The sequence below is a fragment of the Alligator mississippiensis genome, chromosome 2 (assembly GCF_030867095.1).
Source record: "Alligator mississippiensis isolate rAllMis1 chromosome 2, rAllMis1, whole genome shotgun sequence".
NCBI lineage: Eukaryota > Metazoa > Chordata > Crocodylia > Alligatoridae > Alligator > Alligator mississippiensis.
The window spans coordinates 16,576,349-16,720,527 of NC_081825.1; the positions used below are offsets into that span (position 1 = coordinate 16,576,349).

Below are 144,179 nucleotides of genomic sequence, written 5' to 3' on the forward strand. Positions count from 1 at the left end.
TTCTGAATCTCTTTTGAGGAAATGCTGCTGTGTGCTAGCTACATAGATTTTTAACATTTCAAAATGAGTGGAGACTGGTAATATTACACGATGAACATTCTTGTAATTCTGTAGATTACAATGGGGATCTTCAAAAGGTTGTGGAAGCTGGAGGTTTTTAAACATGTTCCGAATATTGACACACATTACAATATTATATATTACAATTTTTCAGAAATATACACTTGCCAGATTCTCATTTTCTTGCACTTCGTAGTAGAAAGAGCTCCAGTGTCTGTCTGCATTTCTGAAAGTAGCAAAGCTCTAGATGACCTCCTTAGGAGGTAGATGGTAAATGCAAAGAGGTGGTGGGAGACCGACTACAAGAAGGGCCGTACTAGTAATCGGGTTTTAACAGAGGTTAACACAAACTCTACATGGTCTCGCTCCCTGGTGTAGCAGGATCTACAACGCCATTGTAAGCTCAGAGCAATCTGCCCTCTGGAGACTGAACAACAATCCTATCAAATATCACTCCCCTCTGGACCAGTGCCAGCTGTCCTTGGCTGCTTCCTCTTGTACAAGAGGCAGTAGTAGAAAAGGACATTTTAAATCAGGCAGAGGTAATTTCTGACTCCCCTCCTTTTCAAAAATAAATAGATTCATAGATGCTAGGGTCGGAAGGAACCTCAACAGATCATCGAGTCCAACCCCCTGCCTGGGCAGGAAAGAGTGCTGGGGTCAGATGATCCCAGCCAGATGCCTATCCAGCCCCAAGGTAGGGGAGAGCACCACCTCCCTTGGAAGCCCATTCCAAATTTTGGCCACCCTTGCTGCAAAGTTTTTTCTGATGTCTACCCTAGATCTGCTCCCTGTCAGTTTGTGACCATTGTTCCTTGTTATCCCATAAAATGATATAAAAATCAGAAGAGGGACAGAACTCTTTACTGGCACTCATAAAATGTAAAGTTTAAGCAATTAACTCTGGACGTGGAAACTTCCATTTTGGCTGCTTAGTAAATACTGGTTAGGCTAGAGTATTAGGAAATCAAACCCCAGAACAAAAAAAAAGCCTTTCCAATGCATTTTTTTACTTGTCAGGTAAGTGGATGGATGGGGGAGAACTCAGTACTTCAGGAAGGGGTTTGAGAAGAGATGCAGGGTTTCTTATCTGCCTCTCTTTTTCAAGTGGGTGTGAAAGAACTTTTTCTCTTAAGGCCGAAAGATCCATCTTGGGAAGAGGGCAAGACGTGGCAATACAGAAGTGCTTCATCTCCCCGAGTTAATCAAAGGGTAATAGTTAAGGAAGCTAACTTATTTGAAAAGCTCAAGATCTTGAATGTTAAGATTCAAAGATTTCAGGAATCTGTATCCCAAGGAAGGGGAAAAACACAAGAAAATGCAGAGGAGGTTCAGAATATCATACAGAAAATAACTGAATGACATTGAGAATCAAAGTAACAGTAATCAAATTAAATCAACTGCAAAATGTTAAGTCATGCTCTTGAGACTTAATGAATCCTTCAGTTATGAACTAGTACCTAAGCAGCTGGAAATGACTGAGGAAGAGGAAGACATCTGTGTGCTAATTGATCAGAGAATGACTATGAGCTGCTACCTATTTGATGCAACTTTAAAAAATACAAATTATTTCAACTAGAGATAAGGAAGTATTAGTTTGACGTATAGGCTTCAATGAGACCTCTGGGGATGCAGTGTACAGTTTTAGTCACTTGTATTAAAAAAAACAAACCATGAACTCAAACTACAGAGTATGGAAAAGGACTCCTTGGTTAATTAAGGGAAAGTCAAGTCTGCCATCAGAGAAACAACTAATAAAGCTTGGCTTATTTACTCTAGCAAAATAGAGGCTGAGAAGAGATGTGATTGCTGGGTGTGGATTGGTGGGCTAGCAGTGAGAAGGATGAACTTAAAGGAGAATGTCTGCACAAGGACAAATGGGAATAAAATGGCTATAAATAAATGTTTGCTTGCAATTAAGGTTCCTGTTCATTAGAACAGTGAGGTCATTAAACTGCCTTCCACTAGGAGCAATGCAGACCAAAAAAATCTAACTGTTTTTAAGATGGAAATGAAGTGTATGAAGAGGACTGTATAACATGTCAGTTGGAGCATTGGACTGGACTCGGTCACCAGGAGGTCCCTTCCAGTCCTATGTGCCTAAATAGCTCTATGCCAGACATGACCTGCTCTCAGAGCACTGAAGCCACAATAGCAGTTGCCAGATAAAGGATCACATCTTGGTCCTTAGTGCCTACATCCATGGCTACATTTCTACCTACAGTACTTAGTTGCAGTACTCCTTTTCTGAGTCCCTGTGGATCATGGCTGGAGGACACCAGAAAAAGCAGAGATATTGTCAATTCTAGGGGGTACGCTAAGAACTTTGGGACCCAGTACCCTTCTCTTCCTGCCACTTCATATCCAGATCATACTCATGTCCCAGACTGTCCCAGTATCTATTTGAAATATTTTTGGTGCAGTTTTGCTCTCTGCTTCTAAAGCAGAGTTATGGGGATTATAAGGGAAAATAAAGGGGTTAAAAAAAATCAACAGTGGGTTTCCTTGCTCTCCTTTACAGAGCCCAGCAAGATAAGTCCATGCAAGACAAGACCAAGCTGTGCTGATTTTTCTAGATGGCAAATACACAGCCACAAAGAAAATGTATTCCTCCTTTGGGTAAGATGGCAAACGATCCAAGAATTCAATACCAAACTCCTTCTTTAAGGAGTCCATATAGGTTATTATGAAACCAGGAATAGGAGGTCTGCAGATACGTTAGACCATTTATAGTTATGTATTCTTTCATGTACTCTGTCTTAGTATAATAAAAATACAGGAATTTGCTGCTACTTCTGAAAGATTGGGGAAGACAGCTCATGCCTAACTGTCACAGACTGGGGTCCAACTGGCAGCCAAGTGCAGGCAAAAAGAAATGTGAGTCATCATCTGATACCCTCAAAGTATCCATATGCTTTCCCTGGCAAAACTAAGACAGGTGGCACATACTGCATGTCTGATCCCACTCAACCCAAAAATCACATGTCCAAGGCACTTCCACCTAGAAAAAAAAAAAGGGAAAAGTGGGAATCAAATCTTTCATACAGAGATATGGTGTGTTACTACTTGCAATCAAATGCTTGGATTTGTCCGTTCCCAGCTATCTTGTGATACCATGGGAACTTTATGGAAAAATTGAACTATTCATAATTGTCAGAAAAAATTAACTTATGATACTGAGTCTTGCCACTTGCATTGAGATAAGCTGCAGCAGTCAGAGAAGAACAGCTAGAGAAAATGCCTCTTTGCAAGCAATACGTAGGAAAACTGCACGGTCAGTAAGTCTCCTCTCTTAGCTTTGGAGCGATCTGCAGGTTTCCTAACCAACCCTATTTGGGTATAGACTCCCAATTGGCATCAAGCTTTCTCATTTTGGCAATGAAAGGGCTGCCTTATAGCTTTGATCAAATTAGGTTGCTGGGTGTTGCTCAGAGAGGTTACCAAAGGACTGTGCAATAATTTTTCTGGTCTCAATTTTAACAACCCTTGGAAAGTCCATGGGGAGAATGAAATCATCAATTATCTATTTCAGACTGGAACATTACAACCCACTTCCCATCCTATTTCTAGCCTCAAAATCGGGGCCAAGTACAGAAGGTCCCTATCTGCAATATCTAAGTTCCTAAAAGAGGGTTGTATTCCAAATGTTTCCATTTTACCATCCTCAGACAATTAGGAACAAAGGAAGGAACATTTTTCTTCCTGGACAATTTTTCTGATTGGAGTTCTGTACAAAAAAACTGAAGTCAACACAAAGTGATATAGTTCCTGGAATGTCTTTAATTCAGGACAAGCACAGACACCTGGTGTCCAGAAGTCAGTTCTTCTGGCCTGTGCTAGGGTGAATACAATCAGATGCAAGGTCTCATCTCATTAAGATTTTAATGCAACAGAAAACAGACAAAATCTGGAGCCCGCTGGAGATTCTAATCGCATACGCAGGATGCGTCAGTGATCCAGATTCATATGATACTTACTCACTGTTTCTTCTGAATATCACCCCTTCTCATCCACTGGCAGCTACCCAACTCCAATTATATCTTCTCCACTCCGCAAACTGGTGAATGAAAAGAATCATATTTTTTTTTTTTCTTTTTAAAGGGATCTTTCTGATTCAGTTCAGGGAATGTGGACCAGAACAAAAAAAAAAGAGAACGCATATCCACCAGTCTTGAGATCTCATACCACTGCTTCTTCAATGAATAACAAACCTGTTCTTGTCATGACAGGGAAGACTAGAGTCAGCTACATGCCAGACAGAATTTCTTGTCTTAGTAGAGAAAGCTGTCCACCTCTACATGGCACACCAAAGGGTAGCTGCCAAGACTCACTGGCAGAAGTCATGTTAGCAGACTGGACACTGCACTCAAAAATATTTTACTTGTTTTGAGCCAGTTTGCTGGGCTGGTGATTGACTTCTTTGCATCTGAAGCCAATAAAGTGCCCTGGGAGGTTCTCTGTGCCAGTCCCTAAACCTTGAAGTATGGATGATCTCTTGCAAAGCTAGACAAGTCCCCACTATCTCTCCCCAAGTTTTACAATGTTCCCCAGAGCAATTCCAAAGATGGGAACAAGAGGGAGGCAACGATGCTATTTATGCTTTCCTGGCTGAAGACTGGTGGCTCTCAGGACAGATTTACCTAGGTTTAAACCTTCAGATGTTAATGCTACAGAGGTGATTACTGTTGCAAGACTATTTCTACATCCAGAACCAGACAGGTTCAAAATAAAGCATTGCTCTTATGGACTCCAAAAGCGATGTCAACAAAACAAGCAATCTACTGCAGGGGTGTCAAACATGTGGCCCATGGAGCCATATGATCTGGCCTGTGGGTTGCTAGACTGACCTCATGCACCAGCCCCCACCCTGTACATTGCATGGAGTGAGCAAGGTGGAACGTGACACTACACGCCCTGCACACAGAACAGGGGATCAGCCAGGGGATGTGCTGTCCACGGCATCCCACCAGATCAGTCCTTGGCACTGGGGCTCGTCTGGATCAGGTAATGCTGGAACCAACACAAAGGGCTGGTCTGCTGGGGCACTGCATGTAGCACGCACCATGTTAGCCCCTGTGCTGCATGTGATGCGCACAGCAAGTCCAGCCCCATGCATCTTGTTCAGCACACGCTGACCTCGGGACTCACTGCAGCATGGGGCTAGCTGGCGCTGTGTGCAATGTGCAGGCTGGACCCAGTGCCATGGCACCACGTGGGGTTGGTCCTGCTGTGGCCAGCATGCCAGCCCAGTGACCCTCATCCAGCCTGCGGGGCTGGATGACTGACACCTCTGCTGTACTAGCTAAAGCAAAATCCAATGTTTACCAACTACAATGGGAACTCCTCAGCTTGTATTATGGGTGCATAGGACTATCCAAACAAAGAGATCAAATCTCTGTATAATAGTATTCCCAAGAAAAAAGAAGTTTTGTATAAATTCAAGATTAAATGCTTCCTCAGGACATCAGCATTACTCCAACCACCCCTACAAGGTTATGCAGCACATTCTTGGACCCTCATTCTGCTTCTTACAGCGCTATCCAGACTGGACCCCTACAAGAGCTATAAGGATACTTCCTGTCCATTAAGGTAGATCTTCAGATGCCTATTATTGCTTATCAGATGGGTTTTGCTTTTTTACCTTGTTTGGTTGTGAGAATTTATTTTAATTGGGGGAATTCTCTGAGACCCAGCCGACCTTGTGGCTGCCTATAAGTTCATCACGGGGGCACAGAAGGGAATTGGTGAGTATTTATTCACCAAGGCGCCCCCGGGGGTTACAAGAAATAATGGCCACAAGCTAGCGGAGAGCAGATTTAGATTGGACATTAGGAAGAACTTCTTCACAGTTCGAGTGACCAAGGTCTGGAACGGGCTCCCAAGGGAGGTGGTGCTCTCCCCTACCCTGGGGGTCTTCAAGAGGAGGTTAGATAACCATCTAGCTGGGGTCATCTAGACCCAGCACTCTTTCCTGCCTATGCAGGGGGTCGGACTCGATGATCTATTGAGGTCCCTTCCGACCATAACATCTATGAATCTATACTGAATTTAGACAGATAGGGTGCCTATACACATGCACCGAGGCTTCTCTGATGCACTGCAATTACAGCATGCCAGAGCTGATTCATTGAGCCTGCTGGAGCGTGGCAAGTACTGCGATCCAGGAAACTCCAGCATCACGTGTATCAGCGTCCCCATGCTGAAAAATGGCAACAGGGGCACTTTAAATAAAGCTTGTTGAACAAGCTTTAGTTAAAACACCCTGCTGCCATTTTTTAGCATGGGGACTCTGATACACATGACACTGTGTGCTTTAATAGTCAATGGATAGTCAACAAGTACTGCAGAGCTGAAGTATGCTAGAAGAATATCCTTATAGCTTAATTAGGCAAACATGCAAAACTTTCAATTGTATTCAAGGTGGTGCGTAGGTAAAAAGCACTCACAAATGCTCATGACTACACCTTCCACATCAATTGGCAACAAATCAGCCACACATTGCCTGGCATTGTACACTACCTGAGCAATATAATGAATGCCATAAACCTCTTGTATTGTGATGGTTCTCACCTGGCAACAAACGTTGGTTTATCAATTCCTCTGCAGTTTGTGCTGGTGTCACCTGCACAGGAAGTTATGCAGTTCTTGGTGTTTTCTTCTTCAGTGCTGTAATGAGGAAACCCGAAAGTATTTCTGGTATTTCCTTTGATTAGGGAACTCCATTAACTTTGAATGGCACTGACAGGACTGAAAAAGTAGAGTATCACACAAGAAGTGGAGCCATCTCGATGGGCTGGACTCGATCTTCTGAGGTCCCTTCTAGCCCTAATGTCTATGAAATCTATGAAATCTCGATATACTTGTGGCTGGATACATCCATAACAACAGTCAGGAATGCTACTTCCTTCCCCTTAGCTTTGCTTTCTTCAAGAGAAAAATGAGCCAAGCGCACTAGTAACAGTCATTACAGTTTGTATGAGACCATCACTACAGAAGTTCATGAAAATTAAACAAAATTGGGAAAAGTAGCCAAAACTGGACATAATTAAGATTTTATTAAATCCATAGGATCACCAGGACATGCTATGAAAAAAAACAGAAATAAAAAAAAAAATCCAGATGATTGGTAATATCACTGATAATGACCATTGTACACACCACAACGTACACCAAATATCCATCGATATAATCAGCACCTTTGGTTCGCTGTTTCAGGTAAATGGTAATAGAGACTTTATCTTCTTGCCTGGTAGGAGAGAGGTGACCCCTAAGGGAACTGAGACACTGCTGCAACATTATTCAGCCTAAAGAAACTATTGCCAGTGTAATCAATCCACTGGCCTTAACGTAGTTCAGACCTTGAATTGAAAAACCTCTAATGCTTCCCTTTAAGGTTGCGATGATGGCCAGTTACTTATATTTAGAATGTGTTACAATTAATGAAACCACGCAAACCAGCGACCGAACTGAACAAGATTTACTCGCTAGGCGTACTACAGGTTTTCCTACAGTGCCATCTGCTGGCTGATGCGGTAAAGCATGACTCGAGTACTTCAGTTCGAAACATTATACAGTAAGGAATAGCTATGAGGATGTCTTACACACTGAGGATGTCTTGCACACAGCTGCTCAGTGAAGATTGCTAGCATGCTCTAGGTCTTAGTATTCATTGCCATTCTTTCTATGGCAATGAATACTAAAAGCACGGTCTTCTAGAAAGTAGGTATTGCGAGAAGTGATTAGTATAAATACAGTGTGATTGTCTCCTGGAGAGGAGAGACATAGAATTTGTGCCTAAAACTGTATTTCCTAAAAGAGGGAAGTCATGGAGCATACTTTTATTCTTATCTGAGTATCCCAAAGTACTTTATTTTCCCCAAGCTCTTGTAAGGTAGGTAACTATTAATTATACTCCTTTTGGTAATCATGGCTCACAGTGAAACAGTCACTTACCCAAGGCCATATAAAAAACTGGCAACACAGAGGAGAATAAATCTTCTCCAAGGTTTGAAAAGGGTTTTGTCATTATTTGGATTAGTGTCCTGCATCTTGTTTTCTACTAAGCCAATGAATGACATTTCCTTGTTTAGCTTAGGACACTGTTCCCAAATATTCAACTACATCACCAACAGACCTGAATGTTCAGCATTTTGTAAGACTGAGCTCTTTGTCAGATGTGACTGTGCAGTCATTTCCCAAGCAGATTTGTGCATGTCCCCTGAACACTACCATCACAACTTAGGATATCCTGCTAGAAATCTGTCTCATCCGTGATACTTGTTTTGCAAGTGTATGGGTAATCTATATTTTGCATTGATGAAAATGATTCAGTGGAACAAAAAGTATGACATTGTTTTTGATGCCTTTATGCATTCTCTCCCCCAGAAAAGTTGATCTGTTGTGCTCTTGTAACACACAGTTGTAAAACCTTGTGTTCCCTTAGCTTAGGTAGTCTAGATTTCAGTCCTCAAGAGCTCCAGAATGGCGTGACGCTGGAAGCCCTCCATACACTCCATTAAGCTGATCTATACCTCATAAGAGGAAAGAGACTTTTCTATACAAAAATGAGTTTACTTGAAAAATATGCGGGTGGGAGAAGTAGCATTGCTGATCTCAACTGGTAGGATAAATGGAAGCATCATAGCAAGGGCCGAAGAATTTGAACTCTTAAATCCAGTTCCCAGCTCTGCCACTTATGCTTTGTGTGATTTTCTATATATGACTTAAATTTGCTCTGTGCCTAAGTATACCTACTTCTAATATGGGTAGAATACCTAATCCATAAGAGTGTGGAGGCTTGGTTAACTGAAATGTTTGTAAAGTACTCTGAGATCTCTGAAAGTATGTGAGAGAAATGAATAGCAGCATATTAAATAGTCAATAGGAACATAATGGTAAATTCATTGTGTCCTTTCACACTACATGGTGCCCTCATATGACATCCTGTAACATGTCTTGGAAGTAATTTAACACAAACAATTCCTGCTAATGCTACATTTCTGATTACCAGTATTTCTTTAAGAATTCACATTCAGAATTATTTCAGGGAGTGATGACTTTGGGATCAGTTGGGTTTAAGTGTCTGCTACCATGCTGCATGTATGTTCCTTTAGGAAAGTAAAAGATGAGGTCTTCCACCTATGGCAGGAAGGGACAAAAATAACATCATTTTGTATTGGTTGGTTGGAGGAATTTCTACCAGTTCTAACTAAAACCATTATTGAACTTTTAAGAACTGTCAACAGTTTCAGGAGGAAAAAAGTTTTAATTCACTTATTTTTAAGTCAAGATTATATCTTTCTGCATAAATTAAAATGTATTACTATAAAAGCTCAAAAGATAAACATTTACAGACGATCTAGTCCACTTACCCTTCAGTTGTTCTCTCTGTCCTTTGTGCCTCTTTTTGCATAATCTCTCCTTTTTCTCCTCAAAACAAACTGTTTTCAATATAGTCTACTGTGGAAGGGATCAAGCCATGTTGAAACCTCAAACAACATTGCCCCTCATTCTGTTACTAACTGATGTCTGTTTCCAAAAAAAAAAAAAAGCAATTAATGGCTCCAGGGGGCTCAAAAAGTTTACCACCTAACTCCCCTCAGGATCATTTTCCTTTTCATTTAGTTACTCTGTCTTATTTTTCACCCCTCTCCCTTGGGATCTATTCCTGTCTCAGTTACTTTGTAACCTAGGGCCTTTCCTTCAGTTTTTAACATGCCAGACTTTGAAAGATTACTTTTATTTATACATCCGATTACTTGTACCAGCAACAGAAGAACAATTAGTAACTTTGCTGACCTGCCTGATACGGTCATCTCTTTTTCATATTCTTAAGAAAAGAACAAAAGGATTCCCTTTGTACCTATCATGACCTGCAGAATAATGTCTGGGTAACTGGTAACAGCAAGAACACTCATAATCTCATTAAATAGTTACGGTTTGCATTCCTGGAATCAGATGGCTTGGCTATGAGATATTTAAGGGATTTAAGGGAAAGTGCAGTGTTAATGAGGATGATTTAGCCTGACACTCCAGCAGTTTGTATTAATATATTTGTAAAAGTAGCTATAATGCAGGGGTGCTCAATCCCCAGCCTGCAGGCCAGGTTCAGCCCCCAGCACTGTCATCTGGCCCATAGGACTTCCCACAGATCTGTGAAGAGCCCCATGGATCATGGACCTGCACACAAGTCAGATACACAGGTCAGTGCAGGGTGCAGAGGTTGGCAGCATCATGTGTATTAACCCCCCATGCATTTTTAAATGGCTGCTGGGTGTTTTAGCTAAACTTCATCAAATGAGGTTTAGATAAAACATCCCACGGCTATTTTTAAACTCACAGGGGCTTAATACATATGCTGGTGAGGCATTTTAATTAGAGTGGCTGCCTGAGAACCACTCTAATTAAGTCCCACTTCCCCCCCCCCCCCCCCCGAACCTTAGAGCACATGTATAGGCAGCCAGACAGTCTAAATACAAGTGACAATGGTATTTCTACTCCTTCAGCAGAGGGCTCAAATTCCAGTTTGGACTGAATCTCCTGTATCCCCTCTCCCTTTCCACTCTGAATTTCTCTATTAGAATTTGAGGATGTTTTGAACCATTTTCCAAATCACTCAAGAAAAAAAAATTATACCCTGAGATCACTTTTAAAATTAATTTTCTTTTGTTGCATTCACACACACACACACACACACACACAAAACTCCCCCTCCCCAGTTAAGTCATGTGCATGGATTATCAGAATAATTGTAGCCATTGTTTGGCTTATTGGTTGCTTTTATGGTTTGTATCTAGGCTAGAGCAGGGGTTGACAACCTATGGCTCTGCCTGGCAGGGCCATTAGATCTGGCCCGCAGAGCTTTGGCAGCATTTTGGCACCAAAGGGGTTTCATCCATGCCATGGTCAAGCAGCAGGGAGAAGTAGCTGTGGCAGAACCTTGGCCCACCTGAACTCAGTTGTTTCAGCCTGCCACTTTAAAACGTTGCTGACTGCTGGCCTAGAATGAAGAAAGTGGTCACTTATTCTTGTCCACCTAATTTAAGTGCATTGGTGGCAGCGTACTGGCCTGATGGTTTGAGAACATACTCTTTAATTGGGTTCAAAACCATTCTGACCATATTTATATACCTAGTGCTGGCAGATCTCTATTGTCTTGCCGTGGTGATGTTACAAGTAATTTCTATTCCAGGCAGTTTACAAACAGATATTTAAGAATTAATCTAGATTATGCAGAGCCAGATTCCTCTGTCTCCACATATGGCAACATTATAAAAGATCGTGATAGGATGAAGTAGTCTCATAGCCCGTGTACTTTGTATAAATTAGAAAGGGTTGCCAAATATCTTGGGCTTTAGATTATTGATGGGTTAATAAACAAGCTACTTTGCAATTTGAGAACATCTGTTTAAATATAGCACTTGTTCCTTATGGTGCAGTTTTGAGCTTTCAAATAACCATCATTCTTTTACTAGAATCAAACCTATGTTTAAGTATCTATTCATCCCATACAGAAGGTCAGTATTTTCTTTGCAACCCAACTGGCACAAACTCAGTGACAACTTAATGCTAGTATTTATCATGTTTTTGAATAGGTCCAACTTGCATCTTCAGCCTCTGAAACCAAGTTATTTTAACTTCAGATCATCTGCAGGGAAGTTTTTTGTGTGCTTTGCACTGGTTCCATTTTGGCAGGAAAGAAAGCCCTCCTTTTTAATTTCATATCATTAAGTTGGATAAAGAGACTTTAAAAAGTTCAACAGGATTTACTTCTGCTTAGCATATTATAAAATGTGGTTTTTTTTTTAAGCTGGGAGAAGATCTTAGACAATGAGTCATCTAATCAAATAGAACAGTCTCCTACTCAGATTTTTCTCTTGCAATTGACCTTCTGATGAATTTTAATTCCACATAAAAATTTGAATTAGCCTTTCAAAGTGCAGCTTCCTGAAATTCTTAGCCCTGAAATGCAGCTTCCTCAATCAAAGACCATTGTGCAACAGGACAAGCCTTTCCAGCTGATACAGGTACATATTTTATTAGTGTTTAATAAACTAAATAATGGAAGCAGTATGGGTGTTCCATTACAATTGTATTACACAGCCGTGCATCAGAGTCTGCACCAGGCATGAGCTCGTCTGTGAAGCAGAGACACAGGTGTTTACAGGTAATATAATTTCCTTGATTATATTGCCCTTTGTTCTGTGTCCAAGGAAGTGACTGTGTCCTTTATTTTACCATTTCCATAGCATATGAATTTTTTTTCTGGCATTCAATAACCACACAATTTCCAAAAGAGAGTTTGTTACTGTTGTTAATTTTTAAGCCATTAATATTCTGACCTTTGGCAGATGATTTATACCTCTGCTGTTGTACTGACAGAAAACACAAATAACATTTTTCTATCTAAATCAATCTCTACATCTTTGTTTTCCTGCTTATTAAACCTCTGCAATAAAAATAGATGATTTATTGAAATGTAAAAAAAAAAAAACCCTCTATATCCAATGACTCCTCAAATGTTCTTAACCATTTTGAGTGCATATGATCAACTAAAAGCAGGCACAAGAGATAGTGGAGTGGGAGTCTTTGCAGTCTCCAAATCCACAGTAAATCTTTAGAGTTGTTATTAATTTTCCCTCTATATCAAGGCAGCTAATGGAACATACACCATTTCAGGAAAGACTTTTATTCTTTGTCAGACCTTTCCTTAGTGTTGTAAAGGTTCATATGGAACCTAAATGGGGAAGAGTAAACCATCTTACTAGAACTGACATGCTAAGGGTTTGGCTCCATTGCTAAAAATAAGACAATATCCCACCAAACCAATCTGTATGAGTGGGAGGAGTTAAGTCACTTGACATGGTGGTTTGCTATTTGATTCCTTTAAACAAAGTTTTGCTTTCAATGTTATTGCCATGGGTTCAGTACCTGAAGTCAGTGGCAAAGCTGTCTTGCGTCAGGGCCTCAGGCTTTTCTGCCTGTGTCAAATGGAGAACTGTGGCAGAATTGTCCTATATGAAAGCTCTAAAATCTGATGAGCTGTTACCCAATAACACTCTTTTATTTATCTGAGTATAGAACAAAAAGAAGTGAAAAAAATTGCTCCCTCTGAAGGCTTCATGCTCTCTTCTGTATTGTGTTTCTTATCTTCACTTTCACCTTCCCCAAGCCATCTCTTCCATTCTTTTTGCTCCATACTCACTCTGTCACTCCCCAAACAAAACCCCCTGCACCTTGTCTCAACCCCCCACAACCCAGTAAGCTTCACTATACTTTACAGCATCGACATGCGCCCACAACAGGCTACACAGACACTCCTTTTCCCATAGTGATGATGGAGATCATCTTATGAAGATACCTGATAGGACTGAAAATGGTGAGGGGGCTGGTGCACATGACTTACAAGAAGAGGCTGATGGAACTGGGCTTATTTAGTCTGGAGAAGAAAAGACAGAGAGGGGGCTTGATAGCAGCCTTTAACAAGCTACCCGAAGGGCGGCTACAAATAGGATGGAGCTAGATTCTTCTCAGTGGTGGAGGATCACAGAACAAGGAGCAATCGTCTTAAGCTGCAGCAAGGGAAATTTAGGGAAATTTCTCACTAGGAGGGTAGTAAAGCATTGGAACAGGTTATCCAGAGAGGTGGGGGAATCTCCATCCTTGGAGATTTTTAAGACCTGGGTGGACAAAGCCTTGGCTGGGATGATCTAGTTGGGGATGGTCCTGCTTTAAGCAGGGGGTTGGACTTAATCAGCATTTCTCAACCCCTGGGTCGTGACCCAAAAGTGTGTTGCAAGAATATACGAAAGGGTCACAAAAAAATGGATTCTCCTTTTTGGCAGACGTCCAACCTGCGTCGGGCTGCTTGGGCCCCCTCCTGCCCCACACATCCACCCCTGCCCCACACATTGGGGGCAGGGGGCTGTGGGTCAGGAGTGAGGGGCACTGAATCGGGACCGGCCACTGATGTTCGCAAATGGGTCCTGATACAAAAGAAAGTAAGAACCACTAGACTAGATGACTTCCTGAAGTCCCTTCCAACCCTAATTTGCTATGCTTCTATGACAGCATACTCATGGATTCCTTGTGATACTGCATGGTGTCTCATTGTCAACACCCCAAAACATGGGTTTTACTTCTGTGGCCAGATTGCAGAATACTACTGTGCTCTACTTACTGTTTTTTTTGGACACGGGCAATCTGGCTGCTGATCTCACAAACGCAGCTCATTAACTCAGCTCACGGCCATCCTCTATGCAATGTGAAGTGTCAGAATACAACCTCTATGAAACTGCAGGTAGCATCAGGTGTTACACAATGAAACTGAGACTTGGTAGGCTTTTGTAAGTGTTACTCCTTGCCTTGCCATGCCAATCTTATAGTGTTCATGACCAAGTAATGTTAAAATACCCAGAACATTTAACTGGAGATAGCAGTGGAAAATGCTATAAATATTTGTGGCTGGGACCTCTGCAGCGAAGAAAACTATTTAGTGCTCTTGCTTGCGTTTTCAATCGTATCTGGTCTGCACAGATCAAGAAAGTATGAACCTGTTTGACTGATAGACACTTCCCATCCTTTTTTTTACACTTTTCTTACTGAGACAAGTAGGATTTTACGTAGGTGACTTTTTAAAAATGGTTCTGCTGTAGCTGGGATTTGCCCAAGGGACTACTATGAATGAGTTACTCAATTGAACATTTATTCATTGACTGAAGCTTTGCAAAGCCATATGGCTCCTTGCAGAGATTTCTTTAAACATTATGCACAGATACGAAATTGGTGCCTTTATAGATATTAAGTATTCTGCTTGCTGCTCAGTTTGAAATACTGTGTATGGATAGAAAACCTAATGTTAATCCTGCAGCAATAATCTTATAAGAAGCATCTGTTAAGATGTCTTCAATCAAATTAGAAAAAGATGTATAAAAACAAGGAGGGAAAGCTTGAAAGATTAAACTAATTTAGATGAATTCTACACTATTGGAGATGCATTCCATATGGAAATCTAGGGCAGTTATTTTATTGAGAATAAAATGGTGAGGAAAGGAAAGGAGAGATCAGATCATGCAAAACAAGATGTCATTGGATTTGAATATGAAGAAGGCAGGGTAGAGATAGATAGATAGATAGATAGATAGATAGATAGATAGATAGATAGATAGATAGATAGATAGATAGATAGATAGATAGAACAAGCTTCTGTGAACCAAAGCTCACTTCAACAGATGCTGTATATAAAACAAGCTCTAAATGTGTCTATGAATGGAATTATTGCAATGTGTGTGTGCATGTTAATCCAGTGCTTGAAAAAGGTGCTGAATAGGGACCTCTTTAATGATGTCCTCAACTTTTCCAAAAACCAATATAGGTAGCAGCAGTGCAAACTTACCTCTGTGGCTCAGACAATATATCTCAACTCTGGCCCAGAGAGAGCAGCCTCAAAGAACTAAAGATAAACCAACAGTTTCAAAAATGACATAAGTATATTTGGTTGTCCAAACTGAAATCCTTCAAAAGGGAATGACCTTCACTACAGGGGTGCTCAGCACTTTCCAAAAATAGGGATCCTTTAAAATATTTCAGATTTGGCATTCAAAAATTAAGACAGTCAGACTCACTAGGCCCGATAATATCCTTGGTTTCTTTAGTCCATTTCTCTACTGAAACTACTAACAAAGAGACCAGCTGTGGTTGTAGTTTCATAGATGTTAGGGTTGGAAGGGACCTATTAGATCATCAAGTCCACCCCCTGCCCTGGGCAGGAATGAGTGCTGGGGTCAGATGACCCCAGCCAGGTGTCTGTCCAATCTCCTTTTAAATACCTCCAAGGAAGGGGACAGCACCACCTCCCTTGGAAGCTTATTTCATATTTTGGCAACCCTCACTGTAAATAATTTTTCCCTGATGTCCAAGAAATTTTTTACAATAGGGGTGGCTGGAGTCTGGAATGGGCTTCCAAGAGAGGTGGTGCTATCACCTAACTTGGAGGTCTTCAAGAGGAAGCTTGACAGTCACTTGGCTGGGGTTGTCTGACCTCAGTCCTCTTTCGTGCTGGGGCAGGGGGTTGGACACGATGATCCATTGGGTCCCTTCTGACTCTATAATCTATGAAATCTATGAAATCTGAATTTGCTTTCTTCCAGTTTATGGCCATTATTTCTAGTTACCCCAACAGGTGCTCTGGTAAACATTGCATCCCCTATTTCTTGCTGGCCCCCCCGATGAGTTTGTAGGCAGCCACAACATCACCCCTCAGCCTCCTCTTGCAGAGGCTGAAGAGATTCAGGTCTCCCAATCGGTCCACATAGGGTTTTTTCTGTAGGCCTTTAACCAGACACATGGCCCTCCTCTGAGATCCATGTCCAGGCCATCCACATCCCTCCCGAAGTACGGTGCCCAAAACTGAACGCAGTACTCCAGCTGCAGCCTGACCAATGCTCCATAGAGGGGAAGTATCACCTCCCTAGACCTGTTTGTTATGCACCTACTTATGCAAGAAAGGGTGCGGTTAGCCTTACTTATTACTTCATCACATCGGTGACTCACATTAATTTTGGAGTCAACTGCTACTCCAAGATCCCTTTCCACAGTTGTGCTACTTAGAACGGTCCCTCCCAGGCTGTAGGAGTGTTGATGATTCTTCCTCTCCAGGTGCAACACATGGCACTTATCTTTGGTAAACTGCATCCTATTCTGTTCAGCCCATTTCCCCAGCCTGTCGAAATCAGCCTGGATTCGTTCCCTGCCGTCTAGTTTGTGTACCTCCCCCATAGTTTGGTGTCATCAGCAAACTTGGACAGGGTGCTTTCTACTCCCTCATCCAAGTCACTAATGCAGATATCAAACAGTACTGGTCCCAGGACAGAGCCTTGGGGGACTCCACTGCCCATGTTTCTCCAGGTAGAAACTGACCCATCCACCACCACTCTCTGGGTGCGTCCCATAAGCCAATTTTCCACTCACAGGATTGTAATAACCTACACTGCAACTGTTTAGTTTATTTATAAGAACTGGGTGTGACACTGTGTCAAAGGCCTTTTTAAAATCTAAGTAAATAACACCTACCTCCTCTATTCCTTCATCCAAGCATTTTGTGACCCGGTTATAAAATGAAACCAGGTTAGTCAGGCAGGATCTGCCTGCTGTGAACCCATGCTGATTGCCCCTTAGCATCATTTTACCCGCTAGTCTCCCACAAATGTAATCCTTAATTTTCTGAAAGGTATTGCCAAGAATAGAGGTGAGACTAACCGGCCTATAGCTACCCGGTTCCTCCTTCCTCCCCTTCTTGAAAATAGGGACCACATTGGCCCTTTTCCAATCCTCCAGGACCTGTCCTGAGCACCACGAGTGCTCAAACAGTTGTGCTAGCAGCTCCACTATGACTCCAGCTAATTCCCTAAGTACTCTAGGATGAAGGTCATCAAGGCCTGTTGACTTAAATACATTCAACCCCTCCAAGTGCCCCTTTACTAGGTCAGCTTGAACAGTCAGTGGGTTGGTATCTATACTGTGCTTACCTGAGGTCCCGATGGTATGAGTATTTGTATTCGTGTCCAGGAGCACAGATGCAAAGAAATCATTTAGAAGCTCTGCTTTGGCCATCCTACCTGTTACGAGTTGCCCTAGTTCATCCTGAAGGGGCCCTAAGTTACCCTGCATCTTCTTTTTGCTTCCTGTGTACTTAAAGAATGACTTTTTATTATCCTTAACTTTTGCTGCCAGCCTAGTTCTTATCAAACATTTTAAATTACTACACTTTTTAAATATACAAAGCAACTCTGTGACTCCAATTAGGAGTGATTCAAATCAGTCTGTTTCTTATACATATTTTATGTCATTTTTATTGATTTTCAGGGCCAGGTGGGGAACCAATTTTTGTTCCTGTTGTCCTTGCTGAAACAACATACCTCTGCATGAAGGCACTGGTTTCTTGTTCTGCATCAGTCACAGTGTTTACTAACCACTTACATGTGTGTAATCCCAGAGGCCTTGGAGTTGCCCGGGGGGTCACCAACACCATCGCTTGTCTTTTATCACTTTTATTAGCTTGCTGGTGAATCACAAGCAAAAGGCATTGCCTGACTCTATGAGCCAAGGCTGTAGTCACAGGATTGGTACTTTAAAAAAAAATACAAAAAACTTTGTAAACTGAGAACATTGAAGCTGGCAATCACTGAAACAATAAACTTGGAGCCCTTTGCTAGTCTATTTAATGTTATCTTTTAGAACAGAGGAAAGATTACTTATATGTAACCCTTCTGCCAAGCAGCGATCGACAGCAAGAAGGGCTGGGTTCACATTTCGGGGTACCCCATAAATTATACCAATGGCTCAAGCCCCTACCCAGATATCTGGGAGCACTAAATTTGCCAAGGCGTTCCATATAAACAAAACCTCCTCCTCACAAGCAGTGTAAATACAAAAGTCCAAATTTATTACAGAGAATAAAAAAAAAACAAAAGAAAACACTAAATATTATTTTAAAACACTATTAACTACAAAGCAAAGTCTAAAGGTGGCACCCTCTTGGGAGACACTTCACCCATGCCCGGGCAGTTTGGGACTTGGGGCTCCCCAATGGGTAGTTCCAGGGGCCTGCACCCCGCTACCTGCCCTTCAGCAATGGGCTGGAGAGGGGGGCCCGCAACAGAGAGTCCTATGAGCTGCTCCTTGGGCTCAGTGCGCCGCGGGGAGCTGCTCGAGACTGTGGGTCCTTCAGCACTGCAAGGGACTCCGTTGGTCCTGGAGAAGGGGAAGAGTGCCGATCTTCGCTCCCATGGAGAAGCTGTGTGTGGGAAGGGTGACTATGGCTCTAGCCAACATGCATGCACCCCAAAACTTCTGGGCTGGATTATATAGCCTACTAAAATGAAAACTGCAGGACAAACTCAAAAGGGATCCAGGTTGATTACTGGCTACAGCTGGCCCAACCACACAGCTTGAGTGGAGCAAAGGATTATCACAAGAAACAAAGGGGAAAAACCAGGCCTACCCCCTAGGGGTAGTGACCCATATTACCTGCCAAATGGGTTTTGCAAGTAGTTTGGGTCACAGAGCTCCACTGGGAGCAGAAAGTTGCAAACCTCAACTCTGGCCCAAAACTGGCAGGATTAGCAACTCCTAGGTTTCAACCCTGTTTAAAACACCAGGCCTAATTCCTAGCCAGCCAACCCAAGAAATCAATACCCTCCTCCCTGGTATTACTCCCTTAAAACCTGAGAAATGGGGAAAGAAAAGGAGGAAAGAGGAGTTCTCAGCACTAGGACAATTCTCCATCTCTCTCTCCTCTACCTGAGTTTCCCCTTTTACTATCTGCAAACTCTTTCTCCCTTGAACGAGACTTCATTCTTCAGCAGCCCCTGGCAGCTTCTCTCTCCCCAAACCAGCCTGGCTCACTTTATATCATCCGTGTGACATCACCCCGGCCTTGTGCAGTCAAGGTGTGCCACACATGCCCTGACGTACACACACAGACAAACAGATGCAGATGCACACACAGATGCACAGATGCATGCACATAGACACACACATGTACACAGATAAGCACTCATGCAGAGATGCACACACAAGCACTCGTACGCAGATGCAGACGTGCACGCAGACAGACAGATGCACACTCACCACCCAGCCACATCCCTTCCCCTCCCTCTCCTGCAGCTGCCTGCAGCCCCTATTGCACCACCCAGGAGGAAGCTGCTGCCGGCTGTGTCCCTGCAGCCGCACACGTGCACGGGCCGGGCCGGCTCAGGCCAGGAGCCCCGCGCCCCCTCTTGTGTGGGTGGCCATTCTGGGAGGGGCAGCTCTGGAGGCCAAGGTGAATGTTGGGGGCCGCTACCTGCCTTGCTGCACAGCACAGCGCAGCGCAGCTCCTGCCTCCCTGCCCCTCCCCGCGTGGCGCTGTGCTGCACTCCTGGCTGGCCCAGCCCCAACCTGCCCCCAGCCCCATTGGGGGAGGGGCCCCTCCTAGCTGCAGAGAAGCAACTGCAAAAGCCACGTTTTTTAACTTGGCACCGTTTTTGTCTCCCTGCTGGGGAGACAAATGTGCCAAGTTTAAAACCGTGCATGCACAGCTGCCCAAAAGCATTAGGGACAGACAGACACACGATGTTCATGGTTAACTTAGCAATGTTTTACCAATGTAGAACAGCTAGTGTAAGCAGTGACTGTAGACACATCTTGCTCAAATGGGCTGGTAATTTCCCATTTGTGCCATGAGAGCGCCTCACCCAGGTGCTACTGGAAAGTCTGTCAGGTCTGACTTACTCAGGCCTCTTCGAGTCTGGTGACAAAATGGAAAGCGCTATATTAGCATAGTTATAGTCTGATTTGTCATGTGAAAAGATATCTGATAATCACTCTTCATCAACTCTTCCTCTCCTTTCCTAATCAGGATACATGACTCACTTTATATGTAAACAAGGCCACTCGGTAACAACCCATTCATCAAGAAAATCCTGCAGTCCCGCTGCAATCTTCAAACTGATAAAAATCTCTTACAACAGGGAACAGTTTCCCCAAAGAAGTAACAAAAGGTCTGTTGAATGCATCACTTACAGCCCAAGTGAACAGACCACTAAAAATATACCATAGGGAATAACACTGAACTGGGCTGGAGATGGACTGGATGGGACCTATTCCCCCCGCCCCATCTCTAACTTTTGAATATGTGATAACAGCTCTAGGCTTTATCCAACGTCCTGGCTACACAGCCCTTATGAAACTGTCTTTCATTTTTTCAGACATGAAGCAACCTTACAGATCGCTTATTTTCACTGGACTAGATTCAGAAGAAGTCACCTCACACTGTATATGAAATGAGGTTCAGGAGATGGAGTGCCATGAATGTGCACTTTGGTTTGTTTCCATTGTTTCAACCTCTCTGTAATTAACTTCTTAAGGCAGGTTGGGGATGGGCATGCAGGCAAATTTGTTTGAACTATTGTATATCAAAAATCAATCAGCAGCTGCTTAACGCCAGAATTACTGGGTTAGACTCCCCCCCCCCCCCGAGATTCAATGCTTATTGTTGTTGATAGAATTATTGTCTTCTAAATTGAATTAATTGGGTGGTTAGATGAATCACAGCAATGAACATCGCAATTAGTAGATAATGTGTCAGTCACATCATACAGATTGTAGGTAGCAGATTGTAAATTAATGCATAGTGACTTAAAAATCTACTGAACAGTCATGGAATATCTAATAGCAATAACTGAAGCTGGAGTGCCTTACAATGAAGCCTTAAAAATGGAGGAACTTTCAAAGTAGATCAGATTAGAAAAAGATGACGGCCTTTAATTTCCATCATACCAAGAATCTTGAAGTTCTTCTGCCTGAAGCACATGCAAGACATTTCTTTCTCCCAGCCCCAGTGTGGCTTCACTGTAGGACTTTGTTCCTAAAAAAGCCCTGAATCTTCTGCACCTGGCTGAGTTTCCACTCCCCTCCCCTGGTGTCTCCTGGGGAGAGGGAATCAGTGATGACTCCTCACCACCTTCACCTCATTTCGTGTTACTTTCAGCACGATCAGACCAGGGCCCTGGACAGAGCGCGTTCTCCGTGGTCTGTGCCACCTGGGAAGCTCTGGCATCCTCTCTCCTCATGTTCCCCATCCCTGGCATGGTTGATGGCTCTAACCCTCCCTCCCATTTTGGTGTATCTGCATTAGATTAAACTCCCCTCTCCTAGGGTGGGCAGCTCTCACATTCACACTATGCCTTCTCAGACATAATTGCGTGTGCGTGTGTGCACATCTACCTCCTAGGCTACTGGAATATCTATCAGGTCTGACTTAGGCCCTTTCAAGCCTTGTGGCAAAATGGAAAGCACTATATTAGCATAGGTACAGTCTGATTTTTCATGTGAAAAGATATCTGATCATCACTCTTCATCAACTCTTCCTCTCCTTTCCTAATCAGGATGTATGACTTGCTTTACATGTAAACAAGATCACTCAATACCAGCCCATTCTTCACTGACCCCCCCCCCTCCCCAGGTGACACCAGGTATGGAAATTCGGCCAAATTCAGGGTTTTGGGGGGATTTAAGTACTACTATGTGGTGAAGCTGTACTCGGGCTGGGAGGCAGAAATGTCTTGCATGTGCTTCAGGCTGAAAAGCTTCAAGACACCTTGAATGCAGTGTCTAGTTTGGGTCTCCACACTTCAGAAAGGATATAGAAGCAGAGGTGCCAAGTGCATGGGGGCCCGAGCCACCCTCAGGAAGAGGGCTGTCACCAGAAATGCAAAAAAACTTTCCACGTTTCCATCATCTCAGCCCCCACCCTGGCAAAAATACAAGTCAGCACCTACGTATAGAAGAAGTAGAGAAGGTCCAAAGAAGGGCAACAAGGATGCTGAGTGGTATGGAGGGGCCTCCATAAGAGGAGAAGCTAAAAAGGCCAGGCTGATTCAGCTGAGAAAAGAGATGCTTGAGTGGGGACACGATAAGGGTTTATGGGACCTCCCAAACATATATGGACAGCATTTGAGAGAAGCAGGATGCACTGGTGATGCATAAGGGGTGCACGTGGGTGCACATGCGCCCCCTGAGCTTGGCGGTGCACCCCCTGCAAAAAGCGCCAGCAGCACCTGCAGACGGTCACCACTCGCCACACCTCCCTTGCCGCCACCACTATCAGTGCCGGCTGCAGGCGGTCACCAACTTGTCACCCCCCCTACCCTGCCGACACCGCCGTGGCTGCCTGTGGGAGCTCCCCGCTCACTGCCAGGCCCCTGCTGCCACCACCGCTGCCACCGCCTGTGGGTGGTCGCCGTGCCCCGCCCCAGCCTCCGGGGGGCATGCAGCGTTCATGAGGACGTGGGCTGCCCTGGCTCCCATGTTAGGTCTGTTGTCTCGCGTCACGTAGCTTAGATGGTGGTTGTGTGGGATCAGCTTTGCCAGGTCTTAAATATAGGCAGTTACAGCTCTTTGGGTAGGTGTGATCTCTTTCATTAGATCAACCGAGTGGCTGGAAAAAAGTTCTTGGCAAGCTTTCGGGCGCAATCCCCCGTTGTCAGACATAAAGAGTCTCTGCTGGCCCGAGACTCCAAGGCAGGTCTGAAACACAGCATTATCGTGCTGGAAGCTCAAATGATTGTATTTTCTGAAAAACGATTGCTGAAAAAAGAAAGAATAAAAGAAAAAAAACATGCAAATAAGTCTTCTTCCTATTTACTTTCTATTGCTCACCTATTCCTATAACTTTCTATTGTTCGCCTATTCCTGTTCTTCTTCCAGTTTATTTTCTATTGCTCACCTATTCTTATTACTTTCTATTGCTCGCCTATTCCTATTCTTCATATTACTTTCTAGTCTAAAACCAGCCAGCGAGGGAGTGGGAGTGGAAGCCTTTCTTTCTCCGCCAACAACCCCGGCGGCTCCGAGTCCCAGCTCTGCACACGCCGCCTCCATCCGCCGCCCCGAAGAGCGTGCAATCAGGACTCATCACAGAAATGCTGTCTTTTACAAGATTTTTGCAAGTCCTGGTTGCCTTTTCCTTCCGCGTGACCCACGCGACTACAACCTGGCTGCCAAAAACGATTTTTTGGAAAAAAAAAAAAAATCACATTTACCCAAAGAACCTTGTCTGCCGACTCTCTGGGGCACTTTTCAGGCTGAGCTGTCAGACATCGGAAAGGATCCTGCCAAAACTACCCGGCCGCAGCTGTGCGGGGCGGATTCGCACGGGGCGCGGACCCTTTAAGGCCCCCCCCACGCTCCGGTGTGTGCGTCATGACGCAGACGGGACGTCGGGTATATAAAGACGTGCGGGGGCGTTTACGCCCTCAGTCCGACTTCCGGGCTGAGCGGGGGTGGGGCGGGCGCGCTCAGGTGAGTGGCGGGGCCGGGCTGGGTCGGGTCGGGTCGGGTCGGGTCGGGTCGGGGGGTTGCCGCGCGTGGCGAAACAGCCGCGGGGCGCACCCCCGGGGGGAGCAGCATGGTCTCGTCTTACGTCGTCTGAAGATATTACACCGGCCAAGTGCATGTGTCTCATACGCTACGAAATACAGCGGTGAAACGCGCCAGGCCTGGGCATGCCGAGCGAGGCAGGCAGCCCCGAGTACAGGGGCGCTGAGGGGCGACCCGCTCCGTTCATGGGGCGTCGGGCCCTTGTGGGTGAAGCGGCAGCGCTGCCAGGCCTTCCTCGGTCCCGGGTTGGCGCCTGTCGAGCTGGGTGCTGGCGAAGCAAAGTGGCCCGTTAAAGCTGCCTAAAAGTTTCTGCCGTCTCTGAAGGGTGCCTCGGCTGCCTCCCCGCTCACCCTGCTTATATAACTTCTACCTAAGGAGTGGGTGGAAGGAGGAAGAGGAGCAAGCGCCTTATTTTGGGGGTGGGTCCCACACAGCTGAGCGTGCAAGCACACTTCGTGCGACGGGCGTCCACGCGCACCGATTCATTCGTCCGGTGCAAGCGGAAAGAGCGATCACTTTTCACGTCTGTACCTGGTCTGGAAAGGCCACGAGCGTTTAACTCGGCCGCTCTTTTGCAGACAGCGCAGCTCTTCTTCTGTTTGCGTCCAGACACGTCCGTCTGCTTCCAGGCTTATCGTGTTATAGTACGAGTTGGACTGGTCAGATTACAGTGCAAGCAGCGGTTCAGGTATTATAGTAAAATAGCAGGTATATCTGGCAGGGCAGTTTTATAGATAGTGTAATAAATCTGTTACGTTGACATCCAACCTTACTCTTAAATTAAGATCGTGTTTGTTGTTTTTTTTTTTTATCCATCGCTAACTTTTTAAATTTTTGTTTTCATGTTTCCAGAGATGGACCAAAAGCTCTCGCAGCTGGTTGAAGAGCTCACAACCTCAGGAGAAACCCAGTTGAATCCAGAGAAAATGAAAGAATTCAAGAAAATTTGCAAGTATGACAACTGGTTCAGCTTTCTGTTGGAGGAACGTACTCGCATCAGGCTGTTCTGATCTTTTAAGACCTGGACAGATGACACCTTAGTCCTGTGTAATGATGTAAACTTCACTGGGATCCAGAGTAGACAGGAAAACAGCGTCTCCAGAGTAGTTGTCTTGCAGTAAATGGGGGTGGTGCAGTAAGAACAGTACAGTGAATGGGGGTTTGCACAAAGCTAGTTGTTATCCTGGGATAGAAATGGGCAGATGTACCTACGCTAGTATAATTAGTGGTGTGGTTCGTATCCCTGACTCTTATTAGAATGGAGTGCAGTGTTATTCTGACAGTTTACACTGGAGTAGGGGTTTACACCATCTGAACTTTCTTTAAACCAGTATAGACTGGCAAAGACCTGTCTAAAGTGGAGTACTATATGCTGACCACGTTGGAAAGGTTACACTGACACACGGATCTGGCCTTATGAGTCTCTGTCCCTCCTTCTACCTGGTGATTAAGGAAGTGATCATTTGAAGTATTGCTTCTAGTGGTTTGGGGAAACTAGTAAAATGCATTGTTGGTGGGTATGCACCACAAATTTAGTGAAGCCCACCTCTGCAATCTTCCAGGGTTTAACTTCTTTTTTTTCCTGAGTGTATATTTCAACCTGAGGTTAAAACAGAAGCTTTCTTTTTTTTTTTAATTATTGAATAAATGAAAGGACAGAACTTTGGTTTTCTGTTGACTGCACTCATGGGTGTTCTTGTTTGGTTTTTTTACTTTTCAAAAGGTCTTCAGATGAACATATTAACCATGCATATCATCTACTCATGACACAGCTGAACAAAGAACATGCTGAGATACGTTTCTCAGCTTTTCAAATTGTGGATGAGTTGTTCACACGGTCGCATCAGTTCAGAGCATTAATTATCTCAAACTTTCAAGAGTTCTTGGAACTCACAGTGGAAACAGACCATGAGCAGCCTCTTCCCCCGCCAAAAGAAGTAGCGCACAAACTGAAAAAAGCAGCCATTAAATCGGTACAAGACTGGCATGAGAAATATGGAGAGGCCTACAAGATGCTTTCTCTGGGATACCATTTCTTAAAACAGAATAAGAAGGTAATCTGCATGTTTGCTTTCCCATGTTTATTTCTTAGGTCCTATCCTTGGAAAAAAAAATATGAGGTGCAAAACAAGGGGAATCTGCACTTTTTCTTTTGGAAGCTACCTGTTACTTTTGTCTTCAGTCAGCTGTAAGTATTTAATCTTGGCTATGGACATCATTAACCAATGCTAAAAATTTTTATTTCTATTCTAAATCTTTTTCATGCTGTTCACAGCTCTTCTGTGCAACACCTCCAGATAGAGTGCTCCATTTATTAAGTCAGAGGTATGTAATGTGGGAGTAGTTTCTTATCATGTTATTTCAGATGAGGAGGGTATAGGATTCTCTTCCTCTTATTGCAACACATGAAGCTAATTTCAATAATCTTAATTTTTCTAAAGTTCTTGTAAGTCTGTGAAGTCATTCACAAATGACTGACTGACACTAAGAACAAAAGTATTGGTGTGGTGGTCTCTTTCTTGTCCCCAACACTGATTCTGTGGGGGAGAGGAGTAGAAAAGCAGGGGAAGTCTAGCACAGTCATACACTTACCCAGTTTCAGGGACAGTGTAGTTTACTACCAGTTCATATGCGTCTCATCACAAAAAGAGGTTCTCTCACAAGATACCAATACAAATATTTCAAAAGCGTAAGTAGTTCCCTCCTAGTCTTCTCTGGGAAGAAACTTCAGTAGGGTTTATTAAAGCTGGCCAAATAGATAGCATGAAGGTAGACAAATGCAAAGTAATACATGCTCAAAGAGTTCCTACATCTGAGGTCTTAAAATAGCTGTCTCAGTTTGGGAGAGATGCCTAAATGTCACTGTGGACACCTGTGACTTCTGGATGAACTGCAACATTTGGCATTTCCTCTGTTTTTGGATGGAAAATCAAAGTCAATTTATTTTACTACACTCAAGGGGATAAACTTGGGGGTGGGTAGGCGAGTTGTGAGGGGCAGGCTTATTTATCTGCCTATGGCTGTTCTAAAAATAAAAAATAAAAAAATGGCACTGTCACTTCTAGTCCAAGCTTAGCTAGTTTTCCCCTTCCTTCCACACCATCTTTTTTTTTATGTTGCCTTAGATGACAGAGCCTTCTTCTCTTAAGATCTGTTTCTCACTTCTATACTTGAACAAATTTATTCATACTTTTTAACCTTCTCTTGGATTAATAAAAGTAGGGTTCTTTTTAGTTTTATTGTGGAGCAGGGTTTCCAGATGGGTGTGGTCTGTTTTGAACTCTTTCCAACGTATACATCTTTCTCTAGTTCCAAGCATCAGAAGTGGACTCTGTATTCTCCTTGTTGTTTTTCTTATGTACTGTGGCAGTAGTACAGCTCCATATGTATGCATGGACTGTAATAGTTCTCACGTGGACTTTAAATCAATGTTCAGTGATGGCAAAAAAATCAGTTTTAGGATTTACAAGAAATCAAATAAATAATGAGAGAATTAAATTATCTTTAAAAAAAAATGCCATCAGGTAAATGTGACAAATTTTAAGGGTTTTTTGGCTTTTTTTTAATTGATACAGCAGACAAAGTCTTGTGAAGAGTTGTTATTTACTAGAACTCGAAACTTGTGGAAGAGGTGATTTATAGTTTTAGACCAGCTAGATGTTTGCAAACAAGTTACTTTTATTTATTTGCAAGCTTTTGGGTGTGCACACCCCTCATGAAGCATAGGAGAGAGTAGAGATTGTAAAAAGTTCTCCTTGGTAGAAATGAACACTCATATCTCGCAGGAGAGCCAAAGGTGTGATTAAAATCTCCTGTTTTGGAATAGTTTATTTTGTCTGGGTTAGGCACAGAGAAAGGTTGTAAGTCTTTTTACCTTGTAAGTGTTTTCCAATCTGCTCTCTCCTCTGCCTGATAAAGGGTGAATGTGCCTGAAAGCTTGCAGGTAAATAAAGTAACTTGTTTGCAAATACCTAGTTGGTGTAATAAACGATGCCACCTCTTTCACGAGTTTTGATTCTTTTTGCCTCGATACCAATATGGCTACAACTTAGATGCCTTACTAGGCAACTGACTCCCCTGGTTTCTTTACTTTTCATTCCATCCAGGAAGAGCACACGCCAACTGCTGAAACTTCTTTAGCCTGACAAAGGGTTTTTGAACCCAAAAGCTTGCTTAATAACTATTCTCCAACTATTTGGGTTGGTCTAATAAAAGATATCAAATTCACCCAAGGAACCTTGTCTTATTAGGACTCTCGCATTTAATGGAACTAAAATGTGGCAAATGCACGGTAATTTGTGTTTTTGCTTAATTGACAACTGTCCTGTAGTCTCTCTGTCACTAATTTAACATCCACACCAAGTACAATATGCTACAAACTAATCCATGTGCACAGACCCTTTTCTCTAAAAGTAAGTACTTCCCTCTAACTATGGATAGTTAGTAGGAAACTTTCTAGTGACTGAATCACATGATTTATTTACTGTGAAGTTTCTTGTAGCATTCTCTGAAACAACTGTGCTTGGTCACTATTGGTCTGACATAATACCAGATGAGATGGAGTACTTATGTAGTCTGATATGATTCATTCTATGGTAAATGATATGGGGCTGGCTGCTTGACCCTCTATTTGAATATTACTTAGCTAATTTTCAAACTTGGAGAAGTAACCAGAAGAATTGGCATAGCTCACTTTGGACACTTACTGGCTTCAGTAACAGGGGCTCACCAGCTGCTTAGTTATGACTGATTAAAAGTAGTAGAAGGCAGACCAGTGTGCAAGAGCGCGATTTCTGTTACCTTGTTCCTGGATTATCGTAACATGCCCTACTATAGGAGGCTATACCCAGATCAACTCAACTGTGGTTAACTAAATGTGCAGATCTCTTAGTTTTTGCAAGATGTCTCACAGGGATCCTGCATTATCTATGCTCTGTATTGGCTTCCATGCTGTTTCTGGGTGTAATTCAAGGTGATATGTTGATGTAATCGGTTCTAAAGGTCTTTCTAACTTAGAAGATCATGTCTTCACTTCTAAAAGTGGCAGTGTTTTAGAAGGGAGGCTTCCTAGGATCTGATCCAGAGCCCATCACTTCTGAAAATTGACTAGATGCTGGGCTACTTGGACCTTACTTTCTACTCACTTTTTTTTTGTTTTCTAGTACCCCTTTACACTTGCTCTAGCCAAGCAATTTTATTGCCTCTTGAAATATTTTCAGAGGTTCATCTCTTCTGGCTTTTGAGGAGTCCCATCTGCTCATGTTCTAGTCCAAGAGCTCAGAAGGGTTAGAAAGGTGGCCTGGCAGTAAAAGTGTCAGCCCAAGATCTGGGAGACCAAGATTCATTTCTCTATCCCACTACTGATTATCCTGTGTGACCCTGAGCAAGTCACTGAGGCTACCTCCTAAGACACCCAGAGAGGGGAAAAAAGAATGCTCATTTTGGCTCCTACCAGTTTAGAGAAATTTCAGATTAAAATGTAATGTCGTTGTGCTGGTAGGATGGATATGAATGAAGGGCTAAGAGTCCCTAAATGTCTCAAAGGCCAATTGGTGCGGCATTCCCCTCCCCTTCCAAACTAATTCCTAACTGTTGTGGTTCTCCGTGCTTGCTAGCAAGGCAGCAACCACCAAAGGTCACAGCAGAAAATGTGGACTCTTCCATGTAAGAGAGATGTAATAACTGCTTTTTAGACCTCTTTCATGGGCAAGCCTTTGCAACCGGAAACTTTAACAGTATCAAGTAAATTATGAATGCATATATACTCTGTAAATTTATGTGCTGGTACCTGGCTCACTACTCTTGCTAGGGAGAATATCTGTATACATACTGACAGTTTATCCTGTCACAATAATCCTCCTTACTAAAGTGTAACGTGTAACTTCTTCAGAAGAGAACACTTACTTTTCTTCTCTCTTCAATAATAAGACCTTAAAAATGTTTTGATAACAAAGGAATCTCAAGTCCTTCTTGGATTGTTATTAGTGTAAACTGTATTTGCTCATTCTCCTGAAAGGCTTGATTAAATCATTGTTCTATACCAGTTCAATTGGAAAGATTAAAATAAAAAATTTATTTTATTTTATTGTGAAAGCATGTGTAATGGCCTTGGTTTGACTCTCGGTTAGAACTCTTCCCCAGCCACCTATCAAACACTATTTTAGGCATCACCTGCATAAGGAAAACCAAACTGAGCACCAACTCTTAAGACATTGGGTTTATGAATTATACTGGTAATTTTTCCAAGGCAGGAGGCAGCTTTTCACATGGGGTGCATTTAAAGAGGAACTCCACCACTTAAACAGTTTATGCCTCTTCACACCAAATCCTGAAAACTATCCAAGTATAACCCCCAGTAGCAAAAGCTTCTTATAGCAGAACCCAATACCTGGGCAAAGTAATGACTTCAGTGTCTGCCCATATTATCTGAACCAGATCTGGTGCACTCTGACACAAGTCCAGCATGTGAACAGTGATACATAGTTCCATTTTCGTTCTGATGGTTTTTTTTTTTTCACTACCTAATGATGTGAGGCTGGTGCAGGAGGTGTTGAAAGCTGCTGAAGGATGAGACCGCACATAAGGGGGAGAACAGGGTTCAGATCCTATTCCATCAATTGGGCATCGGAGTGGCAAACCTCAAATGTCATCCTATTCCACCTTGCCTGACTTCTTGGAAGACTGCTTTAAGACATCTACTTCTGTAACATGCTTTCATTTTATCCCTTTACATTAACAGTTTTTCAGAGACTTGAGTGTAGCAGAATGAGCTTCAGTTTCTAGATGTCACTTAAGACTTATTTATTATCACAGTGTGCTAACCAGCATGGGCCTGAGCATGCCTGGCTTGTGCCCAGAGACCACTCAGGCTAGCTGGAAACTTCAGGCTTGTAAGTAGCCTTAGAGGGATGCCCCAAATGTCTTACATGATCCTCTAGCCTGGGAATGTACTTGAGGGAGAAGATGGGCACAGTATATATTGGGCCTTTCCTGACTAGGGAACACCACCACTGCATGTGCATTTCTAGATGCTCAGTAAGCAGAATACACTGTACCCCTTAGTAAAATGTCTGATTGGTTCTGGTAGCCCTTAAACTAGGGAGCAGAGGAAGTGAAAGAGCTGCAAAACAGCTGCTTGGGACAAAGACTTGGGAAGTTCTGGGTTCTAATTCCAGTGGTGCCACTGGGTTGCTGTACAAACAAAAACATTACTTGTATGAAAATTTCTCCTGCTGTCATTACACAAGTGATGCAGTATAAATGAAAGTTCAGAGGGAATTTTTCTGGGGTTTTGTTTTGGTTTTTTTTGTGTGTACTTAGCATGTCTTGCATCACTTAGCATGATTTTCCCTTGGGTAGTTTGGTCTTTTTTTCTCTTACTGTATGAAAGATCATGCATGGAAGAAAGTATTTGAAAAAAGGAAAAATTATTTTTAAAACTACAAAAATTGACAGGAGTAGTTCATAAAACTGCCTTCTACCTGTATACCTTTCTCCCCATTGACTGTATATCAAACTGATGGAGTCCCTCTGTGTGCTAATTTCTCCATAAAATTGGAATACTGTTTACCTCCTGGTGTATTTATGACGGCCAGTTAGCTTTAAAAAGTCAACAAATATTAGTTAAACCATGTTCCATTCTTCTAGATAAAGGGCTGTTTGATACACAGGAAAATTGAGGTGCTGATAAAGTAGAACATTTTAGCACAAACTTACAAACCCCAGAAATTTAGACCTAACTCCCTTTGACTTCAGTGAAGTTAAGCATCTCCCTGGAGTTAAGCAGGTCTGAAACTGTTATAATGAACTGAGGGGTGAGTAAGTAGCTATTGGCTGCACATTGAGTTTACAGAAGCAAGTGAATGGATAACAAAATATGGAGACATATTGGTCTTTGGATCTATGGCCAACTAAGTATAGGTACATGTTCTAGCAGAGATGTTTTTGGACTAATAGAAGGTGAGACTTGTTTGCTACCTGCCTGTGGAACGATCACAGTATGGTACTGACATCTGTGTACAAACCTGTCTTGGGTCTACTATTGTCCTTGCAATCACGGGGGAAAAAAGGTAATAAAAATATTCAAATCTGAGAATCTTTGATTTATTTTGAAGGACTTTTTTTTTTTTACTGTATATCAACTATAAGACTAAAAATGCACGGAGATGTTCATAAAGTAAATCTAGCACCTGGGGAGATCTCCAGTTCCCTTCATGTAACAGTCCCTAAGAATGAGCTTGCTTAGCACTTTCAGCCTCAATTTGCACAAAGTTAATGGAAGTTAGCTGACAATATTTGGTGACTTTGCAAAATTAAACATAAAGAGCGTGTCCCCATGAATGGGATTGTGCATTCCTTGTGGACAACTAGCAGCAGCACATCTGTGCTGCTGCTAGTTGTTCTCGGGGAAAGCCCCGGCATATGTGCTCTGGCACGCAGCAAGTTGTCCCGGGTGCAGTAGAGGAGGCTGGGGCCAGCACTTGGGCTGGACCCAGCAGCTTTACCTGGGCTCTTGGGGGACTTCCCGGGGCTCCAGCAGCAGTGATCCAGGTGTCCAGAGACTGCCTGGCAGCCATAGTGTGCCTCTGGCTGGCCAGGCTCCAGTTTCAGGTGGCACATGTTGCTGCCACATGTGCCGCCCCACTTCTTTCTGATGTGGATTTTTTTTACACTGGGAGCTCCCAGTGTCAAAAAACCCCCCCACCGTGCTGCAAATTAGCAGCACAGTGACTGTCTGCATGTTTGGTGTGTGTGGTTTGCAGCAGCACATGTGGGTCTGCAGCATCATAAATAGCATGTGCGTGCTCGTCTGGACACGTCCGAAGGGTCTAAATTGAAAGGTTTAAACGAATAAGAAATCAGCTTCTACAAAGTGCTTGTTATACTAGTCCATGAAAAGAATGCAACTTCTTAGAAGGGAAAACGGTTAAATATTTTATTATATTTTAATTAAATATTTTATTAAATAATTACATTTTTGAGTTTAATCTTTTTACATATTAAATATTTTCATATAAATTTTAGATGAAATTCACTGCAAACACTTTAAAACTAATCAGATCATAGTAGTATTTTGAGTCACTGTGCTCCTTCATGGCTTATCATGCCTTCTGCTTTAAAAATTAAGAAACAAAGTAAGAATAAAACAAGTTTGTTAAACCAAAAGAAGCTAGGGAATCTAGTGTAAAACGCAAAGCTCAGTACAGCAGAGCTGTATGTTGCAGAGTATATAGTTTTGTCCTTTGCTGGTTTGCTCATTTACCAAGTTATTTGAGAAATGGCACACATGCACACATACATGCAAGTACTAAATTGGGATTTCCCTCTATGGTTTGAGAGTTACAAATCGACCTAGAATGAATTTGGGATATTGTCTGTCAATGAGGTTCTTACATGACCTTTCCACTGTGATGAGGGCATCCAAAATTGCAATGTACATGTATTCCTTTTCTTGCTGTCCACACAGAAAAGCAGATGTTCAGGTTTCTGCTGTTTATGATCTTGTTTTTCCTTCTGAAAGCCACTGATTCTCAGCAGTCAGTTATTAGAAGTGAAAATTTCATTCAGAGTTACAGTAGTTATTGATTCCAGGAGGAGGGGAGATAAAAGGAAGCACTTTTGAGATTCTATCTGATTAGTAATGTTAGAGGATTTTTCTTTTCAGATAAGAATCTTGGGAAATGGATTTTCTATATATTTCTCACAATGAGCATTATACATCTTCAATTCCCCTTTAGGTGGATTTTCAAGATGTAAATGCCAGGACTCTGGCTGAAAGGAGAAGGGAGGAAGAGAAGCAAAAACGACTAGAGAACATTAACAAAGAAAAGGCCAAAAGAGCTCAGCAAGAAATGGCAGGTGAGATTTTTATAAAATTATTTTTTAAACTTTGTTAAGGAACTACGCTACATAAACTACAGAATCCAAGAAACCCAAATAGTGGTGGGCTGGAGAGGAAGATGTGGAAACCAGTATATCTGCAGGCATTTGATCTTATGATTCCTAATAGAGCAGGGATGGGCAAAGTACAGCCCACAGGCTGGATCTGGTCGGCAGTGGACTCCATTTCCCAGCTGCCCCTGTGCATGGCTGGGGCTAGTCTCCATGGAGACCCCAGCCACAGCTGCACATTAGCTCAAGGATGGGGTTGCTGTGGAAACCAGCCTTAGCTATGCTGGCAGGGTGTGTGGCAGAGCAGGGCACGAGGCTGCACTGGAGCTGCTGGGATCTTGCGATGTGGGAAGCCAGGGCAGAGCCATGATCTGTAGCCTGCGTGCAAGGGCGTGCATACAGGGGATCACAGCTCTGCCCCTGCTTCTTGCAGTGGTGACAGCCTGATCTAGAGCAGGGGCAGAGCTGCCATCCCCCGTATGTGCACCCCTGCCCGGAGCATGCAGGCTTCAGATTGCCTTGGCTCCGGAGCAAGCTGCCCCCGTTGCAAGATCCTAGTGGCTCCAGAGCAGCCCCATGCCCTGCTCTGCCATGTGCCCTGCCAGTGTGGCTAGGGCTGGTCTCCATGGCAACCCAATCCTTGAGCTTTCACAGGGAGCTGTGGCTGGGGTCTCCATGGAGACCAGCCCCAGCCATGCGGGCAGGAGCAGCTGGGAAATGAAGTCTGGCTGCATCAGCCATTTTGCCCACCCCTGTAATAGAGGGTAAGAAAGTAAATCATAGTCCCAGAAGTCAATGCAGAATGAGGAGCTAACAGGTTTAGTTCCTGATTCAGTGAAGTGTATAATTTTAAGTGAGTGGGGAGTCCTGTGAAGCCAATGGCTGGAGTCATATGCCATAATTTACATAATTTAAGAACCTTCGTAAATCAGGTTCTCAGTCTGGTATTGCATGTAAAATCAATGTGTTTTAAAAGGCATTGTCACATATTACCACAGGAATCCTAAACGTAGTACAGGTCCACCTGAAGTTGCCTGACTGCTCTTTGAATATCTGTGTCTTTTGGAAGGATGCCTTCAAAAGGGTTCAGCAGCAAATGAAACTGAAACATGAGGCTGAAAATGTGGGAGTGAAGCTGCTAGGCAGACATCTACAGTACAGCTTTGGAGCATTGGATTCACTGTGAACATTCATGTCTGGGTGCAGAATATTAAACTGACTCTGCAATTTTGTAAAGTAATTTTCAGCTGTAACACATTTTTCTTGATATTCATGAATTCTCAGATAACTAACCATAGCAGCGTAAGTTTTTCAGGAGTATAAGTTTATTACTCAGCGACATCTCTAAGAATAACCTTGCCAATCCATCTGCTGTACTTCATATTTTATGAAGCAATTAAAAAGCTATCTTTGATAAATGCTTTGAGATTTTAGGGAGGATGGGGAAAAAGGAAGAAGAGCTTGATTCTGTTTTATACCTCTGGAGAATATTGTGTCATTTTGATGGGGAGAAATTTTGGAGGGGAGGAGGCAAGAAAGCCTGGCTGTATAAGAATGTCTTGTCAACGTACAGATATATGCATCAGCCCTTTGGCATCTATCCTTAATTTGTAAGCATGTCTCCTTATACTGGGGCATGGGAGAAACTGTTTCTTCCATTTCTGAACTGTTGGAATTTTATATTTCATACAGCAATTTTCTAAAACAGTTATGTCCTGACAGAAATGTCCAGAGAAATTCAAGACACTCTGACAGAGATGGAGAATTGTTTCCGGCTTTTGATGCCAGATCCGTTTGACTTCACTGTGAATGACGCAGAGTTAGAACCTGTCATAGAGAAGACTGCTAATGGGGGAGAACCTGCTTCCATATCCATGCAGCTAGCAGACTGCCAACCATCTTCTCTCAGGCATATAGATGATGAACAACCTTGTTGCAGCAAGGACCTTTCTTCAATTTTACCATGTTTAAAAGCTGATAAAAATGGAGACATGAATGAAGAACTAGAGACAAGTGACCGGAGGCGAGCAGATGGAGAGGGATGTTCAGAAGTTGAATTAGCTGCTGCCACTGGTGATGATGACTATGAAACATTTGTTAGGAGTCATGGGCTTGGCTCTCATAAATATACCCTTGACCTGGAAATCTCCACAGGTACTTGTTTCAGTATGAGAAAAAGAATTTGTGAATGTTTGTATCTGAAGTGGTAAGATGTTTAATGCTTTATTGTGTGCATTTCAGTTGGCCTTTGCAGGTGGCTTTACATGATTGAACTTACAAATTCTAATAATCAGCTATTGAAGGTTAAGATTGGGTCTATGGCACAGTAAATGACTTTTGAGGTCTTTGAAGAGCTTACAGTCCCGTAATGTGTAAATATTTCTGTTTCCTCCCTATTTTCTCAGTGCTCACTTCTTTAATGTTATTGTTCACAGTCACATGCCAATGATGTTATTTATGCCCACATTTTATTTAGGAAGAAAACATCTTTTTAAATTGTCAGTAAGCTTCCTTAACCTTAATTTAAAAAGTGAATGAGATGCTGGTGATGAGGATTTTTAAGATTCTATCTTCTTAATCTCATGATGAGAGGTCAAATTACTTGTAATAAAGCCAGGACAGTTCATAATTTTTTGGGTGGTCATTTCTTTCAAAAGCCTAATAGTCTTATTGTGTATTATATTTGAGGAATTACACAGGCAAATGGCCAGTGAGGCAGTAACTTCTCGCTGTTTTTCATAGCTCAATGACTTGAAGGATGGGATTGAGCACACTATGATGTTTGCAGCTAACACTTAGGTGGATGGAGTAGCAATCACTAGAAAAAAGGATTGGGTTCAGATTACTTTATCTGGGGAAAAAGAAAAAGAATATCAGATCCAATAAACACAAGGAGGAAGGAGGGAACAGTCAAGTGCACAGATTTTAAAATGTATGAAAAAGCAGACCATGGAGTGATTGTGAGTCGAGAGTAATATTCTTGCAAAACTAGTAGCAGCGTGGGATATGTTAAGAGACGCTCTGATCCAGCCTGCAGCAGAGTCCCTTGCAGCCAGTGAAGCAGCTTGAGGGGGTTGTGTCCCAGCAGCCTGGTCCCGTTGTCAGCCTTCTCCTCCCCACTCCACTCCACTCCATGGGAGATGCTACTGCTGCCTGGGGAGGTGTGGGGCTCGGACCAGGTTTGGGGCTTGGCCCATCTGTGGCCTGGATCTGACTGGTTGACCCGATTCGGTGGATATGGCCTGCCTCAACCAGCTGCATAGGGGACAGGGCATGGCCCAGCCCTGACTCGGCTGTGTCGTGGAGGGGCCATGGTCCAGCACCAACCAGTCATGTAGAGCTTGGGTATTTGGCAACTGGGGAGGGGTAGCGGTATTAATTGCCATTTTTCTACCATTGTCAAATTTCCTGACCCATGGGCAGCCCCATAGGTCAGCTGCCCTGGCTTCATGGGCTGGATTTGGACCATGGCACAGGGGTTGAGTACCCCGATCTAGACGATAATGCAATACAAATAACGATACAGTTGTTCTCGGTTCTTATGACCGACTGAGTGGTGCTTCCATAGAAGCCCTTTTTTAAGGGTTATCCAGCGCAGTGAAAGCATTATGTTTTAACTTTTCCTTTAGTCTGTAGGTTAAGCATTTTTAGCGCTAATGCTGAAGTATGTAACATTCTGATTCACAAAACCATCTCTGAAGACATTGACTGTGTTAGGAAGTTTCACTTCTGCTGCTTCCAACTTACTTATTTTAGTGAGGATGCTGTAAAGATCATGCTTCAATCCTTTTTTCCCTCTGTTTTCAACAGATATAAAAATTCATGAGAATGAAGACAATACTTCCATAATAAACAGTATCGTGGATGCTCACAAACTTATTGGAAATAAATTCTTGCCCTCCGTGCAGTTGTGGATTCAGGTGAGCTTAAAACACAGATTTCTTCCAAGAGAAATGATAAAAGCTTTCCCCTCTCTTGCATGCTTTCCACCTTTGTCTTCCAGAAAATGTTAACCCCGTAATTAAGGAGACCTCTCCAAGACCACCCCTGGAAAGTGATTGGGTGTGGTTTTGCCAGAGTCAGTTTCTGAATATACACATTAAATAGTTTTGGTGTCCAGCTGTATTAAATATTTGGTCTGTGTGTATGTGACACAAACTAAAACTGAGCAAAAGTTGTTAGGAAATAGTAAATGTAAATAAGTGAAGAAAGAAAATGAAAGGGAGGGGGAGGACCTACCAGTATAGGGGAATGGGAAAACAAGCTACAGTAAGTTAATGTAGTTACTGCACAGCACATGATGTTATGTAGCTGTCCAAGTGCTCACTTCAGCGTAGCAGCAGGTGAAAGTTAAGCCGTGGTAACTTAGCCCTGATTCCTCAGGGAGTGAACTGCCTTATTTAAACTCTCACTTGCTGTGAGATAAGTATGGATGTGTGGACAGTTAGTGTGGAGCTGCTAACATAATTTGCTTGTTTGTCTAGATCTAAAGTGTTTTGGCAGGGGGGGAGGTGTAATAGCTGGCTAATTAAACACTTAGATGAGAGATGGCAACCAGTATTTGCAAAATTTATGTTCGAGTGAATCATCATTCAGTATCTGTTATGTTATCCGGCACATCATACAGTACATACAGCAAACTTTTTTTTTTTTTTTTAAAGAACGCAGTTTAAATAAGACTTGTGTGGTAGGTTTAAAGTAAAAAAAAAAATCAGTTTGTGTCAGACAAGTCTACTTGAGAAACTCATTACTTAATTCATCATAATCTCTAGTCTTGTTGGCCCTCAGCTATTATTCTGAGAACCAATAAAGGTTTAAAGAACCAGCCTCACCAAAATTAAATACTCAAAAGCATAAATGTAGATAAATACTAGTGGCAAAATATAATAATGAAACACAGATAAGATATAAGTGACCAAACAGCACAGGTAATGGATATCAAGCAGATGTGTAAAATGTATAAATTGCACATGTATCCAAATGCATAACTATCTTATTAACGTGTGAAAGCAAATTAGGGAAAAGGATTCTCACTTTGGTTTGAAATTAAATTATAAAGGAGCTCTTAACTTAAATGCAGATTGGTTCTTGCTGAACAACCTTGGTTCAAGGCTGAAGAGCAAAGGTTCCGAATGAACCCAGAGTTCTGCTTGGCTAAAATAGCAGAAAGCTTACTTTAAAAAAAATATATATGTGTGTGTTCCTAATAAGTGTTACTCTAATTAATGCCTATTCCTAGTCTAAAGAATATCATGTCTAAAGTTAGCCTTGTCTAACATGAAACCACTAAATGAACTCTAAGAAATGTTAGCACAACCTTTAGCCTAGATTTTATTCCAGTCCATTTTAAATTGTCTAAAAAATAGTTCACACCTTATGATGTTGTCTGGCATGACCCTCTTCTCTGCTTATTCTTATCTTACCCAAACTTTGCTCAAGTGAATGCAAGCAAATACTATACCAAATCATCACGAAGTAATTTAGGGCCTATGGACTCCTAAAAATGAGAGCGGAGGCTGCTCCGGTGCGCTGGAATTCCAGCACATAGGAGCAGACTCGATTGGAGTATGGGCAATTGCCGCACTCCAGCTGCCTCCTGTGTCTCATGTATCAGTGTTCCTGCACTTAAAAATGATGGCGGAGGACTCATTATCTGTCTAAATCTTAGTCCAGGCACTCTTGCTGCCATTTTTAAGCATGGGGATGCTGATATGCAGCACTTTAATTAGTACAGTTCTTGGAGCATCTCTAATTAAACAGCTGCCCCTCTCATCCCCAGAGCATGTGTAAAAGTGCCCTTAGTCTACAGTAGTGTTTGCCAAAATTTTGATACCTGGGGCACACTTTTTTGGGGGTTTTTTGGTTTGTTTGTTTTTTTTTTCAGATTAAAACTGGCAGCCCACTTGACTCTGGTGCGCGGGCCAGGTCTGGTCCATGGTCTAATCCTACATGCAGTTCTGGTCCACTCAGGACTTTGACCTTGATGTGTGTGGGGCTGCCGTAGATACAACAGCCCATTTTTCACAGCACACTACCTTTGGGAATCACCGCTCTACATTCTTTGCTTAAGAGCTTCGTGCAGGGAATTTTATACATTGAAAGGAAATAAATATAGTATCTCTGTAACTGCTATTAACACCTACTTCTGTGGGTGAAAAATTTTGATGATGCGTAGTTAAATAATTAGACTTGCTAGTGGTTACTTAGCATTGTAGCAAACTGCTTTATTGCATGCCGTGTTAAAATGGAGTAAAACCAGGAATTTCTTTGTTGTTGAGGAGGTATTTGGGGGAAATAATAAGAATATATATCTCTTGTTTTGTAGTCGTTCACTCGAGCAGGAATAAGTGATGATCGTTTAAGGTGTGCCATTGATCTTAAGAATAAATTAGAGTCGGCTCTGGAGAAACATAAGGACATGAACATTGACTATAAAGAGAGGAAAAGAAAAGTGGTGAGTGCTTTAAATTAAACGCTACTGGAGTGGACTATTAGGAACACTTGATTTACCTACGGAAAAACATACTGATAGCAAAAAATTCAACTTAGACTGTAATCCTGCAAACACTTGAGCAGATGCTTAATTTTATCATTGTGTGATCCAGTTGACTTCAGTGTGACTATTTAGCTGAGCCAAGTATAAGCACATTCCGAAGTATTTGTAGAGGATGGGGCTTTAGTAATTAGATAAGATCTTAATACTGGCTGCCTTTAAATATCTTTTAAATATAGATTTTAAATGTAAAAGTCTTTCTTAGTTCCAGCTTCATGTGCATCTTTTATTCTGCCTTTGGTCATCTCCTTCATTGATATTTCTCTCATTAGTAGTACTTGCTGATATTGCAAGTTTATTACTGTGCTAGCAACTCACAGTTCAGAAAAAAGACATTTGTCCCTGCTCCACACTATAGTACTTGTTCCCTGTAGCAGTTAGATGACATGATCAGAAGCATGCTTTCAAAATTAGCCAACAGATGGAGATGGGAAACTTCAGTGTTTCATCGAGATTATTCCCCCGATAGTTTTTATGAGAGAGCAAAACTGAAGCAGAAAGATTCAATGGTGTAAGGCTGCAATTATTAATTGAAAACCAAAAGCTTAATAGTACTTGTTAAATTTGATTGTTGTCAAACAGAGCTCTTACATTGTTTGGTACAATACTGGCCAAACTATATTTAAAAATTATTTTATGTTGGCTAAGGTGCATGGTTCATGTTTGGATTCTAACAGGGTTCTAACAGTTTATCACCCCAAGCTGAACTAAATTTGTGTCGTTCCCGATTCATGCTATGACAGCAGAGTTCAAGTGTTGTGAACTCTGGGCATATAGGCAATACCAGTATTAGAGTGGATGAATTTCTGGCTCCCACTACCTTGCCATGGTAGAGCAGTCCTGTGTACACTGCTCCAGCTGCAAATGCCAAATCTAAGTGAAAAGCAATATTTCGGAATACTCTTGTCAGTGCTTTTCCCTTTGTGGAACATGCACGTAACCTTTATGCAACCAGCAATGGAGCAATCCAGATTCTTGCTTCCTTTTCTGTTGCCTGTTTTACAGGCAAGGCTGTGCATGCTGGCCCTCTGCCCAGAATATTAGTTGCTGCCTTTCTTGTAAGACTTGAAGGACACTTAAGCTTTCCTTTTATGAGTGGTTTAAAAAAGTGCTCCTATCACTTTTGGAAGTCAGTCAACAGGATTTGATGTAAAGGTCAGGCTTTCTAAATCCCACTACTAGGACGGGGTAGAATATTTAATAGGTCATGTACTTTGAATGCAGTGTTTTTATGACAATGCAAATGGTTAGGGGGCTGGGGCACGTGGCTTAGGAGGAGAGGCTGAGGGAACTGGGCTTATTTAATCTTGAGAAGAGAAGACTGCGAAGGGATTTATTTATTAGTAGCCTTCAACTACCTGAACTGGGGTTTGAAAGAGGATGGAGCTGGACTGTTCTCAGCAGTGGCAGATGACAAGAAAAACCAATGGTCTCGAGTTGCAGCAAGGGAAGTTTAGGTTAGACATTAGGAAAAAACTTTCTCACTAGGAAGGTAGTAAAACACTGGCACAAGTTACCCAGAGAGGTGGTGGAAGCTCCATCCTTGGAGGTTTTCAAGACCCAGCTAGACAAAGCTTTGGCTGGGATGATATAATTGGGGATGGTCTTGCTTTGAGCAGGGGTTTGGATTAGATGACCTCCTGAGGTCCCTTCCAGCCCTTATTTTCTATTATTCTATGATTAATTTGAGACATGGAACTTGTAGGAGATGGAAAATAAAGGAATGGTTTATTTCAGGGCAAAATGCCCACACTTGTTCTTAACCAATGCTGAACTACTTTAAATTTAAGCTCTGAATGCAGAAGATAATGAGTTACAGAAGCATTGTCATAAAAATCCTGTGGTTTCTCTGCATGTGTTGGATTGTTTGTTTGTCGTTCACTTTTAGAAGAAAATAGTAGCAGCGGGGGAAACGGGAGGACTCCATTGCTTTAAAAACAAACGGAGCCCATCAGAGAGAGGGTATTACATCCTAATGGTGCAGGGATTTCTTCACGTGCTGACTCGTCCCTTGAGTGGCACTCAGGAAGGGTTGAGGCTTAACTTTGTGGCATGCCAGCCATAAAGTTTGGCTACTCTTGAATTAGAGCATTAGTTCTCACCATGACAAAGTTCTGTTATCTTTGGTGGTGTCCTCTGCATGCTGGACATATACTGACACATTGACTTTTTGAAGCATTGACTCGCATATAGCACTTTAGGGACCAGGGCATTAGCAAATTTTACTTAACTGCTAGCACAGAGTCCACAGGACAGGAAGGAGGATGTGGAAAAGTATACCTTGCATAGTAACCTCTGATGTAAGCTGTATATTTTGACAATTGATATTTCTTGCCAATTCATGATCAGATAGAAAGCATCAATTACTGTCTGCAATTTTTTTTGGTGAAGATTGTCATGCCATGTGACCCTCTCTTATAGCCAGGCTGTGCCCATCAGAAAGGTTATGTTTGTTTTATTTTCATGGCAGGTATAAAACAGAAGGTTAGGAATTTGGAAAATTTGCTTTCCTGATGGCAAGATTGTTACACTAGAACAGATGCGGTTACTCTAATCTAGTGAGAAATACAAATGAGGGGAGGGTGTATGCAGGGTGAGTGCTACTCCAATCCCTTTCCCTGCCTAGTCTACTTCTCTGCTTTCTGCCTTATGTTCTCTGACCAAGCTGCTGCTCTGCTGTCTGCTTCCTGCCCAGGGCTCGCTACCTGATCTGATGCTCTCCTTTCTGCTTCCTGTCCCATCTGCCACTGTGCTTGTCCATCTCATCCCCAGTCTGTCACATGCCGCACATGGAGCCTTCCCCTGTCATTTATGGCATCAGTGCCACAGGTTGAGCATCTCTGCTCTAGTTGAAAAGAGACCAGCAAGTTATGGAAGTCTTGTTATGCACAGTTCTCGCTTGTCAGGTCAGATCAAGATAGGACTGTTGTATTAAAGGTGAGAACCTCCTCACGTAGGTCTGTCATTGGTGCTTTTAATGCAACGCAAACACCCTGGTGGAGGTCACAGAAGTATATGAGTGGTGTACTTGCCTGGCTCTGTAGTCAGGATCATTTTTTAAATATAACAGAACTGACACTTAACCAGTTTGGAGAAAGTTGATTCTAGCCTTTCATATAGACTGATTCCTTGAATTATTTTTTTTCTTTTGTATTTTTTAAAATATATTGCTAATGTTTTTATTTTGTTTTATTCTTAGTGAACTTAGTATCTAGATGAGTAGTTCCCAGTCATTGAATATTTTGTGTAATATTGCCACAGGTAAAAATGTTGTGATTTTGATCATGAGCATTTTTCATAAAACCCTAGCTGTTTTAAGACGTAGTTACTGAGAGATCTCAGCTTCCTTTTCTTAAAGATTTTATGTTGCACAGTGTCAGTGTGAGACAATGAAACAAACAAGGGCAAGGGCAAAAACCAACATCAATGGTTTCTTTAGCTGTAGATGTTCAGATGTGGAGACATTCAGTCAGAAACCCTGCTGTGAAGCTGGAGATGGTTAGGGTGATTCACTTGAAGAGTAATGTTGCTTTCCCTTCTAATAAAGTCCTACTTCAGGATTTAAGAGCGTGCCACTCCCGAAATTTTTAACCACCGTGTTGTGCCCATATCTACAGTGCCCCTGTGCTGATGGGCTGTATGTGTGGATTGCTGAGGAGGAAGTAGAAAGAACATAGGTTTGTCATAATGCTGACTGCCTGATGCACCTGCACTATTGTATACATGACATGCACATGTGGCCAGGTACATCATAGTTGCATTAGGAGTTAGGAAGCGGACATGTGGCTCTTGCACACAAGATCACATCACTTCTGTGGTACGTGGCACTGTAGATCCAAGTTTATACTGCTTTCTCAGCCTCCTCCTGGGTTTTTTTGGGGTCCCTGTTGGGGCTTTCACCCTTCCCCAGGTTAGGACATTGACCCTGCAGAGCAACACAGTTGAGAAATTTGAAGATGTTGAAAATTAACATGGAATATTTTCTCTCCAAATTTCCATGTGCTTATTATATTTGAGGACTAGAAAGTGTTGTTGTCTTATAAATTATTGGGACATTTCCTTTGTTATTTGGTTGTAGTTGTGTTGGTCTAAGGCAGGGGTGGGCAAAATGCAGCCTGGGAGCCAGATGCGGCCTGCCAGGCCATTATATCTGGCCTGTGGAGCCCCTAAAAAATTTAGAAAATTAATATCTATCTGCCTCTGGCTGCCTATTGTGCGGCCCTTGATGGCTTGCCAAAACTCAGTAAGCGGCCCTCCGCCCAAAATAATTGCCTACTCCTGGTCTAAGGACATACGCAGGCAAGGTTCTTTGAGAAGATGTGATATCTTTTATTAGACCAACTGAGTAGTTGGAAGAAAGTTCTTAGCAAGCTTTCAGGTGCAAAAAGGGTGATTGCACCCCAAAGCTTGCTAAGAACTGTTTTCCAATTGCTCAGTTGGTCTAATAAAAGATATCATATCTTCTCAAAGAACCTTGCCGTGGGACATTTCCTTTACGTTTATATATTCTCCCCCATCCCAAAGCACTTAACTGGCAGCACAAAACTTTTATACAATAGAACTTCTCTACAGCAAGCTCAGATGCAGTGAAAACTTATCTATTATGAAGTGGCGTATAGCTGTGTGTTGCTTCAGTGCACTTTAGGGACTGCCATTGCATGTGTAGTAAAAGACAGCTCAGCTTATAATTAAGATTTTCTAGTGGTTAAAGGAGGGTCTCCATCTAAATGCAGCTCTTAAACCATAGCATATAGTAAAATTACCCTTCCATCCTGCCTCAAGTCAGGCCTATGGGAGGAGAGGAAAAATTGCTACAAATGCTGCTCTTATTGTCCAGAGCCAGTTGTTTGTCCCTTGCTGGTCCCTTCTTTCTGCATGAGGTTGTATTAGCCATATATACATCCTGGCAGCCTGAACTCTAGCCTCTCTTGCCTGTCCCAACCCAGCACATACTAAGTAGCCTCACTACTACTTAAGACTAGTCATCTCCTTATAAGAACTCCTGTGGTTTCAACTGGGGAGGGAGGCATTCTGACCACAAAGTGCACAGGTAAGACCCGGGGGATCGCTCTCAATAGTCTTGAATTGGTGAAAGCTTTTGTGTGCTTACCATCTACTTACATTTGGGTAATTGCGGTTGAGATTAGATAGATGGTATTTACACCCTTTAAGAAGTGTTGCATTTTGAAAGTAGATGGGCCAGTGTAAAAGCCCTCTTGACATTAAGTCAAAATTGTGATAGAAATTAGGAAACAGTCTGAGAAGCCCCTCCTATTTTTCAAGACTTGTATAATTGGACTTGTTGCTATTTTTTTCTGTCTCAAGACAGTTCAGCATAATCTCAGTGCCCAGTAGAGGGAGTGCACACTGCACGCTGGACATTTTCCTTTGCACTTCCTTTACCCAGAGCAGGTCAGCATCTTACTCTGTATGTTTTCAGCTAAGATTATTACAACAGCACTCGACCAGGGCTCCTGCAAAAAGTTAGTTCTCAGCTCTATTTAAGTGACTTGTAGCGGTATCATTCTAGTTTACTGGCTGAGATCAGTGTTTATAATAAATACTTATTTTCAGAGGTTTAACTCTATTGTCAAAATAAAGTGCTTATGTCTGGAATGTTGCTTAAATATTTCCACCTAGGGAATACTTCTCTCTCTTTTTTTTCAAGTTACTATGCCTGTCTTTTTTAAATCAGATGCTGCATTTTTAAGTTTTTTTTTTTTATTTTAATACCAAATGTTGCAGATATTGAAATGGCTTCTAAACTTTTAAGTTACAAAAGAAAATGTGTATTTTGATCTTTAAAAATTATAACTGCTATTTTTCATTTCATTTTAGTTTTTCATTTCTGGGAAGAATCGTGGTAACAGTTCAGTTTTGTGCTATGCTGTCCAATAGATCTGTTGATCTAGTCTTATGGCTCGTTAATGTTTTTACTATGTTTATTTATAGTAACTACAGGAAACCCTCGCTATTTGTGGGTTTGGCATTTGCGATTTCAAATATTTGTGAATGCCAAACCCGCATTGTAATACACTTAAAGGAGCTCCTTGGGAGCTCCACACTTGCCTACACCGCGCTCCCGCCGTCACCAACGCAGCCATGCTTCCTCCCCGCAGCTGCTGGGGTCACTGTGTTCATGAACACAATGCCTTATTCACGGATTTCGCTATTCACAGGGGATACGAGAATGTTTTCCCTGTGAATGACGACAGTCTCCTGCAATACATTTTACTTTTTTTTTAAAATAGAACACACACTTATGTAAAACTACATTAGGAGTGCTGTGACACAAGAGTAATGACATCTGTTTTACTCAGTTTTGAATTCCTTAACTCTGTTGTACGTCTCCAGTGTACATGGGCGTTGTCAGTCTATTTAACTACTGTTAAATGCATTGCTGGTTAAATTTAAGTTATGGATTTTACCTTATACTAAAACACCTCTTAAAACAAATTGAACAGCTGTCTGTGCCACTGTGAGTGTTACCCTGAAAGTTTACTGCAGTATGACCCCTTTTTTGTGCATTAAAGGAGAGAGTATAAAATGGCACGTGATTTTTGTGTCTCTGGCTGAGTCTAGATAAGCGTGGATGTGCCGAGTATGGTGCTGCAGACCCATCTGCGGTGCCACGCACCACACATGCAGTGCGGGGAATGCCTGCTACCTTGCAGCGCGGGGGGACTTTTTGGCCCCAGGTCATCCTGGGGTCAAAAATAAACCACACCAAAAAAAACAAGAATGGGGTGGCACACGTGGCAGCCGCACACACCGCCCAAAACTGGAGCCCGGTCAGTCGGAGCTGTGCTCTGGCTGCCAGTCAGTCTCCCAGCTGCAGGAGCACTGTGGCTGCAGCTCCCTGAGGCCGGCAGTACCCCAAGTAAGGCTGCTGGGTCCAGCACAGTTGCTGGCCCCAGCCTCCCCTACCCCACCCAGGGCAACCTACTCTTACGCCACAGTGTGCGCCGCAGAGGCATTCCCCGGGGGCAAGTAGCAACAGCACAAAATGTGCCACTGCTGCTTGTCCCTGGTCAAACAAACATCCACACTCTTGTGCACGCGGCCTGGATTATTTGGTGGAGCCAGCAATAAGTAGCAGCAGGGGAATTTTTGTTGCTAATGCACATAACTTAAACATACCAGCTGATCAATTCTTCAAAACTCTTCCAATATGGGATAGACTCACTGTTTTAAAGTGGAGCAGAGTAATGTAGGTTTGACTGGCAGAGAGCGATTCTTAACTCCAGACGGTTGGGACATTTTGGCACGATTCTTAGGCTATTTTACTTTTCTATAAATGAAGTTGGATAGGTGGAGTTCTGCCAAAATCTTGTAATTGCTTGTTGAAATCAAAATGCTTTTACTTTGTGGTTATGTATTCAGCAGTCCTAGAACATGTGTTTTTTATTTTACCTTGTTTAAACATTTTTTTTTTTTTTTCCAGCACAGTCAAAAATCCCGTAGGGAGTTGAGACACTGTTTTCCAGATAAACCTAACTTTTGAGTAAATTCTCAACTCTTTAGCAAGTTCAGTTGTGTTTGGGATGTGGAAGCCACAGAATGAATTGCAGGGCAGATGAGACTGAAACACGTTAACAATGTTTGGAAATACGTTCTACCAGAGTGGGAAAAATTTAACAGGTATTGGACCAAAACATAATTGAAAGGTGCATTGTTTGCATTTTTAGTGTTTTTATATTCTGCTTGTATTCTGTCTAGTTTGGCCTTACCAGTTTCAGGTTCTGTCTGTACTACACTAATTTGAAATACCCTGTGTCCTGGGATGGCTTATATAGGTATGAAACTAAGACATTTGTTATATTTATGCTAATCACAGCAGAGCAGGCTTTTTATGTTATCTACAAAAAGAATAGGCAAGATGAAGTGTTTCCTGGCAATGGCCTCAATGAGGATACAACTTGTAAAAGTCCCTGAACACAGTGATTCTAACAAAATACCTTTGCTCCATATTTGTGACTTATATTTATGACTTCAGCTTCTCTCCACATGTCTAATGTGGACTTTTTAAATGAGCTTGCATCTGACAACCAGGAATGTAGCTCTCTCTTCCTAGACAGCAGAATTCTGTACTAAAATACTCTGGTTGTAGTTTTTTTCTGATAAAAGAAACGAACACTTAAGATGATCTACTGTGACCACATCCATATAACTTTACTCAGTAATACCTACATTCAGAGGCATAGCAAGCAGGATTTGTGCCATGGATAAACCCTGTGAGAGAATGGGTACAGAAGGTACTTTTGAAGATGATTGAAGGTGTAAGAATGACTATAAATTATATTTGCCAGTTCTTGGAATCTCGCTTAACAGAATCAGACCCACATTAGAATCAGAACCCAGGAACTAACACCAAGAGGTATTATGTTACGTGCACTTTTCACAGTGTATTAGGATCTTGGTTTAAGAAATTACGTGCATCAGAATCAACATTTTAAGCCATAATCTATGCATATGAGCTATTTTTCTCTGTTGACTGTTAGAATTGATGAAGAATCAACAAAGTGTCTGCATAGTAACTGCATAGAGCTTCTTGATGGGACTTTGACTTTGCTCACTTTACTTTGCTGCCTGCCAGCCTGAACAGTGTATACCTGCTGGCTGGCATTGCTCTGCCCAATATCAAGAGCAGTGGCCAGCAGGATAGAATGATTGAGACAACCAGAAGATGCGAGACATCCTCTATATGACTGGCCCGCAGCACACACATGTCTGAAGTTGCACAGGAGCTTCCTCCCCAGCACACAACCTCTTGATGCCGCACTCCGGGATACATGACTACAGATGTGGAACATGAGGCTGAGGAAATACCTGACAGTGGAAAAAAATGTATATTCCAGCAGCCAAGTCCTTACTACCAGGAGCTGAAAAACCATGGCAAAGATGGTGATGTCTTAATCGCTTATATACTGGAGTCAGATGCTCCAAGGAACTAATGAAAAAGTTCAGTTACCTGTGACTGTGGCACAGAGCCTCAGACTATGCAACACCTACTGCAATGCCTGCTGCTCAAAGGCACATGACTTATGCAATGAAAAATCTTTCAAAGTACAATAAGCAAGCACAAGCATGCATAACAAAATCATCAAGTGTGATGTAGAGACATGAGAAAAAGAAAACTTTGCTGCCTCTTGTTATGCTTCATGGTTATAAGAATCAAAAGTGCTTTACCCAAAGGGATTCTAATAACAGATGGACATTGTACTACTAAAAAAAAGACTGAAAGGAAAAAGAAGCTAATAAAAGTGTAATTGGAACAAAAATACACTTACTGGAAAGACGAGACCTTTCAGAGTTGTTACTATTTTTATCTGAGTAGGCCCAATTGGAAATCATAACCTCATTATTACAGGTACCATATGCATATATAATGAAAATATAGAATTGCAAGCTCTTTGGAGTAGATACCCAAGCGTGGAAAGAACACTTGAAGGCAGTAGGACTACTTCAGTGCTTTCATTTAATCATGTTCATAAATCTTTGTAGGATCAGGCATTAAACCTGTGGTTCTCAAACTTCTTAGCCTCAAGGCACCATCCATAACATTTCTTTGGAATTCAGTTGCACCCTGGTTGAGAACCACTGAGCTATAATAGCTGGTGCCATGTGATGGGGATGGGGACAGGACCTCACCCCACTGTGCTGTTTTTTCAGCATCTAATCCCTGCCTGGTTTATACCCGAGGAGGCACACATATACCTCATTGCTGCAGCTGCTCCTCCAGGGACTCGCATGCCAATTACTGGAGTCATGTGAAACTCTCACTAGCTTTGGGAGTGTGGGAGGAGCAGGGGAAACAAGCCCAGTTAAAAAGGAAGGTCTGGCATCTGCCTGTCCACGTGTCGGTGCACACTGCTTGGAGCTCAGGGACATGGAGAGCAGCTGTGGATGCTGCTTATTTGAGGGATGCTGGAGCACCTGGTACAGGAGGAGCAATCCTTTAACTCCTGACACAGGGCCTGCAGAACCCTTGGAAGGATCTTGAGATGCACCATTTGAGAGTTGCTCCCTTAGTGTAAGCTCTTTGGAGCAGCATCCATGTTGTCATGAGACTCATGCACAGCATTCAGCATAGCAGAGCCCTGATCCCAGATTTGGGCGGTAAGCTCTTGTGTTGCAACACACATAATAGACAATATTACTAAAATACTTGCATGGGTCCTGCTGAAAAGACTCCAAGTCTTTGCTGAGAGAGTCTATCCTGAGAGCCAGTGTGGGTTCAGAGCTGGATCCTCCATGACTGACATGTCCTTCACACTGCATTTGTTGCAAGAAAAAAGCCATGAACAACGAGCACCTCTCTCTGTAGCATTCATTGACCTGCCAGATCTCAGGAGGTTGCTGCTGCTGGCTGGGACTGGTGCTGGATGGTTTGGATTTCTTCAAAAAAGAGCTGGATTTATTTCTTGCTGGGGTCACTTGATCCCAGCTGACTTCCTGCCTATGATGGGGGGGCTGGACCCAATGATCTCTCGAGGTCTCTTCTAGCCCCTAAAGTCTATAACATCTATGTCTAACATCTGTGAAAAATCCTGTCACTGGGCTCAGCTCCCAATGGCTCTCAGCCCCATGGAACTCAGCCCAAAGGTGGGAGGTGGAGCGCAGCACCGGCTCTGCCTGCCTCCCACCACCGGGCTGAGCTCCAAGGGGCTGGCGGAGCCGATCGGAGCGCAGCCAAGTGGCTGGAGGCGGGCAGAGCTGGCACTGTGCTCCAGTCGGCTCCGTCAGCTCCACGGAGCACGGCCCGACAGCGGGAGGCAGGGCAAGCCAGGGCCGCACTCCCTGCCAGGCTGAGCTACATGGGGCTGCGAGCCGCTGGGAGCACAGCCCTGGCTCTTTCCTGCCTCCCACCACTGGGCTGCTTCAAAACTCAAAACGTTTTGAAACTTTCTAAATATTTTGAGTGCCCTCATTTTGTTTCAAAGCTGTTTTGGTGCTTTTTCTTTTGTTTCGATTTCACTGTTTCGAGCTCAAAATGCATAGAAACAGCTTCGTAATGAAATACTCACTGAAATTAAACACCGCCCTAGTATTTATTTAGGTTTTTTCTGTGGTACAGGCTGGGCACGCATCCTGCAAATTCCAACACTGACATAAATGTAACTGAGAATAGATGTCTTCTTCTTTAATAGATCATTTATGTCATTAGAACATCATATTCAGATACAATAACTGTAATGACTAGTTAAAATAATAAGCACTGCATCATATTTTTTTTTTTAATAAGTACATAGTAGACAAAATACCAACTATGGCTCAGGATAAATCTAAGGACAGAAGCAAAGGAATAATCTTTAACATTGAGTAGGTTATACATAAAAACACTGCGCTTGCTTTTCCCTAGTTTTAACTTTTTCACATAGTAATAATTTTTCTGTGAAACTTTCTTCATAATCGGCTTTCAGAATAGAGCATTTTTCTGTTGCCACAATTGGTGGTTTAAAACAAGAGTGGTGTAAAAAAAGGTGCAAAACGAATTATTCTTCTAAACACAACTATCTTATATAGTACTTAATTAGATGGTTTCTTTTTTTCTCTTCCACAGCTGAATGCTTTTAGAGCTATATTCTGTGACTTTTAGTGGGTATAATTCTGTCTGCTGTTTAAGAGTTATTTAAAAGTATCTCTTACCATGAAAATCTTCTCATGTTTAAATGTTGCCACTGTGATGGTCCCTGATCCATGTGCTATTCATTGCAATTTGGTAGATCTTCTAATAGGGTTAAAACAAGGAGACTGAGAGTTTTCTCAGTCACCAACCTGACCCTCATGTTAATCTGTGTAATGTACCTAAAGTTTTTCTCATGATCTTTAGACTCGCTCTTGATTCTCTGAATATCAAGTACTGTGTTTAACTTCCTTTCCCTTGACTATGCTATTGCTCCTGTTGGTTTCTAAAAAAGGTAGACAGATCAAATGTATTTAAAATTCAGTACTAGTAATGGCCTACATGCACGTTTACAAAAAATGGGAATACAAAATTATCCAGGTTTGGAATAGCAGCAAGGGAAGAATTAACCCCCCCCCCCCCCCCCCCCCCAAAAAAAAAAAACCTAATAGTTTCATTTATTTGATACAGGAGATAACCAAAATATAATTTACTCAGTTCTCAGTAACTATATGTGTAAGATCCTGTTCCAGGAAACCAGTTAAGTACATGTAGGCCATTACTAGTACTGAACTCTAAATACATTTGATCTGTCTACCTGTTTAGAAATCAACAGGAGCAATGGCATAGTAAAGGGCAAGGTAGCTAAGCACCCAGTTTTATTGTTATAGATTCAAGTTCAGGATGTCTTGCTGAACTGGGATCTATAACAGTAAAATTAACTTTCTTTTATCTTACTACTTTGAGAATAGGAAACATTATCTTGCTGCCACAATCTCTGTAGTCAGACCTATAGCCTCACCTGTTCATCTGCCCACACTTTTGGATGGATGACAACCCTGACCCCAAACACTCAGCCCTCCATCAGACAAGCCTCTGCCTCGGATTCCCATATGTACCCTGAGTCTTGCTCTGCACTTACTGAAGTCAGTGACAAAGTTGCTGTTGACTTCACTTGTGTCAGTGATGCTCCCTATGAGCTTTCTTGTTAACTGACACATGGCTAGCATTATATTTTCTGAATGTGCCTATTAAACCTCCTCGCCACCCATCTGTTTACAGAACCAGAGGTCAGTGAACATTCCCTCGTAAGATTTTTTTTTTCCCCTTATAATTCAGTGATGGTGATAAAATATACTTTTAAAATGTCAGTTGTGTTGCTAATGTGGCTTTCTCATTTTATAGACATCCCAGTATAGATATAATACCAACACACGCAACGTTTGAAAAATATTGAAGGTTGTAATCTGTCATTGTAAAATGTGTTCATAAATATCTGATAATCAAAGTAACCTGCATTTAAATTACTGATTTTACTTACACACACACACACACACACACACACACACACACACACACACACACACACATTATGATGTATTGTGGTAAAAAGGTTTAATGTTATGAGTTAAGGTAGACCAGAGAAATGTTAAATAAGACCTTTCATATCATTGGAAATTCTAGCACTAGAAATTCTGTTTAAATAAGATATTTGTATGCATGGTCTTCTGAAACAGTAACTATTGCTTGGGAGCCACCTGCAGTGCTAAGTTCCCTTTTATATGTATTACTTGGTTACTTAGATTTTTATGGATATGAAATATATATATATATATATATATATATATATATATATATATATGCAGGTTACTTTGATTGTCAGATATTTATGCAAACGTTTTACAAGGACTGATTACAAGGATAGATAGATATCAATAGATACTGATATAAATACAATCTTTCTATATAAATATATATATAAAAGCTTGTAATCTGTCATTGTCAGATATTTATACACATATTTTACAATCAATGTAACTTGCATTTTTATGTATGTATGTAACCAAGGAATTAGAATAAAAATAGAAACCTTTTAAATATCATCTTATTACAGATACATCAGGGGGATCATGAAAATACGATCCAATATCTCTAAAGCAGCTGGGTCTACTTACCAAGTGCTGCATGGTATGGGAAGTCCTTGGTCGTTGAAGCTGATATTTATTGTCCCAGTAGGCTTTGCATTATCCCACTCTGAAATAGGTGTTTGCACCAGAAGTGAGCACAGGAAATCATGGACCTTATAACACCACAGTTTCAACTATCTGCTGTTCTCTAGTCTAGATTGAGGGGCAAAGAAGGAAACAACTTAAAGGAAGTCCTTGAAATGTTTAAAGTACAGAACATGGTTATAGAAAATTGGCACCTTCTCGCATCTACTGACTGGCTGTAATAAAACCCTTCAAGAAGTCTACTGTGGTTTGGTATACAGCATTAGCATTCAGGGTAATAGACTCTAAATAAGAATTGTCTTCATTCGAAGGTTCTTGAGATGACCCCTCCTCACCCTGTGAGATGGTGAATCCTTCTTGGGGGCAGAAAATGCAGTTGAAACTGTGAAGACAACTTTATGGAGTTTCCTTATTTATAATTATTCACAAGACAGAAAAACCCCAGCTTCACTTTTAAGCTGCAAGTAATGTTTGAAGTTTTAGTTGGGTTTGTTTTGGGTTTTTTTGTTAAACTGAACAACTACTATGAAGCTACTGAAAAATATTATACGTAGGAATCTCTCCCTGCATTGCTTACCGGATCATCAGCTGGCAGAATTCACACATCACAGGGGACTTGATAGAGACCCAGGCTATGCTACTTGCTGGAGACAGTTTTCGGAAAACTTGGTTTTACAGAGCGGCAGTACACAGATCTACTTTGTGAAAGCTGTCGGTAAGTGACTTGGTACAAACTAAAAATTAAAAGCTGAAGGATAGCCCCTCCCCCCCCAAAATGTTGTATTGTTATATGTTCCTCTCTCTGTGTAATATGTATGTTCGTGAAGTTGTACATGACTTCAGTGGGAGCCTCTGTTTGCATCTAAGGCCAGCATCTGGCTTGTACTTCTGCAAGATCAATTTGTGCTGATTTTGTTATCACTTTTGCTCTTATACAAATTAAACATAGGTAGATAGCAGAAATGTTGTAGGAGCCATAACTACTTACTTTATCAACTTTAATCTTGCAAGGTATTTGAAATTAGCAGACTTTGAGCAGTTTTTACTCGAAGGAGAGGGAAAGATGGTAAGTTTTTTTTATATTTTGAAATCTTGGATAGTTTTGCCTAAAACTGCTAAACAAACATTTCATTGTCTGCAGTACTTATTTTATGACAAGTTCAAATTATACAAATTATAACTTTTTAACATACTAATTTTAAAGCACTGAAGCTACCGAAATCCACAGAAATCGGTCACCTAAATGTAGTGTGAGCATCTGGCCCCAGGATATAAACAATAGCTACTCCCCAAGATAGAGCTCAGTATATTCCAAAGATCATGGTTTTGTTACATCCACTACCAGTCCTGATAGCCTGGTTGCTAACCTGAATGGCATAGTAAAAGAATAACTTAAACATACCTAGTGTTCAGTAGTTGTATTATTTAATCTGAATCGTGGTTCACTAGGATCCAAGATAGCCTCAAAGCAGTAACACACTTTAACTACCATACTTAACACACACACACAAAAAAAGAAAAGAAAAATTACTTCATGCTGGAGCGATTTGTGTTGCCAAGGTCATTTAGCAACGTAATGTGTGGACTCGCCAGCCCTGAACCTTTGCCTTACTGCTTGGTCTGAAATGTAACCACTTTAAATATCTGCTTCCCTCTCTTGGTCCACATGAAAAAAACAGAGAAGGACATTCCCAAACAACATTGTATCAAGTTACCTAGGCTGGCCTGGACACTTGAACAAATAGAAATGAAGAAACAATACTTTTGCCATTAAAATGCATTTTGCATGATAACAGGTCTAAAGTCATATAGATTTGAATTTGTGTTCAGAACGTAGCTATTTTACATTTCTCTTGCACACTAGTTGTTAGAAGAAAAATCTGTCAAATGTCTGTGGTTTTATTTCTTTTTCATCTTATTAAAGGATATATAAAGGGATGGGATCAAGGAGAAGTTGTAGAAGTCTTTCCCTGTAAGATGCATTGTTTTGACGGTTCTGTTTCATTATTTAGTAATGTAGAAAGATTTGTCACTCAGTCATGAATATTGTCTGTTGGTTACATAAACATCCCCAACCTTCATTTAAAATGACTTAAAATATAGTTAAGTCACTATTGCTAAATGCAAAATGCATACGCTTCGTTTCTGCTTCAAATAGGTTCCAGTATGATAAGTATTATACTTCCTGGACAAAATCTTCTGTCCTCTAGGAAAAAAAAATATTTAGTTGGCTGTGAGTAGATGCACATGAGATATTGGCATGGTGGAATAATTTGCAAGATCTTCCAGTGAGGGTATTAGCATATAAATAGCAGATGCAATGACGACCATCACAGCTGAGTACATTTAATTTTTAGTTTATAAGATAGAATGGGTTTTTAAATGCATAGCCATCAAGCCTGCTGAAAGACAAATGAAGTTTAGAGTTCACTTGTCTGAGGATGCCTTACATCATTTTTTTTAAAAAAGAGAAACACACACAAAACTGAACAAAAGTGATTTCTTGGGTGAAAAGTAATTGAGATTGCAAACCAAGTTAATTAGACCATACAAAATTTATTTAATGGTCCCAGCTGTAGTTTGCAAGTGGTGTTTTAGTAAGTAGATATGGCTTCTTCATGTGCTATCTTCTTTGTCTCCCTTTTTTTTTTTAAATAATTAGTAAGTGCTCTACATCTAGTTCTATAAACTGATTGCATTGTATATTTTTGTCATTTTATTGCTCATTTAATTATGATTACAGAGGCTCAGTTTTCTAAATCCTCTTAACAGAATGTAGCAATCAATTTGTATAAACTGGGAAAAGGACCAAAGGCTTTTCTTGGTATCTTTCCAAGTGTTGTGTTGTGGTTGGGCTTATTGTGTTTGTCTAGTTTTGTTAATATTTAGGATAAATGAGCAGTGTGTTTTAACTGGGTGCATGGTTATAATGAGGAAGATTAACACCTTGAATATCTTATAAGGCATAGGCTCCAAAGCAGAGAGTTACGATGAGATTACTACCAGCACCCAATATCCCCCAAATATATGTTTGGGGGTTCTTGTTTTATCAAATGAGCCTCAAAAAGGAAGCATCCACTTCTGTTTTTTCTGGGGTTTTGCTAGAGAAAGGGCTAAGTACCCTTATCTACCTGCGTAAGTCAGTACTGCTTTAAGCTATTCTTGAAGTCAGTGTAATTGTCATCTCATCTATTTTTATCACATTCCTACCCTTGGAGCAATTAAAATAGGAGATGTTCCATATATAAATATGGGCAGGTCACTTTCTTTTACCGTATTTCCATCATGAAAATAAGTTTGACCTTACATCTTGGAAATTAGCTGGACTAAAATCACTGTTGCTCAGCAGAGGATATATTCAGGAATTAGAAAACAGGCTACTTAAGATGCATTATTTTATTTTGCCTGTATACAAGATTTACTATATTTGAAGAAGACAGGTGAACAACACCGAAAGATGGAATCTTTTGCATATCCAGAGAACATGCACATCTCGGCAAAAACAGTACTGCCGCGGTGCCTCAATATTCGTTAGGATTAATTTTAATAGTTCATTTTCCAGGGTTAGAATAGGGAGTCAACGCTTCATTCCCTAAAGACTGCCAACAGTGATGTCAGTTGGGTGACAGATTTTGTAATGTGATCGCTTGTCAGCTAACAGAACACAAATATTTTATGTTGGTCGGTGAAAAAGTATTCAAAAGCAGAGACTTTTGGTGACTACTGACCTTTCAGGGCTTTAATTCTCTGGCCTGCAAGAGAAAAGCTTTTTCTGTCTACCTTTCTCTCTGTGCACACCCATCACACAAGTTTTATGTCCTATATAATGAGCACAAAAGGTAGCAAATTATTTGCTTTATCACTTACTCCTATTTTGTAAGAGTCTAAACCATATCTGCCATAAATTTCAAAAGGCACTTACTTTGAAGTGTTGCATCATAATCAAAATATCAATTTTAAGAGTTTACTCTGTGAGCCACTTTGATCACTGGTCGTTTGAAACTGCAGCTGAAAAATCAAATGTAAACCTGATCCCAAAGTTTACTCTTCTTGTAAAGGAAAAGTGAGGGGAGGGCAGCAGTGGAGTGTTTCAAGTTTCATGAAGTATTCATGAAGCTTAGTCTTGGCACAGCGAAAGGCCTGTGCGGAGGAAGTGCTCTCACCTGGGAGGTAGAATTTATATTGATGACTTCTCTGACGAGAGTAATGTAGCTCCAGAGCTCTCCTCAGAGTCGTTTCTTCTTTCCATTGTTATTTTAAAATGTAACAGCCCATTAGAAATTCAAAAGTTGCAGTGTGCAACAATGAACCTCACTACACATTTGAGAACAAAAAAGGAAAAGGGGCTTCTTGTTTAAAGTTATATAAAAAAATAAACATGTTGTGTCTGTTTGGAGGGGAAAAGGGGCTTAATTCCTTGGTAGTTAGCTAAGCTGTTAAATATTTTTACTGGAAATCTAAATTTAATAAAAGTCCCCAGTGAAACTCAAGGGTGTGAACAATAAGCATAATATTTTATGAAAATGACCCCCATATTTAAAATCTGGCATTATATGTTATGCATTGTAGCACCAAGTCCACATCTACCTTTTAGAAAATTAAAACACATAAATTCTGTTTAGTGTTTGATATGCACTGCACTAGCTGAAAGCCATAATGCCCCTAAAACCTTGGGTTGCTTTTCACCTTTCATAAATTCCTGGGTAGATTCTATACAAAAAATAATTTTCAGCTCCGTGGCTCATTGTTATTCAAACTTGATTGATCGTCGTCATTTACTCAGTGAGGAAGTTAAGTGCTCCTGTCATTTCCGAAGAGTATAATTGGGACGTTTCACAGGTCAGCGGTAGTGACAGGTTTCCCTTTTGATTAGTGTTAGACTGATAACAAAAATTACAGTTTCCTATGATTAATGTTTCCTATAGTACCTAAATGCACAGCTCATGGATTGTACCTAAACAAAGTGAATTTGCATCTGATTATGCCTTTTCTCAATAGGGCTTTTCATGTGCCTTGAAGTTTTTGAGCTCATGCAGGTATGTAAGGATCTTGCACCTGCTTCAGATTTTAAGTAAACCATATGAAATAAAGAGATCATTTGGTGAAGCCTCTTCATCTTGGTTTATTAATATACAGAGAGCTAAATTTCTCAAACAGTTTAAAGATTATGAAACATAGTAAGGAAGATGTAAAGGTAAGTGCTCTTTTCTGGACTCTCTTCAGTTTGCCTGGGCGTTCCAATAAATTCAATGGACATACATATTTAAACTTAGCTATTCTAGACACAGTCTAGTGAGTTTAGGCTAAATAATCATCCTTAACTGAGTGTTTTCTGGGGTTTTTTCTTAACCTCCTATTAGTTTGTCAGGACTTGTCATTACTTTCCTGTGCCCTAAAGTTCATTCTTTTATCAGTATTTTTGGGGTTTTCTCTTTTGATACAATCCAGTTTTGAATCAGAAGTGCATGGGGGCATTGGAAAATACTTTTCCTGACTCCTGTTACATAAAAACTGTTAAGCCATTTATGTTAGTTCCGGTTTTATTTAGTCTCACTTATTTGTACCAAATTCTAGGCAGTGATCCTCCATAACACATTTTAGCTTGGTGTGTTGTTTTTTTTCTACAGCTGAGTTAGGAATAGGAACTCAAATTGGAAAGTTTTGATACACTCATATCCTTAATAGGACTGACTGTAATAATTAGCTGAAAGAGAGAATCTGCTTTTGTCTCCTAACTTGGTTCAGTAGCCTTTACCTTTAACAGGTGGGAAAAAAAACAAGAGAGAGAGCAACTTTGAAGTCCAAATGCTAACGAATTTGTTTCTTTTCAGTCTCCAGACATCTCTGGTGCTTAAAGCAAAACCTTGCAATATTTCCTCTTTCTAAAGGCCATCTGGAAGGTCTCAGGAAAGCTGCAGTTTAAAAATTGATGTGCCACTTTGGCACTCAGAGTGTCTCAGCCTGTGTGTGATTAGTAGTCGAGTGCTTGACCCTCTCTCTGGGCTGCAACTGTAGTTTGACTTCTACTGTGGGCAGTGAGAGGTCAGATGCTGCATGTGTCTGTCTTGGCCAAACCAACCAGGGCAAATTGCTTCTTCCCTTTAGATGAGGAGAAAAGATTGCAGTGAGAAGTGATGAGTAAATTAGGATGCAGAGCCCTCCACCAGGCCCAGAGCTTAGCTACTCTGTCTGCTGATTAGAGGCAGTGATGTTGTGGACATCTATAGCTGCAGTTACTTATCTTTAACATCAGGGGTGATTTCAAACTGGATTGTTCCAGGAATTTGTTTAGACTAATTAGGGGAAGAAGAGATTCTATTTGGAAATGATGTGTTAAGAAACCTACTTCGTCCTTTAGGACAACGAAGATTTATTTTACATTTTAAATTTAAGACTGTAGTTTCTGTGGAAAAATTTAAATAAGAAAAAAAATATCATGCTATTGATATTGTGATGCACCAGCAATTAAAGGGAAATTCAGAGCACCCAAATATTTTATATTAGAAATGAATTTCCATCTAGTTTATATATCACAGTGATCAAATATTAGGGCTAAATCAATTGTTTTTATTGTACTTGATGCACTAAAGTTTAGTTTCCTGATTTCCCCCCCCCCCCCCTTTTTTTGGCTTCAAAATCTCTGTATGATTTAAAGGAACTCAGCTGTGCAGCTGTGACACACGATTAGATTAGTGAATTAAATTGGTAAAATTCTGCTGCAGGGGAAAATTGCAGCATCTTTCTGTACTTTCTACAACTAAGAGATGATATGAATACCAGCATGAGTCAAATGCAATGGGATGAAAATAAGAATGGGATTATATAGAATTAAAATAATAATAAAAACGATCTAATAACTTACTTGTCTGTTGCTTTGCTTTCCTGCAGTGAACATGAGTAAGTATGACTGAGTTGTGTGGTAAGACTATTCTCCCACCCCATATTGTTTTCTAAAACCTATAAAAGTACTTTGCAAAAACAAAATCGTTCTGTGAGGCATAAATCTCTCACTCTCTCCTGTTTGAGCCATGTTAAATGTTGTCCTAGAACAGAGGTTTTTGACCTTTTTTTTTTTTAATAGATGTACCCCCAGCAGCTGGACGCAGAGCAGGAGGGGTGTGCAGCCAGATGCAGAGCAGCAGCAGCATGGGGTGGTGGGTGGCAGCAGTGGCTGCCACGTGGGAGCTTCCCCTCTCCTGTCCAGCCAGCCAGGCAGCGCCTATGTGGCCCACAGAGGGGCACCGCTGCCTTCACCTCACCCTGCTCCTGGGAGGTGGTGGCGCAGGGTGGTGGGTGGCAGTGCTCTGTCTCTGCCCACCCACGCATACCCCCTTCCCAAGTACCCCCAGTTGACAACCCCTGTCCTAGAAGAATCACCATCTCTTTAAAGGATTGCCAGAAGTTGGGATTTTGTAACTTGGTAGTATTGTGTATAAATTCACATTGAAGGTGACATACATTTTTAGCCTACATGCATTTTGGGGTAAAATATATTGATTGATGTGTGTGAAACAGGGAAATGTGGTGAAAAGTTTTAGAAACTCATTCCTAGGAGCATGCCATAATTAGTGAAAATAAAATTTCGGAAGTGCTTAGCTTCTGGTGTAGATTAGCTGCTTTGATTGGTTAGGAACTGCTTATTTTTATTTTCAACTGCTCAGAAATGTTCCAGTCTATGTATAATATGGGTGATAGGTACATGGTTTGGTTTTTTTTTTAAATCCCTATAATTTTAGTTGATGGGCCTCAATATGGTTAGGTTTGCAGTATAATGAGATTCATAGATTGCAAGGCTGGAAGGGACCTCGGAAGATCATCGGGTCCAGCCCCCTGCAGGAAAGATAACTGGGGGTCAGGTGCCCCAGCAAGGTGCCTGTCTAGTGGTGATAATTCAGTGGTGGTCAGCCTGCAGCATGAGTGCCACAAGCAGCATTGTCACACTGGCAGATCAGGGGAGCAGAAAGCAGGGCATTGGATAGGGCAGAGGAAGAGGATTGGAGTGGCACTTAAAGAGAGCATAAGGCTTAACTTGTGGCACATCTAGTATAAGGTAGTAGAAAGGTTGGCCCCACTAGTATAATTGATCTGATCAGGGTTTTCCAAACTAGATAATATATGAATGTATTAGAAGTCTTTTTTTTTTTTTTTTCTTTTCAAGTTGGTGTAAACCAAGAGAATCCCTTTAAAATGAATTCCTCTTTATCTAGCTTTAGTCATATCTCTCTGGATTGTAATACAGCCTTTATTGTACTCTGGACTCCTCAACCTGTCGTACAGTGAAAGACCCTTGATCTGCTGGAGAGAATTGGCTGGCTTCCTAAGGGTGGCAGAGTCCTGAAACAAAGTGAAGGAAACCAAATGGGAGATGACACGGCAGAGTGACTGGCTTTCAAGGGGTTCTAGTATCTGGGGTATAGCTCTTCTGATATCGACTGAAATGCATACTCTAAACTCAGGATAATGCCCTGGGTACAGTTCCCTCATCCGTTAATTGGGGAGTCATTGTAATAACTCTTGAATTGTTAGGTGCTAGGTAAGACGTCTCTCTTTTTTTTTTTTTTTAAATTCATATAATACATGATAGCTGAGTGAGACCACCTGTTTACATCTTAGAAAAGAAACCAGTTCTGAGAAGGAAGAGCGAAAATACATTAAAAATGGTATGGCCTTAAGTCAAGTCCACATTTTTGCTTTTGTCTGAGTTAAAGCTGCTAGCCTGTCGTTTCTTCTTTCTGTTTTGTCTGTTGTATGCGATTCAAAGACCTTAAACAGTGGGTGATCTTGCATAATGTGCGCTGCAAAATACCATGGTCCAACAAGCTGAACTAAACCAACAAAACAAGAAGAGGCAGAGATAAGGCCATCACTTGCTAATTAAGTCAAGATCTTCATGTTTTAACACACTTTTTTTTTTTGTATTTTATAGTTTCACGCTTTCTCAGACTTCACCAACTGTGCATGCCTTCTAATGGATAAAAGAACCTTTAAAGAAGATATCCCTTAGGGATCGAGGGTGGCTTTAGAGAGAAAATGTTAAGCAAGGCATCTAATCTTTGATGATGATTAAATACATAATTAGGGAAATACTTTCAACATTAAGCAGCTGTCTTGCTGTCTGCAGAATGTTTTCAGGATGTGGGGAGTAAAGGTAATTTTCTTATCTATATTATTTTTATTTTATTCCTGTAGATGAAAGTCTCAGATGATGATGATGAAGACGAATTTGTGGAGGTCCCTGAGAAGGAAGGTTATGAGCCCCACATTCCAGACCACCTGCGTAAGGAGTATGGTGAGTTTGCCCAGCTGTGAAAAGCTTTATCCCTGCATGTTACTGCTGCAGTAAAGTAAATAAACAGCCATTATGAAGTAATAAAGTGATCAGTGGTGTGGGTAATCTCTCTGACTGCTATGAGGAAGTCATTACATAGATAGGGGAGCAGTGATGGGCTCTAGATAAACAAATACTTTCTATTTCTAGGAGGAGAAGCAACTGAGATCAGGAGCTTATTTCATTCAGTCATGTCCACTACAGTTCAGAGCTAGGAGCTGCTCTGTATGCATGTGCGCTAAAAAGGCAATATTTATTTACTGAGATTAGAGAGGCAAGGGGGTATAATTATAAACAGGCAAGAGTGAGAAATACCGCTGATGCTGATTTGGTGATTGGAATAGGATTCAGTGCTGCTTACTGCTCTTATGCCACCTGCAGGCACACAGCCACTTAACACGGTGAGGGTGGCCAGTTGCGGCCAGCAACTTAACCTCTGCCTCCAGCGTGGGGGTCATTGTGAACAAAAGGTTAAATGGAGCTCTGGGAGCTTTATTTTAGAGGCACTAAGCAAATCCTAGATGACAAATTGTAATCTTGCTTTGGTCTGCTTCATTTACATATAGCAGCCCTTTCCAAAGGCATATGAAAGCTTCAAGAAATAAACAGACAAGGTGCTTTGGGTAAATCTGATATCTTTTATTAGACCAATTCAAAAAGTTTGGTCTAATAAAAGATATCAGATTTACTCAAAGCACCTTGTCTGCCTATGTCCTTAGACCAACATGGCTACAACCTATACCTCTAGCAATACATGCATTCTTGTGAAGTGCACCTGTAGACTTGACAGGTGAGTTATGGAAGAAAGTTCATCTAAAGTAATTAAATTCCAATGCATTCCTCCTTGTCTTTCCCTCATAAGCTAAGCAGCTGGAGTTCTGCCTCCATGTAACACAGCGCATTGTAAAGCTTAGAAGCTTTTTGGCTTACTGTGGATTAGGGGAATGCTGCTATCAAGCAAAAGTTAAAAATCTTTGACAGAATAATAAGCCTCAAATTGCATCTAATAGTCAGATTGACCAAAAACAGTGTTATGTTAACTTAAACCATATGGGTGATATGTGTGTGGGGAGTGTTCATTTCCATTCCTTTCTTTTATTCTTTTTTTCTTGTGTGGGTGTGTAGTTTGAGCTGTTGGAAAGCTGGGCTGTAGTTTTTAATCGTATGAAGGCAGATCCCTCTTTTCTTTGGTAATATCGGGGTATGTGCATTTGTAAACCCAGAAGGAGATGACTAGACTGATCATAATATACTTTTGACTTCCTCACACCACTTAGACTGACTTGAGTGGTGTTTGGCCGGGGGGGGGGGGGTCGTTGCAGTGATTAACTGTTCATCTACAGTGGTTATCTCCATCAGCACAAGGAAGACTTCCAATATAGTTATGCTAATGCCTTAAAATCAAGTGATCATTACTATTTATTGTTTATATTGCCGTAGTGTCCAGAGACCTCAAACAAGCCTATATGAATATGTGGATTAAGGGATCTCTCAGTCTTAAAACAAGCAATTCAATTAAGGGTAGGCAAGGGGGGGTTATAATATGTTTATATATTTGATATATGTCTTTATGTAAGTCAGTCTAATCTGCATTTGTCAGTAAATATTGCTTTGCCCCAAATGCCTCTTGACATAACTGTCTGAATGCTGGCTGAGCCTTGCAGGTTTGACATCACTGTTGGGTCTTGAAATGGGATGTGAAGGAGGCAAGGATAGATCAGCATGGAGAGTACTCCATGTATAAGGGGCTGATGGAAGAAAGCATGCAGGCTTTAAGAAGAAGAGTGAGAGTGAATAAATGGGCAGTTAGGTTAGTTGTTACTTATAGCTACAGTCGTCTTTGTCTGTAATCCAAGACTGTATTTGGTACATTTTTTCCTTAATAATACAGGCCCTGGAATTTGACTTTCTACATGTGCTTTTACACATGATCCGTAACACAGGATAGAAACAGTCAGTGTAATTCACATTTCCTTCCAGTCTGAGTATGACATTCACTCCAACAACCTTGCCTTCTCTAGCACATAGCAATAATTGCACTTGGTTAAATATATCAAACCTACCAAACAAAACACTTTTTGGTGCATATGCAGTTCTCCCAATAGGCAAAGGATGACAAAGAACAAACATGCATGATAGATGTTAGATACATCTCCAATGCACTACAGGCAGCCACATTACAGCAGTGATGATGGTTGTGTAAAAATCGATATGGAATAGATTAGTCAGTTCTTCATTAGGATAAAAATACAGCTAAAGAAAGGCAAGTTCTTTTTTTACTGAAGAAGCAGATATCCAGTAAACAGTCAGTCTTTCCTTTTGAAGTCAGTCATGCATGTTGGTATTTCTTTTAAAAGTTTGTTTCTACCAGTGAATATTTCTGTTGTATGCATGAGGGGAAAATGGACTGAGGTATAGTGGGTCCTGCTTTGAGCAGGGGGTTGGACTAGATGATCTCCTGAGGTCCCTTCCAACCCTCATTTTCTATGATTCTATGACACCTTTGGTAGTGGTTAAATGTACTGCTTTAAGGAGCTTTTCAGTATGTAAGAATGAATTAATGAATAAATGTAAGGTTTTTTCTGAATCAGCCAAGATTTGTATGTTGCTGGGCCCAGTTCGGTAACTATGGAATGGCACAGTGAAGTTCACTGAAATGTTTCTGATTTTTACGCCAGTCTAACGGGAAACTTCATGTGTTCTAGTATGTGCAAGTCTTGTTGAGCTTTTATTTTTTTAAATGATTTTGATTAAGGATATATCCCCCTGTAATAGGTTCCAGTTTTCTAAACCAGTAAATATCTGAATAAGAGCTAACTTAGTAAAAAAAAACAAACAGAAAACATTTTGAGTGTGCGTGCATGTGTGTGTATACATATATGTATATGTGTTTGTGTGTGCAGAGACAAAAAATTACAATAATTAACCTATAGATAATTTTGACAACTTTATATAGCAAGCCTTGCATAGTCTAGAGTGCTTTTGATCAGCTAAGCAATGATGGAACTTAAAATCTCAGGTCAGAAGTCTGATATGACTAGGCTTTCTTAATTGCAGCATTACACCTTCCACTTTAAATATGTTTTTACTGTTCTGTAGGAAGTTGAACAGTTTTAAGGCTCTTTTCTTCTCCCTGCTGCACCTGAATAAACAATAAAAACCGAGCAGCTCCTCAAATTAACTTTTTATGTTGTGTAATAAAACAAAGATGTAAAACACAACCACTGAAATTCATAACATAGTACTCCAAAATGTCACATTGTAGAAAGTAATTTTATTCCTTTTGATTTCTCTTTGCAAAATTTAAAGTATTTCCCAGGAAAATTATTTTTCAGCTCAGATACCATTTTTGATCATAAGCAAAACTTTGTTGTTCTACTGAAAATTTATAGATTTTGTGCCAAGGGCAAAGCTATTTGGAGACTGAATAGTTGTGTTACAACCAAAAAATAATGTCAATAATGAATATCGTATAGAGCTGGGGTTGACATGGAACCGTTTGGATGGAGGGAGAATTGGACAAGTCAGTTTGAATCGCCATGTGTAAGATGAAATGTAAATTTGTTAAAAGAATTTAGGTGATTAGGTAACTGGAGTGTGAAGATATAACCCATTAGGGGTGTCATGCCAAATTAGCATTACCAGACTTTTAACGACCTCCCATTTGTATAATCCTTATTTACACTTGCACCTGATGTCTGTAGTGGGACAAGAGGCCAGGCGTCTTGCAGTATTGTACAACCATTCTAATTGCACTGTGCTGCTGAAGAAGAGTGTAAAATAGCTGGTTATTTAGGTTTTATCTAGAAAACGCATGCATTCAAATGTAATGAATTGAAGACTATGAAAGTAGACGGTGCTACTTTGTTAGAACTGTTCTTTTGTTGTTGGGTTTTTTAATTTTCTGCTTTGGAAATATTCATCACTTCTACTTTTGACCAGAAATGCTGTTAACAAGGTGGAAACTAGGGCTCTATTCATTTAAAAACAAGTCTGTGCTTCTACCTTACATAAAATGATAATAGTGGCTCTTAGCAGATGTTAATATAATGAATGGCACAATCAGAATCTGAGGCATGTTATGCTTCATCCCAAAAAATCCTGTTCCTGTCAGGCACAGTGCAGCATCAGGTCTGGGACACATGCCATACATTTGAAGTTCAATATAAACCAGCCACAAAGATGTTCCACGTTATATTGAACATGTTACATATGGAACATCTTTGTGGCTGACTTGCCATTTTATCATGACATAAATTGCCTGAATGTGTAATGTTGCAATTTATGGAGCAATTAATACATTAATCATGCTTTACATGAGAAAAGAATGGATCCAGTGCACAAAGTTACGTGCACCCTTCAGTCAGCTTCTTAAAAGCTGAGGAAAGTTTCTATTAAAATCATTTCTTTAAAAAAGCAAAAAAATCTTATTGCATTAGCTTTTTACCCTGGCATTAAAAGTTTGAGAAAAGAGTACCATTAAGTAGGTAGTAGTTGGACTGCAACTACAGGCTATTGGTCTGCATTCTTCTCTCTGCAGCAAGAGAGAAAAGGTGCTTGTAGCAGACTCGGGCAATCTGCCCTGTGTCAGAGGTCTTCTAGTGGTCGGACCCACCTGCTTACAACTCCTGGTCTCTACTTTGCCTCCTGTCTCTCACCTACCATGACTTAATCTTTAATGTTTTTTCTTAATTAGGGAGGTTGTTTGCAGAGACCGGGTTGCCTCTTCCTAGGTGTCTTTGCCTGGTGTGCTATTCTCCTGGCTTCTCTGTCCTGAACTCTCCGGGCTGGGCCTTGCCTTTTAAGGCCCTAGGGGCCTTAGGGGCAATAATTGTGAGGTCCAACCACCCCCATGCCTACAGATGTTATCAACTGTCATTCCCAGGAGGCACCTTGCTTCAATCTGTCCTGCTCAGGCCTCCAAGCACTTGTTGGGGTATTGGCCTTCCCAGGCTTCTGCTCCCTCTTTCTAGCTGGGCTCCCTCAGCCTAGGCCCAGTGCACCAGGGCTTGGCTCATGAGCTCCAGGCTTCTCGGACTCTGTGTCCCTGATCCTACTTTCTCCCCTCCTGGGCTATGGGCCCTGGCCTCTTGGCTTGTGGCCAGATCTGGCATACACCGTGCCCTGGAAGGATGCTGAGCACAATGTACGCCAGATCTGGCCAGAAGCCAAGAGGCCAGGGCCCATAGCACCTCACCAGCACCTCACTGTGGCCTCCACATTCACCCCTACAGCCACACCCAGTCCACCGGGCTTAACTTTAACATAAAAGTAAGCTGCTGCCTTAACAAAAAATGTCTTCCCTCTGGGAACGATGCAGCAAAGGAAAGGAAAAGCGCTGTTCCTGTTGCTCCATTCTTGTAAAGGACCCTAGCACGGGTCCTTCCCTTTCAGACTGACTGCTCTGATCTCTTTCTCTTTCCCTCTCGGCTGAGTAACAGGGTTAGGGTCCCTTGTTATACAGCCCTTCAAGTATTTGAAGACTGCTGTCATGTCCTTTCTTAAGCACCTTTTCACAAGCTGAACAATGCCAACTCCTTCAGCCTCTCCTCATATGACTTACCTTCCGAGCCCTCGATCATCTTTGTTCCCCACCTGTGGACCCGCTTAACTTCTCCACATCCTTTTTAACCAGAACTGCACACAGTGGTGGGAAAATCTAACACAGGGTTGTTCTTATAGTACATTTTGCTAGTGTTTGGATAATTTTTTTGGTCCAGTCTAGTTCAGAAGCCCTTGAGAGACTATTGTCAGTTTCCTCCTGCTTTATTTTTCAGAAATACTATAGCATCTATAAGTATCTACTCACAGACTTGCATAGTAGCCCATAGTAAAGGCATCAGTTAAAAGAAAAGACTAATATCTGGATAGTGGTACAATCTCAGCAAGGGTATGGTCAAATCCACATGCACTTCCTTCTGTGGCATCTGACCACAGTAGCCAGGCTCTTGTACATAACATCCAATATGAAAGCTATACAATTTACCAGTCCAGCTTTTGCTTCTTCCTGCTCCTTGTATTTTGGATGCTGTTGAGTTGGATAGCCAGAAAGCAGGAAAACAGCATGAGTAATTACAGTATAGAGCAATAGTTCTGCTTTCTAATCTTACATCTGAACTAAATTCCTACTGTAGAAGTTGTTAGTAGTAGCAGTATAAAAGATTTAAGGCAAAACATGGCATGAAAATAGAACATGGAAACAAACATTCATGAACTGGACTGAAAATAAATTATTTTGAGCTACAAGGAAATATTTTCATGTACTGTTTCACACTTGTCTCTTCTCTCTTATAGAGAGCTCTGCCAGACTTATCTGATATAGAATGCCCATCTTACATTAAACAATTTTAGCTGTTATAACAATGCAAAACCAAAGTTCTGATCTCTGTCACAGCATTACAAAAAAACCCCAACTTGGCATATATTTCAAGGTGTTAATTACAGCAAGGTAAGATGAGAATATAGGCCTTTGCTGAGCGGCAGGATCACTGCTGCTGCAGCCCCGGGAGGTCCCCAGGACCCCAGGTAAAGCTGCTGGGGCTAGCTCAGCACTGGCCTCAGCCTCATGTATCCCACCGAGGGTAACCTGCACACCAAATTGCACGTGGCATAGGCATTCCCCAGGGACACAACTAGTGGTTGCACAAGATGCACTGTCACTAGTTGTCCTTGGGGAACCAAATGTCCACACTTGTCTGGACATGGCCTAGGGCTCCATGGACAGCAGTTGTTGTGAGCTTTCTTCCACTATATCAGATGAGTATGTGTTTAAGGTTACTGACATGTCCCTCGCCTCTCATGGGGAAATGTTAAAATACTTGAGTTAAAACATGCTGATTAAAAAATGGAGACCAAGGACTAGTTCCTTTTTTACCTTTCAGATGTGCAAGTGGTGTTTACAAAGTTGTAGCTGTCTAAATCGCTAAGCATAAATCTGTTTTGCCCTGTTCAGTAGCCTAAATGTCTAGATCCTTATGTTTCCTCCATTTTAAGCTCTATGCTTCTAGATTTGGCCTTGCTCAGAAGTGACCCAGAATGTCCACCTCTGTGTAACACTATTTATGGTCTGTAGTGATTAGACTCCGCTGTGAAGATGCATCCATTTTCCAAAAAACCCCACAGCTGTAGTCAGGGAAAAAATCCATGATCAGCAACTGAGGTTAGAGAGTGACGCCTGCCATTTTTGCACAATAATCTAATGGTAAGGTGCTTGCCCAAGACATCAGAGACCTAAGGTATAGGCCTGCCTCACTGTGAGAGGGATCTCATATCTGAGTAGCGCCCACTCACCAGGCCACCCCAAATGTTGGAGTCAACAGGGAGAGATTTATGTGGCTGAGGCATAGCAAGGCAAGAGAGTCCGGCACTTTGGCCCAGTGAGGTGGGTACTGCCCTGGGAGGGAACTCTTGCTCCCAGTGCTGGTTATACATTTTGGCTTGGGCTGTTGTGATCAGAGAGTAGGCTTCTTCGTGTGATATTCCACTGCTTGTAAAGCCCTTCTAGTGGGGCTGTAATGTATCCCCCTACCCTGCTACTTGGAAACCTCAGGGCAGTTCTCATTACACAGCTTCTGCATACAGGAAAAATCTGTTGGAAGACTTTACTGCCAAACATTAACAAAAAATGACATGCTCCTGTGTTTGGAGTTAGGAAAAGAAACGTCATGGATTGTGAGTAGAAAAACTCAAGGTCTCTGACTTTCATTTCAGAAAAACAAAACCCACAATATTCATTATTTTTCAGGCCTCTGTCAGTAGTCCACCCTACCTGGGGGCATCAGCTTCTCTCCATTTCCAAACCTCTCCTGGAATCACTCTTCTTTCATGACCTCTGTCACCACTCATTCACCTTAAGAAGAAGGCTGAGTGAGCATGCTAATTGTTGTTGATGCATTTGTTTTCAGATCTGTCTTTTTACTACAAGTCAGAGTTGCCTCTAACGTGCACTGATGCAACTCCATGGACTCGCATCCTACCCTCTCTTACCAAAGTGCAATCCAGAATAGTGCCATTACTTAGGTGATGGCATTTACTTCAGATTTACCCCAGTGTAAATCATGCCTTTGGAATTAAGTAGTGGATAGAAAGCCTAGACACCACTGGACATAGGAGCAGGGCAGTGCTAATCAGCACGAAGTTAGGCTTTCTCTTGTTCTCTCATGACTCCCTTCTTCCAGGCTCCCAGTGGGCAAGCCTCAATGGGAAGACATGAAGGATGCTTTCTCCCATACTTTGGTGGTTGGAGCAAGCTGCCAGCCTGTGGGAGATGTGTGTTCAAACCTCTTGAAGCAGAGGAGAACTTGGGCAAGTGCTCTAACCACTAGACTACTAGAGTAGAAGTTGTTGTTGACTTCATGCTGAAGTTGAGAGTATTGCCTGTTAGGCAGCAGAACTGGTTCGGGTAGATGTTGCCTCCTTACGCTATCTATGTCAAAATGGCATGCGCTAAGGCTCCCCATCAAGAGGATGGAGGGCTGTGCATCTCTACAGCTGAAAGGAGGAATAGCCTTCCTGTCCTGGGTCATGTTTGCTTGGGACAAGCATCAAGAAAGTGGTAGCACAGGTTCTGTCCCTGAATATTTCTTTCCAGGCCCCGATTCATTAAACTGCATTCTTAAGTCTGTCCCAGATTGGGATGGTTTGCTGGAACAAGACAGCAGGAATCATCAACCTGGGGAATTTTTCTGGAGTAACTATTTGTGTGTGGTCACACTTGCAGTAAACTTACTTTATTCGGTGAGTAAAATATCTTTTGGGGGCAGGCGGTCCTCCCATTATCATCATGGTTAAGAATAGATGGATCATATTGTACCTGAGCTGCTGTATTTTCCTGCCAGTTCTGCAAGGCTGTGTGTGTTTATGTAAATTCTACACACTTGGCCTGGAGGAAACTCCATAAAATGTGAAATAGGAATTAAATATCAAATTCCTTCAGGAAAGTTGCAGTCCATAATACTTGTTTATATTCTGTCTCTGTTTTCTCAGTTAAACTTAGGTGCATCTGAAGTAGTTAGATTTAGTCTAAATCCACACAGCTGAGGAATCCTGTGCTCTTTCTTTCTCATTTCTTTCTCTGAATTTTCACTGAGGGGCTTTTATCTACCCCTAATCCCACCATTTCTGTCAGGACATAATCTCTTTCTCAAATTTACATTTTAATTACAAGGCCAGCTGAACTAGCTAAAATCAATAATGTCAGCATTCAGCAGCCTAACTTTCAGCTGAAACCCCAGCCTCTCTATTTCCTACTATCGATTTATCTCTTGAACACTGTCTACTTTATTGCTTCAGGCAAATAGGTGCCATTTGGTCAATTTAAACAAAAAGGGGGATTTGAACATTTTTATGATTCTTTCTCAAAGTAACTATTGGAACAAATTTGAACCCAGATACTGTACTTACACTTGACAAAATCCAAGGAATGGCTGAATTCAGTAGAAGTCTTTTACTTCTTACATCACAATACGTTTATAATATAAATGGAGATGTTTTACATGTCCCAGGAATGCTATCTGCTTTAGGGATTCTTGCTGTTATTTTGGCAGCCAAACTAATTTTATAAACAAATGTTAAAGAGGTCACTTTTTAAAACGATTGGTGTTTTTAATACATTAGCAATGTATTTACCCTTGGCTGTCTTGCTTTCAATGGTTTAAAATAACAATTCAGTGAAAAATATTTTGTTCTTGTAACCCTGGAGAATTCTCATATTGATCGTTTGGTTGTGATATTATCTATCTGAAATGTCACATTGTTTGTGCATCTCTTCTGCCTTTCCTCTTTGTGTGTTTGTGTGTCTGTATAACTCAAGATGATAAGTGAGCAATTATGCTTAAATATTCTGTGTAGAAAATCAATTGGGATGGGGGGAGTAAAAGTATTTTGGTTGAAGATAGCTCTTTTCCTCCTGAGAATTTATATCTGCTATTTTTTTAAGATAATGTAAATAGAAGTACTCTCAAAGTTGTAGGTTTTTGTCCTTTAAAAAAAAAAATATGAATGAAAATTGTTCCTGCCCTGTGCATAGTTCATCAAAAAGTATATGTATTATAACTGTTAATATATTATAAATAAATTATAACTGGGGGAAGTAATTAGTTCTAAACTGAATCTTCTCTTATTGGATGAGTTTAGTTCTGCTGTAATACAAAGCAACAATCTGAAAGCAACAATCTACCTGCTGCTAGTTGTGGTGATTTATGATGGAAGTCGTTCATGATAGAAGTTATTCCATCTTCTTATCTAAACCTTGTGAGTGCAGAATTGTTCTCGTCAGTGGGTGCATCTACATGTGTGCTTTAATGAGCATTAGCCTATTTTAATGTGCATTAAAGCACAAAAAGCCCATGCTCTTTTGCAAACGTGCATTAAAATAGGCTAATGTGCATTTTTCTAGTACCTCAGAATGGAGGGCATTTTTACACGTGCTTGGGGGAGGGGGCAGCACTTTACTTATAGGGGCTTCAACAGCTGCTCTAATTAAAGTGTCACGGGGTCTTATGCATCAGCCTTCCTGCGCTTGAAAATGGTGGCCAGGGCACTTGAGTTCAAGTTTGTTCAATGAGCTATAGTTCAGGTGCCCCCACTGCCATTTTTAAGCACGGGAACGGTGATACACAAGACAGGAAGCTGCTGGAGTACAGTAATTGCCCTGCTCCAGCAGACTCAATTAATCAACTCTGCTCCAGCGTGCTGGAATTCCAGTGTGTCGAAGCAGCCTCGCTGCTCATGTATCCATACCTGGAGGTTCTAGATTTAATGTGCATTACCTAAAGCACACTAATTGAACATGTAGACGTGCCCCAGCATGACCTGAAGTGCTGTTTTTAATTAAATTTCAGTGTTGAGTCTGTATCAGGTTCTTTAAGAGACCATTCCACAGCCTAATGGGCTTCACTGTTAAGATCCCTTCTCCTTGATATTTAGCTTTTCTTCTGCTCATTTTCATCCTATTACTTTTAATTATCCATACCCTTATCTGTGGCTTTTCAGCCAGTTTTCAGTCCATTTTGCAATGCTCATATCAAAGCAAATGAGTACATTTTTATAGTTGGGGTTGTTAAGGTCCTCGCATCAAACACATTCATTCACCAGGCCATCATCCAAAGTATGCTGAGTGTGAACCATGTTTGTTGCTTCCTGTTGACAAATGAAAGGTGTGGTAGGAAGTGAGAGAGTGGTGCCATCGTTTTTTCTCTTGTCCCATCCAGCAATACATCTGTCACATTCAGCAACGGATACTAGTGAATTAGTTTCAATACTGTGGTAAGTTTCTCCAACTTGAGTCTTGTTAGAGCTTTTCTGGTTCTGGAGCTAAAGGTTTTTCTCAGATGTGCAGCTTGGCACATGCATGCACAATTTACCAGCAGACTCTCTCTATGCCTGAAGAAGGGTGTTTGTGCCCGTAAGCTTGCAAAGAACAATTTTCTAATAAAGGGTATTACGTCTGCTCAGAGAACCTTGTCTGCCTATTGTCTTTGTCACTTCTAGGATAAAGTACTTGGAGTGACTCTTTAAGAGAATCTGGAAGCTCTATCTAGTACAGAATGGAGCAGCCTGCTTTCTCGACTGCATGGGCTTCTGCAAGTGGCACCTGAGAGACTGATGGAGAGAGGAACAAGCATTTTTAGCCTACTTCCTCAGATGCTATGATTGGATTTGTAGAAAGAAAAGGTTTAAAATCGAGAGGGACTTAAATACAAAAGGAAAGCCTAGGGGGAGGGACGTAATGTCAGAGTTCTGCCCTGACTACTTATTCAGTTCTGATGCAGTAGTTTGGAGTCCTAGTGACTTTCTCCAAATTTGTTGAATGTGGGATCTAGTTATAGAAGGAATTAATTTCATTCCAAGTCCTCTCATCACTGTTGAGACACGATGCAGGATGTTGTTTTTCAGTTCCTGTATATAACAGGCTGCTCTCTCACCCTTGCCTTCTGGTTTCACTTTCCCATTTTCACTGTGCAGATTTCCTATGTTTTGGGTGCGTATGATTTTGTTTTGGGAGGTTTGCTATTTTAGGCCCACAGAGTTTGTATAACACTTCTGAGAAGTACTCTGTAGTTTTGGTAATTATTACACAGCAAATACAAAGTATACAGTGGGCTTTATTTTTTTTCCCCATCATCTTGACAAAGGCAGCACAACCTTTGTGAAGGCAAATGAATGGAGTTAGACTAGCGCCAGATACGGATTCAAGGCATGCCACAAGTGGGAAGGGAGTTGAAAACCCTAACCAAACCAATGTGAAAGCAAATGTCAGATGTTTTCCAAATGAAGACTTCAGTGGTTTGCTCAGTTTCATTCCTATGGAGACTTCTGTTTGTTCTTTTACAAGCTTGTATTTCAGGTCACTTATCTTATACAAAAGCCTCCTTTATTTGTTGTAAAGGTGAAAACATCATATGCTGGGTAGCATGTTGGTGATCAGATTTGCCTGTGGTGGCTAGTTGCCATTGAGAATAAGTGCTTGTTCCGACCAGCTAATGGAGCTGCTGCTTTAGCTCAGTTGCAGCGGTCTGTGCTAGCTGGCAGAACGGTTTATCTAATCATACCATTCCAGTTTACATCGAGTGATCTCGGTGAATCTGTCTGCATAAAACCATTCTGTTTCTTTCATCGCTGTAGTCTCTCTCTTCTTCCTAAAGACCTGTCCCTGGTGCTGACTCAGCAACAAGTTTGCCTCCAGAATAAAGCAGATCCTCACTTCCTTCTGAGTGTTGTGAGGATCCTGCTTTCTGCCTTGTAACCTTGTAGGCATTTTGGTGTATACGCTTAGGGCATGCCTGTATTATACCACTCACCGTGTGCAGTGATGCCATGCTCTGTATGTGGCACCTTGTGATCAAAAGTAGTGCGGCTGCCTTAGTGCAACAGAGCAGGCAGGCTACTTGACTGTGCCCCTCTGAGCTAATTAATCCAGGCACGTCAGGGAGTAGTTGTTCTGTGATAAGTGTGTTCCTACTAGTATTTGTGTGTCCGTATCCTTTCTGTGATGGCCTGCTGAGGTCCCTTTCAACCATATCTATGAATCTATTTTTTCACTGAAAATTCATTCTGGTGTAGAGTTTTTGTCTAGTTTTACCCACATATTTACCATGAGGACATTTGGTGCACTAGATCAGATGTACGGTCTTTTGGGAAAAGGACTTGTAAGAGTTTGTTGAATTCATTGTTATGGGGATGGGGTGTTGAGTATTTTAACAGTGGGGATGTCTTGATAGGTTTTACATCTTTTGTTAAGGCGAAGTTGCATCCCATTTGATGTCTGTTGAACACAGGAAGTTTGCTTCTGGTGATGGGTTGGGTAACATCAGGGGGTTGTTTGAAAGCCAGGAGTGGATGGCCTGGGAATACTTCTCCAAAAGTCTGATCTTTATCAAGTGTAGGCTCTGATTGTTTGATTCTTCTAATTGTTTCAAGTATGGGGGTGGTAAGTGACCACTAGGAGTGTGTTGTTGCAGAGTTTTGAGGGGGCATTTTAGGGGTGCACTGATAAAGATTTTTTTGCTTGTTACCAATGGCTGATTTATTAACCAGCCATTTTGGCTGGTACCGATCCAATAGCCAATACGCAGCCCGGCAGCTTGGAGAGCGGCATCTGGGTGGTAAGTCTGGGTGGGGAGGGGCGTGGGGAAGGAAAGGGGCATAGGGAGGGCAAATCGAGGCCTCTAAGGTGAGGGAGGGAATGGGGAAGGGGCAAGCGCTCCCCAGCTGGGGCAGAGCGGGGCGCAGGACAGTCATGGGCAGCTCATACAGGAGCAGGGTGGGGCTTCTGTTGCTGTATGCATCCCTGGCGGAGGCATGTAGGGCATGTGCCCCCCCAGATCTGTGTGGGGGGCGAGAGCAGGCTGTCTGTTACAGGCTCAAGGAAAGGGGCTTCACCAGCTTCTTCCCAGCTGGGGGGAGGGGGCAGCACTAGGAGGGGAAGCTATGGGGTGGGCTACAGTTTGCTGTAACCACATGCCCTGCCCTGGCCCAGCCCCCCTGCTAGGAAGAGACTGGCGTAGACTGCCCACTTTCACCCTGCTCACGCATCCGGGAGAGCACGTGCCTCCCCCAGGGTTGCGCGTAGTGGTGTGCACCTCGTAGACGAGCTGCCCACAGATCTGTCCTGTGCCCTGCCCCACCCTGCCCTGGCTGGACAGCGCTTGCCCCTGCCCTGTTCCCTCGCTCACTATGGGGGCCTTGATCTGCTCGCCCCGCCCCAACAAAGACTGCTCTTCAAGCTGCTGGACTGCATTCCTAGCCACATGCATGCTGTGTCTGCATGCATGCTTGCAGCATTAATCAGTGACATTATCGGCCACATTGGCCCAAAAAAGACAATTGCTGATAATGTCAATTTTCCTTTTATTAGTGCCAATACAATATGGGACTGATGTATTGGTGCACCTCTAGTTTTAGTAGCAAGTTACTGTAGGACAGTGGTTTTCAGCCTCTGGTCCCCAGACCTCTGGGGTCCACAGACTGTCAAAGGGTCTGAGAAAGATGACTGTAATGAATCAAAGGTATATGAATACCCACACTTACAATTCAGAGGGGTCCACACCTCTATCTGAAAGTTTTTAGGGGTCTGTGAATGAAAAAAGGTTGACAACCACTGCTGTAGAATATTTGGGTCTCTCTCAAAGATATGGTCTACTTGTGGGCTTTTTCTGTGGTTGTAGGGGACAGGACTAGGAACAACAGCCTTTCCCCTAGCTTTCTAGCGGGGGAAATTTAGGTTGGGAATGAGGAGGAGGAACTTTCTGACTATCAGGGCAGTCAAGCATTGGAACAGGCTACTTAGAGAAGTTGTGGAATAACCATCCTTGGAAGTTTTCAAAACAGGTTGGACAGACGTTTGGCTGGTAGTTTAGTCAAAGATGACCCTGCCTCGAGCAGGGGGCTTGAGATGACTTTGTGAGGTCCCTTCCAGCCCTGCTTTCCTCTGATTCCCATTTTTCAACCAGAGTGTTCTAGTTGAATCAAGATAGATTTCAGAATGCTTTTCATTCAAGAGCTTGTCTGAGTCTATCCCAACCATGCAGTTGGTCCAATAAAAGATATGGCCTGCAAAAATCCTTGTCTCTTGCATAATTCCTGGACCATCACGGTTATAACATCACTCCGACACTACAAAAACACGGTATAGCAATTCAAACAAATTTCTAATTTAAATTTCCTTTCCAGGTTGTAAGTAACGTCACTCTTTAGTCATACAGTACGCTGCCACAAGAAAGTTTTACTGCAGATACAGTCCAAATATTTGTTTCTACCGAAATAAGTCTTTTGTAGTAAATGTAGTCCCATCTACTGGTACTTGTATTGGTAAGGTAATGATTGATGCTACTGCACTGGAAAGTAGTGAAATAGTTGTTATATACCCATCCCCTTCACCAGCATTCCCAAACACTGATTCTGGAATAGCTGTAAGATGTCATGTCTAAAACATTTGTTTTTCTCCTCTTAAACATACTGTTCCTTTTTGTAGGGCTAGATCCACTGTCGCTTCCAAAACCAGTAGGAAAAAAACCAGCAGGGGGGTCAAGTTTTCTGAGCTCCCGGTCCCAGCCAAAAAGGAATGAAGAGGAACTTGATCCAACATGTGCAGCAGCAACACTGAAACTTCTACGAGATAAGCTACCTCAGTTCCCACTCCTAGACCCCAGGTCATGATCATTTTAATTGTTTTAGAAACATCACTGTCTTCCTGGCTTTGTCAGTTACAACAGTATTCCCCCAAGGTATATCCGCAGATAAGGCAAGCTGCAGTACAATGTTGCTTACTTGCATTTTAAATTAAAATTTCTTTATGCTCAGATGTGCATACATTGATTGGACCTTTGGCCTTTGCTGATCATTATTTAGAGAATCTTCAGCAAATCTTTTCATGTGGCTCCTGTCCAAAAATAATAATTCTTTTCACTGGGGGAATGGTCTGGTTTGTCAGGGAATGGTTTGGTTTGCCACTGAACAGATAATAATTTTAAGGCTAAGTTAGAAATTAAATAGTTTCAAAAGCCTCAGATTGCCTAGTAACTTACTGAGTGATAAATACTACCTTTTGAAGTCTGTCATTTTGGTTTCAAAGAACTGGCTTTGTCAGTCCCATTCAGAGCTTGCTGTAATTCCAGTCCTGCCTATGATTCAGCAGTAGACTGATATAAACCATGCTTGCAAGTGTGTGATGGGGGACTCTTGCATTACCTGTAATTGGAGTAACTTGTTAATGTTTTGATGTCTCCAAAAGTGACACTTACAGTAGAGAACACTAGCAGCCTGACATACATTATTCGCTGCCCCCCACACCTTTTTTTCAACTTAGAAACTGAAATGTGAAGTTTGCCATCCCTGTATTGATTAAATTCTCCAGAGATCCTATGGAGTACAGCGCTTTCTTTCCCTTTGTAAAAATGCAAGTGAATAAGAGCATCATTGTGCGAGCGACTGAACTGCTTAGGCTCTGCATGGTAATGCTTCCATATTTGGGGACAAATAAAATTGTTATCCAGCACTACATAACTGGTACTATTAGCTTGAATTTGTGGCATTCCTCTAGTTAGTTATTAGCTAACAATTTAATGGTGAACCAAATCTCTTTACACTAAGATACTAGAAGGTATGGTGTTTGGGCGGAGAGGACAGCTTCAAACCTGTCTCTGTCTCATTTTTCTTTATTAATGAATTTTTATTCTTCTGTAATTTGGGACATCAGCAACACCACTGATTCCATGTTTATCTTAGCTGAGCATCCCAAAGGTGCAAGTGTATAAGATGGAACACCGTGAACAGAAAAAAGAATGTTGCAGCCCGTTTAACTACAATACAAACATGGACATAAATCTACAGAAGCAAGACAATTCTAAATTAAGTTTGCAACACCATCCTTGCTGTAGCTCCTGTTATAGTACATCATGTATGATCCATTGCTGCATCACGTATAGACCTTTAGGCTCCTGCAAGACTGTGAAAATATGTTTTTAGCCAGCATGAGCAGAGTGTACAGATAAGCTTAACTGTATATTACTCTGGACTTGTTCTACAGTATTGCAGGCTATAGCCTAAAAAAACAAATCCAGTAGAAGCAGCGGAAGTCCTAGTGGATCTAAGGTAATGCAAGTGTTGGTGTGAAAGGTTAATCAAAGCGGAGAAACAGTTGTGATCATTATTGTTCTCTATTGACTTTTTATAATCTTTCTCCAGTGTGTCTGCAAGTACTGAGCCAACAGCTTCAGGAGAGCCTGACAGTAAGGCAACAAAACAAGAAGAAGAGAGAGTTAAAGCTCCTATCATGCCTTTTGGATTAGATCTTTACTACTGGGGACAGGACCAGCCAACTGCTGGGAAGATTCTCAAGTAAATATATTGATGTTTCTTTTAAGATTAAAAAAAAAATTGACTTAAGTTCTGGTGTTGTGAAGTGAGGTGAACTTTATAATCACTTTATTTCCTTTCCTTTATTGTTGTCCATAAACATCCTGGCAAATTCTAATTTTAACATTATACCTATTTTGAGAAGTTCATATTTAATTAAGATGCAAACCTTGCTGCGGTTATTTGACCCCAGCAGTCTTTCCTGCCCACAGCAGGGCGGGCTGGACCCAATGAGCTCATGAGGTCTCTCTTCTATCCCTAAACTTCTCTGAATCTGTGAACTATCCCTTTACCTTTCAAAGCCTATGTTTCCCCTTGTTTCATAGACTGTTTGTTAACCACCTCTATTATGGGAGCACCTAGTCCAACTTGGCATTGTGTCCTAGTGCTAGCCCAACTAAATGCTTTAACCACAAAGCACATTGCTCTTCCTACTGGAGAAGGTACTGTGGTTTCTTATATACAAAGTGGTTGCTAGCTTTGTGACAGGATCTGCAGTACTGTGAAAAGAGTTTACATTTGCCCCTTAGGTATTTTGTTTCTAGCTGGCAATTCTGTCCATTGAGGTCCATTCAAAACACTAATATTTATTATAAAAAGTTGCTATTCAAAGTTCTACCTCCATGTTTGGCTCAGATGGCAGTTCCTGAACAGGCATGGGGAGAGATCCATACATTCTTTAGTAAAGAATGCATAGATTCCAGCATATCAGTATCTGTTGCAGACATTGCCTCCCAAAGCATCATAGACCTCTAGGCCCAGTACATCTAACTGTCAGTTTAAAGTAGAGAACTTGAGTGTCAGACTGGGTTGCCAGTCAAGAAGGCAAACTCTGATATGCTCAGTGGTATTACCTTAACTTTGAGTTTTTCTCACCAAAGCAAAAAAGCTTAATCACAATTGACTTGTGTGGAGGCCTGTAGTAATAACACTGTACAAACAAACCATAAACAGTGCTGCAGCCTGAAGCCCAGGGGAAGTATCATAGAAACCATAGAAAATATCACTCACTTCTCCACATATGCACATAGAGAAAAATCAGCTTTCTTGGCACAGGTTCTTTTGTTCCAATCTGCATCTTGGAGGACGACGCCATCACATTTTCTCTTTTCATCCCCACTTCTTAGAAGAACAGCAAACTCCATTTTCTGCTCTTCCCCTCTCATCTTAACTTGTTGATTTCTGGTGCCTTCTTGGACATACATTTAGATGGTTTAGATTTATTATTATCTTGTGTCACAATTCACCCGAGTGTGATTAAACTCTTAAATACAGTTCAGAAAATAGCAATGGGACTGACAGTGTCTGTGATCCAAATCGGGTAAAACGCTATGGATTTTGTATTACTAGGAGGGTAACAGAGGGGTCACTGTAGAGAGTGAAATTTGACACAGCATGGTGCTTTAACGCACCAACTCCAAAATCTGTGGCCTGTCCTGTGATGTAGATTCTTCAAAGCCTATAAAATGGCTAAGGTTTTCAGCAAGGCTTTAAGAACCATTTGTCTGTGATACCGCCCAAACTGTGGTAAGGCTTTATTTTACATTGCAAATGAGTTATTCAAGTCATAAGTGAAATCAAAAGCATATTTCACTGCCTGTCTGCCTAGTGCTGTACTGTTTTATTTTTATGCTTACTAATAAAATAGAGGGCACACTTCTGAACCTTATAGCCTATAACCACAGATATGCCAATCTAACCAAAGATAATTTAAGTAACTGCGCACACACAATAGCACTGACATCTGGGTAGAATATATTTACTGAAAAATTAGGATAGGCATTGGCTGGTTCCTTTTGACTTTCTCTGTAGTTAGAAATAAATACAGTGCACTGAAAAATAGAAGAAGGGACATACACAGCATTTCTACAGATTTGAATTTTTTTTAATCTTAAGGAAAAAATATTCACACCAGCTGTTCTACACTGCACCTGTTTTATAACACTATTTTAGGGATCAAGGGTTTCAGAGTTGTTACAGGGAGGCGGTAGTTATCAGAAAGCTAATTTTTTAATGGACATATAGTCAGCTGCTGGTGTTCAGTAAACTCTCAAGGAAACTTACAGTGGGCTCTATAAAAAGGTTGGGTTGAACTTTTTAGCAGTGCCAGCTGCTTTTAGTCCAGTAATAACAGCGTGTATCATTGTTTCAAGGAATCTGTCCTTTGCTGTGTGAATGTCCTGATGCACTTTCTCAGTGGTATATGATGTAAGCAGTATATCGTAAGTACCTGCTCCATCGGAGTTCTGTAGAGGGCACTCATCTTAGTAACAAAGGGCATTTATACACATGCTTTGGGGAATGTGTGTGTGAGGGGGAATGCTTTAATTAGAGTGGCACTGAGAGCTGGTCTAATTAAAGTGCCCAGAGTGGCTCGTGTATCAGCGTCCCTGCACTTAAAAATGGCTGGGGCACTTTAACTGAAGCTCATCAAGCAAACTTTAATTAAAGTGCCTCCGTTGCCATTTTTAAGCATGGGGATGCTGATACACAAGATGCTGGAGTCCGCTGGAGCGTGGTAAATACTGCACTCCAGCAGACTTGATTAATCAAACCTGCTCTGTTGCGCTGTAATTACATGTATAGGCATCCAAAGTTCTAAAACATTTGTCAAGTAATATCACTTGTCCTGTAGCTGCCTCTTCTGGGTGTGGATCTCTCCGCGCCTCAGTTATTTCTTCTTGCCTCTGTAAGTGAAGCTTCCATTCATGCCTGGGTTGTATGCCTGGATCAGAACCAGACCGTCTCTTAGTGGTTCTCAGACTATTAATCCTACTACATTATTCCAGCTGCTTTGTGCAGCTACTTCTATTCCACCTGTGATCACCAGTGCCCTGGAAAGTGTCACTTATTCTTGCATGTTCCTCTCTCTCTGTCTGGGTTCTTGCATAGGAAATCACGGCCGTGATCCAACAAAGCAGGCAAGCACAAGCTAAATTTTAACCATGGGAGTCATCCTGTTGAAGTCAATGGGATTACTTGTGTGGCTAAGTGCTTTCTCAGGTTGATTGGAAGAGCTAGGCTTTAAAATTGGAAGGGTAGTGAAAACATAGGACAGCTGAACTAAAACTGCCACATACTCTGCAGAGAAGAGGGCTTGGAGGGAAAGGAGAGTGTCCCATAGTAATGAGATTTAGTGCTAATAACTAAAGTCCTGCTCACTGGAAAAGAGGACATAAACAGCAGTTACAAGATGGAGTGCAAGTGGATATAGCTCGTCTTGTGTACCCTCTGCACTGAAGTGGGTTTATTTCCATTATGTGCCTCATGTTCAACTAATACTAATAATCGAGCAGGATTTGCAGTTGGGTTTGAGTGTCAAGGTCAGTCTTCGAAAGAATCTCTCTGACAAGTGATATGCGGCAGAACATTTGAGTCCCATTGCCACCTTGAACACAGGGACAGGCATCAGAGCAGAATAACTCCAGTGTTAAGTACTGGTTTCTTTGTTTCGCGCTCACCTGCAAATATAGTTAGGGTAAAATGATTCGTGTAGGCATCATCAAACTGTAGTGGTTATGAAGATCATCGTCTCCTTTTTAAACTCAGCTCCCTGAAATGTACTGTCTGTCTTTCAGAAAGCTATAAAGAGGAAAACAACGTTTTGATTACATAAGAATACACCAGACATGTATTTTTTTCCTTCCTTTCTGAATAATGTGTTAAAATATCAAATAACACTTGTCCTCTGTAAGAAGGAAGAGAACTTTTCTTGCATGGATTCAGGCTTTATAATTTGAGAGAGAAAAAAGATCAAACCACCAGGGGGCATTAGAATTTTACTGGAAGATCATGTAAGACTACTTTGTGCATATCAAACTAAAATACTAGTATGGTGCTTTTTTAGGCATCCTATCACTTCCTTATGTCTTTAAGATTGTTGATCTGCAGCCTGGAGTCAATCCTGTTTTAGAGAATGTATTTAAATGAAAAAGAGAAGAGTGAACCAGACTCTTATATTTTTACAGCCATCAGTTTACAACTCTACCACATCACTTGCAAAAACACTGTATTGTTTAATAATTTCATGAAAGTGCTGTTTTTATATTTAAATGGGATTTCATTGGTATTTTGTTGTAGTATTTTTTTTGCTAGTCTTCACAAAGATTTTTTTTTTTTTTTTTTTTTACCATGGCAAATATGAGAGACACTCACCTTACTGCAGTTAATATTGAAGCGAGCCTTTGGTTATAAATTTGGTTTTGACCCCCCTCCTCCTAATTTTGCTAAAATTCCATTACTCCCTGTATGCCAGGGGAGACCTTTTCCAGAACACATGAGGCAAGTCTAACGAGACTTGCTAGATAGGAAGATTAAAAAAAAAAAGAATGATTTTACTACTGAATTTTAAAAAATGTTTTGGCACACACTAATTAGTACTTACTAACATACTGTTTTGTTTAATAACTCAGCCTAATTTAATTTAAATGGAGAGTAATTTCACTAAAACCAATGAAATTACACTTTCTGGAAGCTGATACGAGATCTGATCCAGGTCCTTCAAATTTGTTTTAATGTTGTTTGAGGAGTCATTTATGCCAAATTCAACAAAAAGTTTCAGCACAGTGACTTTGCTAAGATTTGAGCACTTGCTGGTATGCTCTGCTTAATCAAGAGCTTAGTTTTATTAATGTGTTTTTTGCTGGAGGCAACAAAGTGTGCAGGGCTCATTACTGAAGGACAGTAGACAAGGGGCCATGTGAATGGGTGGAATGGGACATGGGTACACAGAGAGCCCAGAGGCCAATCTGGGAGTAACTGGGAAGGAGAAACTCGCATGTGAAGGTGCATGCCAGTTGCCCAAGCCTTAACACTGTGCAGACAAAGTCCTTATCGAGATTTCCTTCACTCACTGTCTCCATCTTGCTAATGCCTGACCTTTAGCTTTGTATTTCAAGGGTCTCTGTTCCACCTGTCTTGAATAAGAAATATACCGTCTTTGCTTCAGATCACTGCCATTTTTGTGAGTGTGAGAATATTTCTACTTCTCATAAAATAACTGTAAACTTAGGTGAAATCTCTCTAGTTTTAAAGTAAATTTTCACTGTTTTGCTTTTAGTTTAGCAAAAGAACATCCAAGCACTTCCTAACTATGTAAGTGGTGTTAGCAGTGTAGAAATGAAGAGTTAGTTACTGACCAGATAATGGAGTAAATACTCAAATTCACATTGCATCAAGTTTTATTCTAGGTTTAGTAATATATATTGCAGGTTATTGAAGCTTTACCAGCCACTTCCTTGCTGCTACAAGTTAAAGGAGCAGAAATACCAGTACCCTTACTGTTCATCTCTGCCTTTGCTCTGCTTCTTTTGGACAGTTGTTTAGATGAGGGGAGTATTAATTACAGAGTTATATACTTTAATTGGGTTTTGGTCTACTTTAACATCTAAGTGGTGGCAAGTAGAACTAAAATTTTGCTTGGTGAAAGTATTAAGAAATGGAGGCCGATGGGTTTTTTTTGGTAAATAAAGATGCCAGTCAGGCTTCCATAACAGTTTAAAAAATCTTCGCAACATAGCAGCCATCACTGAGAATTACAGAGCTCTGGGTTTGTATAACTCATGAGCATATTTGTGTACATGAGTAGGGACCACCACTAATTCAGGCTCTGGCGGGGGGGAAAGTGAGCTCCCTACAGGCTCGCTGGAGCCAGTTTCAGGGGCTCAGCCTGTATTAGTCTGCCCCTGGAAACACATGGGACTTCCACAGTGTTTCTGGGGCTTTGCTGCCCTTCTTCTCCATGCTTCAGGTAAGTTTTTCACTTCTTTCCCCACACTCCCTCTCCCCAATGGTTTCAGGCCATTTCCAGCCAAATCAGTTTTCCAGGGCTTTGGGGAAAACACTAAATATCATGCTTTCCCCTGAAATCTCCTGAAGCCTGAGTTGCAGTGGTCCCTATATATAAGGAAGAAAAACTGTGAAAGAGGAATTGTTTTTAAGGGCCGAAATCCCTTTTTTCTACACTTCTACCTACTGATCCCAATTTGTGTCCGAGTCCAATGGGGTTGTTACAGGTGCACAATAAAGACGGGATTGGGCCGTGAACAGAAAAGCTAAGTATCTGTGTTCTTTTTTTTCCACTAGATTTTCCTCTCAGCATCGGTTTTGGGCCCCCAATGAATTGGAAGAAGAGGTGGAAAATAAAGAAGTATCCGAAATGTTAAAAACCAGATACATAACATTTGCTGGCAAGTTTGAACCGGTGAAACATAAATGCCGAGCGCCAATGCCTGATGGAAGTCTATGTGAAAGACAAGATAGGATTAAGGTGGGCACCCAACAACAGAAATTCCTGAATATGCAATATGTAGACAGGATCTTATTGTTCAGGTGTTGAGATTTCATTGGAAACTAGGCTAAGAAGTGAGAATTCATATTTGGAGAGATCTGATCTTGGTTTGCTCAACAGGGCAACTTGAACTTGCCTGAAAAAAAAAAAAAAAAAAATCTTCCCATGAGAGAAACTGTAAATATTTTTTTATTTAAATGGCTGTGGTCCACTGTGAAAGAACTCCATTCTTTATTAATGGTGTAAACATTGGAGACATTCTTTTTATTTAAAGGGATATCGCATTAAGTATTGACTTTTGTAATACAAGTTTCTTTATCCCTGTTACAAGTAAAAGTTTAGAGAATTAAAATGTATATAATTTTAAAAGTTTCTCTTCCCTTTTCACTGTGTGTTTGTTTACTTTTTGCTACCCTCTTCATTTGGATAACGAACTAGATGGGTAAACGTCATTTTTGTTTAGTCATTTCTAGCTAGTTAGTAGCAGGATATTCATTGTGCGCTCAGAAAAAGTTACATCTGCATGAGAAACATTTCAGGGACTGTTTAACAAATAGTTGAGGAGCAGCTGTGGTGAAGAAATGGTTAGTCATTAGAGCTTATAAGGTTAGTTATTAGAACTAGTGTTTATATTGGTCTTAGCTAAGTATTTATGCTTATCACTGAAGCATCTGAGTTACCTGACAAGCCATCAGAGACCAGTCTTGCTTCTGAGTGATTCTTCCTTTTCTTCATTCCATGCAGTTAGTTTTGTGGGAAAAGCCAGGAGAGGAGCTCTCAAGATTATATGAAAGTCTAATTCTACAAAACATAGGGCTAAATGAACAGTAGTATACTTCCTTAGCATTAAACATCTTGTTGTAATATTACAGTATTAAATGGTGTGAATGTGTTCAGATATTTAAAATGGGATTTAAAATCCTGCATGCTAAGGATTTAGCTTTGAATATACAATTGCATAATTAAAAACTGAGGTTGCAGAGTTAACTCGTTTTTCAACGGTTACTTTGCTATTTCATACTTTGATCTTTGACTTCAGGTTGTTAAGGGCTTGATCCTATGAGGTTCTGAGCATCCTCAACTCCCACAAATGTCTATTTATTTCAGTGGGAGTTGAGGGCTGCCAGTGCTGCAGAATCAGGTCTAGTATGCTGGGACAAAGTATATTACTTAATTCCAGGGACTAGTTACCAGTAATGTGGGATTATGAGGAACTGTGTCTTTTATTCAAAAGCATCATTTTTCCTCCTGAAGTGCCCTTTCCATGGAAAGATAATCCCTCGGGATGAATCTGGGAATCCTGTTAATCCAGAGGACAAAGCCAGAGAAGAAAAGCTGCGGTTTGAGAAGCAAGCACAACAGCCAGGTTTGTGTGCACGTATGTATGTGTGATGGATTGAAAATGTGTCACAGAATTTGAAGGAGCTGTGAAGTACACTCTGAGCGTAAGCATAGCTATTAGATGGTTTCGGTAATATGTATAATAGAAAAGACAGTCTTGCTTTTTTATCAACATACCATCTTGGTACCGTCACAGAAAGAATTTGGAAGAAAACTTTTCAATATGACGTTATCAGCAGATGTTACTCTCATACTCTTTTTAAGTAAAGTAGTAGGTTTTTCTCGACTTGAGCAAAAGTTTTACATTTGTAAATTGTTCTGCCCCATCTCCTTTCATAAATAGACATCAAGAAAAGTGTTTACCTTGATTCTTTACCAGTAATTACATATATTTAGCTCTGCAACAAGATTCTTGACTGGGCGTAGTAGCCTGCCTTTAGGAGAGTCTTCTGTTGAACTGGCCACAACTCACGGAAAACAAGACTGTTGGCTAAAGGGATGTCTACCCTGCAGTCCAAAAGTGATTGCAAAACATGCAGACATGCCCAGGTTAGCTATACTTTAGCTAGCATGGGTACCAACAGCTATCTACCTGCAGTGGAAGTTATACAAGCTTTCCTGGGAACCTGGGTATGTGCCTAGTGGCTGAAACCAGCATCTCTGCAGCGACGCTGCCGTCGGCACACAAGCTAGCTCTAGTTTGCCTGCATGAACTTTTCATTTAGGGATGGATTAGGGCACAGACACCATCAAAGTGCCTAGGACATCAGCTTTCATTTAAACAAAACTGTTTCTACTCCTTGTGGTTGTGAGGAAGGTGTTGAAAATGTCACCTGAGTGCAAGCAGTGCAGAAGCGACCACCTCATCCTGTAGAGCTCTAAACAATAGCTTTTAAGAGAGGAAAATTAATCCCCTGAACTCAGTGACATGTCAGCTCTGAAACCTGCTAGTCTGGGAGTTCCCGCTGACACTGTGCTGATGGGGGAACTCAGTCTATGATGAGGCTGGATACCTTCAATGCCTGGCTGTGCCTGAGTCCCTACGCATATTCTGGGATGGTTGCAAAAACTGGCTTAAGCAGAGCCTGTGGCGTATCTGAAGGCAGGGGTGGAAGGAAACACATACTTTAAGTCAGACGTCCACTTACCTGAAGAGGGAGGGAACTGAGGATAAGGAAGAATGAATCATTCTTTCTGTCTGGAAAGAATGGGGTGGGTCTTTCATAGGTTCTCTTAATCCTTCTGTTGCAATTGTGTAATCATTTGGGCTGAAATGTCCCCTATTACTCTCTGCTTCAGGTTTGAAGTTTTTGGAAGGCTTCAGAAAATAACATTCAGTGATTTTTCTCTGAGGGGAAAAAAAAAAAAAGATTGTGCAAAAAAAAAAATTTTGTCGGTGCTGTATTCACCCCAATCAGAATGATTGCAGCTCTTTCCCTATATGGGTTTAGAGCAGGAATTTGGATTGATTTGCCATGTAGATGGTCCTGGGATCAGAGACTTTTTGCTGTCCCCATAAAAATGTACCCTTATTTGGCAGGGCACGTGCAAACAGACCTGAGAAAGAGCTGTGAGCTTGATAGAAGGTGCTGCCACAGTATCTGTTAAAAATCTTCCAACCCGACAGAACTCCCTCTACCCCACAGTAATGGGTGGATGGTGGATCCACCTCTGGAACTGTGAATTAAGAAGGGGAGGGGGGCTGACAGCAGTGCTCAAAGCAGCTCCTCCTTTGCTGCTGCATTGGGAGATCAGGAGTTCATTTCTCAACTCTTCTGTTGACTGGTGTCAGTAATTATCTGCATGTTTTAGCCCTTCCTATTGAGCAAGCTGCTACATTAGGAGTCCTGTGGTGAAAAGCTGCATGTGGTCACTTTTAGCAGAGTTGGGAAGAGAACCCCAATCTCTGATACTTGAGCCATATTGACTTTCTGAGTGAATCATAGAATCATTGGGTTGAGAGGGACCCCCCCAGGGGTCCCAGGACTTCCCAAGCCCCATGGGTTTGAGCTCTGGCCCAGTCATCTAGTCCAACCCCCTGCACAAATGCAGGACTTACTGTTCCCAAACCATCCCAGATAAATGCTTATCCTGCCTCTTGAGAATCTCCAATGAGCGAGCTTCCCTGAGGCAGCTTGTTCCTTAGACTCCTGCTGTTCTTACAAAATTTAGGAAGTCTTTCTTTAGATCTAATTTAAGTCTACTTTAAAAGCCACTGCTTTGTGTCCTGTCCTCTGTGGCAAGGAAGATCAGTTGTTCTGACTCTGATTTATGGCAGCATGCCAAATACTTAAAAACTGTTACTATGTCCCCCTTGGTTTCCAAAACTAAACATAGCTGGCTTCCTCATCCTTTCTTAATGTGGGTTGCAGCATGCCAAATATATGTGGTTGATAGATGATCCTGCAACACCAGGAGCAGAACAAAGAGTCTGTTTCTACTTTCTCTTGTATTTCTGTTTTATAGCAAATATTGGTTGAAGTGCATCATGTGTTCCTCCCCAAACTAATGACTGTGGTCCACATAAGCAATGGTGCCTATAGCTTCAGAGTTGCTATCATGGGCTTAAAGGTCCTGGGTTCCAGTCCTGTTGCTGACGCGTGTAGCAGTGCAACATTGTGGAACTTATGGTTTGGGATTTATTATTTTTTTAAAAGAAATAGAAAATTCTGTACAAAGAATTACTGTATTTACCCAAACCAAGATGACTTCAAATGTAAGACTACTCTCCCCAATAACTAGATTCTATATATTATACATTTGTTTTAATCTTCCATGTGTAGAATCTAATTAATGAAGGTCATCTTAAATTTGTCCCTTCCCCCATCCCCATTCTGTGATGGGGAAAGCAGTGGCAAGAGGCCAGACTTCTGCCCCTTGTTTTCCCCCCCCTCCCATGCTTACTCCCTGCCATCCCACTCCATGCCTCCCCCTGCTCTCCCCATGCAACCTACCCCACCACCCTTGCCTCTCTCTGCCCTCCTACTCCCTGCCTCCCCTTATCCTCTACTAAAGCTGTGCTCCTCCAGGGCAGTCAGGAGCAGTGGCAGCCCCTGCCCAGCCCCAGCCCAGGCAGGGAGAACTGGCAGCCAGTCAGGATCAGGTCTAGAGGGACTGGAACTGGAGCAGAAGGTAAGGGGGATCTCCCAGTGTCAAAAAAACCACTGCACTGCAAATTAGTGTGGTGAATATATGCATATGTGCTGTGTGTGGCTTGCGGTGCTTCAAATGGGTTTGAGGCACTGCAAACACACATGCACACTTTTCGGGACACACCCCTAGGATCCTAAACACTTCACTTCCCAAATAGATAAGATCGGACCTGCAACATGACAGCTTACATTTTAAAGGACAGTTCAGTCAAGTTCCTGTGAAATACTTGATGGGAGTTGTTTCTGTATTTCTGAGGAAAGCCAGCTAACATTTCCAGCCAGGTACATGCAGTGTGTGATCATATCACTACGTTATTTGAGTCGGTGGTATCAGGAATCCTGGCTGAATGTTTGCAGTGTCTTGGGACAGGAATTTGGTATTCCCCGTGTCCACAAAGTTTTATTATTACCCACTTCAGAAAGACAAGTCTTAAGGAATTATCATCACCTGAAAGCACCCTCAAGCTGGAAAGAGTTGTCTTATCCATATTCCTAGTTCATCCCTGCTATTATTGGCATTTTATTTTAACTTAATCCAGAACTCCCAGTAGGCATGGCTTCTTAGTTTTATTTATAGTTAATTTGGCTGCCAGCCTTCCCAGGAAATCTCTCTTCAGAGTATAAATGTGAGTATTTGCTCATCTTTGTCATCCAAAAAGAAGTGTTTTTGGATATAAACAGTAGCCTAGACTTGTGCATGCCAACAGTGTGGTCATTTTGCTTTAAAAAAAAAAAAAAAGTGTTTCAGACTTCCATTAGTTCTGCCAATGCAACAGACAGAGGGAGCTGAATGAGTACTTATTCTTTGGGGGCAGAAGGGGCTGCTTAAACTATAGACACAGAACCTAATGCTCTGGTGTAAAAATCACTCGCACCAAAATCTATTGATTATTTTCTTTATTCTGTGAAGTTGACATTCCTCTAGGCTAGACACAATACTTATTTTTGCTGCAGTGTCTGAGTGGTGCTGTTAGGGAGATGTTCACCTTTGGCCCAGAAGTATGTGCATGCAAGTCCCAAGCTAGTGTTGACATTGCTGTATCGCTGAGTGCTCTCCTTAAGCTAAGATGCCATACAAAGATGTCTCCTTTCTGCCTATCTAGGGAGAAGGTAAAGAACCTATTGCACTTGATTCCTTAGCTAGAACTTCAGTGAATTTAAGTTAAACAAAGTGTGTAGCATCTGTCTGCACATTAACTAAAATTGAGTCTGTTTCTCCACTGACCTTAGAATTTTTTTCATGGCTAAATCCTTTACAGTCATGATCTCCTTTGCTGTTTTAATCAGTTTTCAAAACATCAGTGATGTTTCTTCTACAAAGGACTTGCAAGAGATTTGTCATACTGTCACCAAGTGGGTCATTGTAGTTATGATGAGTGTGTGGAAATATGAGCAGGGATCCTGGTTTTCTCTGATTTAAAAAAAAAATCCCCAATTTTCAGCTTAAAAAAAGTAACCCAAAATCCACACTTTTCTGTGATTTTAAAATGAAACACCACTATATATCCATCTCTTAGTGGCATTTCATTTTAACGGATTCTCTTCCGTGATTGTCTTACCTGTGCGTCCGAAGATGGGTGAGGAGGCCTATCCGGGATTGACAGACTCTACTGCAGCTTGGATGTGTTTCCGTGTAGAGTACTAATAGATGGATATATAGTGGTGTTTCATTTTAATCATGGAAAAATGTGGATTTTAGGTTACTTTTTTTAAGCTGAAAATTGGGGATTGTTTTTATCAGAGAAAACCAAGATCCCTGTTCATAAGGCAAGGCAGACGAGGGACTGCTTTAAGAACCACCTGTCCTGCATATGCTTTGTTCATGTGACTAGCAATGGCATTCCACATGTGGAAACCTAGGGATAAGTCCTAATGATGAAGCGTGCAGTCACTGAACTGCATTAGGAAGTGGGAGCATAGGAGGTATTTTGGTTACATACCACAGCATTTTCGTGGAAAGACATAATGATAACCCCTCAATAACCTTGTTTGTGTCTTGTCTAGTCTTGTGAGGCTGTAAAGAACGAGTGGTGGGTGTGTATAAAAGCTTACCGTTTCGAGCCAAGATAACGTACTATAGCTGTTCTAAAGAAACATTTGCACACCCATTCCTTTGCCAAATAACTCATCTTTTTCTCTTAAATATAAAATGTATTCCTTTCTAGGATATTTGTAATATAATTTTGCATATCATTGTAATCTTATTCTCCGGCAATCTATCGGGGATGATTCTCTTCCATGATTGTCTTATCTGTGTGTCCGAAGATGGGTGAGGAGGCCTATCCAGGATTGACACTCTACTGCAGCTCGGATATGTGTTTCCGTGTAGGGTGGGTGGCGCTGGATTCTTCATTTGGTGTGCGACTTGCTGTTTCTGCCACTCCTGTTTTTCCATCTCCTGTTGTTGTCATGAGGCTTCAAAGTACTGAGATACCTTCAGTAGACTCTTCCTCCATTTGGGGCAGTGCTGGGCGATAGTCTCCCACGAGCTGACATCAATGTTGTATTTTTTTAAGTTAGCCTTGGGGACAACCCTGAAGTACTTCCTCTGCCCTCCCCTTGAGCGTATGTCTTGGCTGAGCTGGGGGAATAAAACTTGCTTCAGGAGTCTGAAGTCGGACATCTGGATGATGGGGCCAGCCCAACAAAGTTGATATCAGATGATTGTCACCTTAATACTTGTGTGGTTGCAGGAGGACGCTAACATTGGTGCATCTCTCTTCCCACTGAATTCAGAGGATCTTCCTCAAGCAGCACTGATGGTACTTCTCCAACAACTTTAGATGTCTCCTGCATGTTGACCATGTCTTGGCTCTGTACAGCAAGGTGGAGATCATAACTGCTTGATAAGCCATAAACCATGAGCTTGGTTTTGGATCTGATGTCATGATCTTCAAATACCTGTTTCTTCATGTGTCCAAACACCCCACTTGCATATTTGAGGTCACGTTGGATTTTTTCATCAATGTCAGCCTTCTGCGAGAGATGGCTTCTGAGGTACAAGAAATACTCAACGTTCTCCAGAGTCTCTCTGTGGATCTGGATTACTGGAGCTGGGGACTGTTCATAAGGAGCTTGTTGGTAGAGGACCTTAGTTTTCTGAATGTTAGGCATCAGTCCCATTTTCTTGCATTCCTTGGTAAAGATGTTAGCAATTGCCTGAAGGTCTGCTTCCAAGTGAGCACATACTACAGCATCGTCAGCATACGGGAGCTCAGTAATTGAGGTTGGGGTGGGCTTGGTTTTGGCTCTGAGTTGACTGAGGTTAAACTGCTTACCATCCATTTGGTAGTTTAGCTCTACTCCACCTGGAAGCTTGTTGGTGGTCAGATGTAGCATGGTGGCAAGGAATATTGAGAAGAGTGTTGGAGCAATGACGCAGCCTTGCTTAACTCCTTTTTTTTTAACCTCAAAGGGATCCGTGATAGATCCATTACTGAGAGCCACCACCCTCATACCGTCATGGAGCAGGCAGAGAATAGTGACAAATTTCAGTGGGCATCCATACTTCAGAAGGATCCTTCACAGCACTTCTCAGCTGACAGACTAAAGCTTTAGTGAGGTCGAAGCTTTCCTACCTGAAGGAGTCAGTCCAGTTCCTTTAAATATAAATATATATAGACTTTTTAATTAACGTTTACTATTCCTGATTTTTAAGTGCATGAATTTTTAATGGATAATGCAAAGAAGCGCTCTCTCTTATCATTAATTGATAGTTCTTGCCCAAACTTTAGGCTAGCTCAGGTCACAAGGAAGATTAAATTTTCATCTCTATGTTACCAAATGGAAAAACAATTATGAAAAAGAAATGCATTTCATGCTGTATACGACCGAAGTATGTCTGGGCGATACTGTCACTGCTAAACTCTTTCTTTAATAATTATCAAGTTTCATTTTTTTTTTTTTTTTACTTGATACTTGCTATAAAATATTAGACTCTAGCCAGTTGTCCACAAAATGGTGCTCTAGGCTCTCTGGCCCTGAAACAATGAATCATGAGGGATTACACTGACCTGCTAATCTGCAGTGTTCATCCTTTTCCAATAGTTCGCACACAGGAGCAAATTAAGTGCCTATTTTTTGTGTCAACCCTGAAGAGTATCTGGTTTTTCAGCCCTTAGTGACTTGTTAACAAACAGGTATCAGGACAAGCTGGTGAAGGCAGGCCGCTGGCCAGTCAGATGTGAAATAGCATCTCTTTACTAACTACAGTATTGATTCCCGCCTACCCTTGCAAACTGTGTAATTTTCTTTTCCCTGCTGCTAAACTCAGTAACAATGTATGAAGAGCTTTAGGGGCCCATCAATGCTCAAAAAGGCTGCTCTTCCCTGGCATTCTATTGATTTTTCTCAAAGGCTTTTAAATTGCTCCTTCATTTTACTCAAATGCTCATTTCATCTCTACTGGATGCCGGCATTTTTTCGTTGTGTTTAAACAATTGCTCCATTCACTGGGTTCCTAAACTGTGACGCCTTCTTATTACTGGGAGATAAACTGTTTAGACAGTTTTCCTTAATCTTGGATTAATCGTTCCTGTATCTGAATTGTGCTGCTCTGTATTCCTTCACTTCAAAAAAAAATAAACTCTGTGAAATCTTATGATCTATCAAGTGTGTGTTCTATTTTCTCCCTTTATAGTTCCCCTTCTCACTTCACAGCTCCATTTTCCCTATCCCTTTGTCTGCGCCTAATTTTAATCTTGCTCTTATTTTCGTATATAAAACTAATAGGTTAGATCCAGCCTTTACCTGCAGAGATGTGTTAATACTCCTAAACAGTATCTTTTTAGTACTGCTAAGTGGAATAGCCTTGGACCTACATGAAACACTGCAACCTACAGCTCTGCCCCAGCCTATGATTGGTTTTTGCTATACAAGTGAAATTATAGGTTTAGTAAGCCTAGCAGCACCCTGGCAAATTTTACTATCCCCATTTTGTGAATGAAAGTATTGATTATAAAAGTTGAGTAAAATGCATGAGTCTACATGACCGGTTATTGGCAGGGAGACATTAGAGCCAGTTCTAGGCTTCTAACATTTTTACTCGGCTTAGTAGACAACATCACCTTTCAGAGTGGCACTTCCAATTATATTTTCCTAACCTATAATCTATTTAAAAATAGCTCAGATAATATAAGTGTGTGTGTATACTCCCTCACACACAGAGAGATTGGAGGGGGGTGTGTGAGATCATTTATACCCTTTTTGAAAATGCATCCAGATTGATTTTTCTATTTTAGGGCAAATTGAATAGTATTTCCTCCTGCTTTGACAAGTAAAATAAGCCTACTTATTATCACAGTAGCATCCATTCCTTCACTCAATGAGAGAGGCTTTATTGTGCTAGGAACTGTACCAAAAATGGACAAGAAAATCCCTTCCCCAAAGTATTGTCTGTGATTTGTCCTTAAGTTGGCATCTGAAGTTGGAACTGATAGCGTGAATTCCAGCGCTCAAACTTAAAGATTTTGCTTAGTAAAAAGTTGGATTTAAGCAATTAAACTGGTGAGGTTGAGGTGTTTTAAAAGGGAAGACTTTCCCACGTAGCATATCCCTTGGAAGATATTAACTGCACTTTTTTTTTTCAACTTCATTTTTCCAAAATTGACTCTAGTTTATAGGCTCCTCAACCCAGAGGGTCTGTGTCGTGTGCACTTAACAAAATTATTTAGGCCACCTCTGCCAGGTGAAGTACTTTCAGGGATTCTGCTGCTGTGGTGTTATAAATTGACTCAACATGCCTAATGACTTTATATGAAACGGTATGAACCACAGCAGTTGATACTAGTAGGGCTATAACAGGTTCCCCTTTCACCAGTGTGGTCATGGTTTTTTCTTAGAGATCTCTGCTGTAGAGTAGCTCCCTTACCCCTATTAGTATCAGATCATGTAGTTTCTATATAAAAATCCTTGCTGTAACATGGTTTTGCCCTCAAGAGTGAACAGGCTTTAATCCAGGCAACTTGTATTAACCGGGATTGTCTAAGGCTTAAAACATTTCTTTTTCTTTTTCCCTTTCAATAGAATGGCAAGACCCAGAATTTATGAGAGAGGTTGAAGCAGCTACTGGAGTGGATCTTGGATCTTCTAGATACAGTGGAAAAGGGAAAAAGAAAGGAAAAAAGAAGAAATACCCAAATCTGACTGACTTGAAACAGCAGGCTAACACAGCTCGTTCCCGGCTTGAGAAAAAAGTCTTCAATAAGTAAGCTGTTCACCTTATCTGAAGCCCCACAACCCCTCTCCAGTGCTTTATTTTATTTTTTATTTTAGTTGCTGTTTCCACCTGAAAAAGCGACATGGAAATGGCCATCAAAAGTAGCTATAGAGTAGTCGTGTTTTTGTTTGACAGGATGGAGCAAAGGGCAGTAACGTATTGATGAACAGGGACACGCCTGAGGAAATGCTTCAAAACTGGAATTCATAAAACTGTGCTTAAAGGATATCTAGTCTTCTGTTTGTTTTCCTTGAACCTACCTATGCAGTTGTGGCTGCTTCCTTGGTAACAGGTGAAAGCTTGTATATGTGAGCACAAAGTACAGGGATTGAGAAATGGGACCAAGAGGTCACTTAAAATGACACAGGATACATTTTATAGCTTCAGTTTCGTGTTTCAGAAATGGTGATTAAATAGAACACTTATAGATTAGTAGATTTGGTGGACCAATAGTAAAATCTAAAACATTGATCTATTGCTGTGCTTCCCTAAACCCCTAGCTGAAAGGAGCAGATGCTGGGAATTCAGGCTCCTAAATTGATATAGTATGGAACAAGAAGTGACCTCTTTCTGTTTTTATGCATTGATATTCAGGTTGCTGAAGGAAGCAGCTAACGTCAGGCGCAGTAGCTATCCCATTTAAATTGTAGTGTGGTTTCCCAGTATATATTTAGAATCTGATCTGCTGCCCACCCTGACAAAAGTAATGGTACTATCGTTTACTCTTGTTGGCCTTATTTGAACTTTGCATCTACAGAGGAGTTTGCTGGAGCCTATTTACATATGCTTACATACATGTGTCAAGGGAATAAGAAGCTGAACTCTGGTTTAAGAATATCTGTTACTGCCAGTAATGACCACAACAAAAGGAAACCCAGCTTGGCTCTCGGGGTGGTGATGCAAGTGATGTTTTGTCATACAGTCAGCTCCCTGAAGTGCTCTACAGCTGTGCCTGGCTGCAGAGCACTTCAAAAGGGCTCAATCCTGTGACAATCTGAACCCTCATTACACGAGGGTTCAGATGAAGATGCTCCAAAGCAGAGTACTTTCATTAACTTGTATCGGCGCATGCTAGGAGTAGGGCTGGGTTGACACAATGGGAGCAGATGAAGAGAGTGAGGGAATTTGGTCGGGTTTGCCCAGCCGGCGCTGGAGGCACCCACCCCACCATCCAGCTTTGGCTGGGCCAACCCCAGACTGAGCTCCCTCCCCTCCCATTCTGAAGACAGCAGTGGGCAATGCTGAGGGAGAGTGGCTGCAGACCCTCAGCCACTCCAAACTTGCATCTTGATCCCCCAACCCCGGGACCCAGCAGCGAATGTCTTTTCGGTCTGGGGGATTGCTGTACCTTGTGGCACTTTGTGGAAAATTTCAAACAGTATAAGTCATGGGCAGCTGGTGCCTCCCAAGTCCTGGGGGGCACCAGCTCGCTGAAGGGGAAGAGAGTGTCTCCCAGCAGCAGCTGATCGCCAACTGGGGGTGGGGGAGTCCCCCAGTGGCTGATCACCAAGCCAGCAGCAAAATCGGAAGTGCACTTTCAGTTTTGCAGGTGGCCCTTCCAGGAGGTGCACAGCCAATCCCAGGGGGTGCACATGTACCCACGTTCACCCCCTACGCATCGCCAATGGCATGAGTAGTAGTATGACCAAAGCAAGTGGAACAGCATAAACAAGTCAACAAATCAAAAAGCAGACTATTCAGTGTTCCCTAAGCAATCATGGAGGCTGGATTATATCCTAAGAACCTGACTGAACTAGTCAAAGAGCATCCTTGGGATAGTATTTGTTTCAAAATTGTATTTTCCTTCGTCTGATGTAATGGTTGTTACAAGTTAAAAAAAATCCACGTTGTTTTTGGTCACAAAATATTGCATGTTCTGTGAAATTCTCATATCATCTGATCTTAGTCAGAGGAGTCAATAAGCCATAAAGTTCTAATAATCAGAATTTCACATCAGCCTTTAGAAAATAAATTTAAAAAGCTGTTTTTGGTTTACTATGCTTTGTGCTAATGATTTTGAGTGTGTGTTAGTGCCAGGCGTGGGGAATCAAACCTGTCATGTTTTAATAGGTTTCATGGTTTGCAGCACTAAACAAGATGATAACCTTGGCTCTTTATAACAACCCCAAATTACTTGAAATGTACAGGTGATAAACCCAGGCTCTGGTCTGCCAATAAAGTTAAGTGAAATTGCACACAGATCATCAGAGTGGGATCTCATTTCATTTACAGTATCGCACAACCCAGCGGTGCTAATGTAAAACCTACATGACATGAAAGTGTCAAGGCCACTGTGCAGTGCTAAAGGCTCACTTTTCTCCTACCAATTAGGTAATATTTGAAGTGCAAAACCATGGCCATGTTTTCCTCATTTTGACAAGACCAGAGCTACAATATCCCTGTTAATTTTTCTGGCAGAGTTTTTATTAAAGGGACACCACTTCCAAGGTGTTTTTCAGAATATTGACATTTCTTGCAGCTGGTGCCGAGGAAAGCTTTAATTAATCCATTTAAAAGCATTATGGAGAAGTTTCTTCTGGTTTTAGATGTTTCAAAATAGCTTTCAGAGGGTAAGTGTTTCAGGGAGCAGTTACTTATATTGAGGGAGCCGGAGTGCTGCTTACAGCATTTGCTATCACTATAATAGCCCAAGTTGAAAACATGAAGACCTTGATCATGCTAGATGGTCAGCATCCTCTGTCTGTTGACTACCTTGCAGGCCAGACATTTGCAGCTATGGCCACCATTGATTCAGAAATGAAGTCTGAGGATATCTGGGTCCTGACATGTAGTAATTGCTTCAATCTATTATCAACCACATGGTGCAGGGGAGAGACCTCCGAGAGCCAAATTTCTCTAGTAAAATTGTGGGCAGCTAGAATCAGCACCATTTTTTGAAACTGGATGGAGCTTTTTGCCTGTCCACTCCCCAGCTGAGCAGAACTTGTGGGCTTTGTGGAATAGGAGAAAATTCCTCTCTTTGAAAAGAGAGCTGGGCTGGGGGGTGGAAGGACACAGTTCTAGACATCTGATAGCTCTGAAGCTGAGGTTTTCTGTCCAGTAAGCTCTACACAGAATGAATCTTCAAATCACCCGTAATGCATTCTCCAACGGAGAAAACAAAGGTTGCCATATGCTCAGGCACTCAGTGCCACTCTCCTCAGTTTCCTTCCTTCATTCTACACTCCATGGTCACTAGTACGACACTCCACCATGTGTGTATGTACGTAAAAAAGGGAAAGCAGCATCCCTCAGTACCCTACCTATTGGTATCAAAAGCAGCCAAGGGATGGGGGGGAACTCCAGAGTCTGGTAGAGCATGGCTTCTATATGTAGCGCACACTTATCTGAGTATTGGGCCTGCCACAGTATGTGTGCTCAGAGCACAGTTTGTCTGTCCCACTCACCTTACCTGGCTTTACTAACCTTAAAGCAAGTTAAACCATATCTCTTCCTCCCCTGGTCAAATTTATAGTGGTGCCAGTCCCCACCACATTGTGAGGTCCTGCTGTTCTCCTAGGTGGGATTCATAGGGGGACCTGTGTTCATCATTCCCCTCTTACCACCTTCTTTCTCTGCCCCCCCCCCCCCCCCCCCCCCCCCCCCCCCCCGGCTAGGCTCTGTTCCAGCCTTTACAGGAGAATTGGCTGGGGGATACTGGGATTTTCACTTCCCCAGCTGAAAAAGTAGCCACAGGAAGAGGGGAAACCTTAGTGCACCCTCCACAGCAGAAGCAAGAGCAGCAACCTCAGAGCCCCTTGCCCTGGCTAAAGCTAGCAGATGTTTAGGGAAGTCCAAGTTTGTTCTTTCTGCACCTCCCTTTCAGAAAGTGGATTCCTTTCGGTGGAGGTCTCTCTGCACAGCAGGCACCACTCAAGGAAGGAGATATCAGTTCTGGCCCATACTAATCATTAAAGATCCCATTTCACTTCTACCAAGTGCCAAGTGTTAGCTCTTAAGTCCTGGTTACACTGGGTTGTGATTAATTTTCTATTCTACCTCCCTGCATCTGCCCTGCTAAATGAAGTTACATGGTATTCTCAACTTTCACTGCATCTTGTAGTGCGTGTAGCTGCTATGTCTGTCCCAGAAATAGAGGTATGGATGGGCATGGCAAAAAGGAAGTCTTATTTAGGTAGTTGGTGAAGCACTTTATAAATCTTTGGGATGTAGTTGCTCCAAGTATCTTGTTATGGCCATTTGAATTGAAGAATAAGCCCATTAAAAGGCATATGTGAAATCACTAGTTTTGAGTTCAGACGCATCCAGTTTACAATAAGTTTCTTTGTGGTGTAAAAAAATAAATACAAATAAAAAAAAGACACACCCTGAAGCTTTTTATTGTTCTCTGCTATAAAGCTTTGTCTCGCATTATCTTTTCCTTTCATAAGATATGCTCCATAAAATTTTGAGGGTGGGATTTTCCAAAAGTGATTTAGAAGCTTAGTTCATGTACCTTTTTCAATCAGACTTGTGCTCTTAAGACATTTAGATGCTTTTGAAAATCCCACTTCAGATGTTTGGATGCTAAGGACAGTGTGGGGAGGGCGGAGTGTAGAGCCATTAAACTGAAAAAAGACTTTAATTTGTTTACTCCTGTTAATAAAATCATTGCTGAATTAAAACTATTTGTATTGCTGCAGCTAATTTGGTTAACATGACAAATTTGTTCAGCCTCATCAGTGCAGTGTTCAGAGGCCTGATTAGTGATTAATCATAGCTCCTTCCATTTTTTTTGCTAACAGTCATAAACATTCCCCACAACTCTGCATGTAGAATCAACTTAGCTCTATTTTAATGTCTTGCTTTCTTTTTACAGAGAGGCCATGAAGCGAGTGGTGAAAGCAATGAATCGAATGGACAGAAAAAGGCATGAGAAGTTTGCAAACCAGTTTAACTACGCATTGAATTAAATCACAATAAGACAGGACCAAAAGGAGGATTAACAAGACTGCAGCTATACAAAACACTTCACAAAGGCCTTTATATTCCAACTAAAATATTGTACTATATATATTTTAATGGGGTTATTTTTTTAATTAGTGTCAACTTCTTGTAACTTAATATTTGATAATGAACATGGATTGTAGCAAAGACATGGCTGTACATAATTGTATGCATTTAACAAATTGATAACTACTTGAAACTTGCATTAAATGGAACAAGCTTTATGGCTTCTACATATTCTAATTAAAATGCTGAGACGTTCTTGTCTTAATGGACCAACGTAATGTTTACACTTTGGTGCCATTACGGGTCTGCTTAAAGTTTTTGTGTGTGTGTGACTATCCTGCCTTCCTCAAGGACACCTGAAAATGAAACTGTGTAGCTAATTTCTGTATTCCCCATTGCTCAGCCTGCAACCCTTGAAAACCTATTATGGCAAGCCTCATTCTAGTTCCTATGCTTATAAAAATACCTGGGCCTACATACAAAGAGCTTCAAAAGAGTTTGCAAGCATTTGCATTCTAGGAATCACTGGGATTAGACTTGCTTTTAACAAGCGTGAGAATCCATGTGGACTAAATAGTTCTATTACTTGTGTGAAGATGGAGACACTGAAACGGTCACTATAGTCCTACTACCTCCCCACAGTATACAGGGGCCTTTTGCTATCTTTCAGAACTGGCAGGGGAGGTGCGATGTAAGCTGCCAGATAGGAACCCAGGCTGCATTGCAATGGCTTAGAAAAGCATTTGTGTGCAAGAGGTGTGTTGATTCTTTAAAAGCTTCAGCCTAGCTAGCCTGAAAGTGGTGAACTCTGCTTAAATCAGTTCTAGCCAACTAGCTAATTTCTATAGGGTGGACAATCCCCCTGAGTTCATGTTCTGATAAACTCAAATCATCTCATGAATCCCTCTATCGATTTGGATCCCCCCCACTATCCACCACACAGGTCTTGTTACAGCTGGGGACGGTGGATCTGAGGCCTACCTAGCAAGCTGGATTTGGAGCAATGGAAAGTTATCAGAGGCTTAACAGAAGCCAGGTGTTAGAAGGGGGTAAATAAACAGAAGCCCCACGAAGATGAAGGAAATATCTTCATCCTTTTCCTGACAAGGTTCTCTGGATCGATGTGATATCTTTTATTAGACCAACTAAATAGTTGGAAAAAGTGTTCTTTGTGCTAGCTTTTGGACACAAACACCCTTCTTCAGGTAGCAGGAGTCTGGTTTCCACTAGCTCAAGTGGAAGGCAGTTTCACAGGCACCTGATGACATAGTGAAAAGATTGACTCTTAAGGACTGTGAGCTAGAACGGGGCATTGCATCCAGAACGCTTCTGAATGAGCTGTTTCTCTTGTTATAAAATAGCAGTGGTGTGTTGAAAAACTGTATGCTAAACCTATTCCTGTGCACCTATTTCCTGGCACATGCTCTTGAAAAAGTTTAAACTGTAGCCAGAAGGTCCACATTGTTGGCATCCTTGAGAGAGTCTGTCCCACGCAACAGCCTGGTGGAGGGACCCAGCCAGAATTTTTCACAGTGCATTACTTACTATGCTTCTCATTGTGAAGCCAGTGTTGATCAAGGTGTCATCTTTGCCCTGCCTCAAAAACACAAGGCCTTGGGGTTACAGAACAAAGTGGTGAGCAAAGTATCCAGGGGCCTGGCATGCATAAAGGTCTGTTTTAAAGGGAACTGCATAGACTCTAAATAAAATACTTCACGCGTACACCTCAGAACAGTTCCTCCTGTTCTGTGTGATGTTAACTGAGGTCCTGTCTCTCTTTCCAAGGTGTTTCTCATGCATCAGGTACTCCTCAGGAATTTTAAATCTTCTCAGTCTAGTGACTGACCAGATCAGACAAAAGCTAATTTATAACTCTGCCAAGTACACATCTTGACTTGCGTAAGTACTGCTTAGAAAGCAATTAATGCTGAATCTCGATCATTTATCTTGCAGTGCTTTGCCATTTGGAAGGTTTCTTGCTCTCCGTGGTATAGATATTTAGAAGCTGAAATTCCAGATCACCACAACTTGAAGTTCTAAATTATAGTTCATTGAGGACCAGAACATCAAAGGTCTTGATTACACCTGGAAACAAAACCATTTCAGCAATCAGTCTAGCTGACAAAGAAAAAACTTTGTACAGCGCAGAGTCAGTGGAGGCAAATACCAAGTCACATGTATGCGCAGTGGCACAGGCCAAAGGAGTTGGTTTGAAAACCCCTTTGGCAAACACTGGATCCCCTATTGCTGCTTCTGCTCCCCGTTCTTCACTTGTTTTTCTTTTATCGTGTTTGGGTTTTCCACTGGTTTCCACCCCGACCTCTCTCCCAGAACAAGGAGGGAAATATTAGAAAGTTTTCGGCAAACACAGCAGTTGGTTTACCCTGTCTGAATTTATTACAAGTTGGTCATGCTACTGTCTTCCTGCTACGTACAGGTTGCATCTAGTCTAGAATGTAGGAGGCCTCGCTCCAAATCTGGCCCCGATTAGTGCAAGACAGAATGAAAATGGACTTGATGTTGACATACAGATCACCCCAGAGGATCAGAGTCCCTCCAAGGACTCACACCTTTGTCCATGTTGAATGAGGACCTGCAGACTACCTCAAGATTTCGCAGCCATTGGCTTGCTCCATGGATGGCTAGCTCTAAGCATATAACTAGCTGTACACATGGCTTCAGGGATGGGAGTAGAATAGGGATGGAAAAATGCAAATTCTGCCACCTCTTTTTGAGGTCAAATCTCACCTCTTCCACTGTGGGAACAGACAGTTTCTTTTGAGGAAGCTAGAGAAACCTGTGGGCTCTCAATGGAAAACAGTATTCTACTTCACACCAGTCTAGACTTCTCAGTCTAGCCCTCACTTAAAGTTATTTTTGCCTTTGCCATTTAGGAACATAATGTTCCCTGTCCAGAATAATACATCAACCTATTTCTTCAGATTATTTCACCATGAAGAGAATTCATAGAACGGCAGGTAAACAGCAGATTTCAATATCTGTTGCACCTGAAGTCACCATCCCTGGCCTTCTCAGAAATGTCTACCAGCACCCATGGTTGGGATTTCAGTGCCCCGCAGTTCAGCTAGATTGACTAGAGTTCCTAGTAGACTGGGAGCTTTCAGCTGATTCTCTATTTCCTGGATTTGGGGTTTCTACTAGGAATAGATTTGGGAAGAGGGTTTCTAGCACCAGCCCATGTACTTGCTTGTCTCCTGGTTCACTTGAAAATAAAATGTAAGGGTCTTCTAGCCCTGATCAAGCCTGACAGAGTCCTTTATGGTCTGAGCCATCACCTCTTTTTCCCATCCATTTTAGGGATTTTTATAGTTTCACCACCAAGCACTCAAAATCTTCAGTCAAGCACTTCCTGTTCCTAACCCTTCCTTCTGATGCAGGTTTTTTTCCCCTCTTAATTCCTGTAGAGTATCAGAGCTGATCTGCTAATTTTCTACACTCCCATTTTTTACCCTAATCTCTCTGTTGATGTGCCCATTCCTTCTTAAAACAGGCAGACTTTGGTCTGTTATACATCTCTCCAACATACTCAGGCTTCATTCCTATCAGCCATTTTATAATCTGGTCCTTCCCACCTCTTGTAACATAAGCAAGATCTGGATATTCTCTACCCCTCTCAGATCTCGGTTTCAAATCAAGTGAAACTGATAACTGACCAAAAGGCTTAATTAAGTTCCCTGATTTTTATCTGCTGTTTCTCCCCACTTTCATTCTCAGAACAGTGATATCTTAAGAGAAAAAAAACCAAGGAAATTAAGTGCTTGAATGCTGTTGAGGGGCTGGCATTTAGTTTATACCAAAAGGTAAAGCTCCAATAAAGTTTTGAGTATTTTTGTTCCAAGCAGACACTTGTGCTGCAATCAGCAGTGCTGTTTAAACTTTAGTATGATGGTGACTGGTGCCAACTGCAGTTTCTCATCCATTATTCTCATCTGAGCATGTTACCTGCAGGTAAGAAATAAAACCTAGAATGAGTAAGAGAAGATGGTGATTATGATTTTGATGCTGCTTGGGAGCTGAATGAAGCACCAAGGTGAGAGTTGACTTGTTGAGACTAGGAACCTAGAAATGGTCACTCTTGAAATAGGAGAAAAAGAAAAGAAAACCTATGGGGCTCTGCACTCTCCTGCTTGGGTGTTCTGTGGGATGAGGTGATGCACAGACTATGTGAAGTGTTTCTTTGTGGTCTAATTTGGGCATTGCAATTACAAAGGTCGGGATGTGGTATTCGGCTCACAGACCATTAATACCTGAAAGTGAGTACATTCTCCATCTCCTTCACTACTGAGCTCTGGGAAAAATGGCATGTGATCACTTTCTGGTGATGTTCCTATTTTTTAACCTCTGAGGATGACAACTACGCAAACTGAGATGTTGGCTAAATTCAAGCTAGACTGACATAGACTGCTAGAACTGATGCTGACCTGCCTAGACTCTTGAAAAGCAACATTATTGTTCATTTAAAAGCAAAGAAAAACTCTGGAGTGAACAAAAGTGGTAATGATCAGAAGCTAATACAAGCCACATGGACAAAATTGCTGGAAATGAGCTGCGAGTCTGAGCAGGAGTTTTGACTGAAAGCAGTCCTTTTTCAGCTGGGACTCCTTTCCAAACAGCTGAACAAAAATGCCATGTTAATCGCGGGCACTAAGGCCAGGGATTTCAATGTCTTTAGAGCTGGGACTAGTCCTGGCCTTAGCAATCATGTCTTAGTTGAGGATTTCCATCAGTAAGCTACAATTCTTAATGTCTCTTGGAAACAATCTCTAGGAGTGTGTGTGGGAGCAAAGCAAGACCCATGCCATGCAAATTATTCTATGAGGACAAAGGATCATGTCTTGTAGAGTAGTGTGCATGATCATAGCAAATTACCATAGGCAGCCACCATTATAGAATTTATTATACTAGAAAGTGTTTCCTTAGATGGAAAATATTTCTCAGTTCCTGATAAGCATGTCCTTATGCTAGCTGAAGCCAAGATGTATGGTTTGAGCTGTCTCCTGCCTGTAGTCTGCCAGGAATTTTAAATATGTCCTATGTATATACATTGTTGGGGATTCTGTTAAAAGTTTCTGGATATTGTTTGGCTAACAGCCACCAGCTGTGGGGTTGCTGGGCAGTGGAGGGAGCTACTGGGATATAAAAATTGTCTCTGAAAAGAGAGGAGACAAGGGAGAGAGGATACATGGATCTAGCCTCTTTGGTGAATCCATTAGAGCTTGTCTGGCTCCCTGAATGTGTGAAGTATGCCCACACCAACCATGAGATAGCTAGAAGCCTGTCTGAGGACAGGAGAGCTGGCCATTGCTTGTATTCTTACTTGCCTAATGAGAGTTTGATTTTTCCATCTCCGAGCACTGTACCAAGAATTGCTAAGGTCTTAGAGCATTTGGCAATGCTCTTGGCATCCCTGGGTGGGCACAGCTGTGGGATAACAGGAATTCAGGTAGATTTTAGAGAGTAAAAGAAATATTAAGGACCTGAGATAATAGCAGGTTGAGACCTGCCTCCCTCAGAGGAAACTAGCATATAGTAGACAAGGTTGTGGCGGGGATACCTGTGAATACCTTCTGCCTGAAACAGCTCATAACCACTATGAAGGATATTATTAAAAATGGGTATCAAACTATGGTGGTCCATTATGGAAAAGGGGGCAATTCCAAGGGAATAATCCATGGATAGAGTTCAGTATAAAATGGGAGAGGAATGTGTATGGAACCAAAAAACCTAAACAAGAAGAGGAGGAGGAGGAAAGAAGCTTTATTATGGGGGCTCTTAGCTGTAGGCAAATGTACTATAGAAAGAAAGTGATTCCTGCAGGAGGAAAAATAGAGCCTGGAGGTTAAGATAAAAGAATGAGAGGAAGAAAATGGCTTCAGAGGGAAGTGTGTGGTAGGCACCATGCAACTGGAAGAAGACAATGCTGTCAGCAGCAGCAGCACCCTTCCACCACAAAACACTTTAGCAAGCAGAAGACTACTAACAGGAAGTGCAAGAGGCTTAGTTACTGCAATTTAGCCTATTAAATGTGCTCGAAGAGACCATAGTATGCGTGAAGAAAGAACTGGGCAGTTGAGGGAGAGGGAATTAAAGCAATTTAGAGTAGGGATCAGGAGCATAGAGTCCATATGCCAGATCTGGCCCATCCCATGGAGTCAGGGGACTTTGGTGACATGACTGTGGCACTGGCTTCACCTCTGCCCTGGTCAGGGCTGCACAGCCAGGAGCTGTGCCCATGCCACAGCAGGGGTGCAAGGTAAAGCAGTGGCAGTGGGAGGGTGAGAACAACCCATCTCAGACCCCAGCTGGGTTGTTCTTGCCCACAGCTTAGAAACGCCAGATGTTGGTTTAGAGGGCGATAGCAGTTGTGGTCTGATAGCACCTGGATCAGAAGAGATCAACAGGGTTATTTGGAAGCAGAGGGTGGTGTCACAACCCAAGGGTGTGATGTTTGTTTGTGTGCGCTTCGGCACTGCTAAATTATTCCCTGCCACTCGTAGCTTTCTTTGCAGGGTGCATTTCTAGGTTGCAAAAAGAGAAATGCACGCTGCAAGGAGTTCCCGCCATTTGTATTCAAATTTGTGTCCCACTATTGGCCAGTTCTAAATTATTCCCACATGGCGGCTAGCGATTGGCTTGCTAGCCGTATAAGAGGTTTGAGCGGTTTCCACCCAAGTTGGAGATCTCCGGAGGAGAACCCTGCAAGGGGGGACTCCGTAAACATCTTGAGGAGAACTCTAGGTGCGCTGCGGAGCCTATCGGACCCAGCGCGTGTAGCTTAGAGCTGGCTATAGAGGTCTGATCAGCCTCTCGCCTCTCCCCGTCGCCACCTGATCCCTTGACGAACCCTTCCCTGCGCGCAAGTTCCACGGAGCCTAGCAAACTTTGTGTGAGTGTATCCAGAGCTCTGTCCGGGTTCGAGTCCTGCAGGTTTATCTTCCCGTCGCCGAAAACCCATTGCGACGTACTCTCGTGTTTTGCATCTTCCCGTTGCCGAAAACCCACTGCGACGTACTCTCGTGCCCTGCAGGTTCAAGCTTTGTTTTGTTTTGTTTTGTTTTGTTTTGTAACTGCAACTCAAGCAAGTTTTCCTGCCTGCACCGCGACCATCTTCGGTGTAAGTAAAATAATCTTAAATCAACCACTAAGCGTCCGTGCCTAATTCTAGCGTGCCGCCTGCCTTCCCCGACCCGGCGTGTCTGGGCTGCTGGCCACAGCCCGCTGTGAAAAAAACCCCCCCGAGGGCCTCGGACCACTCCCAGCCCGCACAGGTGGAAGTGATATCCTGATCTGTTCCCCAAGTATTATGATTAGAAGGATGATATTCTTCATTCAAGCCTAGTGTACGTTCATTCAATGACTGAGTGGCCAGCGGCCCCATTTATATCTAAAGAGATCGTGAAAGGGGATACAGAGAATTAGATGGGGCAAGGCCAGCAATTTCTACAAAACAGGGAAAGAGATCGGGTTGTCATAATTATCCAAACTAAGTTACGGCCTAGAATGATTAAAAGCTAGATGCAGCTAAAGACTACATACAGCAGACCAGGACAATCTCTGGAAGCGGCTGTTCAGCTATACTCAGATAGCTGGCAATTGCTCCATTTCCACCAAGGATTTGGCTCTTATGCCAGTGCTTCCTGAGATGCATATATAGTAGTTTTCTCTGATCCACCTCACACTGGAGATCAGGAAGATCTTAGCCAAATGTATAAGGGGGTGGCTATGGCCTGGCTAGTGTCTCACAATGCCCTGATGCAGGTAAAGATTATAATGGAGACTATAATGAATGTGTAACTGCCCAAAATTCTGCTGGTATTTGATGGCAAACAGGCTGTGGGGATGCGTGTCTGTTCAGGAAGATTGGTTGTGCAAGAGCTCCATCCTCATGTTTAAATCCATAATCGCTGTGATTTTCTTCTGTGCTATTATTGGGTCTAATAATTGATCCATAACAGTACACTTAGAACATGGGCAACTTTGCTGCCGGAGCTCGTACACAGAAATCCTGATAAATGACTAGACTCTCGAGCTGGAGAAAAGAGGTAGACCATCCTATGTCAGTATTGTTCCTGGGATCCAAAGGAGCTAGAATCACCTGTCCAAAAGGTTTCTACCTCACATGGGCACTCATACCCCCACCAGCTTCTTGTCTTTACAGCTCCAGGAAAGCCCCACTCTCAGGGTCCTTGGATCTCATTGAGAGAAGGGATCTGCCCTGTGGAATCTGTCCTAGCATCTATGAAGCGAGTGTTATGACTGTGAGTTGTGCTAAGGTAATTTCCAGGTAATTTATGTTGGGCTGAAGGAAGACAACATGCATCTGCATTGGCTCACCCCCATGCAACACAGAGTTGTCCAGGCCTTGCTCTCTCCCACACCTGGATCTCATTGCCTTGGATTGCAGAGATGGATGAGAGCGCCAAGAAGGGCAAGAGAGAACACACATTTTGCAAGCCACGGGTTCAGCTTGATCCTTCTCTCTCCACCCTTGTCTGCCTACATCAGGAACCCTGTCATGGGCTCCTGGCTGAGATCCACCTTTTCAGTTTTTAGTGCTAAGCCTATTATCACCCTGAGCATAACTCCAGAGTTCTTCCCAGAAGCGTTAATGCATTGTGCATTAGCACTTGTTATTGGGAATCCTGAGAGATTAATCCAGTATTCTGGCATCAAGGGGTTAAGAAAAAAGCTTAATTAAAATGGTTTAAATGTGGTGCTAATTAGTTTAGACATAACGAGCAGCATTAGCCATCCGGTTACTTCTAAAGGGATTGTTGAATAACTGTTTCTGCCGACATTCCAATTTGCATAATGACAAGGTGTTGGCATTGCATCCACCATTAATTTGCTATATTTATAATGCCATTATGAAGCTCTCTTATCCTGGCACACTATAAAAGGTATATGGAAAATATAACAAATGATACTGCGTGCTTGAAAATTGTTTTTGGGTATCTTGTTTTTTGTTTTATTTTTTATAATAGTATTCTTGTAATCGGAAAACTACAATGATGCCAGGATGCAGAGAGTCTGCTACAAGCAGTAACAAGGGCTGTAATCAGGTACTGCTTTATCCTGTGTAAGTCTTTTTATTTTACCAAAAGGAGAAATAGACTGGGGGAGGGAAATAAAAGTGTGCTGAGGCTCTTGGACTGCTACAAGGTACTTGGCACCTCACAGGATCATGCCCAAAGCAAATCTATCCTGCAGCTCAAATACTTCACTCTGAATGGTGATGGTGGTAATGCACAGAGCATTTGTCATCTTTGAATCTTAAAGTGCTTCACAGAACTGAGTGTCATTTATCTCTAGTTAACAGATGGTAAAAATGGCTCTCAGAATGGCCAAGGGACCTGCCCAAGGTGACACAGCATGTCACTGACTGTCATTAATATTTCAGGACCTGATTCTCTTCTCACTGATGGAAAGCCACTTACTTCCATGAGATTTGGTCCTGGTTTACATCAGTCTATGCAAGAATGGAACTGTGTTCCTAAACTGGACTCTTGCTCATCATCTGTGAGGAAATCCTAGAAAGGAAAATTGCACTGGACGTTTCCTTTGCTTCCTGGTGTTCTCTGAGTCCTACTGGAACGATGCACCAAGCTGCTTTCTCCATGAAGAGGGCAGAAGTGAGTTTGTTCATAGGTTACCTTACTTGGTAAATTTGTTGGGTTTTTTGGGGGGGTGAGGGGGAAGACCCCATTCAAGGGCAAATGAGGACCTCACAAACACTCGGATTCATCAGCCAGAAAGTCTTGGACCCAGTGAATGCTTGGTGCTGTTCACATGGGCAAAACACCTTCAAAGCCTGGACACCTAGATTGAGTGGCCCAGTGCCAGTTCTACAGGCTTACTTGCTGAGTTTAATGTCAGGATCTGAGTGACCTGTTAAGAAGTCAAGGTTTGAACGTTGGACCCAACATATGAAATTCAGGTTTCTCTTGGAGCTACTAAGGTACAATACTGAGAACAGTACTGCTATGTGGGCCTGATTCTTCAGCCTTGAAGAGAGAGAATTCATTCAGTGACTTGTAGACCAAGGGTCAGCAGCCTATGGCTTGCAGGCTGGATCTAGCCCACAAAGCTGGGACATCAGCAGCAATTCAGCAGCCAGATTGCAGGCAGTGACCTGCTTTCCACATGAGCTGTTATTTGGCCTGCTGCTCCTAAAAGATTGCCAACCCCTGATCTAGACCCCTCTTTTGCAGCACACTGGAACGCCCTGTTAGCTGTGGCCAGGGAACTTATTTCCAGGTTTGCAGCTTCTCAAGACAATTGCCAATATTTTCCTTCTGACTGTTGTTGCTGTCAATGTTTATTTCCTGTGTTCAGAATCCTTTGCCCTTGAGCCTCCCCTGGTGTCCATTAAAATTTTGGAAGAGGTTCCTGCCACTCCAGGAGTCTGAGCAGGGAATGGGGCTGATACCATCTTCCTTTAATGAATACCATTCTCCATTTATGTAACAGAAAAGACCAGATTCTGCATGGACTGACTTTGACTCCTACCTTGGCAAACTGCACTCCTTGCAATGCTAGTGAGGCTACAGTAAGGAACCAAGTGTCAGTGTGTTTTGGGTTTTTTTTTTCAGTGTGCCAGACAATCATGTTACCCATCTTAGACATGAATATAGCACAAGCTTATATGAGTTTGATATACCCAAACTGTTTCAAAAGGGGGGGGGGGTGTGCTCCAATGGACACCTAGACAGAGAAGAAGGTTGTAAGTGGTTTAAAAATCATGTGGGTTATGGGACAGAATGACCTTGCTTCAGTGTTATGATTCCCTGTATATTCTTCATTGGTACCCATTATGTTTGATGGATGGGTTTAAATCCCAGAGCCACACCAGATCTTCCAACAATAAAAGTAATTCCTGCATTGCAAAGCCTTTTTTTTATGACTGATCCAGTAATCGCCAGTAACCTAATTCCTTTCTCAGCTGTAACTGCACGACTAGGGTGAACTTGGTTGAATAGAAAAGCTGTCTGGACACTCTAAATTAACTTGTGAAGATGTTTCTTTGACTATTTAAAATCAGGGCTCTTCAACTTCTAAGTGGCCAGAGGCTGGACCCTGTGTGGGCCACACCAGCTCAAGCAGGTAATCCTTGGTGCACTGCACTGCCCCAAGCTGCAGGCTTCCCCAGCACCGCGAGCTGTACCATGCCATGCAGCACCCTGGGATGGGGACTAAAAGAATTGGGGAGAGGAGAGGGTGGAAGCCTGGGAGAGGTGCAAATTAACCCCTCGCAGGCTGCATGCACCTGTGAGCTGCTACTTGGACAGCTCTGAGTTGGATGTTAGAAAGAACTTTCTAACCTTGAGAGTACTTAAGCACTGGAGCAAATTAACTAGAGGAGTTACAGGATTGGCATCATTTAAGTGTAGGTTAGATAAACATTTGTCTGGGATGGCTTAGACAGGGATGATCCTGCCTTGAGCAAGACTAAATGACTTCCTGACTTCAGTCGTTTTCAGCTCTGGTTTTCCACAATGTTATGGTTCTGTTTTTCTAGTGTAGCATATTACCATGTCAGATACCAGCTCTTCAGCCTTGCCTTTTCTTCCTGGGCCTTTGTGGATTTTTAAGATGGAGCAAACCTTTACAGTTACCTAGTCTGATTCCCTTAGATTTATACTGTCTGATTCTTGCATCAAGCCTCCTAACGTCTGGTCTCAGAAAACCAGGAAGGGCTGGGAGCCAGGCAGAGACAGTGCATTCAGTCAAGTCAGAGTTCTTCATGTTGCTTTACCACATTTCACTGGTGCTGATGAGAATAGTATTCAATCCCTCCTTAGAGGAGCAATTTCCTGTGATCTGGGACTTTTAGATATGGACTTCTCTATACCAGTGGTCAACAATTTTTGTGGCTAGAATGAGACAGGCTGGGTTTGAGGTAGGCTGGTCCTAGGCCCAGCTGCTGCTTCTCTTTGCTTCCCAGCCTCCTGCCACTGAAAGCCACCAAGTCCCTGGCTCTGGGGACTGGATCCAATGGCTCCATGAGCTGTATGGCCTGCAGACTGTCGGTTACCAATCCCTGCTTTAAACTTCCACCTAATGAGCATGTTGGAGAGCAAATATACACAGCCGTTCTACATTTGCCCATATGGGAGGGAAGTTCAGTGATTCCCCGGGTAAAATGTTTTGACATTGCAGTGAGCCATTGAGAGAAACTCTCCACTGCCTTTGGACTGTACCACATCAAGTTCATGAGCACCATCTCTGCTAGATGAGTGCAACATAGCCCTGTTAAAGCACTTCTGGGCATGCCCATGGCACAGCATATTGGCAAGCACCTGGTGTCACCCAAAGGCAACTACATTACATCCATGTGGGGTTTATCCTGCATACAGTGGGTGTTATGTGTTTCACTACAGAGTAGGACTGTGCGAAACAACACTGTTCCGTTGACTTCCCATCCCCAGTGCTAGATTGCACCAGGGGGAGCAAGGCAGCCCAGCTGGGGTGCCTTCCGCCCCCAGTGCGATCTAGCACCAGGAATGGGAAAGCGGCCCAGCCGGGTTGCTTCCCCACCCCCAGCGTGATTTAGTACCAGGGATGGGGATCTAGTGCGGGGGGATGGGAAGTCAACCCAGCTGGGCTGACTCTCCATCCCCTGCCGGATCTTGCACTGGGGATGGGAAGTCAGCCCAGCTGGACTGACTTCCCATTCCCAGCCTACAGTCGAAACATTTTGACTTTCAAAACATTTCGACTAGCCTTGTTTTGTTTCAAGGCTATTTTGACGGCCTTTGTTTCATTCTGATTTTGCTGTTTCAACCTCCAAATTAGTCGAAACAGTGTCAAAAAGAAACGGCGGGCAAAATTTTGCCCAGCCCTAAAATAAACACCGTTAGTTGAAAACATCCGGCTCTTGAAGTACATGTGCTACTACTGCAAAGCTAGGGTGGACAGGACCATCTGCACAGAGATGTCCTCTCCTTACCTTTGTGCTCCTAAGTCCCACCAGCATCAGAAAATTGGCCTGCTACTTACAAGAATTGTCATCCATGTGACCCTGGACCATGCCAAGGAGGGTGGTTGGAACTCTATTTTCAGTACCATTGTAAATAGTATGAGGCCTTGCTAAACCTGGCTGTCTGACTGGAACAGCGTTTGTCCCGAATTCCCAGTATCATTCAGGTATCCAGGTTATCTGTTCACTGCTGAAAAACTCAGAAAACGGCAGGTTTCCCCTTGCAAGCTGGCACAGTTCCAGCCTGCACGGGGCTGCTTGGGGGAAAGGGATGCGGGGGCGCCACATGCCAGGAATACAGCCCCAGGCTACGGTGGAGAGTAGCTCCCCTAGCTGCTTGCAGATAAGTGGGGGGCGGGGGCAGACTGGGGCCTCCATGGTGAGAGAGGGAGTGGGGCAGGGGGCTGGATGCACCGCCCAGCCAGGGCAGTGCATGGGACCTGCAGCAGAAATGTGGCTGTAGGGCCCAGCCAGAGAGTGAGATGGAGCCCTGTATGGCTCATTCAGGGAGCAGGGTGGGAGCAGCTTCCTGCTGCTGAGCTCACTTCCTGGGAGGCAGGGCTCAGGGAGGCACGTGCCCCCCCAAATCTGTGTGTGGGGTTGGGGAGGATGTGGGCTCAGGGCTCCATGGTGATGTGGCCAGCATGGGGCTCTTGGAGCAGGGCAGAGAGCCCTGAGCCTGCAGTGGGTGGCCCGCATCCTCCCCCCACCCCCTCATGGGCTCTGCTCAGCTCCATTCCAGCTGTGCTGCAGGAGGATGGGCACGTGTCCCTCCTTCAAATTTAGAAAAGGTGGTTACCATTGTTGGAGACGATCTTTATTAATAGTAGTGGGATTTTTTTGCAAAACCCTAAGGGTAGGTTGGGTTGTAAAGATGTTGGAATGGGTATTGTCCCATCTGTGCTAGCAGTTAAATAAATTATAATCAGCTCCTGTTTAGATCTCATCAGCGAGAGGTTAGTAGCTGGGGCTCCCAGGGAAGTCTGGTTCCTCAGTCAGCTCCATGCTGCAGAGACCTGTTGCCCAAGCAGCCCTAGGGCTGTGCTGCAACATGGTGCTGTGAAATGCAAATGTTCATGTAGCAGGATGTTCACCCCACCTCAACAGGCTTCGCCCCTCAGACACAGCTGACTCCAGGAGACTGGGATACTGCCTTCCACACAGCCTCTCTCTCTCTCTCTCTCTATATATATAGGCAGACCAGTGTGAATGGCATATTCATGCACCTGTCCAATTTCTCAGCAGTCCTGGTGGTTCAGCCATGGCCATGTGTCTCCACTCCCCCGTGTCCCACAGGGGACCTGGGCAGGACCAAACTCCACGCCTTCCTCGGCGCAGGAAGGCCTGATGAGCTGATAACTTCAGTTTCATATTACAATGTGTGATCCACCTTTGGTTTTTGCCTGCATAGTCTAATTTAGAAAAGGATTAAAGTATCACCAGCATATCTGTCCCCTATATAGGCCATTGAGCAGCCCTCAGTGGATAATGGCTTTCAGTGACTGCAAGTCTTTCAAAACTAGTGCTAGAGTTGAAATGCTCTCGATCCCATTACTAAACCCTGTTGAGCTTTCTAGTCCCTCACCTGCTATCACTGAGGTAGCATTTCAGACCATATTTAATGAGAATATTTCCTTATCCATAGGTTTTTTCCTGACAGTGAAAACTTGCATTGGATTGAAACTTTTGGCGTGTGTCATACAGCCTCGCAAATCAGGGGAGACAATTGTTACAAAGGCAATGTGGTCTAGGAAGGGGAGGTGTATGACATACTGGTTCCCTTCCTCAGCTTGGACTAATCACTTAACGTCTCTGCCTCAGTTTCCCTATTGGAATATCAAATTGTGGGTTGAGACCTGACTCCTACCCAGGAGACCCTGTATTAAGGGTTGTAATGGGCTATGGAAATGCTGAATAACACTGGTTCAGCTCTATGCAAAAGTACTTGTTTAGGATTTCTGTGACTGGGCTAGATTTTTTTTTTTTTTACTTCTGTATGCTTCCCTCTGGGAATGTGAAGGCAGAAATGCCAGCTTATGTTTTATTTTTATGACAAATAGGAAAAAAGGCTATTCTTACTTACGGAAGTTAGGAGACTTTTATTAGTTCAGGGTAGGTCTTCTACCTTGGAGTTGACATCTGAATATGTCTCTAACTGAGGACTCTTACATCCTCAGTATCGTTATTCCAGCTTTTCCAAGAACCAGGCTGCTGTGCACGATGTCAATTTGCATGGGATGTCCTCGAAGAGGAGGTTGGGGTAAATTCTTCCTTGCCCTCTGAAGGCCTTAGCTCTGGACTTCTCTGGTCGGCACCAGTCAGTCCTATGCCATGCATATATTTCTTAGTTCTGCTCCTTCAACTTGCACGGTGTGGCTGCACTTTTCCCCTCATTCAAATCAAAGCCAAGCCAAGGCACACAAAGTCCTGATGCCTTTTCCTCAACCTCCTCCTAGCTGTTGCTAAGATAAATACTGGTGGCACCAGGAAGCAGCAGCTCAAAATGGGGGAGATATTCCGCAGCTGTGGGGCCTACGTGTGATCCCCGGTGTCTTTGGGGCTGTAGGCAGAGGTCCTTCAAGTGGCATACGCTGTTCCCCAGATGCTTGTGAAGAAAATGTGGGTGGTGTGGGGGGCCCCTCTGCTTGACATCCCCCTCCAGAACCTTTGCTTTGGCTTGCTGACCTCATTCCCATCCATGCAACGTCGTTTTTTTGTCCCAAAAAAGCTCTTGGCCCCTGGCTCCATGCTCCCCTCCCCCAACCTAGTGGAACAGGCCTTTCATTTTTGGCCCTGGGCATGCCTCTGTGTTAACACATCTGTGTAAGGTGTATTACTCAGGCCCTCGGCGAGGCAGCCCCAACCAGCAGAGCCTGGGTTCAGCTGAGGGGATGGATGTGCCTGTGTGGGCCCGGGTTGCCTGGCAGGGGTGGGAAGGGGTCAGTCCTGATCTGCAATAAGGACCAGCCTAGACACTGGGAAGTACGGATGATGCTCTGGGGGGAGCATGGCTCTCTCCCTCCTGCTCTCCCCCCCTCCCTAAACTTTTGCCACAAGGCTTGGCAAGTTTTCCTTCTTCCCACGCCCCCTCTGCCGGCCAAGTACCCTCAGCACCTCCATGAAGAGGCCCCTCCAGGCTCAACTTCTCTATCTCCCTCTCTCCTCCTCCCCCTCCCCATCTCCATCTCCATTTACATTTCAGGACGGCGCTGTCTGGGGAAAGATGTAATTTCTCTGTCAGAAATTATAACTTCCTCACGCTTCAAGTGTCAGCCCTGGCAGTAAAAGGTTGTCAAAAATGCTCACTGGAGGAAGCCAACAAGAGGAAGGAGCTAATGGGATTAGAAAGATATCATTTAATACTGTCACCCCGCTGCAGCTGGAGCGGGGGCGCCTGGCAGGGTCTGGGAGCGGAGGAGGAAAGGGGGTGGCAGGTGGAGCTGCCCCCAAAGGCTGAGATCCCCCCGCTGTGCCCCTGTTAACTCCCCGAGTGGGCACACGGGGGCTGGGGAAGGGTGGGGGGATTTGCTGGAGTTGGTGCAACAGCGAGCCGGGGGAAAGGCCGGAGGCTGTAGCCGTCGGGGCTCGGCCGCCGTGGGTGCGGGCAGAGGAGGAGGAGAAAGTTCGTGCCCGGCGATGGTGCCAGCGGGTGTCTTGCAGCAAGCCCGGCTCGGGCCTGCCCCGCGGCTTGCTCCCCTGTGTCGGCCAATCGCCCCGGGGCGTAGAGAGGCTCAAAAGGGAAACGTCCCAGGTCCGCTCCCCGGTGCTCTCGGGGAGCTGGCCGGCAAACGGGGCCGGGTGGGCGGCGGCAAAGCCCCTTCCACCCTCCTCGTCTAGGATCCGGGGCAGCCGCAACCCGGCCCCGCGGCTCTTTCGGCCTGACAAAGAAAAGACACGAGAAACACACCGTTGACTTCAAGTTTATTGATTGACTTCAAGTGTGTGTGTTTTGTTTTTTGTTTCTGTTTTTGTTTTTAGCCAACAAAGTGCTTGCCATAGCCTCGGGAGCCCCGGGATTCCCAACCCTTACACATGAATGATCAGGTTCAAACTGTTGCAGCCGCCGGAACTGTACAGACGTGACACGCGGGCGCCCGCAGGGAGACGCAACGCATCGAGATGCAGCGGGAGCCGGGCTCGGATGCGGGTGGGGGGGCGAGGGGGGGCACACACACACGCACACACACATACACACACACACACGCGCGCGCGTGTAAACCTCGTGCAATCACGAGCGCATTGCTGCGGCCGAGCCTGGTCGTTCTCGGTTTCACCCTGAGAGTCAGACGGGTCCGTGGTTCGTGGACGAGACACGGGGCAGGGGAGGATGGTTTCCAGTCCAGCTACTCCTATGTACAGGGCGGGAGCAGGGGGGGTCCTCGTCCCCCGCCCCCCGAGTCCGCGGCGTGTAGCAAACAGCCCCCGGGGCGCTTATAGGTGCGGGGTGTAGAAGGCGGGGGCGCCGTAAGTCTGCGAGCCCAGCACGAAGGGCGAGAGCACGGCGGGGCTGGGCAGGAAGGGCAGCTGGGCGGCGCACACCAGCCCCCCGGGGGGGTGCGCGGCGTAGCTGCCGGGCCCGTGCATGGCCAGCGGGGCGCCCATGGGCGGCGAGTGGCTCAGCGGGCTCAGCCCCCCGGCCAGGCTGCCCCCCGCCAGCCCCGGGCCGCCGCCCGCGCCGCCCGCGCCCGCGCCGCCGCCCGTCGGGGCGCTGGTGTCGGCGCCCGGGTTCTGCTTCTTCCACTTGGTGCGCCGGTTCTGGAACCAGATCTTCACCTGCGTCTCGGTGAGGCTGAGCGACAGCGCCAGGTTGAGGCGCTCGCACACGGACAGGTAGCGCGTGGACTTGAACTTGTTCTCCAGCGCCACCAGCTGCTCGTACGTGAAGGCTGTCCGCGCCCGTCGGGGCTTGCCCGACTTGGAGTCCGAGCCCGTGCGCTTCCTCTTGGGCTTGGCCGCCTGCTGCTGCTGCTGCTGCTGCTGCTGCTGCTGCTGCTGGCCCGCGCTGGCGGCGGCGGGAGGAGCGGGGGCCGCCGGCTGCCCCGCCTGCTGCTGCCCCGACGGCGCCTGCTGCTGCTCCGCCGCCTCGGGGTGGCGGCCCGGCTCCTCGCCCGGCCCCGCCAGCGCGCCCAGGCTGCTGCTGCTGCTGCTCTCCTCGCTGCACAGCTCCTCCTCGTCCTGCAGCTCGCTCTCCGCGCCCGGGCTGGGCCTGCCCGCGTAGTCCAGCTCGCACTCCTCCGCCTTGTACAGCTCGCCCTCCTCTGCAAGGCAACACAGCGGCGTCAGGAGCTGCCCCAGCCCCACTCCCCGCGCCTCTCCCCACCAGGCCAGGGCTCAGAGGGGAAGTTGGCTTTGGTTTCTTTCCAGATGGGAGGCAGAGGCAATGGGACATGCTTTTTTTTTGAAGCGGGGGAGGAGAAAGTAGGGATTGCAGGCGCTGTCCAGGAACAGGCCTCTAGCAAAAGGCAGGCTCGCTCCCCACCTGGCAGGCCTGCTGCAGCAAATTCACCTTTGGCGAAGCGGAGCATTAGCTTGGCAGGCTTGTGCTGGGAAGCTCTCTGGGATAGATAGATAGATAGATAGATAGGTAGGTAGGTAGGTAGGGTTGTCCATGCAGTGCAGCGGAGGGCAGTTTCTAGCCCCTTTTGGGCTCCAGGCAGGTTCTGGGGTGTTTTGCAAAGGGGAGGTGGGCAGATGGGAGCTGCTACACTTGAAACACTTTTGCGACATAGACTCTGGGGTGTAGTTTGCCTTTCCATTGTGATCCACCACACATCATTGCAAGAATTCAGAAAACTACATTTCAGTGACTCCCCCAAAAGTGTCATTTAAAAAAAAAAAAAAGCCGAGGGCTAGGCATGAAATGGTAACTACTGCCCAAACAGGCTCTTTCCTTTAAAATGTGCTCTGCATAAGAAGCGTTTTATAGTGTGATGTTATTATTAGGAAACCACCATTTGACTAACCCTGGCATTAAACATTAGTGCAGTATCCCCTATCTTACCATCCTAAAAGCCTGGGAGATAAAGGCGTTAAAAATATAAAAAGCTATTTAGTGGGAACTAATTAAAAAAACCGTTCTGTTTAATACTTTATTCACCTTCTGAAATCAGCGTTAGATTGTGAAATCTAATAAAATGATGCTCCTTCTTTTAGTTTATTAGACATCCCTCGTACGAGCCATTGCAGCCAGTATGTTCCGGGGCACTGCTTTCCAGCAGCATCAGGGATGTCAAATTTTAAAATAATTTTACATTGGAATTTAACATTGTGAAATAGGCTCAGAAGAGATAGATGAGAAAAATAAAGGGTTTTTTTTTATTTTAAATGAATAATAGCTAGCATGGCACATTTGGGAAGCTGTGTGAATTATGCTGGAGCTGCAATGCATTTTTGCAGAAGGCGGAAAGCAAATATATTACACTTTGGATTGTACTTATTTAATTATCTGCATTGAGGAAAGATTTGCTGACTTCTGTTTTGGCAATTTTTTTTTTTAACCGTTTCTATGTCCTGTTTGTTCTCTGGCTGTAGAAGGATCAAAGTGGAGTAAATACTTGTATTGATTAGGAGAGCAGATACAAACTTAATTAAACTCATTTTGTGTAATGTACAAAGTAGTTAACGGTCATTTAATTTATTTGGGTTTATATTATGCTCCAATTAACGGGACTCCACGAGAGAACAAGGTAATTATCCGATATTTAAGACCATTGTTCTCCTGGTGAAGATCTTGTCATCAACCCTGAAATAATAATATTTCTGCAAAGGGAGCCTGCTCCTCGGCCGGGGATCGTGCCTGTGGGGCTCGGACGTTTCTGATCTGCTCAGCCCCAAGTCCCAGCCAAGTCCAAGCCGGATTGAGGGAGGCAGGTCCAGTGCTGGATCCGGACTCGGACAAAATCCCTTTGCTGACCACGTTTAGACACTCTGAAACTTCCTAAATCTGACTCCCATTTACACCTCTGTAGCCCAGTGGACACGAATTTGTGTAGAAATCCCAAATTTCTCTCTGTGCCTGCCAATGCACATATGCACACCCAAATTAAGTCACTAGGACTTGTTCTAACATCTATTCTGTAGTCCTCTTGGTTCCATAAATACCAAGCAGTCCTGTCCGTCTCAAACTTTGCCCAAATCTTCAAACCAAATGCTGCATCTCCACTTGATTCGTATTAATTTTTTTTTTAACAAGGTTGAGAAGAATGATACGAATTTGTTCTGTGAAATTAGCCGATTTCGGCTTGACATCGGCTGCTGTTTGCTCCCTACGAATGGGGGGGGGGGGGGGGGGAAGGAAAAAAGAAAAAGAAGTTCTTTGCAGTCACCTTCACGTGGAAGCCAGCCCTCAGTAAGGTGGGGGCTAGTTCTCCGACAAGACCTCCTCTCTTCGTGTTAAAAACAAGAACATAGAAATCTCGATATTGTGATCGATATGCACGGAGGTGGGAAACTGGTGACAACCTGATTTTTTTGTGTGTTATTTCAGGATAATGTACGCAGGTGTAAGGAAGTTAAAATAGTGTGCAACTTGCAGAAGTCGTCGCTACAAACGAGAGATATATGCACTGTGCTTTTTTTTTTTGCAATAACAATATATAGAGAAAAGGAATGGGTGTATGTGCACATAAGCACTGATGTGCTTATAGGAAAGAAACGGTAAAAATCGGGGTTGATATAACCGGACCACACGTAGGTTGAGTATAGATTACACAGAGAATGCGTGTGTATTATTTTAGGGATTTCTTTTCTTTTCTTTTGCATTGAGTGATAAACACCCTCACCCCTAGCTTAAAAGGGTTGTTTAGATCTTCTTTAAACATCAGCTGCCCCGCGATTAATATTGTCAGAGGCAATTTCACTCCGGGCTGGTAGCTGTGTTAATGGAAAACAAATTTAATACGGGGCTTTGCCGTTATTTTTAGGATCAGTGCGGTTTTGCAACTGTCCTTAGCAAACTCCTCTCTTGCTGTCCTGCAGTGATTTTATATTTTCAATATATTAGGTATTTGGTAGAGAGTTACTCATATTTTCTGGACATTACTGTTGCTACTTGATCTCCTGTTATCCAATCTACATATTGGTCGCTTGTTATCCAGTTTTATTCATATATAAAAAGCGTGTGTGTGTGTATGGCGGGGGGGGGGGGGGAATTAACTCCCATTATTTCTGAGTAATCACAAATCTATTTGGGGATGTTTCTAGCTTTGCAAAATATTAGCATAGTTATGATGCCCGACGAGAAAGACGTGCGGGATGACGAGGTGGCTTGTCAGGAAGCGAGGCAAGAGCAGGGCACGTTGCTCCTAAATATACTTATTTTTAGAGGAGTGATGGGATTGCATTTCTCTCCTTGTCTGGAGATAAAGTGTAAGATTAGTGATAGGCTGACCTCGTCGGTCTTTCCAATTGCACAAATCTATTTAGTATGACAAAAGTCAGATCAGTTTAGGCGAATAATTACTTTAAGCATACTCTGATTTTTAAAAATCTCTCCGGAATGCTATTAATGTCTAGCTGCTGCTATTGCTTTGGTGATTGAACACAGAGCTGCTCGAAAGCGGTCGGGCTCAGCCAGACACAGCTCGAGCCTATTTCCCCGCTACCTTTTAATTAATATAGACATCCTATCACACGTTTGTGCAGCTACTCTGGACTGATAAAGCCACCCAGCCGCCTCCGGAGGGTTTTCTCATTCTAGAAGTTTATTCCCCAGGACCAAACACAGCCCATCCTGCCTCGAAACACAGCCTAGCTCCACATCTTGGTCCACACGTGCTGCCTTTCCCCGGAAGTGCCCCGACCCCAGTGTCTGGAAACGAGAAAGTTGGAATATTTGGCCCCACAAAAAAAGCGGGGAGGGAGGGGGGAAGCAATCTAGAGCTTCGGTCGAATGCAATTCCCGATCAATAGCGAGCCCTAATAAGTGTAATAGGTTTTAATCGAGTAATTATCCGAATTTTGACCCTATAATTTAGATGTTAGGAGAGAGTTTGCAAGGTGCTTGAAAGAGATATGCACAATTCGATAATAGGATATCGACCCAGGCAGTCCTACATGCCACTCTGGGGCGATTTCCCCCATTATCCAGCCTCTTTACGCTGCTAAGCACATTTTACCTTAAATGTAATCGAAGGAATTTAATTGTTTTTCCAGAGATAACCAGCATTTTGTCACAATTAGTCTGATTTGTCCTAAAAAAGCCGAGGGGAGAGAGAAAATTGAATCTGTCGCCCAGAGCAACAGCAGCAGACTGGGGGAGGGGGCGAGGGGCTCGGAGCCTGGGAAGAGCAGCCGGAAAAGTCATCACAAAAAGAAAAAAAAGCGGCTTTAAGGCACCGAAGATGCAGCCAAGGTGGGAGCTAGGGGGCCTGCCCTGGTAGTCTCAGGGCTTCCTGCAAGTTTGGTTCAGCGGTAACTCCTGTTATTGGGGCGTGGGGCACAAAATAAAGGCAAACGGGAAGCGGTTGCAGGCTATTTAGATGCTTCCTCTGTCATCAAATGAGATTAACGGGACTGATCCGGGGTGTCTGCAATAATATGTTACCCCCGGATAGTAGCACCGGCCTCAGGGGTTGGGAAGGGGGCCCCTGTTTCGTGCTCAGTGCTTCACTCCCAGGTTTGCTTTTAGTTCTCCTGCCTCTGGAAACTGCAGTTTTCCAAGTTATCCCGCGGGTCTGTCTGAACTTGGGAAACACCTGCTCAGGAAGGCCAAAAAAGAGGGGCTGGGGGGGAAGGGGGAGCATTTGTAGCCAGCCCGGAGCCCCCAGTCTGGAAGCGGTGCCCGGCCGAAAACTTGATGCAGCTGCAAGGAAAGCAAGGCCGGAAAAGTTTGTCCTTCCCAAGGCGGTGCCAGTTCCCCGGCAGCCCGGGCAGGTGCTCCGGCAGCCCAGGTTGGGGCCGGGCTCCCGGCTCGGGACGGGGAGGATGCTGGCTCGTAGGAAGTGCTATGCGGTGTCCCCGCGGGTGCACGCGGCTCCAGCCCGCTCGTGTTGGGAAGCAGCAATTCAAGGAGCATTTGCACCTGGGGGGAGACGCATGGGCAGCGGCCCCTTCCCCCGGGACACTCACCTTCAGCCACGCGCGGTCCCACCACGTCCCCGTGGGACTCTTGGCTCCGGACACGGGGGGTTGCTAGAAGGGGGAGGGGGGGCACACATTAAAAATGCAAAATGTACTTACTGAGCAAGTCTGCGGACTTTTTGCACGTTTCCAAGTCTTCCGAGAGAGCCTTTGGATCCGCTAGCTCCGTGCCCGAGTCCCCGGGCTTATCCTCCGCCCCCAGAGTGAACTCGCTCCCCACGGATTTGTACAACACCGCGCATTGCCTCCTTTTGCTGTTGAACTTGTTAGGGTCCAGGATGTCCAGCACCGAGAAGGAGGTGGTCCTGTGCACGATCGGCAGGGCTGCCCCTGCCCCCTCTTGCCCGGGCGTGTTGCTCGGATTGTCCCCTGCCCGCTCCCTGCTCCCAGGGCACGAGTACACCGGCAGGTCGCTGCTGGAGGAAAGTCTCTGGTCCCCATGGCTGTCCATGCTTTCCCCGTGGAGGCTGCAGGACACTGGCTCCACTACAATGCCAGCCTGGGCGGCTGCCGCTGCTGCTGTGACTGCTGCTGCCGGGATAGAGATGTCACCCACCTGAGCCTTGTCTCTGCTCACATTCATGGCTCTTTCCAGAGCCCCTCGCGGTGACAACTCTTTCCCTGGCTGCAAACTTCAGAGGGGGACTCCTTTCCTGCCACCAGCTCGGCTTCTAGGCAGGCTCCCCCCGTGCCACAGGGAGCCACAGGATTTCTCCTGGCCAGCTCCGACCTGGATTGGATCCTCCCGTGGACCAAGCGAGTCACAAGGTGATGCTTCACTCAAAGGCTCCGCTCGGCTGCTCCTTCTTCCTTCTCATCATCCTCCCAGGGTCGCCTAGGCATTTATGGTCCCCTCTCTCTCATGTACACGGAGGCACGGCTGGGTCTTATTTATGCATTCATATTTAGCAGTGGATTGTAATTGGCTACAAATTAATCCCTTGCTCATAATAGTCTGTAATCTTCATCACTGGAGGAGAGACGAGCTGGAAGTGTGTGTCTGGGGGGGTAGGGGGTGGAGGGGGCAGCGCGAGTGAAGGATAGTGTTGGCTGTGATATACTTAGCTGTCAGCTCTGTTCCAGCACACCTCCACTCATCTGGAAAGCATCTAAATAGCCTTATTTGGAGAAGTGGGAGGAGATGGTGCTTTCTTTTAAATAATTGCGGGATCAATATAAAGAAGATATTCGAGGCGCAAAATGGGACTCTTCAGCTCTCCTCTCCTAAAGACTGCGGGTGCAGGGTCCAAGGGACAAGCCCGGGCTCCCAAGTGCGAGCCCTCTCACCTGGCTCTCTCCCTCCTCCCCTCCTCTTATTAAATGAGACCCACGGAAGAAAATGTGTTGACAGAGGCTGGAGTGAGGCAGCACCGAGGCAGGAGCACGCAGCCACACGTTGTCCTCACTCCCCCCCTCACCCCTCACTTCTCCCTTTAACGCACTCATTAATTAAAATTAAATATCAAATGAAAGTGCCCAGGCGGCTGAGACCAAATTAATACGTTTAAACAGCGCGAGGCGAAACATGAGGATCGATATATTCTAAGGGACTGGGGGGAAATGTATTCCCTCCCCGTGTAGAAATAATGCAATAAACGTAGCTCAGAAAGTATTCCTTTATTAGCATTTATTTATGGGGTGTATTGGAATAAGAGTTACCTCTGAACTCCCCCCCAAAACCCTCCTTTTTCCCCTAGCTGATTTTCTCTCGGTGTGTACATGTGCTCGGATCATATCAATTCCCCTCTTGTTTTGGATGTCCAACTCACCGCTTAGCTTGAATTAGCTCCCCCCGCCCCTAAAAAAGGTAGGAAAATAGCGAAAGCATAAAAGAAAAATTAGCTTTTTTTTTTTTTGTCTTTGAGGCTGTGACACATACAAGGACAGGTCCTTTGCAATTACCGCGGGCAATGATCCTTTGGAAAGCAGAAATTAAAAGTTGGGAGAAATAATGGGTAAAACAATCAGCTGTAATTTTGGTAGGGGTTGGACATGATTAGCCCATCAGCGGGCTGGGCCCAGGGGAGTTCCCGCAACGCTGGATCCCCTAGCAGCTCCGTCTCATATATTATACACCAGCCCTTAGATTTTAATCAGACACCACAACAGTGTCCTTTCTCTTTTATGACTTTATTATGCTTTATCTTTAAATTATAAATCACCTCCTGGGTGGAAGTAGTAGGTATAATCTCTGATCATGTGTAGGTAATTACCCCCCCCCGCCCCTCACTCCTGACCTTACGGACCATGTGCCACAAAAACACAGGCAGAGCCAAGTTTGTGTATAGATCTATATATGTATTTGGTTGGGGTTTTTTTTAAGTCTCTCCCTCCCTCCCTCCCTCCTTCCTGCAGCTGGGTCTCGGCTCCGATCTGCTTTCGGAGCGATTTCTCCTTTCGTACCGGCTCCCGCCTCTCCGGGATATTGTTTATGAAAAGGAGATGGGTTTAGGGACATGCCAATGACTTGACTTTATCAGATTTCCCCGAGGAATCGTCTCGTCTGTGCCTCTCCGGGGTGGGTTTGGGGGTGGGCAGGGGCAGGGATCTCTCTCTCGGGCCCACCGAGATGGGCTCCAGGACTAATTAAAACTCTGCCCTCCAGTGTCTCAGCACAGCCCCCCCGGCCGCAGTCGGAGGCAGATCAATCCATTAACACGGCTGCACAGTTCAAGGCTGGACTGGGGGGAGGCTGCAAAGCGCATGTGAAGCCCTGGATGCCCCCGGAGCACACAGCGGGGTCTCCCCTGCTCCAGCCTCCCTCCCTCCGAGCCCGGCGCGGGGCAGGGCGGCGAGGAGCCGGTCCCAAGGGCCAGCGGGGCCCCGCGCTGCCTCCCACGAGGGCCCCGGCTCCCCGGGGACCGGCTCCTTTTGTTGGCCGGCGCGCGGCATGAAGACGTCCCATTGCTCCTAATCACAATTGATTGTCAATTAGAGCCTCATTTGTGCAATCTCCATCCATCTGCCATCTCTGGTTATCTGCTCGCCACCGAGTTAGCGCTGATTATGGGGCGCTAGATGAGTTGTGACATGTCATATCTCTCCCGCGACCACTTGGCCCCTCGCTGCGGGGGGACGCGGGGCCGCCCAGTCCCCCAGCACGAGAGGGGCCAGGGGAAGCGGACTGGGGACGAAGCAAACTCAGCGGTAATAAAACACCTCCCCCGCCCCGGGTCTCCCTGCCCCGGACGGTCCTTTTCTCCACCGAAAGGAAATGCAAGGTCCGCGCGTCTCTGCAGGGCTTGGGCCGAGGCAGCGCAGCCGGGCCGGGATGCTCCTGCTGCCCCCGCGGCCCTGGCCGCTTTGCACGCGGGGGCAGGTGGCACCAGCGCCCCGGCTGCACTGCGCTCCCGCCCCGCTGCTCCCTGCCAGGGGACACCGAGGGACTCGGAGCCTGGCAGGTGCCTGGCGGCTCCGCCCGGCCCGGGCCTCACCACGGAGCCCCGTCCCCTGCAGCCCGGCCCGGGCTCACCGAGGAGGAGAGGCAGCAGCTGCCCTCTCCCCCCACACTGGGCCCTAATCACCCCATTTTAATTTTCAGTTAGGCCCCCAACTCCTCTCAGCCAGCCCTCTCCCTTCTCCTGGCCCGTCCCCTCCTCCCCTCCCCTTCCCTGGCACGTGAACCCGCGGAGCAGCCCCTGCGGGGCGGGACGGGCACTCGGATACATGGACACGCGGGGCAGGGACAGGTGCAAGGGAAACCCGGCGGGCCGACGCATGAACACGGGGGGCAGGTGAAAGGACCGATGCATGAACACGGGGGAAGGTGCAAGGACCGACGCTTGAACACGGGGGGCAGGAGCAAGGGAAACCCGACGGGCCGCACGGCTCCGGGACGTGACCCGGGAGCAGGGCAAGGGCAGAGGCCCGCAGGGCAGACGGACACGGGCTCAGCAGCGACCTGGACCCGAGTGAGGGGTCGGGAGACAGCGGAGGGCCCAGGACGCCCAGAGGCGTCCTTCTCAACCCCCCCCCCCCCCCCGGGCTCCTGACCTGTCTTCTGCCTGAGCCCCCGGGCCCTTCCCCGGGACAGGGGTGTCCCCAAGGGCAAGGCCACGTCTGCGGCTAAGATCAACCCTGGGAAGCGAAGCCCCGCCGGCCCCTTCCCGGCGTTGCCCGCGCAGCCTGCAGAAATCTGCTCGAAACCCCCAGCCCCTTCCCCGACCGCACCAGGACGCGGGCAGACGAAGCGCCAGGAGCACGCGTGAGGAGGGGCAGCGGGGCTGGGGGAACTGGGAGCTGTGCCCCGCTCTCGGAGGAGCTGAGAAGCGTGGGGAAGGAAGGAAGAAGGGGCCCCGCAGTTTCTTGATCTGTGCCCTCTACTTTTTGCAAGCCAAACATTTCCCTCCCTGAGCGGAAAGAGAGCAATCGCGGAGCAATGCACTGTCCATCTGCCCCCACTGCCGCGGGGTGCGGGGGGACGCTCCGCCCGGTGCTGCCGCGCGCCCCCAGCCCGGCGGAGCCGCGGACACGGGCGGGCTGCGCGGAGCGGCGGGGAAGCGGTGGGTGGGTGGCGGGGCGGGGGTCGCGGATCATGTTATCCGAGCGAAAGTCAAAGAATTAATTAACTCTATCCAAGAAGTAAAATGATTAGGGGGAAAAAAAAAAAAAGATTATGAAGCAGATCTCGCCCTCTATCAATACAATGTCAGGTCCTCATAGTCGAAGATTTAAAAGCCCAGGGGATTCCAGGTTAGGGTAGTAATGAGCTTAATTGAGGTTAATGCTTCCTGCACAGCTCCTTGATTATTAAATTAATATTATCACACACATGAATCATAATTAGAAGTTTAAATAATGCTCCAGGGGAATCCTCGGAGGATCCATTAAAACTGTTCTCCTCTTTCTGGCCGATTCCCTGCGAGTTTCAGCCCCGCCGCAGGGGGCGAGGGCGGCGGGGCCGGGGCCGGGCCCGGGGCGGTGCAAGCGTGGAGCCCGGGGCCGGGGCTTGGGGGATCCCCGAGGGATCCCCCGGAGAGGCAGCCCCGAGCCTGGGTCCCTTGCAAGACGGAGCTGGCCCAATTCCTGGTCCCGTCCCTTAATCCGGGTGCTTATCTCCCTGGACCCTGGAGTTTCTGTAAAATACTAATCAAGTGGCTTCTTGTCACTTATCTCGGGGAAAGAGCTCTTTTTCAGACACCTCCTGAAAGCTGATCCCGCTGGCCCAGGGGAGGTAATAAACTCCCCCCACCCACCCCAGTCCCGACCCCGTGGGAGAGGCACCGGGACCGGGACCGGGCAAGTGCACGGCGCGGCAGTGCGGGCACGTCGCCGGCGATGCCCCGGGAGGGGGTCCCCTGGCAGCTGCAGGACACACTCACCCGGGAGGCGTTTTACCTCGGCCATCAGCACTGGACACAGTCCAGATGCACGGGGGACTTTCTCCCGCGGGGCGGTGGGGAGCGCCCAGCCTTGCAATCTCCATTCCGGCATCACTGCTTCCCCAGGGTCAAGAGCGGGGTAAAAATCAGCCTCTCTCTTCTTGCAAGCCCATTTCTAAAGACTTATTTCCTAAGCTTGCAAGAGGATCAGGGGAGAGAAGGGGTGCTAGAGAGGATGCTAGCCACCCTCCCCTCTTGCATGTGGGGAAAAAACAATCTAGTTTATTTATTTGCCCAGGAGCTGGGTGAGGATCTGCTCCTTTGAAGGCACCGGGCTTGGCCGCGGACACGTGCTTTGGAGAAGGCTCCTGGGTGTAGGTATGGAGGTGGGAAGCTGAAGAGAAAAATTAAGGGGCTGAGAGGGAGGAAAGGGGAGGGGGAGAGAAATCAACCTTAAAACAGCCCCACTGCTCTCCCCGACTCCAGAGAGAGTGCACAAAGGGGGAAAGGGAATAAATAAAAGAGAAATCAGATGGCTCGCACGCAAGCATCTCTCTCTCTCTTTCTCTCTATTTATTTTCCTCTCTGTTGCTGAAACATATTGAAGGGGGAGAAAAAGGAAACATTAAGATCAACTGTGAGCCCTGCCGACGGTTTAACGATTTCAAATGAGCTCTGACTCTGGTGAAAATCTGACAATTACCCATCAGGATGGCAGATGATGGTTAAAATTACCAGAAATCAATATTCTCACCGGGTGTCCCAGCCTGATAAGAGAGACCAAGACAATGTTGACTATTAAAGTCGACAGCTTGAGATATTACACTATTAGTTATGCTATTTTTAATAATCTATAATATTTGGGCTATAATTAATTAATTATACGGGTCAGATAATATCTGGGGCTGGAATGAGGTCTGAAGGGTCTATTAAGGTTGGTAATGAGAAAGGAGAAATCTAATCTAAGGACGAGGAGCCGTGAAGGAACAAATATACAACAGACTTCAGATAGAGAGGGAGAGGGAGAGGGAGAGGCAGAGCAGACCCACTGCACACACCTCTGCTGCTCTCATCTCTGGGCGAGAGGGTGTCCTCCTAAGAGCCTCTCCCCACCTCTTCTTAAATGGCTCTTTATTTCCACAAACGATGGATTTGAATGCATGTTACAGAACCCAGGAAGCTACTGTATGCAAAAAATGATTAAATCTGCATTAAGGGATTCAACACGACATCCAAATAAGCATCTGCAGTGTTTCCCTGGAAGCTGGCATGGTAGGAATCCACCACCATGGTAGGCATTGGTGGAGGTCAGTCCCTCTGTCTGGGTGCTCCTAACCTCCTCCTCACAGGCTTGACTTTTCAAGTCCTACCTGACCCTAAACAGCCTTTGGGGTGATCCAAATCGTCCCAATCATGTAGGTTTGCGAACATGCCGACATGTAGACATCGGCTGCATGTGCACCCATTCTACAGTCATTCTACACCTAGTACCAACACACACGCAATTATACATATGATACATGCACACACACAAACCAGATATAGTTATACCTATGCACCTATAAATAGATATAGACAAAGAGATTATAGATAAATTGCATTTACATCTAGTTTGTATAGGTGTGTGCTATATATTTATTATTGACATGTATACAATTAGCGCACACACATAAAACAGATATATATTTCTTACACATATCCATCAACAATCCATACGGTGTTTTTGCTTGTGTTGTGCACGCTCCCACATACAATAGCTCTCTGCAAATGAATTTCAGGTCAGGCTACATGAATTATAAGCCGTCTCTTTGCTCAGCGTTACTAACCAATATTCTAGGTGTGACATACAGGACTATACCTATTTTACATCGATTATAAAAACACTCCTTGTGCAGCTATAATAATCCTTATTCTAGGGGTGTATTATTTATCACATTAGTTCCACCCTTATTAGTTGCAGGCTGAAGAAGGCGGATGTGTTGAACAACATCCCTGTCATACAAGATGATGAAGGAACCAAATTTTCCAGTTCTGCTCAGATTAGCCAGAGAACAGTTTTCCTTTTTATCTTTCTGTCTTTCTATTTGTCTAATACTAAACAGCATTTCTTTGGCAATTGTTTTTGCTCAATTTTGATTTCAGCTGTCTAAAATAGGTCTAGCCAGACTTTCCCCAGCCTCTCCATGTCTCCTTGAAGCTGCAGAGGTGAACAGAAGTGTCTTGAGATGGCTCATGTCCTCCTTTTCAGAGTGAATGTGGTGGGGTTTTAAGGGAAAACTGTTCCTTCATCTCTAAAGCCTTTATTGGTGCAGTCCCACAAGCCTTGGTCCACTCTCTTGTATTATTTAACATTAATACCAAACCATCAGGTGACACGGTGAGTCAATGTGGGCATAAGCAGCAGCACAATGCAGATCTTGCACAGCTCTATTCACTCATTAGATATAGCTCCCTCTCTCAGGTTTTTTAGCCAAAGACAGGACCTGCACCTTTAGTAGCTGGCTAAAGCTGACTTCAGGCGAAGCTGGAGTGAAGCTGATGGAAAGAAAGAAATGTTTCAAAGACCTTGACTCCTGCAACTTTCCTTAGAACAGAAAGGGTTTACCTGCAGACTGGTCAGCTGGATCACACCTTTGGAGTCCTTTTGGTTTGCTCAGTACTTGCAAAGAGCCACCAAAGCACAAGCAAAGGAGGCTTCCATCAGTGACTGGCCAGAAGCTGGTATCTCATCGTGACAGAAATAGAGTTCTGCACAGTGAACTATATTGATCACTACAACTCTTATCTAGGAATGAAGCCACACACATTTATGAAGTTTCTGTTGGCATCAACTATACCAGCCCACCCGATTAATAAATAGGCCACCAGAAGGACATTACTGCTCCACTCTCCCCGTTGACTTCCCGTTGCTTACAGGTTCCACCTTAAGGCCACATCACTATATTCAAAGATTTCCATAGGACTGGTGCCAGCCACCTGATCCTTTTCTTTGCTTTTGGCTTCCTCTTCCTCTTTCACAACAGCGACAGCCTGGTGGAACAATGACACTGCTGACAAATAGGACGAAGTCCGTGATAGTGGGAGATGGCATTTTCACAGGTCCTGGAAAAGTGACTGGAGTGCAAGACAGAAATAGTCACGAAACTCACTAGTTGCAGAAAGAAAGGTATAATTCATTTCTTAAGTTAGCTTTCCTTCAATATTTCTTCATAAATTACTCCCCACTCCCCAAAAGCCTATAAATTGATCAAGTTAATCAATTGACTGAGTGTGAGATTGTTATTATTCCTGCTTATAAATACTGGGGAAATGATCAAATGTTCAAGGAGCCTTATGAATACCTAGGTAGAGGCCTCCTACCGAGCATCTATGTACAATGATAAAATAAGGACCCTTCTCATGTGCTAGTGTCCAGTTAGACTCAATTCATGCAGGGTGGAAAATCATCTCTTGTGTATGATGTGCACAAGGAGGACTAAAATGGTGCACAGGCATAGCACAATAAAAAACAAGTCTTTTTTTTCCTCAGCAATTCTGGGAAATGTGAGGTTGAATTTGGCTTCAAATTTTTATAAAAGCCCAAGCCTAGTCCTTTGAAGAATATGTTTAACATCCTTCCCTCCCCCCTTATGACTAAGTTTCCTTTTAATAAATAATCATGCTCCAAGGTTAGTGCCTAAAGCAAACTCTGCCATGGTGTTGATCCTTCCTGAACTGGTGAGTCAGCCTTGCAACCAGGAATTTCAGGTGCTCAGGGACTTAGCTTATTTTGTTATGTAGGCACACTAACACCCCACTTCAGGCCTCTCACAGAAGCAACTTTGTAAGGTTACATTTTTATTTGGGTTGAAATAGCTCTGCAGACACACAAAATGGGAATGCAACTCATGGAAAGTGCTACTATGATTTTACTCTGATTAAACATGCTGTCTCCTTGTGCTCCACAAGTGGTAGGTACTAGGGTGATCACATGTCTTATTTCTCTTTGCTGAGTAGGGCACTCACGTGGGAAAGGGGAGACCACAGCTCCAGTCCCTGCTTGACTTGAAATGACTTTTCAATATAAAACACTTAAGTATGTTCCAATGGCTAAATTTTATATTAACCAGCAGGGGCTGGAACCTAGGTATGTGAAATTTAGGCTGATCTCTACCACCTGGGCACAGCAGGCTAATGACCTCCAAAGCTGAGAACCAGGATAAATTACCCCTCATTGAGCTGCTCTTTGTGTTAGCACTTCTAAAGCTAGTTTGCAGTGTAGACAAGCATCTTAGGGCACCCACTGGAGGATGAATAGGCCAGTAGCACCTAATGACTTCTGAAGTAAGTACCCTAACCCTTAAGGTATAGAGCTGTACTTATTCCTACATAGGCTGTCCTGTCCAATGAATATTTAAGTATTTTATAGACAGTGAAACAGCTTCACCAAGAGCTCCCCCCACCCTATGTGAGTGCTCTAAATAACTGAGGCGCTGTATAAATGAGGACCTTGCTGCTATGTCTTGTGGCAGGGCCTAATCAGGCAGGTATGCTCAGAGACTGCTTATGGGGTCTGGTTGGGTAGGTGATAGAGGCAGAAGAATGCCTAATCTGTGGAGTCCCAGTGCTCTAGGTACCCAGCCATGTCCAGAAATCTTACTGGTAAAAAATATGCACTTTAAGGCTTAAGCAGCATCTCCATTTTGGACTTAAGGCACCTGGATCCCATTGTGGATCTAGCCGCTAGCAACTTGCCAGGGTCATACAGAAAAATCCGTGTATGTGAGACCATGCTGCTGAAGCTAGGTCTCTTGAGTCCTTGGCCAGTCCTTCACTAGATCACCCTTTCTCCTTGCGTGTGTTGATGTATTTCAGAAGTTCCACCCGGATCCATTAGAAGTAAAGCTTGTGGTGTGTGTTTTGTGGTTTTTATGTCATAGATTTCATTTTCTAAGTCAGTTAATGTGTGGAGCAAAAGGATGTACTATTGGCATTTGCTTGTTAAAGGGAGGCTAATAAAATTGCTATCATTTCTTAGTTTTGGTGGGGTAGTTCAGTCACTGTTCCATGTCATTGCTTGTATTGTGATTCTAGCTCGGAGCTGGGGGTGAGTGGACTGCCAAGCTTTTCATTTCAGTAATAAAGGATAGTGCCAAAATCCTACTTCTATTAGCTTAATTGGCCACTAGAATAAACCTGGTGAATTAAATAAAGACTGCCACATTCCTAATTTGCCCATATTGACAGAGTGCTCTGGGCAGGCCCTGTTAGCAATGTGCTGAGCTACAGCAAATACTTTCAGGCTATGTACATAGTCATGTCTTGGTTTCATGACCATGAGCAACCTCTACCATCACCAGAACTTCTTTCTTCCCTAATGTGACTCAATTGAAATAATTTTAGTTATTCCGGGATGGAGTTGGTCTCGTAGGTAGGAAAAACTCATCAGTGTTAACGTACATTTTCTCAGACCGATTTGTGATCCTCAGCACCTGTGGGTTTTTAAATATAGACACGGTGAAGACAGATGATCCTTTTGGGTCTAATTTAGAGACATAAAGAGAATTAAATCAAATTTAGAATTGGAGAAGAGAATTAAATCAAAGGGTTAACTCCAGAACTGGTATAAATCAGAATAGCTCCATTGGCTGACAGGCGCAACCTGCAATTTTGCTCTAAAATGTTGCTATTGGAAGGCCAAGACGTTTTTGCTTTTTAGAAACAAGGTGTTGTCTATGTGGGGAAACTTATTGGCATAATTAAACGGGTATAATTATATCACTATAGCTATAAATCCCCACATGGACATACTTCTCTAGATGAGTGGTTGTATCTAGACGTTACCAGAATGCAAACACTCTATAATACCTTATTCCACTACTGGGAGCTCTATAGGTTTATCTGTACTGCAGAGTAATGTTCACATATTGTGACAGGACCCCAAGTCAGCCAAGGACAGCTGATTTTTGGGGGGATAAAAAAAAGACCAATTTTAATGGTTAGGAACAAAACACTACAGTGGAACTGGGTAAGACAGAGCATCCAATAATTTTTTTTCAAAACATCCTAACTCCTAACACTTCATTCTCAAGCCTGGCTAGCATTTACATCTTGGTCCACAGCTGGTTCCAGTTGCAGGCAGCTCCCTAGATCAAGCAGACTACTCTATAGTCTCTGGGTCTATAGCAGGCAGGAATCATTACTGTCTCAGTAGCAAACCTCCCCTCACCCCTGGAGGTCTTGGCTTCTTTGCTGGCCCTCAGGAGGATTGCCTTTGCCCTACATTTCCTGCCTTTTCAGCTTCAGACCCCAAGTGGCAGACTCCCCCTGTCTCTGCTCTCTGGGCTTCAGTGGACTCCAGCAGGTTGCAGGCTGGCAGGCACACACTCCCCAGCTTCCCTGCTTACTAGGGCTGTGCGAAGCTTTGGGCGCTGATTTGATTCGGAGGAGATTTGGCCCAATACGGTGGCCGAATCTCCAAATCCGAATCGAATCGGGACCAATTAAAAGGTCTGAATCCATTCAAAGCTCTCCGAATCTTTGGAAAAGTTTCAGAGAGCTTTGATGATTCGGGCAGTTCCCAGTGGCTGCAGCCGGACTTGGAGCTGGTAAATAGGGGCAGGGGAGGGAGGGCTGGGGGAGGGGACCATGGGGGGGGGACCCCTGCCAGGCCCCATCCCCTGCCTGCTCCCCTAGCCCCCCCACCCCTGCCTGCTGCCTCAACACCCCCATGGGTGCCGTGCTCGCCCCAGCTCCCCGTGCTTTAAAAAAAAGCCCCAACTCACCAGAAGCTGCTGGCCGGGGGGGTTGGGGGGGGATCTCTGCTGCTACCCACTGACCCACACTACATGGGGGGCTCTGCCATGAGCCCCCTGACCCCTCTTTGCTCCCTCATCCCCCCCACGGCTGCCTCGCCCGCCCCAGCTCTGGCCCTTTTAAGGAAAAAAAAAGCCGAGGAAAAACCCTAGGACTCACCACTCCTGCAGCAGCCTTAGGGCTTCAGGGGGCTCATGCAGAGCCCCCCACATACTGGGGGGCAGCAGGGATCACCCCCTGCCAGGCAGGAATGGTGAGTCTGGGGTTTTGCTTTCCTTAAAGGGCTGGAGCCGCAGTGGGTGGGGCAGCTATGGGGGGGGGCTTACGCAGAGCCCCTTGTGCAGGGGGGGGGGGCAGGGGGGATCACTGCCTGCCCAGCAGCACCTCGTGAGTCAGGGCTGTTTTTACCCAAGTGCCAGGAGCTGGGATGTATGGGGCAGCCATTGCCAGGCTGGGAGAGGGGTGGAGGATGGGCCTGGGTGATTTGGTGATTCGGCAGCAGTTGCATTTCCAAATCAGATTCAGCCGAATAGATTCGGGACAGTGATTTGAATCACTGAATTGAATCGCTGTCCCCCAAATTGGCCGAATCCGAATCCAAGGCAAATACTACCCATTTCGCACAGGCCTACTGCTTATATTGCCTCTTCTCATCTTCCAAAAAGAGCTGGTGTCCTCAGGAAATGGTCCCTTCAGGCAAAATCCAGAGGGCAGAGTGCTACAAGCCAGCCTACACTCAACCTCTCTGCAGTCCAACCATGAACACTTTCCCCATTAGAAAAAGAAACCATCCGAAAAAACCTTTCAACGTGAACCATCAAAACAAACTGTACAAACACATACTTGTCTCAGAGACCCATGACAGGTAGCTGCAAATGAGCTAGAATGGGTACCAGAGATAATCTAGTCTTGGTAGCATGTGGTTCTGTTGGCTACTTTGTCTACACCAGGGGCCTTATTGCCTGGGGTCCTTAAATGTGCAGGATGTTTTGCAGTATTAAAGTTAGAACACATTTGGGGCAGTTGCATGGTCATGTTTACGATGGGCGCATCTACACATTGCTTGACACTCCTGTACAACGTGCTACATGGCCATATGATACGCTACAGTGATGTCGCGATTGGTTGGGTCTACACATGATTGGCAACTACGTCGCAGTAGTGGCACGCTCCCACGTTTTACCCTGCTGCTATGGTGATGAAGTGGTGAAATCTAATTGTGCGTGATGGCGTACAGGCAGTTACTACGCCGTTCTTCAGTACTTACAAAAGGAAGTACTAAAGCACAGTGCCATAGCAACGTTGTCGGATAGCGACATGTAGATTCACCCTACGGACCCTATATGCACAGTTCATGAGCTCAACCACTACAATGCTGGCAAGCAGGCCTCCTGTCATGCCACTGGGACATGGAAGCCTTGGCTTACTACTTTGTGGGACAATGTCTGCTGGATGGATGCAATCTGACTGATTGTGAACTTTTCATTCACCACACTGTACCTTTAATGTACTTTTTCAAAGCTTCTCAGGAAACTTCTCAGTCTACACCTTCCCCACTATCAGAGTTCTCTGCTCGTGCTCAGATGTGCCTAAATAAAAGCTTTAGATTGTGTGTTTCTGTGTGCTGGTCCCTTGAAAAGCTGTCCTGGGAGGTTGGATCATAGTCATGGAGGTGGGAGGTGTCTAGCCCTCCCCTAGGTGCTGGCACATGGAATTCAATTGGCACTAATCAACATCCATGGACCAGGGTGGAGGTGGCTCATCAGATTACCCCAGTGCACTTGGGACATTTGGAAGGGGGCAGGCTGTGAGCTGCTATTGCTAGGCGGAGCTGTCTGGGCATGGGGTAGGGCAGGTGCACCAGACTTCCACTGATTGCCATGAGATATCCCCTGAACCCCAGGTCACTCCACCAGTTACTCTTTCCCTCCAGAGTTTGCTGAAACTTAGCAGTCATTGGTAGTGGGTTGTCCACATCCACCTGCTCAATGAGGGTCTTGTCTGAGTTGTCCCTGTCTTGTTTTTCTGGGGTCTAGGTGGGGAACAAGTCCACTAAGCAGGCATCCTTATGCTTCTCCATGACTTTTTTGGTAGCAGGTTGATTTCCTCATTGTTGTCATACTGCACTGGGCTCGTGGGTGTGCAGTGCACAGTGGGGCAAGAAGCAATGGCGTGGTCTACTTTGAGGATCCTTGGGAGCTCCTTGCATCCCTGCCTCTGAAATACTGTGATTTCATACGCTTGATTTTAGTGTGGATCAGTAGCCAATCCTGCCGGTGCCTCTGAGCTACCATCTGGGCTACAATGTGCTTTTAGACTGCCTGGTTTTGTCAGATGCCCTTCTCATTCTTGGTAGTAATGGGAAAAGTAAGGTTCGTGATAAGATTCAGCATCTCACTGTGACTCCAGTTCATGTTCCTCCTGCAGGGATCCAAGGAGGATATTCTCTGGTTCAGTCCAGGTCATGAAGCTAGGTGTTCGCTATTCACACCAGAGCACTCAAGTAAAGGTGGCAGGCCTTAGCAAACCTTCAGGCTTTTAATTAGTGACCAAAGTGATATCATGTGGACTGTGGTCACATATCTCTGGGTGGGAGGAGGTTTTGCCTTTGGGTTGATATCACCCTCCAGGACAGTAAAGTTTGGAAGGGTGGATAGACCAGCCCTTGGGGCAGGACTGGAGGGGCTGGGAACAGTGCATCCTGGGATGCTGGAGTACCACAAATTGCTTATACTATCTCCATGGAGAACACAGACGGTAGTTGAACACGCTACTTAATACAATCTGGAGATACTCCTCACCCAAAGAGGTGTACCTTTGTTATAATATCAGTGCACTTAGCACATGTTTTACTGCTTGAAGGTGCGGACATTCACATTTTAAGTGCATTTAACATGTGCTAAGTGTCCTGTGGGACATGGCCCCGAGATGCAAGAGAGAGGTCTGAAGCAAAACGCCATGGCTTATTGTCCAGCTGCTTTGCTCCTTCCATAGCCATTTATGTCTGGGCAAAATTAATATAACATGTTAATACAGCAGGCCCATAACATTTTACAGCTTTCCACCCTGCACAAATGTAAAGGCCTGCGCAGGATGAGGGGCAATATGGAATCAAGCGTATGACCTCTACAAGGGGATCAAACCAAAGTTCCAGGTACAAATTCTTCTTAATTTGGGAGTTTGAAAAACAAATCCTAACTTCCTGAATTTTGGAAAGTTGGGATTCAGTCTGTTTTTGTTATTAATGCAGGTTGCAAATTTTGAGCTGAACCCAAGTAAAATATTGGAGACTAATGAGTTTCTTTAAGAAACGGACTTTTCAAATGATTTCTGTTGGAAGTATTTTTTTAACTTAAGAACTATTTAATTTAAAACAATCTTCAGAGTAGCCATCAGGCAGGTTGCTGCAACAAATCCTTGTAGTGCATGCTAGATTTTTGCAAGGAAGTATATTAGACAACTTTGATACACTATTACTGTAGAGGCAAATCTACAGAAAAAAATGCTTGTGAGCTAAGAAAATAGGGAAGACTACATGTGGAAGAAAATTATATTGTCTTAGGGGTATAAAATCAGTAATGACTGTTTTACCAAATTTGTATGCTAAATCTTCATTGGAATATTTGTGGGTTTTTGTATGTGGAAGGACTGAAGGCTCAGACTTAGTCCTTAATGCACAAAGATAATTATTTTGTTTAAATATCACTTTATAGACGGTGTTCCTGTGTAGATGAAAATCTTATCTTTTCACAGAAATAGGACCTGTTTTCTACAGATGTACAATGGGATGGGGTATGTTAGCATGAACATGGATATCAGCATGAAGGCAACCGGGTATTAAAAATGTCTTTGATTTCATGGCGATGCAAAAGAATAAGTAATTTGGGACCAGGATTTGGGGCTATGGGTAGGAGGAGGTGCTGGAACTGATAGCCAAAATAATATGGAATCTAAGTGTGCTCCATTAGTTTCTACATGCAAGAGAAATGAGTTCTTAAAGCAATATGAATTATTGTCCTTGGTAGCCAAGAATTGATGCCAAGATCCTGAGCTGTTTTAACCAGGAGTGGCAGCTAACACATTAATTGCAGTTAAGGAAATAAAAGGGAAAACAAAGCACTACCCCTCTAGGGATACAGATGAGGGAGGAGTTTGATTTTACCAAATCTTCGGGGTAAGAGGGCACACTTTGCTCAAATATACTTGGATTCATCAGGAAAATCACCCAAATATGAGCTGTTTATGGTGAAGAACCTCCAGTAACATCTTTATTTAGCCCTATGCTTTTTTAATCATACATTTTTTTGCTCTTAATGAAACTTATATGTGATGATCACAAAGGGCTTCAGATACTGTTGCATATACTATAGCTAGAAGCCAAATCCTCACAACTGACTTTTGACATAGATCCTACCTTAGAAATGCCGTACCTGTGGTGACCTAGCAAGCTTATACCAGACTCAAAGATGACAATTAAAACTCCTGACTCCTGGTGTTGTCCACTATTATTTATGCTGAATGATTGGATAATGGATGAAGGCTGTAATCAGATGCGCTGAAGGGATTCCAGTTTCTAAATGAACTTTGACTTTCCCTGTGACTAAACAGCATCTTCCCCAACCACAGTAATGAATGAGGATTATTATGAAATAATGCATATACTTGAAGCCCCTAAGTTTTCAACAACATGAAGTAGACAAAATAGTAAAAAGAAAACCCGACTTCCTCTCTGCTTATTCCTCATCCTCAAAGAATTTGCACTATCATTCAGTGTTTTCCTTCACTCCAGTATTTGATTAAATCAGATTCAAAACTTCAGGGCAAGCTTCCTGTCTTTTTCCAACACTGGCAAAGTTCCCTGAATACTTCTCAGGACCACAGAAATCATAAAGAGCAATATTAAAAATACTAAATGATCCAAGTAGCTCTCAATTAATCTTTCCCTTGGCTCTACATCTGTTGGCTGAAGAAGCAAATGTGGATATGATAGAAAGGAACTTTATTCCATTAAAACTGATTCCTTTGGATTCCACTGAAGGTATAAATGGCAAAACTGCCCTTAGCAGCTCAGCCTTCATGTTGCCCTCATGCATTGCCTTCATGTATTACAAAGCAGTCTTTAAGGGTACTATCACACACTAGTTTTTCCATAGAAGCTCCAAGCCATGTTACTGAATAACCCCATTAACTGACTAACCTTTCCTTCCTTGCTGTCTCCTTATGCTCTATTCCTATGGGGTGATATATGAATTTAGTCTGAACACTCTTTGGAGCAGGGCCTGTGGCTTTCTTTCTTTCTTTCTTTTTTTTTTTTAAGGGACTTGTTTTGGGCCCTCAGCAATAATATATTAATAATAATAAAGCAATCCTGTGCTGAGTGACCCTTATGTTCTTCCTGGCCTCAGTGACAACACGGAAGGCTCTAAATGATGCAGAACTTGATGGCATGTTTACAGGTCACTCCAATAATTGCCAAATAGTTTAAATACATTCAAATAGTTTTATCCGAGGAGATGGATGGGAGAACCAGTCCGACCGCAGCACCAGTGTTTTTATTGTCAAATGTTTCTTAAACTTCAATGCTGAGGAAGAACCACAGGGCTGGAAGGGGACGTCAAGGGTCATCTAAACCGACCCCCTGCACAGATGCAGGATTCCCAGTTCCTAAACCATGCCAGCCAGGGGTTTATCCAGCTTCATCCTGAAAATCCCCAGTGAAGGAGATTCAGCAGCTTGTTCCATTGTCCTACTGCTTTTATAGCTTAGAAAGATTTTCCTGAGATTGAAACTAAATCTGTTTTGCTCTAATTTAAACCCACTGCCTTTGGTCCTGCCCTTTGTGGGATAAGATATTCCTAATAGATATGTGCACATACTAACCAGTCTAACGAGGAAAGCAACTTTCAAGAGCTTTGAAGTTGGTCTGATTCTAAGCCTGCAGACCCTGACAGCAGTCTTGACTTCAAGCGGTCTTGGATCAGCCCCAAAGACTGCTCCATTTCATTTTTTAAAGGGATCCATTGTTTTAAACCTGATGACACATGTATCTTTACATGTGAAAAGTAAAGGCTGACCCAGTTATCTGCACAGATTCACTTTATACCTTCTTGGGTTGCCAAACACAATCCAATTGACTGATGTCGGGTCATTTTCTTTGCACAATCATTTGTACAGGAGTCAATACTGAGGTTTTTTATGCTATTGACCAAGTAGCTATTGGATGAGGCAGGGTCACATGACCTTGTGACCCAAAATACTGTAGCAGAAGTCGTAACGATATGAAATCA

The 144,179-nt window shown here is 43.5% G+C and overlaps 2 protein-coding genes and 2 long non-coding RNA genes across 6 annotated transcripts in view; 2 read left to right on the forward strand and 2 right to left on the reverse strand.

Moving 5' to 3' along the window:
- Positions 1-18,479: 18,479 nt before the first annotated feature.
- On the reverse strand, positions 18,480-23,785 carry LOC109280940 (uncharacterized). Its single transcript, XR_002087431.2, has 2 exons — positions 23,643-23,785; positions 18,480-23,187 (listed from the first exon to the last, which is right to left on the reverse strand). It is a non-coding gene; the product is annotated as an uncharacterized LOC109280940 (long non-coding RNA).
- Positions 23,786-23,834: 49 nt separating this feature from the next.
- UVSSA (UV stimulated scaffold protein A) lies at positions 23,835-102,914 on the forward strand. 3 transcript variants are annotated; one of them, XM_019478593.2, is made up of 15 exons: positions 23,873-23,901; positions 24,558-24,667; positions 24,832-24,931; positions 25,703-26,033; positions 33,717-33,837; positions 35,593-36,024; positions 37,681-37,790; positions 40,196-40,324; positions 63,251-63,350; positions 78,862-79,039; positions 80,574-80,726; positions 86,829-87,012; positions 88,288-88,399; positions 97,551-97,731; positions 102,563-102,914. In XM_019478593.2, the coding sequence occupies exons 3-15, from the start codon at positions 24,834-24,836 to the stop codon at positions 102,654-102,656; spliced, it is 2,223 nt and encodes a 740-aa protein (XP_019334138.1). In that variant the 5' UTR covers positions 23,873-23,901; positions 24,558-24,667; positions 24,832-24,833; the 3' UTR covers positions 102,657-102,914. The 3 variants fall into 3 exon arrangements, with proteins under 3 accessions (XP_014463213.1, XP_019334138.1, XP_059577459.1); XM_014607727.3 differs by lacking the exon at positions 24,558-24,667 and having other exon boundaries at positions 23,835-23,901; XM_059721476.1 differs by lacking the exon at positions 23,873-23,901 and having other exon boundaries at positions 24,202-24,667.
- Positions 102,915-119,618: 16,704 nt separating this feature from the next.
- NKX1-1 (NK1 homeobox 1) lies at positions 119,619-126,359 on the reverse strand. Its single transcript, XM_059721153.1, has 3 exons — positions 125,876-126,359; positions 120,756-120,954; positions 119,619-120,698 (listed from the first exon to the last, which is right to left on the reverse strand). The coding sequence occupies exons 1-3, from the start codon at positions 126,357-126,359 to the stop codon at positions 120,128-120,130; spliced, it is 1,254 nt and encodes a 417-aa protein (XP_059577136.1). The 3' UTR covers positions 119,619-120,127.
- An 8,905-nt stretch (positions 126,360-135,264) lies between these two features.
- LOC132248301 (uncharacterized) overlaps positions 135,265-144,179 on the forward strand; it is a 10,701-nt gene continuing 1,786 nt past the window's right edge. Inside the window, exons 1-2 of the long non-coding RNA XR_009459466.1 lie at positions 135,265-135,420; positions 140,950-141,046. This is a non-coding gene — a long non-coding RNA (uncharacterized LOC132248301). The remainder of the gene's footprint in view (positions 135,421-140,949; positions 141,047-144,179) is intronic.

Excerpts from the sequence above, each read along its gene's own strand:
- UVSSA (XM_014607727.3), top strand. The coding sequence starts at position 24,834 with ATGGACCAAAAGCTCTCGCAGCTGGTTGAAGAGCTCACAACCTCAGGA. Across the intron at positions 33,838-35,592 it reads AGCTCAGCAAGAAATGGCAG|AAATGTCCAGAGAAATTCAA; the intron begins GTGAGATTTTTA and ends ATGTCCTGACAG. Across the intron at positions 79,040-80,573 it reads TTCCCACTCCTAGACCCCAG|TGTGTCTGCAAGTACTGAGC; the intron begins GTCATGATCATT and ends ATCTTTCTCCAG.
- NKX1-1 (XM_059721153.1), bottom strand. The coding sequence starts at position 126,359 with ATGAATGTGAGCAGAGACAAGGCTCAGGTGGGTGACATCTCTATCCCG. Across the intron at positions 120,955-125,875 it reads AAAGTCCGCAGACTTGCTCA|AGGAGGGCGAGCTGTACAAG; the intron begins GTAAGTACATTT and ends GTTGCCTTGCAG. Across the intron at positions 120,699-120,755 it reads GCGGAGCAGCAGCAGGCGCC|CGCGGGCCAGCAGCAGCAGC; the intron begins GTCGGGGCAGCA and ends CGCCGCCGCCAG.